Here is a 144179-nt window from a genome sequence, read left to right as displayed (position 1 = left end):
GGAGGGGTCCCATGATGTCGTTAAGGGCGGAATGCTAAATGTTAACGTCCCTCTTCAACGACGAAGACAATAAGCAGAACTGGAAGGACATTTAAATAGTGAGACAAGGGATCAGCCTGCTCTGTTCTGTTTTATGCTAAACAACTTCCCTGTGGTAACTTCCCCCACCAAGGCTATAAGACTTCCTCACCCTCTCCTTGCCAAACGCTTTGAGGTTTCTAAGTACGAAATCCAATTACGTAATATAGTGTTAAGCAATCACAAATCATTTTATCAAAACTTCGTAAGTTTCACGTGCATCCAAAAGAACTAAGGATATACTACACATTTTTTATCCCCTTCTATTTTCTTGTTTTATCTGGCTTTCTCCTTAGTCTGCTGTTTCCAAATACTGAAGATCTATCAAGACGGCCTCTCTTAATGCAATAACCACCACCACCACCACCACCACCACCACCACCACCTCAATGAGTATTGAAGCCTGCACTCCTGATAAAGCTTGGAAGAAAGGAGGAGAACGGAGACTAATGAAAAGTGAGCCCATCTACTTGAAGGTGGTAGTTTATGAAGATATGGAGATCGTCCTTTTCCTTCTCTGTTTTAATATTTGTCTATATTTCCTCTTTCTTTCACTGCCCCTTCTTACATGGTCCTCTTTCATGTTTTGTCTTTCTGTATATTACATGATTTTTTACTGATTTGTTCATTTCTATTACTTACATTGATCCCTTCGGTTCCTTGTCTTCCTTCGGTATTGGTCTACGGTCTATTGGTCTTTTACTATCTGTATTAATCTTTATCTGTTTTTTGTTTCCTTCCTTTTCCTGTCTTTATACAGATTTCTTCTCATCATACACTTCACACAAAAAGACAGAAGATCTATCCAAATGTACCCTGAATAAGTGTTGAAGCCCGCCCTCATCATGAAGCTCGGAAACAGAAATGATCTTGTCGAAGTCTAAGATGAACTATATAATTGATGAGTAGGAAGACTGTATATCTGAAGAGCGCGGTGTATGATGATGTGGAGATTGTCTTTGACTTTCTGTGATTTAACGTGTGTTGTTATGTAATTTTCCTGCTGTTCAATCTTCCCACACTTATTCGCCATTGCGTTTATCCTATTATGTGTTTCCATTCATGTTTTTTCTTTCGATAGGGACACAGACTGTCTCGTCCCACAGTTGACTAACTCCCACCGACCCTCAGAATGAAGTGAGTGTACACGAGTGGTACGTGATGAACTCAGACAATGAAGTGAGTGTCCACGAGTGGTACGTGATGAACTAGGACAATGAAGTGAGTGTACACGAGTGGTACGTGACAGCCTCAGACAATGAAGTGAGTGTCCACAAGTGGTACGTGATGAGCTAGAACAATGACGTGAATGTACGCGAGTGGTACGTGATGAACTCAGACAATGAAGTGAGTGTCCACGAGTGGTACGTGATGAACTAGGACAATGAAGTTGCTGTGAACGAGTGGTACGTGATGAACTAGAACAATGAAGTGGCTGTGCACGAGTGGTGCGTGATGAACTCGGACAATGAAGTGAATGTACGCGAGTGGTACGTGATGAACTCAGACAATGAAGTGACTGTGCACGAGTGGTACGTGATGAACTAGAACAATGAAGTGAATGTCCACGAGTGGTACGTGACAGCCTCAGACAATGAAGTGAGTGTCCACAAGTGGTACGTGATGAACTAGAACAATGAAGTGAATGTACGCGAATGGTACGTGACAGCCTCAGACAATGAAGTGAGTGTCCACAAGTGGTACGTGAAGAACTCGGACAATGAAGTGAATGTACCCGAATGGTACGTGACAGCCTCAGACAATGAAGTGAGTGTCCACAAGTGGTACGCGATGAACTCGAACAATGAAGTGAATGTACGCGAGTGGTACGTGATGAACTCAGACATGGCCTTGAGATTCAATAGGTATTCATCTAAAATGAACACCACGTTAATTCTCGTGGGAATAGGCTGCCCGGCATGGGGCTAGTTAAAGCCTTCACCTTCCACTCCTCCATGGGCCTTCATGGTCTGTGCGTAAATGACTTTGCGTTGATTGGATTTGCAGGTAATCGCAAAGATTCAAAATAATAAACTACCCGCTACATATGACTAATGCAATATACAGTGGTTAGTTTTCGCAATGAAAAATGAATATTTAGATTAAACAATGATTAATATTTTAGGTCTACATCATACAAATAACAAGTCCCAAACGTATAAAACTTATTTCTTTACAAAGCATTTCTACTAGTTACATCCCATAACAGCTCAATGGAACGTCATTAACGCCCTGTACGCCTAATGCACGCTCCGAATCGCATAATTTCTCTCTGAAATCTTATTCCTCTCTTTAGACATTTAAACTTGTCTGTGTCTCAAGCGCTAGTATTAAACTCGTTAGCAGGGATCTAGTTACTGGAAAAGAGGTGTGCAGAAGCCTTTCCTTATTGCAATGAGAGTTTGAGAGAAGTCTAGTATCATAAATATGTAGTACTTATTTGCTTGTTAATGACCGCGTACTGCAGTGGAGAGATCGTCTGTGTAATGGCACGGCATAGTCAAGTCGAGATATGAGATCGCGCACATCACTTCCATCTAACACTCTCTAATAGAGGAAGAAGTTCTATCTCAGACACTAGAAGTCTCAGAGGAGATTAATGCTGTTCTCTCTACTACGTAAATAATTATCTTCAGTTTTCTGCATAGAGAAGGAAGGAATAGAGTGATAAGTTTTCTCCTCAATGCCAGGATATATAGGGCCGTAAATTGAATGGGATGAAAACAAAAATAATATAAAAACCAAACCAAACCCCATGGCACTACAGCCTTTGAAGGGCCTTGGCCTACCATGCGACCGCTGCTTAGCTCGAAGGCCTGCAGATTACGAGGTGTCGTGTGGTCAGCACCACAAATCCTCTCTCGGTCGTTATACTTGGCTTTCTAGACCGGCTCCGCTATCTCACCGTCAGATAACTCTTCAATTCTAATCACGTAGGCTGAGTGGACCTCGAACCTGCCCTCAGGTCCAGGTAAAAATTCCTGACCTGGCCGGTAATCGAACCCGTGGCCTCCGGGTAAGAGGCAGGCATGCTACCCCTACACCACGGAGCCGGCACAAAAATAATATAGGAAGTGCCAAATAACGCGTCTGAAAATCAGTCGTATTCTTCTTATGTAACGAAGGAGCTAATAATTTAACTACTTTGCAGGGCTAGAACTTGAATCTATTCTTCTTCATTTTGTAACGAGTTCGTAATTTTCACTAGGAAATAATATGAAATAACTAGATAATAATTTCCTCATTGCTCTGACGTCATCTGCTGAGAGATCTTCAGAATAAATACTGAATTACCATGAGTTCGCTTTAGGATACATGAGTCCACTCTATCGTGAAGTGACTACATTTAAAACGAATTTGAATATTGATTCCTATAACTTCCAGTTAATTCTTATTCCCGTTTCTCCATTAGGACATGGGAGAACTAAAATCTGTGATTTTCCCTCAGAAATTAAAATTATAATTATTTTCTAATAAATTCTCAAAACAGATTTTGAAATATTCTTATGCCCAGTTTATTCTCTAACACATCATTTCAAATGCTTCATTTCGTGTTTTTACATCGACCATTATTCCCTTCCATGTGAGCCTTTGTTTTAGAAATAACTTCCTATTTACCACGAAAATAAATGTCTGATTCTCTTAAAATGTAGGAATAATTACCTCTATGTGACTTATGCAAAATTTTCTTCTCGTTAATGTTTGTGAACTGAGTAAGTGGCAGCGATGGAAAACGACCTATTAGCGATTATGAAAGGAAATTATTGTTGTAACAGGTTTAACTGGAGTCAGCTAGCTCCATTAAGGTCCAGAGCACATTTACTGTCTGTAATTAATTGAAACACAGATCGCTGGCTACGTGAGTAGTAGGGTTCTTACCAAGTTTATCCATGCATTACGCGATATGCCAGTTGTGTTGCTGGCTTGTTTTGAGAGCAAGCAATTTATTTTTCAAACGAAGCTTGAAAATATTTTACACGCCCGCTTACCTTTCAATAAGCTAGTGACGTCATCGTAGATTTAGTTAACTTAACGAGACGTTAAACGGAAACTCTCCCTTCAAAAGGTGACTTTCAAATATATACTATGTCTGCATTTATCCTTAGTAACAGTCTTCAGAGTAGAGACGGCTGGCTGTCATTTGCACGTTTCTCTCTGAGAGAAGAGACGTCTTAGAAGTTCATCCAAGCGCATCTGAAAAAGGTCCGTTTCAGTTCAGAGCTACGTCTAATTCATTAGCACGTTAGAGTGGTTAGCTTTGCCAGACCCAAATGAGAACTCCTGCCTCATATTTATTAGTCTCGTTCCACCGTTTGGCCAAATGATCCAACAATGTCAAGGGTGTAGGAACAAACAGTAATACTGATCGTGTACATAGAGAAATGAGAAATGATTAAAAGGAACTATAGAAGGGAAACATGAGAAGATTATCCTGGGTGCAGAATGTCCGACAGTGATTCAACTTCCGTGATTCTGACACGGGAAGCGCAAGATAGGCATAATAACTTCATGATGATCACCAAACTTCTTTCAGGAGTAGGCACGAAGAAGAAGAAAGTGAGTACTGGTGAGTACTCGCTAGTTAAAAGTAAATCGTAGTACAGTAGGCGCCCTTTAACTCATCATTCTACGGTTCGGCATATTCTGTAATCCGGCAACGATCGAGCCACTCGCGTTCGGATTTTTTCAGCTGGATTCGTGGTTTCGTCAACCTTGACCACTACGTCGCGCCACTGCCTTGGCTGTACACTAAATTTTCCTTAGTCACCTGCTGTTCATCTGTGTTTCTCGCAGTTAAAAAGTGCCGTCTCTTCGTGAAAACAGGCTTCTGACGCATTATATACTTTTATAAACTTTGCCGAATCCATTAAAACCTACATCTCTGCATAACTCATAAATTTGTATACGATCTGTAACGATTTTCTGAAAAAGATATTCGAATCACGGCAGCAATGTGATATCATGGACTATTTTCAACAGTACTTTCTCTTGTCACAGAGCAAATTGTTATAATTTCTTTTAAATATCAATGTACTGTATTAATTTTTTGTGTGTACTGTGTTGTTTGTTAATAGAAGAATATGAAATTAAATATTCACTGTTTTAATTTAATTTAGTACTCTATGTTTTTCTTTAAACCCTGCAGTTACTAGAATTACGAAATTAACTTTTGATAATGACGCAAAATTGCTAATACGGCACGACCGTGTTCCCGAACGTCCCGGATTAAAGAGCGCCTGCTGTATCGGATATTGAAGTAGCATATGCATAAGAAATGAACCGCAACATTTTATATCACTTCTACCGCACATATCGCAGAATAGCCATTTTTTGAAGCATGCGGTATTTTGAACATGAAGTCCCAGTCTCATTTTTGGCAGTGACAGGAACGGAAGCTGCTGAGATGCGCATGGTGCTGAGTAATGTCCAGTGTTGAGAATTAAATGAACAATCCCAAAATATGCACTACAAAGTGTCCAAATATGCACTACTTATGCACTAGAAACTACTGTAGATAAATTTGGACTTGCCGGGCTGAGTGGCTCAGACGGTTAAGGCGCTGGCCTTCTAACCCCAACTTGGCAGGTTCGATCCTGGCTCAGTCCGGTGGTATTTGAAGGTGCTCAAATACGACAGCCCCGTGTCGGTAGATTTACTGGCACGTTAAAGAACTCCTGCGGGACTAAATTCCGGCACCTCGGCGTCTCCGAAGACCTTAAAAAAAAGTAGTTAGTGGGACGTAAAGCAAATAACATTATATAAATTTGGACTTAGAACGCATGGGAATATAATTTAATAAGTTTTGTGGGTAGTAAGCAGTGACCTGGAGGAAAGCAGTCCTTCCTGATAGAAGCGTCGTAAATGTGGGTGTAGCCGCTCTTATGAATACTCTGAGCTCCGTAACTAGACTGTCTGCTGTTGTCTGTTTGCATCATATGACAGAACCTAATAACAATCTACTCATCATACGTTTACTGCTAGAGAACTGACTAACATTCGCACGGTGTTGGAACATCTGACATATTTTGTAAATAACGTTCGGTAGGGTATAGGAAATAGTCATCTACATTTGCTTGTCTCAAATTCTTCTTCTTCATATAACTTCTTTGAAGAGGGGGTTGTTTGAGCCATATGGGTTGCACGGACGCCTGTCTCATATGAAGAGCACATTCACGGTCTGTTCTGTTGGCTACTGGCCATTTTGGAAAATTATTAATCATTGGGCAGTCTTTCATTTTAAATTTCAAATGTGAATACAAGTATGTTTTGCAACACCACAATAAGAAATGCATTATCCGATGCTTACAAAGTACCGGTTACTTGTCAGCTCTACATCAGAGTATATCTGATACTGTTGCATGAGCTTTTCCTTTCTCTTTCCTATACTGCAACAATGTGACCGCCGTTCATGAATTTTCAACGTAGTAACTCCAGTTAGAGTGAAAATGGGAGTACGTGCTTTACAAAATTCCTCAACCAATTCGCTGTGGTATGATTCAAACACACACATCATCAATTTCAGGTGTCGCGGTCCATACAATCAGTGGAAAGTTTGACGTTTCAATATAATTTGTATCTCATACATTCAATTAGTGCAAGTGAATCTGAAATCAGTTCCATGAAGGCATCAAGTATTAATTCGGCAGCTAAATGACACAAACAAACCATGTGTTGCATTCGCTTCCGAATTTCGCATTTGTTATTTTTAAATCCTCCGTTAAGTTTAGGAAAATCTTGAATTACCCTGTGCCAACTCTGGCCCTGAAAATATTGACTGACTGACTAGCTGACAGCCTAGTACTGCTTTGAGTCGGCAGTGTTACCAATTAGACACAGAGCGCCAAGGAGAATACGACGAAATAAATCTACGCTTCAAAGTATTTACCGATTATGTTTGCCGAAATGGTCGCCAGGTGGTTTGTTCTGATTATGATATAATCCATCATATAAGTAATGGCACCCTATAGTACAGATATTCTGGGACATAACATGCATCACTGTAGTCCACCACCACATTTTAATGCTATTGGCAAGTCTATAGGTCATACAAATATCGTCCAGCCATCTGTTTACAAAGAACTGTGCAAAATAAATACTTTTACACCGTATTTGACGATGTTTATGAAATCCTTGACAAACTATACACGATACGTAACATGTAGCAACTCATTCAATAGCTTAAAGTTTTTCCCTAATCGCGTTTGAAGTGTTGTCCACATGTATGAAGATGGCAATCGGAAAGTCAGTTCTCTTATAGGCATATCAGATTACCTATGTATCGCATTTACTGCTCTCGTCCATAGTGAGTCGTATCCTTTTCGTCATCCTTCTAGCAAGCTTTTGAAAGGTCTACTGATCGTCTAGAACAGTAGGAGCTCCGGAGTCTTAAAAATGTTGACATTTATTGTCATGCAAATGTAAGTTACTAACTGAACACTTTGACTTGCTTATATTAAGAAACCAGCTGATGTACCCATGCTTCGCTACGGAATTCTACATTTTATACAGAATTCTCGGTTAGGTAGTGTACACGTTGTGAGCAAGATTGTATTAAATTGCATAGCTCATAACGTTACCCTAGAAACGCGACGGGGAATTCACCAAACGCCTCTTCTCGTATCAAGGTTGGCTTAGAGAATTTCCATTATAATGGTAGGCCCGCATGCCTGCCATCAGTCACAATCGGGTTAGGGAGTTTTCATTATAATGGCAGACACGTATTCTCCACCTGCCATTTTAATCCTCAGAAAGACTATCTTAGTTGTTTCCCATAGGTCATTAAAATGACGTCAGTAGGAATGGCGCGATTGAAAGCAATGCTTTCATATGAAATACTCGATCAAATGGAAAACCACAAATTTTCTCACTTTTAACGAACAGTACTACGTTGCCGATCTAACAGTCCAAAGTTCCAGAGCTGGAATAACCAAGCCGCACACAACCGTGATCACTCTTCGTCTTTTTTTCGGAGGAGAGAGCGGGGCGTCAAATAATGGAGAGTCCCTGGGCAAAAGCTATGCCCTTTCACTATTCTGTTTCCTAGGAGTACCCGATGAGTCGGAAAATATCAATTCACTACACTGGCGGCGGAAATACCTATCTGACATGGAGGCAAATTTGTCCTCCAAGCCAGAGAAGAAACCCCCTCTTCACTGCTAATTGAATAAAATGAATGTAGAATTTAATAAAAGTGAAGAGGAAGAAGCTTTTCTTAAGAAACGGCTCTTTTCAGGGTTGAATTTAGTTATTTATTATATTGTGGTGCTATAATTTGGAATAGGCTTAAACTGTAATTCTAGACCACTTCATAATACTACTAAGAGAGACTTTGCCTTAAGTGTACACACTGCTCATTCAAAATAGCGCGTCAGTTTAGGGATCGAATAGCTGGAATACTATGATGAACCAGTATGTTACGGACCAGCAGTATCAGAAAATGTATGAATCAGAGGAATGGCATGCTAAATAAGAAAGTTTTCTAACACTCCAGCTATTTCCCGCCAATATTCAGTCAGGCTATTATACTCCGTACGCAGCAGTAATCCCATCTATCGGAGTTGAGTGGCAGAATAAGAGACAAAGAACATCACAACGAACAATGGTCAATGTAATGTTGTTGTTGATCACTTTTATGCGCTGTTGATATTGTAGGCCTTCACACTTATTTTTCTTCTGACCCTGGAATACCATTCTTATCATAGTCGGTACGGTAAAATGGAATAAAACATAAATGATCGGAAATTGTATTCTCTATAACTTTTGTTATGTAGTACTTTTCGATAGGACCAATAATATAGGTATTTAAAATTTACGTTTTAGGCGCCTTCCCATAAACTACAGTTTCATCCAGGGGGAATGAAATTGTATATAGCTTAGACTGTAGTTTCTTTTCCCCGACTCTACTGTAGATACCTATTTTCATTAAATTGTGTTAACCCATTTTCTCGTGGCTCGGCGTTGATGTGGACTTAGCAACAAAAGTACAAATTCATGAATATCTGTGTTATCATAGAGACATAGACGGTACGGTAAAAATGTATGAGAAATACATGATCGGAAATTTAATTCTATATAACTTGAGTTATACAGTATTTTTATCGATAGGACCACAAATAATATAAATATTATATTAAATTAAATTTTAGGCCTTCCCCAAAACTACCATTTCACTCAGCGTGAATAAAATGATTTATCGCCTATATTGTAGTGGTTCATCCCCCAACTTTACATACCTACTTTCATTAAATTCTCCTCAGCCGTTTTCTCGTGATGCGTGTACAGACAGACAGACAGACAGACAGACAGACAGACAGACAGACAGACAGACAGACAGACAGACAGACAGACAGACAGACAGACAGACAGACAGACAGACAGACAGACAGACAGACAGACAGACAGACAGACAGACAGACAGACAGACAGACAGACAGACAGACAGACATTACGAAAAGTAAAAAGTGCATTTCCTTGTTGCTGTGGACATAATCGATACAGAAATACCATTCTTTTCAAATTCTGAGCAATGTACAGACAGCATGTATTGAAAAATATCATGAAAGGAAAAATATAGTAATTACTGTCTCTTTTACGTTCCACTGTTTTGTTGAATCATATTCACAGCAACGCTTTACCCTTCTCAGCTTTTAAAACTATTTCTGTATAAACAGTTCTTTCAAAGAGAACGCATCATTTTTAAAGGAAGGGAGCGTATGACGATGAAAACAAGACCATGAATGGTGTTTCGTACCTTTGAAGCGATTTTCTAGGCGCTCCAGGGAGTTTTAAATGGTAATTCACAAATTAAGGATCAAGGAGCATTAATTGACTTAAAAACAAGCCAGGATACTAGATAATGATATTATTCAAAGCAAGGAACATATAACCCTCTAGAACAAATAATACATCAAATTGGATGCCATTTTACTAAGGATTTTTTTACAGTCAGAGCTGGGTGAGTTACAGGAAAAATAGGATTTGAAAATTAATTATCTATTTTTATAAACAAGAAAATTACTTTATACAATCTGTTATACTTAAAAATGGGGGAGATTATGAACGAGATGGTTTATATTTGTCTTAGTTCATTAGCAGGATGTTGTCCGTTGCACTTGTTCATTAATATATAATTATCCAATAATTCGATAGACCTGGGAAGATGAAGAATAAGTGAATCACAAATCTCCCTTCTACAATTTTCTGCCTTCAGACTACAATATTCTCAAACACGAGGACAGTGATAAATACGTCGACAATTTCGAGGAGAGTAACAGGGGCAGACATCGATTCGAGAAGGGTGATAATACCATTATGGACGACCAGAGAGTATCAGATAAAGTTATGGACTGATAGGGAAGCTGCTGTGTGATAAGAAGACGAGATTAAGCCTATCCCTATCTACGTTCCACCCTCTCCACTTTCATCCACAACAAATAAAAGGGAAGAATGAAGAATGGAAGGGAGACGGTAATATATAAAGGTCTGTAATATAGCTTCTCCTTGGGCAAAAAACAGTACTGGACTTTGAATAATGGAGACTTCTTAGGAAATAAAATGTACCATAAATCAGAGCTAAGAACATAAAATGGATTAATAAACCAAATAAACACAATACGTGTGTTATATAATAAAATAAATCAGGATAAGAGAAATCAAGATATGGCATACGATAATCAAGGCTATACATGCTCAGTGCCAAGAAGAAGTGCATGGGTCTCTGATGCTGAGAGCGAAGCAGGGCTAGACATCATCACATTTAAGTACAATTTTACTCATGAATACATTACTTACCCTGCCATCAGGTTCGAGACGACAAGAGTCAGACGATGTCGTTCCCGCTGAGAAGTGCGCATACGGACCAACTACTGATTTCGTTTGAGAAAAATACCATCTCGAACCAATGGTTGTGTATGCCTTACTGTTTCGATCCAGTGTGACCATCTTAATATTTTTGACAATTTGTGTAAAAAGTCAGAACTCACGAAATCATTCATAAACAGATTTCCCATAACAGTGATCAAAGTTTTTATTTTTACATTTAGGAACCATGCTTATCGGTCTTATTAGATGTCACTGCGGATTAATTTTATCATGCTTATTAATTATTCCTAAACAATATGTAAATTTACATATGAACCGACCGTATGTTTTGGGTATTCCATATCATCATAACAACCTGAAAATGTTGTAGAACGATTTTCAAATTTATATAGGCCTATACGTTTTACATGGAATCTTAGTGACTGGAACGCACATTCACTTCAGAAATGTTTCTTGCTTTCACAGTGATTCAAGACACTAGTGAAGAAATCACTCTGATATTATACTCTGTATCTATCGTCCACTCTACTAGTATTTGCAGCTACAACTACAAAAAGAACATAATAACTTAGAAATCTTGAAATTCCATTAAATAAGGTTAGTCAGATAAAACAACTGAAATGGAAATCTAGAAAGAACAAGTTCAACGGTGGAACTTGAAAGTTTTCTACTTCCTCCCTTTGCGTTAGAATTGTTGGAGAAGAAGCATTTATGACTGAATTATGAATTTTGAATCCCACTGTCGGCAGCCCTGAAGATGATTTGCCGTGGTTTCCCATTTGCACACCAGGCAAATGCTGGGGCTGTAACTTAATTAAGGCCACGGGCGCTTCCTTCCCATTCCTAAGCCTTTCCTGCCCCATCGTCGCCATGAGACCTATCTCTGTCGGTGCGACGTAAAGCAAATAGCAATAAATACAATTGTATGGAATTTGCTGCGTCTTTTGTGCTTGTGCTTGTGCTTGTTCGCTCCAAATCACGGTGAAAGTGTTTGATAATTTTCGAGTAAACTTCATATTTATAGTCTATGTTTCCATAAGTGGCACTGAAATACATAAACATCTCTCAGTGACCGAGCAGTTACAGGACGACCAAAAAAAAGTTTTTCAATGTTTTCTTATATTCTGTTAATTTCTGTAAATATATATTGACTCTTTGTAAAATGTCTCTTTTTTCAATAATGTTTATTCACTTCACATTTCTGATTACTCTCTAAATCACCGAGAAAACTGCGATGGAGCTGATATTTTTACTCCCGAGTGACTGGTTCCCTGAATATCTGAATATGTCATAATGAGGCTACTTAAAGGATGCAATAAAGAATTAAAAGAAAAAAGTTACTTAAGTATGGTTCGTCCATTATTGGAATATGCAAACAGTGTTTGGGATCCTCACCAAGAATACCTAGTAAAGGAAATAGATAGTGTGCAGGGGAAAGAAGCAAGTTTTGTAACAGGGGATTTTAAGAGAAAGAGTAGTGTATCAGAAATGCTAAAGGAACTTGGGTGGGAAACTTTAAGTAAGAGAAGGGAGAAAACTAGACTTATAGGATTATATAGAGCCTACACAAGAGAAGAAGCATGGGAACATATCCGTGAGAGGCTTCAGTTGGAAAATAATTATATCAGCAGGACTGACCACAAGTATAAAATTACCATAGAAGGAATTTTAGCAGAAGCGATTGGGGTAAATTTTCATTCATTGGGAAGGGTGTGAGGGAGTGGAACAGTTTACCAGGGGTAGTGTTTGATCTTTTTCCAAAATATGTACAGATATTCAAGAAGAGAATAAACAGCAACAGAGAAAATAAATGAAGTGTTAGAGGGCATTTGACCAGTGCAGGTTATTTTAAATAAAAAATGTGTGTGAATGAATTAATTCCAACCTCTGGTCTAAGGAGTTTGGACAGCCAAAGTAAGGGACTGCCTGTAGGGGTGAAGTACAGTGGGGACTTCGAGGGCCCTGGAACCACTACGGTAGCTGTGAAGGCCCTTCAGGAACTCTGAAAAGTGGTGGCAAAAGGGGGCTCTGGTTAAGACGCAGCAGGTCGTTATGCTACTTAGGTTCCAGAATGAGGGGGAAAAAGTAAATAAATGCAATGTAAAGTTTAATCTTATACCAGTTGTATAGTATCATTTGAAGTAATTCCACATGCTGTATAAAAGTTGACTATATTTGTAAGTAGTACAGGAGATATTATAAGTAGAATTTTGTAAACAATATACATTTATTAACGATGAGCTGTGTGTTTAATAGAAAAAATTGTTAGCGTAAATTGTATAATATTGTATTATAGGAAAATTTTCTTCTCTTGTTAATTTAATATTTAGTGCTTGACAATAATGTATTTTTGTGTACCATTTGCCACCGAGGTAGACACCTCATTTGCAAATAAAGAGATTTTGATTTGATTTGATTTTGATATGCAGCTTGGCAACGCTGCTGTCTTTTTTTTTGCTAGGGGCTTTACGTCGCACTGACACAGATAGGTCTTATGGCGACGATGGGATAGGAAAGGCCTAGGAGTTGGAAGGAAGCGGCCGTGGCCTTAATGAAGGTACAGCCCCAGCATTTGCCTGGTGTGAAAATGGGAAACCACGGAAAACCATCTTCAGGGCTGCCGAACGCTGCTGTCTACCAACTCTTGATAATAACTGATGTCTCTTCTACTGACACACATCGCAATATCACTCTTTTCACTGTTCGGCAAAGTGCTAGTCTTACTGTTCTGCCACCATTGTCTCCTTAGTGTCTGAGGGATATAGAACTTTCTTTACCTCTAATATTTATATTACAGTTAACCATAATTGAAAGGAGAAGAGATAACTTCAATCAATCAATCAATCAATCAATCAATCAATCAATCAATCAATCAATCAATCAATCAATCAATCAATCAATCAATCAATCAATCAATCAATCAATCAATCAATCAATCAATCAATCAATCAATCAATCAATCAATCAATCAATCAATCAATCAATCAATCAATCAATCAATCAATCAATCAATCAATCAATCAATCAATCAATCAATCAATCAATCAATCAATCAATCAATCAATCAATCAAAATTGATCATCATTTAGATGGGAGATTCCCTGTCATTTGTTTATCTAGTTTTCTCTAAAATACTTTCAAAGAACTTGGGAAATTTATCGAACGTTTTCCCTTACTAAATTATTCTAATCCTTAATTTCTGTTTCCATACAGTAAATTGATATTTTCTCCTATTTGTCCTCTTGAATTCCAATTCCAAACTTATCTTCACCTTTCCTACCATTAAAAGCTCCACTTAAGCTTATCCACCTACTAATGTCATTTCACACCATCTCTCCTCTAACAGCTCGGAAAATACTGCTTAGTCGAGCAGCTCGTCTCCTTAAGCTCCAAGTCTTTGCTGTCCAAAGTTCGCAACATTTTCGTAAAACTGCTCTTTTGTTTGCAAATCACCCGAATAAAGTCGTGTTGCTTTCTGTTGCATCTTTTCCAGTTCTCATATCAAGTATTTCTAGTGTGAGTCCCATACACTGGAACCACACGTCGACTCCTTTACACAGTTACCACAACCCCTAAATACTCTCAAAACCATAATTAAGAGATCTGTAACACATTACAATCTCGTTAATGTTATTACCCGGGTGAAGAGATATTAAACCTAGGTACGTACAGTGATTCCCATCAGGTACTATCACCCATTCAACACAGTAATAGAAACCGAGAGGACTTTACCTCTTGGAGAAACTTCAAAACCTCATTTGTCATATTTACCACCATGCTACTGACCGCTATCAATCTGCCAACAATGCCGAGGTCTTTTTCAAGTCGCTCACAATCCTGCAAATTATCTAAAACCAAACCCCATGGCACTACAGCCCTTGAAGGGCTTTGGCCTACCAAGCGACCGCTGTTGTGGGTTTGGATCCCACCGGTGTCCGGCTGGCCATATTTGTTCTGTACTTAACCTCTCTTCAACACGTACTACATGTACGTAACACGACCTAATACGCTGAAAGTCTGTTTCGATTACAATGCGGTCGTGAAAATTCAATATTCATTAAAAAATGTACTTGCTTCACTGTTAAGCATCAAATTTAAGACTGAAAATTTTATTTCAATATTAATATTAATTCTCGTACGATTAGTGAAAAAGCGAATTCCAATGAAACAAAATTAAAAGTAAATAAATAAATAAATAAATAAATAAATACATAAATAAATACATAAATAAATAAATAAATAAATAAATAAATAAATAAATAAATACATTAATAATAATAATATTTTTAATTTTGTGTGGCTATTTCATGACAAGTGCAGCCCTTGTAAGGCAGACCCTCCGATGAGGGTGGGCGGCGTCTGCCACGTGAAGCTAACTGCGTGTTATTGTGGTGGAGGATAGTGTTATGCGTGTTGTGTGAATTGCAGGGATGCTGGGGATAGCACAAATACCCAGCCCCTGAGTCATTGGAATTAACCAATTAAGGTTAAAATCCTTGACCCGCCCGGGAATCGTACACGAGATCCTCTGACCCGAAGGCCAGTACGCTGACCATTCAGGTAACGAGTCGGCATAATAATAATAATAATAATAATAATAATAATAATAATAATAATAATAATAATAATAATAATAATAATAATAATAATAATTTATACTAATATATAAAAATGTAAACTTTGTATGTCATGGCTAATCTCAGGAACTACAGGACTCATTCCAAAAAATATTTTACTAATGTAAATATACATTATACCTGAGGGATATTGGATATATTTTATTTTTAAAACAATTCGAGGGTAGGGGACGACGGGGGAGATATACAAATAATAGACTAATATGGGCGAAATATCGAATTTGTCGTACAAGGACTCTACAAAGTTCATTATAAGCCCCTTGACGGAAAGAACAAAACTCTGTAAGCCCTGCGGGCCCGAAAACCATGTTTTAAGGCCCTAAAACCAGCCGTTATGGAGATACTCGAACCACACTACTCCTCCTCCAGGAATCGGATAAAGAAAAGAACTGTTGTAACCATGGCAACATCAGCTCCACGATTATACACCAGCGAGATTACGCACGTACGTTTTGGCATAGCTGCCAAACAAAATTGGTACACATATGACTTACTATATGGAAGAAATATACTGTTATGTAAGACGCTCATGGGACTACTTTGGGTGGGGTTGGAATGGGAGGGAGTATAAAAATAATCGTTTATAAAATAACATTTGACTGACAGACAGACTGACTGACTGACTGATTGACTGACTGATTCATCATTGCCCAGCCAAAACTACTGGACATAAAGATATGAAATTTTTGGGGGATACGTTTATATTACAGTGTAAGTGCTCACTAAGGAAGGATTTGTGGATATTCCATCGATAAGGGGTGAAATTGGAGATACATTTTTAAAATGAATATATCTATATCTCAAAACCTTAACAGATTAAAGACGTGAAAATTTGTATTTGGGACCTCATTTCAAAATAGAGAAACACTTATTTTTCATCTTCGGAAAACCCGCTTATGGGGGCAAAAGGGAGTGAAAAGGGGGTGGAATCCTTTTTATGAGGATACTTATATCTCTAAAACTGAAGATGTTACAGACGTGAAAACTGCAACATGGAAATCAAGAAGCACTGTTTGTTTTGAAAATCCACTCATGGCGGTTGGGGGGATAAAGTAAGTGAAAATGGGTTGAAAATTCTCATGAGGATACTTTTATCTACAAAACTGAAGATGTTACAGACGTGAAGATTGGTATTTAGAATCTCCTTTAAAATTAAAGGAACAAGTATTTTTTTTTTTTTTACAGAAAATCCACTTAGGGGATGAAATGGACTGAAAAGGCGGTTTAATCCTTTAGTTAGGATACTGATATCTCAGAAAATGAGTGTTGGTATTTGGAATCTCCTTTGAAAATAAAGAAACGCATATCTTTCGTTTTCGGAAAATCCATTTAAGGGTTGAAAAAGACCGTAAAAGTTCTTGAGTAATGTTTATGATGATAGTCATATCTAAAAAGTGAACATGTGACAGACGTGAAAATTAATATTGGTACCTCCTTTAAAAATAAAAAAAAACCCGCATGTTTTGTTAGCGGGAAATTGCACTTATGAGGGGTGAAGAGGACGGAGAAACTGGTTGAATACTTTAATTGGGATACTGAGAATTTTACATACATACATACATTCATTACATTATCATTATAGACTGTTATGCCTTTCAGCGTTCAGTCTGCAAGCCTCTGAGAATTTACTAAACGTCGCCACAATCCTCGATTTGCAACTAGTGTTGTGGCCTCATTTCGTTCTATACCTCTTTTAAATCGTTAGAAACCGAGTCTAACCATCGTCGTCTTGGTCTCCCTCTTACCCTCCATAGCAGAGTTCATTATTCTCCTTGGTAACCTATCCTCCTCCATTCGCATCGCATGACCCCACCACCGAAGCCGGTTTATGCGTACAGCTTCATCCATCGAGTTCATTCCTAAATTAGCATTTATCTCCTCATTGCGAGTACCCTCCTGCCACTGTTCCCACCTGTTTGTACCAGCAATCATTCTTGATACTTTCATTTTACAGACGTGCGTTTTTTCTGTATGCCCACTAAGCGGGGACAGGGGCTGGCTGGAAAGACGTAATGGAGGAGTTAAATTCTTTTCATGATGATACTTATAGTACGGTATATCTGTAAAACCCTATTTGTGACAAACGTAAAAATTTGTACTTGGAGTCTCCTTTAGAAAAAAACAAACATATTTTTCGGAAAATCCACTTACGAGGGTGAAGAAATAGAAAACATCGGTAAATTTTTAAAATGAGAATGTCTCGAAAGCATAACATGTTACGGACATGAAAACTACTAAATCCACGCGAGTGAAGCCGTGGGTAACAGCTAGTCTATACTCATATATAAAGAGGTAAACTTTGTTTGTATTTAATGGCTAATATAAGGAACTACTGGACCGATTATAAAATTATTTTACTAAAGTAAATATACATTGTCTCTGAGGGACATGGGCTGTATTTTATTTTCAAATCAATTCGATGATGGGGGTGACGGGGGGAGACATAAAATAATAGGATAATAAGGCTAAATATCGAATTTGTCGTACAAGGATGAGACAAAACTCATTTTAAGCCCTTTGAAGGAAAGAACAAAACTCGGTAAGCCCTACGGGACCTAAAACGAGGATTCTACAGCAGCGAGATTATGAATGTACACAGCTATTGCCACGCCTGAAGTTAGGCTGTGGCTGTCGGGCTGTCATATACAGACTTGAATGCCGGTTACCAATTCTGACTAATTCTTTGCCTGGTTGTTGTTCCAGTGGTATGTGCTGTTAATACCCCATTATTTATAACGATGTACTGTACCGGTAACGGCGGTACAAACTAAGTCCCCGTCATAGAACTTTTAAAAACTTACGTGTTACGCTCCGGGCCGCCTACGAAAGACTGACTGGACGGCGAGCAACAGCTGTGTGCGTGTGACGTAGAGAGTGGGTGACGTCACACCATGCCTCGCCGAGATACAGAGCCTAGACTGATGTGGAATGTTCTTCGAGTTTCTATGGGTAATAACTTTCCCCACAATAATAATTAAACAAATTTAACATCACCATGTAACTCGATCCCTTATCTATGTTCCTGCCGATTTTCGCGTAAATCTGACATGAGGCGATAAAGTTATGGAACGAGATGTGAAGGCCCGGATCAGATATAAATACGTACTGCTTCGCTCAGCAGACCAGTGTGTTGCCAGTGTGTGGCCTGAGTATGTATGTGCACGCTAGGCAGTGGAGTTCACACAGTCGGTTCGCGAGCACCGTGATCGAGCGTGAAGCAGCTATTAATCTTCGAGTCCGTGGACTTTAACCTAATCGCGTCGAATATAGACTTGTACGGATTTCTTTATACTGTGAGTGACAACTTTTTACTCCGATGGGACGTGATATAAATTGTGCTTCGTCTGAACATTATTAAGTGACTGTTATTCTACACGAGTGTCTAAGACTTGCGAATGTTTTCGAGTGCTCGTAATTTGAAGTTTCATGTTATGGACAGGACTTAGAACAGTTTGCTCCTTACAGAGTACTATATACTTCGAGTTTATGAGACTGTGTTTGAATCCAGATTTACTCGATTCCAAGCATGACTACGTCACTAATTTACCATTTCATGAACTGTGTAAATATTTTTAGGTCATGAACTGTGAACTGTGCATGTGTGAACTGTGCATTTCAGTTCTACTAAACAGCACATTTCAATTCTACGAACATTCAGTTTACGAACAGTCGAACCGAGGACTGTCAATACTCGATTAATTTCGTCTTCTGATTTCATGTTATCAATACGTGAATGAGTTCTAATTCACGAGTGGAACATCTTTATTTTCGAATCCAATTAAATTATGTTGAACATTGCTTCAAAGAACTAAGTCGTGCGGCATAACTTTACATTGTACTAGGTGCCACAAACTTTAAGTGACTCTGTTAAAATTCGACGATAAGTTTCGAGTGCACTTTTATTTTTATGAGTATTAAACTTACATGCTCATTCGAGTCTAGTGGCCTTCTTTCATTTAACACGGGACAAAATTTAGTGACATTTCACCGTGTGATAAACTCTCAAGGATACATTTTGTGTTTGAACCTTGTTAAAACATTAATAAACTTTCCTCTCATCTGTGCAGAAGCAGTCTTTGCATTAACTCGCCCCAAGGCTTAACGATGTTCATTCACGTTCATCATTCACGAGGACTACCTCAACGCCCTTCATCAGCACCGTATAGATCTTCAAGACGTCGAATAGATCTTCTAGAACTTCCATCGGGGGATGAATGGTGGTTTACTGGTATGGAAAAAGGAGCTGCCGGAATCCAAGGACATCGCCAGCCCTAGGACGAGGAACGTTTTCTACTGCATCTGCTGTACAGAGGTCACATGACTTTGAATTTATTAATAAACTCAGAGGAAAAAAATTTAAGATTTTTTTCTAAACAAACCCTCTCCCTCTGTACGCACTTCAACGAATGGTACACGCCCTCCGTCTCATGTCTACCGAAGTACCACATTTACTGTTACAGTACTACTTCCGACGAAACGTTTATCGTTGAAGTAATCTTTGGCACTTGTCTTTTCACCTCTTAAAAATGTCATGACCTTTGTCGTGGCATTGGTAACGCTCAATGAGTTTGTCTCAGTCCATCCTCTTCGACTACTGAAGGAAGATTGAAGGGTGATGAGGTTTTGGTTAGCATTACCATGTCGTCACTATACATTAATAATTTCGCATTTGCTTCTTTTGTGACATAATTAAACAGTACATTATTTGTAGGACTTAATTTATCTTACAAAATTCTATATATATATAAAATAAGAGTTTTGTCTATACGTTCCTCAGAATTTGAAAAGAATGGTATTTCTGTATCGGTCATGTCCACAGTAACAAGATAATGCATTTTTTACTTTTCCGTAATTTCTGTCTGTCTGTCTGTCTGTCTGTCTGTCTGTCTGTCTGTCTGTCTGTCTGTCTGTCTGTCTGTCTGTCTGTCTGTCTGTCTGTCTGTATGTATGTATGTACACGCATCACGAGAAAACGGCTGAAGAGAATTTTATGAAAATCGAAATGTAAAATCGGGTGATGAACCGCTACGATCTAGGCTATAAATTATTTTAATCACGCTGAGTGAAATGGTAGTTTAGGGGAAGGCCTGAAGTTTAATTCTCAAATATTTATAATATTAGTGGTCGTGTCTTAATGAAAATCGCTAGACAAAGATGGAAAATAAGTCGCTACAATATAGGCTATACACGCTAAGAAAAATGGTAGTTTAGGGGAAGGCCTAAAATTTAATTGTCAAATATTTATTTTATTAGTGGTCGTATCTTCACGAAAATTGGTATGCAAAGTCGGGAAATAAGTCGCTATAATCTAGGCTGTAAATTATTTTAATCACGCTGAGTGAAATAGTAGTTTAGGGGAAGGCCTGAAATGCAATATACATATATATATATATATATATATAAGAGTTTTGCCTGTACATTGCTCAGAATTTGAAAAGAATGGTATTTCTGTATCGGTCATGTCCACAGTAACAAGAAAAAAACATTTTTTACTTTTCCGTAATTTCTGTCTGTCTGTCTGTCTGTCTGTCTGTCTGTCTGTCCGTCTGTATGTATGTATGTACACGCATCACGAGAAAACGGCTGAAGAGATTTTTATGAAAATCGGAATGTAAAGTCGGGTGATGAACCGCTACAATCTAGGCTATAAATGATTTTAATCACGCTCAGTGAAATGGTAGTTTAGGGAAGGCCTGAAATTTAATTCTCAAATATTTATGTAATTAGTGGTCGTGTCTTAATGAAAATCGCTAGACAAAGATGGAAAATAAGTCGTTACAATATAGGCTATACACGCTGAGAAAAATGGTAGTTTAAGGGAAGGCCTGAAATGTAATCTATATATAAAATAAGTGTTTTGCCTCTACATTGCTCAGACTTTGAAAAGAATGGCATTTCTGTATCTGTCATGTCCACAGTAACAAGGAAATGCATTTTTTACTTTTCCGTTATTTCTGTCTGTCTGTATGCATGTATGTATGATTGTACACGCATCAATAGAATACGGCTGAAGAGAATTTAATGAAAATCGGTATGTAATGTCGGGTGATGAACCACTACAAGCTCGGAGTGAAATGGTAGTTTAGGGGAAGGCCTGAAATGTAATTCTCAAATAAGTTATTAATGTTATTAGTGGTCGTATCGATAAATCTATATATATATAAAATAAGAGTTTTGTTTGTACATTACTGAGAATTTGAAAAGAATGGTGTTTCTGTATTGGTCATGTCCACAGTGACAACGAAATGCGTTTTTTACTTTTCCGCAATTTTTGTCTGTCTGTATGTATGTATGTACACGCATCACGATAAAACGGCTGAGGAGAATTTAATGAAAATCGGTATGTAATGACGGGTGATGAACCACTGCAATCTAGGCTACAAATTATTTTATTCACGCTGAGTGAAATGGTAGTTTAGGGGAAGGTCTGAAATGTAATTCTCATATATGTTATGTTATTAGTGGTCGTATCGATAAATACTACATAACTAACCTAACTTTAGTTATGTCGTAAGTTTTTTTTGCAATTTTGCTTTACGTCGCACCGACACAGATATGTCTTATGGCGACGATCGGATAGGAAAGGCCTGGGAATTGGAAGGAAGCGGCCGTGGCCTTACTTAAGGTACAGCCCCGGCATTTGCCTGGTGTGAAAATGGGAAACCACGGAAAACCATCTTCAGGGCTGCCGATAGTGTGGCTCGAACCCACTACCTCCCGATTACTGGATACTGGCCGCAATTAAGCGACTGCAGCTCTCGAGCTCAGTATATGTCGTAAGTTAGTAGTAGTTATGTAAGAAGTTATTAAATTTTCGATCACTTATGTCTTATACCTTGTTACCGTACCGCATATAATCGGAAATATTCATGAATTTGGATTTTTGTACTAAGTCCATATCAGCTTCGAGTCACGAGAAAATGGGTAAGGGGAATTTAGTGAAAATAGGTGTGTAAAGTCTGAGAATAAAGAACTACAGTCTACGATATAAATAACTTTGTAAGACACCCTAATATCACAGAGTCGAAAGGAAACTAATGTGAAGGCCTGCAATATAGAAAGCTCATAAAAGTTATCAACAATAACACTACATTGACCATTGTTTGTTGTGATGTACTTTTTGTCTTCTGTTTCCTCTCATCTCCGATAGATAGGATTACTGCAGCGTACCGAGGTTTTTTAAAAATTTGCTTGACGTCCCACCGACACAGGTAGGTCTTATGGCGACGATGGGATAGGAAATGAATAGTGGTGTGAAGGAAGCGGCCTTGGCTTTAAGGTACAGCCTGGCGTGACTGGTGTGAAAATGGGAAACCACGGAATACCATCTTTTCTTTTGCTTAACGTCGCACCGACACAGATATGTCTTATGGCGACGATGGGATAGGAAATGTCTAGGAAGTGGAAGGAAGCGGCCGTGGCTTTAATTAAGGTACAGTCCCGGCATTTGCCTGGTGTGAAAATGGGAAACCACGGAAAACCATCGTCAGGGCTGCCGACAGTGGGGGTCGAACCCACCATCTCCCGAATACCACGTTCAGTGTTGCCGGCAGTGGGGTTCGAATCCACTATCTCCCGGATGCAAGCTCACAGCTGCGCGCCCCTAACCACACGGCCAACTCGCCTGGGCGTACCGACTGTAACAGCCTGCCTGTATAATGGTGGGAAGTAGCTGGGGTCTAAGATAATTTTATTCTTTAGCATGCCATTCCTATGGTTCATACATTCTCTGATATGTCTGGTACGTAACACACTGGTTCATCATAGTATTCGAGCTATACAATCCCTACTCTGAGCCACTGCTTGGAATGAGTAGTGTGCATATTTAACGGAATAATGACAGAGGAGTGTTCACGGCAGTTTGCGACCTGGATATTCCAGCTCTGGAACTTTGGACTGTTAGATCGGCACCGTAGTACTGTTCGTTGAAAGTGAGAAAGTGTGCGGTTTTTTATATGATCGAGTATTTTATATCATAACATTGCTTTCAATCGCTACATTCCTACTGAAGTTTTTTGTAATGACCTATGTTGAATTCAGTTAGGAAAACCACCAAGTCAGTCTTTCTGAGAATCCCGTAGCGAAGCACGGGTACATCAGCTAGTTCCTAGACTAAATTTCAAAATCTGGAGTTAAAATAGAGATAAAGTAATATTGTTAACAATCAAAAATCGTAAATATAAGTTGTATCTTATAATGAACTACTGTAAGAGTTTTAAATTCTACAATATATGCATAGGAATAATTCGACATATAGGTCCTTTTCAAGATATCTTGTCAGAAGTCAAGCTGAAATATTTTTAATATCATAAGGGAATGGTTGCTACTGAATATGGTTAAGGTTATTTAGTTTTCTTTGAACGAAAAGACCTTAGAATAACATACCATATTTCGCCATGTAGTTAAAGAGCCCAATTTGCATACCACCTCTTTAATAAATTATGGGAGCGGGAAATTAATCTATAACCATACTATTATTATAGCAATTTCTTCGATATGTTTGGAATAAAAACAACTTTTCTGTAGTAAAGATACGGAAAGGATTGCCAGACATGTTGCCGAGATGACTACATGATAAATGTCGAATAAATATATGCCTGAGTTTGGAAGTAGGTGTGTTTGGCTCCCATCATCGCCAAACCTGAAGATGGTTTCCAATGGGTTCATTCCACGCCAGATTAATGCTGGGACTCCAGCTTCCGGTTCCAGCCTTTTACAATCCCAGTGTTACCGAAAGTATGTGCGTGTTAGTGTGACCCAACACCATTACGAAAATAACAGGTTGAAAGGACGACCAATGAAGACATACAAATGACCATGACGATTCACATCTACCATCATTTTCGGACAGCGACATTTCTATTTCTATTACGATGTATAGTAACAGATAAGACACTAAGATATGATTAAAGGAAATAATTGGTTTACCAACAGATGGACCAGATCGTGTGCCGTATAGGGCAAGAAAAGCTTGTCGCTTTCGAGTTATGAGAGCGTCGTGGGGAGATTTCCTTAGATATATCAACATATGTCACCATTTGCATTGCATTGTTGACCCACTTCTGGCTAAAATGAATTTCAATCAGAAAATATAGGTTACCTTATGGAGCGTTGGTTTAATCTCTGATGCGATTTATAAAGTACGGCGTTAGAAAATTGTACGAAGTTAACAGTTTGGGACATGGAAAAAGGAGTATTGAACTTTTCAGAATGGCCGAAACTGAATGCGTGGATTTATAATAAGAATGGACTCTTAAATTCTCAGTGGACTAAATCCAAAAACGTAAACTAAAATATAATAGATGTCGGAAGCGTTCCCGGTAGTAACCAAAATGCCCGTTTCTGTCACTGCAACGAGAATTCTCCTAATATTCTTGGATTATGCATCAAAGGAACAAGAAGCACTTCGAGGTAAGGAGTAGCATTTCCTAACCTACAAAAACTGCATAATTTTAAGTTTATAATGGTATAAATCGTGCCTAAACTGATAGATCACATAAACATGCCGACATCGTGATGATCAACAGAAAACGGAAGATCGGATTTTTTAAGGATCCAACAATGAGGAAAATGATACTCAGGCAAACAATTTGACAACAGGATGAATGGACTCTAAGTAATTTACTTCCAATGGAGGTTTGGAAGTGATTGGGATTCTCTTAGTTGCATAAGGATCAGTCGTAAAGTTTCCAGTTGATTTCTTTCTCTGTGTTTGCATGTCAGTTCCAGGAGTAAATATATTTTTTTTTGCTAGGGGCTTTACGTCGCCCCGACACAGATAGGTCTTATGGCGACGATGGGACAGGAAAGGCCTAGGAGTTGGAAGGAAGCGGCCGTGGCCTTACTTAAGGTACAGCCCCAGCATTTGCCTGGTGTGAAAATGGGAAAGCAAGGAAAACCATCTTCAGGGCTGCCGATAGTGGGATTCGAACCTACTGTCTCCCGGATGCAAGCTCACAGCCGCGCGCCTCTACGCGCACGGCCAACTCGCCCGGTCCGGGAGTAAATAAAACCTGTATATATGTTTTAAGAAATTCACAGTCAATTGCAGATCATTACTTGTATGGAATTTGTGAAGAGGTTATGAATCCCTAATTTACGATAACTGCTGAGTGAGATGGAAATTGAAGTGATAGTTGAAACATATATGAAATTGACCACATTACTTTATTTATGGATTTGAATTTTTAGAAAAATATATTTATCGATTATAATTAATATATTCAAAATTTGTTTTTTACAAGGTTACAAACTTTCGGTAATCCTTGTTCTATGGTTTTCGATGAGGTCTCGGAATTTTTCCCCGCAGGAATTCTTTCCTTTTCTTGAAAATTAACCAACACCAGACTGCCGTATTTCAGCACCTCCAAACACCACCGGACTGAGACAGGACCGGACATGTTATGTTGGGCCCAGAAGGCTTGGGATTATTATTATTATTATTATTATTATTATTATTATTATTAGTATTACTATGATAAAATAAAGTATATTATGCATAACAATTGGAAATAACTTATTTATCTTCTCTGGAAATCCTCCTAATATTATATCTGAAAGACAAATAGAAAATATAGTAAATTATAGCTTAACGTAACAACTGGTATAAATAACCATGAGTGATTTCTAAGATATCAGTAATATGACGATAGATAGGTACCAGAGGTCTACTGATTGGACACATTGTCATTCCAATCGGCATCTCGAAACTACTTCCCTACCTCCGCCTCCTCTTTACACCCTACGAGTTTCCCTTTGATTGCCTAACACCATTTTATAATTACGTCTGCAGAATTAATTGAAATCCTCTCTTTAGAGAGCAAGCAGCAGCAAGTGTTGGAATAGGAGAAGGCAGCCTGCGAGAGAGAGAATACAGAGAAGAGGAAGTAAAATTTATTGGCTTGGCGTTCCTGTGGCGTATGCAAGTTATCTAAGGGAAGAGTGTTGCGGGTTGCCGCCTGACTGCCCGCAAGGGGCTAGAGGCCTGTTTGCTTGAGTGGTGCCCTGGCATCGTCCTCTTCCTCAAGTCGGAATCTCAACTCAAGAATGGCTAGCTTGCTTCCTCCTTGCTTCTGAAGAAAGTCTTCATTTCCGGTGTTGATTCATGGTTCGTTTCACTGTTGATATAACCACCTTGGATGTATCTGTTTTGATGTAAATGGAGAACATCTGTGGCGTAATTGCATCCCCTTCCTGTTCCCCAACAATGTTTATCATCCACTATAGGCTACAGAATGCCATCTTCCTCGCACACACCCAGTTATCAATGAAACACGCGCTTTTATACAGAGTAAGCAACTCGGGAAATAATAATAATAATAATAATAATAATAATAATAATAATAATAATAATAATAATAATAATAATAATAATAATAATAATAAAAAATACAAAAAGTACCCGTTCTTCGTACGGGTTATCAGAAACTGGCTTTAGTTACTCGTACTATCGGTATGATTGACTTCATTAGATGTTTATATCACCGGTGTATTTTCTTAAGTACGTAGAAATTATTTGTCATGTTTGGAATTATAGTGTAGTTCTTCTTTTCTTCATGGAGGCATCTAAATATTAGTTCCTTATTAGTGTCGACCTCTAAGATATTTTGCTGCCATGTTTTTCCTTCATTCCCACCTAGATATACAATATTATGCTCCTTTCACAAAGCTGCAGGTTTGGTGTAAGTATACTTCCGCTAGATAGTACCACAGAGATAAATATTATTATTTGTTTGATCCGACATTTCGTAACTATTACAAATGATCAAGGAAATACGCGATGCATAAAAGAAACTACTTTAATTATCGAGAATTATGAATCTCAGGGCTGTTACTCATGTCACACATGATATAATGAATCTGAGTATCAATACTGAGAATTTTTTCAAGTCATGGGCGCACCGTCTTGACAATTGTGTACGGTATATAGGTTGTTTTCATGGTTGCAATGATCGTAAAAGTGGACAAAAATATCGGTACTAATAACATCAGTGATCCTACTATTCCATGATTTGATAGAAAATAGTTTAAACTATAGGTAACAGAGTCCGCAAAATGCTGAAACCTAAGCCAGTACGTAAAAACGGAGGCCCGTCGGCAACCGCTGGTCGCTGTACTCCGGAGATCTCCGGGGCTATTATTTTTACACTTTACTCGATTTCCATCGCCGCCCAAAGGAGTGCTATGAGCGTCTTACACAACAGTTTATTTTTTCCAGATAGTAAGTCATATGTGTATCAATTTTGGTTGCCAGTTATGCCCAAACGTACATGCATAATCTAGCTGCTGTAGAATCCTGAGGCTGCCGTTGCCATGGTTACGGCAGTTCGTTTCTTTATCCGATTTTTAGAGCAGAGGTAGTGTGGTTCCAATATCCAAAACGGTTGGTTTTAGGACCTTAAAGCATGGTTTTCGGGCTCGAAGGGTTTTCCGAATTTTGTTCCTTGTGTCAAGGGGCTTAAAATGAGCTTTGTCTCGTCCTTGTACGACAAATTCGATTTCGCCTATATTAGCCTAGTATTTTAATATTTTTATATCTTCCCCCGTTCCCCCTCGAATTGTTTTGAAAATAAAATACAGCCCATGATACTCACTGGCAATGCAGCTTTCTATAGGTGAAGTCATTTTTAAAATCGGTTCAGTAGTTTTTGAGTCTATCCGTTACAAAAAAATATACAAACTTTTCCTCTTTATAATATTAGTATAAACGTATAGATTACATCCCTACACATACGGTTGCCGTCAGGAAGGGCATCCAGCAATAAAACAGGGTGAAATCCATATGTGCGACACAGTTCGCACCCGCAACCCCACGGGTGTGTGTAAAGCGATAGAAGATGCTGATTTTAAAAAATTCACCCGCTTTTTTAATTTTTTCACCCCCTTAAGTGGATTTTCCAAAAAGAGTGTGTTCATTTTAAAAGAGATTCCAAGTACCAATTTTAAAGTCTGTAACGTCTTCAGATTTTGAGATATATGTATCCTCATATAAATAATTCAACTCCTTCCTCACTTATTTTTACAACTCCCCCTCCTTAAGTGGATTTTCTGGAAACGAATATTTGTCTTCTTTTATTTTTAAAGGGGATTCCAAATATCAATTTTCATGTTGTAACATGTTAGGTTTTTGTGATTTATTGTAGACTAGCTGTAGTACCCGGCTTTGCTCGGATAGTTTCTGAATATTTACCTTTAAGATTTGCATTACTAGTTAGGTCTGTGTGATGTGAAGTTTTATAGAATTCCTTTTTGACTTGCAGATTGATATATTATGATCTATTATGTAGTTTTAAAATTATTTATATGTGTTTGATTTCAGGTTTTAGATTAATTAATTAATTAATTTGCCTGGTGTGAAAATGGGAAACCACGGAAAACCATCTTCAGGGCTGCCGACAGTGGGATTCGAACCCACTATCTCCAGGATGCAAGCACACAGCCGCACGCCCCTATCCGCTCGGCCATCTTTTTTTCAACTATTTTTATTTATTCTATACTTCAATATTTACATTCACACATGAAATAAATCTGCACTTGCCAGGTATTGGTGAAATAGTGTTGAAATAGTTCATTTGTTCATGCACTGTCTGGTATTACAAAAATAAAAAAATAAATTAAAAAAATTTAAAAAAAATCACTGATACCTTCGAGGTGTTCATTCAAAACTAAAACGTAAAAACACAAAGACACATTATATATCAAGACAGTTCAAGTAATGGCCATATCTATCTTCTAGCTGTCCACTTTCACTCAGTTTCCATCTCTCTTTCCTTAGATGGTACAAGAGAGCCGGTAGTATGACACCATCAACACTGTCCAACATGTATGTAAGGTAGTGACCTAGGAGCCATACAATCGCTTGCTGTTTTATCTGAGGAAAGGCCGTTACAGACAGGCGAATCAGTTTCCTGTCATCGATGTCTCCAAGAGGAAGGTTCATGAGGCGACACACCTGTCGTTTACACCAGCTCCATGTGCGCACGGCATGTGTGCATGTTGTCAAGCGATGTATCACTGTGTCCATCTGACCACACACCGTACACCAAGGCGATTGTTCCAGATGTATTTGGTAGCGACGTTGTGCTGTTGGTACCAGATTGTTTAGGAAAAGGAATATTTGGGAACGTGCGTGGGACGAGAGTTTCATACGGCTAAAGTTGACCCACACCGTTGACCAGTGGGCGTAGAGTGCCGTGGACTCAATGCGCGGGGTGAAGTGCACAGCTCGTCGTAACATAGTGTAGATGGTCTTGGTAGTAGCATTCGTTCCAGACGGCAGTTCACTGACGAACCTTTGGAGTTTCAGTTGGTGATCTCTAAAAATTTTCGGCAAGGAACTAGAGTCACTGTTATCTGGGCTCCAAGTGTCTTTGTACAGTGCCTTCGAGAAATTGTCCGATTGTAATAATATAGAAATATCATTTTTAAGAAGTAGAGCTTGGCATTTCGTTCCGTGTGCGATGAGTCCTAATCCACCAAGTTTACATGGAAGATACAGCTGTTCCCGTTGTACTCTAAATAAATAGCCTTGCCAGATGAACCAGCCAATATATTTTGAGAGCTGGCTTTCAAAGTTGTTGGGTAGCGGGAACACTTGAGCTAAGTACCAAACCTTTGAGAGAGCATAGCTGTTTGTCACCACAATCCGTTGAGTTATATTCAAAGTTCGTGTACGAAAGTTCATCATCACACCCCTGACATTAGCAATAACAGTAGCCCAGTTGGTTTCTAAAGTACCTATCACAGTCTTTGTCCATTTAATACCAAGGATCTTCACTTCATCAACAATGTTAAACCAGTTTTTCTGTACGATGCCGGGCCCATCGTTTAAGTTCAGTAAAGTAGTTTTCCTTGGATTGGCTTTTGCCCCTGAACCGGCGCTGTATGTGCTGAGAGCTTGAGAGATATGTTGAATGTCCTGTTCACCTCTGACTAATATCGATATGTCATCTGCGTAAACACACATTGAAAAGGTATGGATATTCACTCTGTATCCTTGTAACTTTGGTTGAAGTGTCCTAATAAATGGTTCCAGGCCTATGACGAAGAGTAACATGGAGAGGGGGCATCCCTGTCTTACTGATCTTTCTATCGGTATGGGCGTCGAGAGGAAGCCGTTAACAAGGATTCGAGATATAGAGTGGCAGTTTATCATTCGAATGTAATCGATCACTGTGTCAGGGAATTGGAAGTGCTTTAAAACGATGTAGAGGTACTGATGGCTGATACGATCAAATGCTTTATCAAGATCTATATTCAGGAGACTGAGGTGGTCACTCGGCTGAGAGGCTGTTTTCAGATGGATATCACGTAGTGTTCGTAAATTGGTCAAAATTGTACGTCCGGGAACGCTGCAACACTGTTCGGGTCCGATTATATCTATGAGGACTGTCTTCATACGACGGGATAACACTCTGGTTAGTATTTTATAATCACTGCATAGTAGAGTAATAGGCCTGAAGTCCTCCACCTGAAGGGTTCCTTTCTTTTTGGGGATGAGAACTATGATACCTTCATAGTGGGTTTTACATAGGGAACGACGTCTCAAGATAGTGCGGATAACGTCACAAAACTCTTTGCCAATAATAAACCAGTACTGTTTATAAAATTCATAAGGGACCCCGTCGATTCCTGGAGAGCGATTGGTCGGAAGATTTCTTATGACGGCTTGAATTTCATCATCAGTAATGTCCATGCCAAACAGTTCTTTACTTGCTGGAGTAAGGTGGGCATCGCAGGACTGAAGCAAGGTATTGACTTCGTGTACATCGATAGATTCCCTGGCATAGAATTGTTGATAAAATGAGGAAATTTCTCTTCTGATGTCTTCTTGTGACGTCACCTCTCTTCCATCGGACGATCTTATTGTATGAATGTACCGGCGTTGTTGCTCTCGCTGTGTACGTGCAATATAATAGACACTTGCAACCTCATCAGGTAGTGCCGTTTGATCCTTCAGGGTTACGTTTAATTTTGTGAGCGTCCTCTGCTGTACCGTCAACAGTTTATCTTTAACATCTGTAATCTCATGGTAATTTCGTTCGCCAGCGTTATTCCTCTCCTGGAGCTGTCGGAGAACCCTGTAATAGAAGTCAGCTGTATCGCGTCTCTCTTGGGCCTTTTGATACGCAATATTTTTGAAGAATCTTCTTATCCCCGGTTTGATTAACTGATCCCACCATTCTGCACTATCGCTATATTTACATTTCTGAAGTAACCATTTGTTCCGTTGTCTTAGAAAAGCTTCCGTGCATTGATCATCCTGTAGCAGTGAGCAGTTCAGTTTCCAGTACCCTCTCCCTATATAGTATACTTTGTGTGGGAAATTTATTTTACATACAACTGCGTGGTGATTGGTGAAGCTAACGGGGATCACCTCGTAAGTTCTAGGGTGAATGAGTGTTCGGGAAAAATACATACGGTCAAGGCGGGAGGAGGAGTTATACTGGATGTAGGTATAGTGGGGAAGGGGTACATGCAACTTATCCACAACATCGATCAGGTTTAATGAGGTTATGAGATCATTTAAGGCAGGGTTGGTCGCATAAGTTTGCCCCGTCGAATCTTCTGTTCGTTGAACACAATTAAAGTCCCCGGCGAGGATTGTTTTTTCTTTCATATTATGCAGGTGTTGGAGTATATCGTTCTGAAAGAAGTTCTTACGTTGAACACGGTTGTGGCTCCCTGATGGTGCATAAATATTTATTAGCGTAGTGTCATTAATGTGTCCAGATATGATCCTTCCTGAAGGGTGACTGTGCACATCTTCCAGTTTCATGTCGTGCCGGGTAAGGAATCCTGTTCCCCTACTAGCATTGCCAATGTTGATATATTGGTTGAAGTATGAGGATGTGGGTAACACAGGGAGTGCGACTTCTTGTAAAAAAGCAATGTCAATATCATTAGAACGAAGAAATCGTTCAAACACTTGAAATTTAAGGTGGCTTTGGATGACATTGATGTTTACAGTAGCGAGAGTCAGAATCTGCACCATCAGCAATATAACCAACTCCCTTGTACACAATATCCTATCAAAGGTGCGTCCCATTATCAATCTATTTACGAGCCTCTGGAGATTTGCGACGGCTTCGGGAAGTACTGCGGGGTTGTGTACGATACGGTTTAGCTCCCTCTCGAGCACTATTTTTACTGGCAGCTTTCGTTGTTAGAGTGAACGAATCTTTAGGAACTATAGGCGTGGGTGTCTTATTATCCAGATTTCCAGTAGGTAATATTCGTTGTTCTACGGCTACTAAGTCCGTCCTCAGGTCAGGTGTTAGTGTAGACTCAAGTTGCTGTACGATGTCAATATTAGGAGGTGCGACTTCAGTGTCTTTAGTGACATCTACAGGCACTAATTGGTGTTGGTGTGACGGCATCATATGGTTGGCAGGCTCATGATGAATGTCCACTGGAAGGAGTTTATGTAACTGGGGTTCATTGTCTTCTAGGACGTCCATCTGTTCCGCCCATGAGGAGGATTTCACTACGGTAGCCGCATTAACATTAAGTTTGCTATCCTCTTGTCCCTGTTCAACAGTCTGGCCTGTCACTGTGTTATGTGTGTGTCCCTCAGCGGAAGGTTCTAGTACTACTTCTTCAATATCCTGTGTATGTGAAGCTGGTTCATCTGTGTTAATGTGCTGTACGGCTGGTTCCATGGTGTTGTCTATGTCTGTGAGATCTGCATGTGAAGTATTAAGGTCTTCTAAGCTAGGAAGTGGTGGTGAACTAACGTCTCCACCATCCTCAGTAATGTTATTTATATTGCCAGTTCCGTCAGAAGCAGTCAACACAGTGCTGTATGTCGGCTGCCTGACGTTCAAAGCCGGTCGGCTTCTACGATGCGGACAATCTACTTGTAAATGTGTCGTTTCCTTACAGTAAAAACATGATTTCATTTGGCCCTCATACGTTAGGAGAATTCTACAGTCATTAACAGTTAGTTGAGTGGGTATAGGGTACTTAAGTTCAATATTGACAACACGAATGCCGTTACTCACGTCAGAAAATTCGTAGGGGTCACTCCACTTCTCGTCCCGAATGTCCTTGACCAGCCCGTAAGTTGACAGCACGCGGTCAAGCCGTTCGTTGTTTACTTCAGGTGGTAAGTTGAATACACGCACTCGCTTAGTAGAGGTGTCCGCAGCAGTAATTGTCACATTAGTTGAAAGACCAGTAGAAAGACGGAATACTTTCACACCTTCATGCCGGGATAATAAGTTTTCATATAGTACAACAGAGACTAATTTAATATACACTGCATTTTCCCCATTATGAAGTTGAATGGCTATAATTTGGTCCTTGTTAAGTTTGAGTTCTGTTCCTATCCAGCGATGAATTTCCAGTGGAGTAGGCCTATTATTCCTATCCTCAAACAAACATTTAATAGTATTTTTCCGTATACTTGCCATATTAGTACTGAGGCTATTCCAAAGATGTAACGAGAACACAAGTCGCAATGACTTTCGCACTAGCTCACTGTCAGCGCTTGGCTGCTTGCCGTGTTACCTCGACCGAGGTTGCGCACGAACTATCTCGCCCGATGGAGTGTCAATGAACACAAAGAAAACAGAGGTGATGAGAGTATATGACAAAGAGATATGAAGGTAAAACAACTGAAAGTCTAATTGAACAGGTTTCACTGTACAGATATTTGGGAAACATTACTGACACCTGGATGGATGGGAAAGAAGTAAAAACGAGTACAGAAATTGTAAAACAAGTTTTTAAGAAAAAGAAGAACAGCATAATGGGGGGGGGGGGTTAAGAAAGACTGTCTAAATGTTCAGTGTAAATGTTTCCTGTACGGCCGTGAAACTTCCACGTTGAAGAGGAGGGAAAGAGAAAGAGTTGGAGAATTCGAGATGAAGGTTTGTAGAAGAATGGAGAAAAGAAAATGGGTGGCTAAAATGAAGAACAGTACACTACTGAAAAAATCAAGGAACAAAGAACTCTCCTAAACCCGGTTAAAAAGAGGAAAGCGAACTGGATTTGATGAAATGGCGTATGGCTTTTAGTGCCGGGAGTGTCCGAGGACAAGTTCGGCTCGCTAGATGCAGGTCTTTTTATTTGACACCCGTAGGCGACCTGCGCGTCATGATGAGGATGAAATGATGATGAAGACGACACATACACCCAGCCCTCGTACCAGCGAAATTAACCAATTAAGGTTAAAATACCCGACCCTGCCGGAAATCGAACCCGGGACCCCTGTGCCCAAAGGCCAGCACGCTAACCATTTAGCTATGGAGCCGGACACTGGATGTGATATTGAGAAGAAAAGGACTTCTAACACAGTCCTTGATGATATAGGGGTTGGGGAGAATAAACTAGGAAGTAGAAGGATAACAATTCTGATTGAAGTGATAAGGGGAAGGTACCAAAGCACCAAACTGTTGGCCTGGAACTGGGGCATATGGAAACAGTTGTGGTATCAGGAAAGTGACAGTGGGCAGAACGCTTTATGATGATGGTGATAAATGAGCTGCATAAAACCTAGGAATGCATAATCACGTCCATGACTGCTACACTACCATCAGGTGCTGGACTGAAGACTGGATTCCAGAAAGGCAGCCTCAGTGTGTCCTGCCTGGACACTCTTGACGCCCTCGCTTTATTAACCAACAATATAGAGGAGGCTACCCCCCGACTACAGAGCCTATATAGCATGAGAGCTAATACCGGCTTCAAGGTCAGCGTAAATAAAGCTGGGTTCATGAATAACATAAAGGGATCCCCCTCTACAATCCCGCTAGAATGCACCACCATACGTAAAGTCTCTGCAGTCTAGTACCCAGGAGAGAAAATCTCAGCAAACGAGAGTGAGTCCTTTACCACAGATGCACCAAATTGGAGAGGACTTGCCACTCCAGTAGAAACATTTACACCTCCAAGAACCTCAACTATTGCAACTCCGCAGTAATATCCTCCGTACTGTACGCCTCTGAATGTTTCTTTATGAACAGGAAGGATCCAGATTAAAAATTAGGTGTATGGCTTTTCAGGCGTTTGCTCTATTAACCAGCATTTCGTCTTAGGTCTGACACTAGACTCGTCAGAGTGGGATGTGTCAGACCCTACCCACTGATGCTGGGGTGTATGCAGGTGAAATTTATCAGAAGCCTCCATTGTGGTTCCATTGTGGAGTTTTATCTCCCGTATGCAGTTATCAGACTGTGCCTCATAAATAGGCTTCTGATAAATTTCACCTGCATACACCCCAGCATCAGTGGGTAGGGTCTGACACATCCCACTCTGACGAGTCTAGTGTCAGACCTAAGACGAAATGCTGGTTAATAGAGCAAACGCCTGAAAAGCCATACTCCTAATTTTTGATCTGATTTTTTATATGCTCTATTGGTGGAAAAATATCTAATTCCCTCCATGGGAATTTAGAATTTCCATTAGGAAGGATCCAGTCAGGAAACACCCAAGGAAAGGAAAGTCCTGACGATGGCAGTAGGACCATTATGAGAAGAGTATTGCACTTACAGAGTCATGCACAATAATGTGGTCTAAAAACATCTGGAAGACTTTATCACACCCCTGAGGACCCTGAGGACCCTGAGGAAAAGACGACTAGAATTCGATGGACACTTGACAGGCATGTGTACCTGCAAACCGTGTACTGACCGTGACGGGTAGAGGTAATGCTTCCAATAACAAGCGGATCATTTCAGTGAAATCAGACCAGGAGCAATTCGAAATTCTAATAGATACTATATAGGAGAAATCGCAATTTGCGCTGATCATTCAGCAAGGTCTCTTTCCACTGACCTTCACTAGCAAGAAGAGCACAGTGAGAATCAAACATAAGTGAAAAGACTCAAGAAGGCAAGCACACAGGAAAAAAAAATGAAAACGCTCCGGACCGAGGAGAAGCAAGAGATCCCGTCAATATACAAAACGAGCCCTGTGGTCCTCAGTACAAACGATTAGAATAAGCAAATGGTTTAGATGCTTTATATTTGTCACCAGATTGCGAAATATATGAAATTCCTATTGTCTGATTCTACGTACTGGAAACTGGCTTAAATGTATAGATTTCTGGATATTAACGCTTCTGGGCGCATGGTGAACTAATCCCTCCTTCCTTGATTTCGACACATCCCAATGCACAATGGTTATGAGCTCGTGGCTTTCTACGTATTCCATGTTCATTATTTTTCACGTCAGTATGAACCTGATGCTTGTTGGCGAAGTTTCGTTGTTTTCGTTTGCAGTGGAATGTATTCATCCTTACAACCGAGTGAGATTTTCCCTCATCTTGCGCCTTATGTTACTATTTTTGTTGAATAATGTAAATATATTAACTATATGTGAATGTATTAAAGTATGCTAGTTGCTTTACGTCGCACCGACCCAGATAGGTCTTATGGCGATGATGGGACAGGAAAGGCTTAGGAATGGGAAGGAAGTGTCCGTGACCTTAATTGAGGTACAGCCCCAGCATTTGCCTGGTGTGAAAATGGGAAACCACGGAAAACCATCTTCATGGCTGCCGACAGTGGGATTAGAACCCACTATGTCCCGGATGCGAGCTCACAGCTGCACCCTCCTAACCGCACGGGCAACTCGCTCGGTATATTAAAGTATGGGTGGCAGGACTGCACACACAGTGTTACAGTGGATAGATGAAGTGGAAATGAAGACGAACAGTAAGGAGTAAACAGACGAAGATTCAGATGATATAATCGACACTTGCTGTGATGATAAAGTAGATAATTTTGAAAGAAATAAACAAAATAACGATAGTGAGTTCTCAGGAATTGTAATAAATAGATCCATATACACAAAGAAAATTGGAGTTGCCACGTGGCATCAACACTTCAGGAACACGAAACATAAAACTAGGCATAGGAATCTCTTGAGACATCTACCACGTGCCAGATTACAAGCACGAAAGGCAAATTCTGCAGTGGAATCATGGCATTTACTATCTCATGAATAAACTATAGAAATTTAGAATAAATTGTGCATTATACATATCTCAAATTGGCAGATATATGTAAGATGAAGAATTCTCATTTTAATCTAGAAGACCTACGTTCTACTAACGAAGCAAGCTCAGATAGATTCTTTGTTCATGTCTCATAAAAGCTTCTGTGTGCATGTATGCATCCCACGCCTTAATAACATAAATACCAGGCAGAAAAGAAGAGAAAAATACAACTTAGTTTCATACATACATAAATACATACATACATACATACATATATACATACATACATACATACATACATACATAAATACATACATACATACATACATACATACATACATACAATCTTTTATAGCTTTCAGCGTTCAGCATGCAAGCTTCTGTCAATGTATTAAACTCCACCTCAGCCGTCTACTTGTATCAAGCTCTGTGCCCGCACTTAGCTCCATACCTCTTATCTTTAAATCATTAGATACTGAATCTAGCCATCATCGTCTTGGTCTTCATCTCCTTCTCTTACCCCCCATAACTAGCAAGCCATTATCCTCCTAGGTAACGTATAATGTTTCAGTCGCCTCACATGAGCTGAACACCGAAGCCAGATTATGGGTACAGCTTCATCAACTTATCCTTTATCTCCTAATTGGAAATACCCTCCTGAAATTGTTCTCACCTCTTTCTACCAGAGATCATTATTATGGTTAACAGTCTGTTACTAATAACTTATGAACAAGGTGTCCTGTGTCCACCCAGGTTTCACTCCCGTAAAGCAAAGTTGGTCTGAAAACAGACCGATGTAAATCTAGTTTTTCAGGGAGCTGACTTTCTTCTAACACAGTACTGTAGATCGCAACTGCGACAGCTCTGCATTAGCATTGCTGCACCTTCATTCAATCTCGTTAGTATACTACTCTCTGGGAGAATATACATCACAAATACTCGAAATTATCTACCATTTCCAGCTCTGTATTCCCTTTATGATCTTCAATTATCTTAGGTTTGTTACCGACTGACTTTACTTTAGTCATGTAAAGGCTAATTTTCACATAAAACTCATTGTACCCATTTACAACTTCCAAGATATTAGACTACAGGTTTTCTGCACAATAGTATGTCCTTAAGATCTAGTAGTCGGCTTAGGCCAAACGGTTTACTATATTTGCATGTAACTGAATGCCTCCCTTCTACTTTATGCCCGCCAGCAGATGATCAATGTATACACAACAGAGGTCTATCCCGTGTACCTCGACCCAAGAACTCATTTTACCATAATTTCTCACTGCAGCCCGATTGTCAACACATGTCTTCGATTGATTTTCATAATCTACCATTTACCCCATAATCCCCCGGTATGACTAACATCTATCCCCACGGTACGCTCTGTCATATGGTTTCTACAGATCTACGAAATATTCCTCTCGTAGCATTTTTCAATTAGTGGCGCATACTGAAAATCTGATCATGACATTCCCTCTATGATCGGAAACTAACTGGTTTTCAGCCAACTTACCTCAACCACTGATCGCACTCTCCTTTCCAAAATGCCAGTGAACACCTTGCCTAGTACCATTCTGATCAATGAAGTACAGTCCTTCTTCTCATCTCATTTGTAGATAGGTGCAATTACTGATCTCGTCCAATCAGAAGGTACCCTACTAATATTCCATGATAGAAGTATTACCCTATCAACATATTTTATCACTGCTTTCAAATATATTTCACCATTTCAGGTCTAATTTCATCTCTTCCTGCTGCTTTATGATACAGGAGTTTATTTACCATTCTTTCCACCTCCTTAAGAGTAATTTTATCAACATCATTGTCCTACTTCCAACGAGTTCGGTTGCTCACGATGTCACCAGAAAGATTCCCTTTTACGTTAAGAACATTTTCAAAATATTCGTACTACCATTCCAGTGATTACCTGGGATCAACTATGAGTTCACCTGATTTATTACTGTCCATAAAGGTTTCCCTTCCGTTTGATTTAACCATTCAAGTCTATTACCAAATTATTCCCATGACTTCCTCTTGGATTCACCATTTATTTTTTCGCACTGTTTCTTCAATATACGTAGATTCTCTTGTTTGCATCAGTCCTTGTTTGGAGCCCTTTCTGATACACCTTCCTTTTGTGGTTACAACACTTCATCATTCCTCCAAGTTGTTTGCTTTTATTCGCATATTCACGTACAGTTTTCCCCAGACATTCGGTTGCTGTAATTATTACAGCCCACCTACATGCCACCCATTCTGTTTCTGTACCTTGAACCTGATTACTGTCTACTGCTTGGACCTTTTTCACTAATCATATCCACCTACTTATGTCTAATATCCACATCCTAGAGATTTTCTACCCTTATTCGGCTAAAGAGATATTTCACTTTCTTTCTCCTTGGCCTAGAGATACTTAGTTCACTACAGATCAGATAGTGGCCTGTATCATAAAATATTCTCCGGAATACCCGAATATTCTTAACAAATTTCCTGAATTCAAAGTCGATTATTTATTTATTTATTTATAACGTGTCAGAAACATACGCAAGTGTTCAATTAAATATGAGGAGAGAACATAGAACATAAAACATAAAACATAATATAAAATATTTAGTGACGAAGATCCATATTAAACTATGTGAGCCCAAAACCTTGCCACATCAAGTGCATTTGGCTTCGCTTTAACCAGATCTTCTGTTGTGCAACTGAATGGGCATGAACTACATTGCAGCAAATGGGCTGTGGTCTGCGCTTCTCCATATACACACAAGGTACTGTCCAGTTCGAAACCCCATTTCTTCTGGTTGACCCTGCACCACGTAACACCAGAGCCCAGTCTATTCAGTGCTCTCCCATTCACCCAATCTGTAACATGACAAGGAGGGAGTTCCACGTTTTGGGGTCATCCATTGACTGATACTCGTATGTTGACTCCTAGCGCGCTATTTTTGAATTCTTGCTTGGTGCGCTGTTCCTGGAAGTGTTTTGGTTACTCTCAAGAAGCTTTCCCTAGCCTTAAAGCGCAGGCGGGGTGGCTCATATCCAAACAAAGGGTGGGCTTCAGATATCAACGTCTTTCGCTTTTCTTTCTTGGCTGCCACTTCACGGCGGATATCGGGAGGTGGTATCCCTGCAAGGCAGTACACTTTTCCAAAGGTGTACGTCTCAAACATCCAGTAATTATGCGGCATGTCTCGTTGAGTGCTATATCAACTGCTTTGGCATGGCAAGATTTGTACCACATCGGGCATGCGTATTCAGCTGCGTAATAGCAGAACGAATGGGCAAATGTCCTCACTGTGTATGGCTGTGCTCCCCAACATGTTCCACTTAGCTTCCGCGCAATATTGTTTCTAGCAGTCACTTTCTGCTTCATGTTCAAACAATGTTTTCTGTAAGTTAAGGAACGATACAGAGTGACTCCGAGGTACTTAGAGGTAAGACAGAGTTGTAATGCTATGCCTTGCAAGTGAATTTAAGAGTTCGGGAATCTTCTCTGTTGTTTAGATGTAAAACAAAGGTTTGCGTCTTAGGTGGGTTTGGTGTTAGTCGATTCTTCTTATAATAGCCAACGAGAGTGTCTAGAGATTTGAACAATGTTTGTTCAATCGTCTCAAAGTTATTCCCCTGAGAAGTGATGACACAATCATCAGCATAGATGAAACTATTCGTCCCGGCGGGAAGAGACTGATCATTTTTGTAAATATTGAAAAGCATTGGTGCCAACATGCTTCCTTGAGGTAGTACGTTCTTCTTTATCCTCCACATGCTTCTTTTTCCCTGGAACTCAACGAAGAAACTTCGATTTTGAAGTAGGTTTCTAATGGCACAAGTCAGATCAATGTCTTTTGTCACACCGTATGCTTTTTCTAGGAGAATTTGGTGACTATCAGTATCATATGCTGCCGAAAGATCTATAAATGCAGCTCCTGTGATTTTCTGGCTTTCAAAACCATCTTATATGGGTTGACTTAATTTTAACACCTGCGATGTGCAGCTTTTCCTTCTCCTGAAACCAGCTTGCTGTGGAGTAAGAAGTGGCTCGATTTTATCATTCAACCTATTGAGGATAAGTCCCTCCAAAATTTTAAAAAGATGACACAATTAGGATATTGGTATGTAGCTTCTAGGGTCTTTTTTACCTTTAGCTGGTTTTAGAATGGCTCTGACCCTAGCTTCTTCCATATTTTGGGATCATGAGTTCTACCAAACAAAATATTGCAGTAGGACCAATCAATTCGATTATGATATAGCATATTATAGATATAGTGCGCCTGCCCTCTCGAGGGTAACTATGAATAACCTTACGTTTGAAGTATGTATTCACAACTCTTAATCCCATGCTAGCACAGAAGTCCAGTAAACGATTCCCATTCCTATTACCTTCCATACCTTCCCTCATTTACCCATCACCTTTTTGTATCCTTCAGTACTGTTTCCAACTCTTGCAGTGAAATCGCTCATTAGCCTCTATCTTATCGTTCTTGTTGACCATGACCACAATGCCACTCAGTGCTTCATAAAACCTGTGAACTTCATCCTCATCTGAAACCTGAATACAAAGACGCAATTCTCGTTCATTCATCCAACAGCTACGCCTAGCCACATAATTCTCTCATTTACGTGCCTACTATAGTGCTTGCAATAGTATTCCTGATGAACAGTCTTACCCCACTCTATACCATTCCCTTTCTGACACCTGTTAAGAACACTTTGTCCTATCCCTTCATCGTTACGTACTCTTACGCGAATGTCATTAACTCCTAACATATCCAGATGCACCTTCTTTGCCGACTCAGCCAGTTCTAATTTCTTTCTTCCATAAACCCAATTAATATTAATAGCTCCCCATCGAATACCATTTCATTCGTCAAGTTGTTTTCTCGCCTGTCAAATGGAAGTGGGACTTACTTCCATAGGTGTGAGGCTTGCTCGAATCATTCTGAGCGAGCTCACTGAAATTTCACAACAGAAAAGAATTTAGAAGCCGAGTGGACAGCATCAAAATATTCCAGGAGAAACCACTCAAATGTAGACCAAAATTGATCATATGTGAGAAAGAAAGGAAGATTAGAACTGAAATTATGAAGAGGTTCTGGGAGAAGGAGAAGAAGAAGAGAAAGGCTTAGGTTCAATGCGGTCCATAGGCGGCCACATTTGGAAGCAAGAAGATGGATGCTACACTACCTACACACTCTCCCAGTGTGAATCTCCCCTTTAACGGGTTAGGGGCAACCGTTGGAATGTATAGTCCGAGTCTCCTAGCATAAGGCATTTCTTGAATAATAATTCGTCGTGAAATGTGAGGACTTCTGGACATCACATGAGCATTTTGATGAAATACTAGAGTCTTTCTGGGGAAGATGTCCTTTTCGATATTATATGCCAGCTAAGGAAAGGGAATCCCAATTCAAGGAGAGGAAATCAAAATCCTGAAATTTGCCCATAATATTTTTATTTTATCTGAGACTGCAGAAGATCTAAACAAACTGCTGAATGGTATGGACAGAGTCTTGGATAAGAAGTACTACATGAAAATAAATAAGTCCAAAACAAAGGTAATGGATTGCAGTCGAACGAAGTTAGATGATGCAGGTAATATTAGATTAGGAAATGAAATTATAACGGAAGTAGATGAATATTGTTACTTGGGAAGTAAATTAATTAACGATTGTAGAAGTAAGTAGGATATAAAATGTAGACTAGACACGCAAGTAAGGCCTTTCCTGAGTAAATAAATGTGCTCACTTCGAGCACTGATTAGGAATTAGGAAGATGTTTCTGAAGACTTTGATCTGGAGTTTGGCATTGTATGGAAGTGAAACATGGACGATAACTATCTCAGAAAGAAATAGAATAGAGCTTATGAAATGTGGTATTACATAAGAGTGCTGAATGTGAGATGGATAAATCAAATCACGAATGAAGAGATAATCGAATTGGTGAGATGAGATCAGTTTGGCTAAATTTGACTAAAAGAAGAGATATAATGATAGGATACACCTTAAGACACCCAGGACTTTTTCAGCTGGTTCTTAAGGGATGTGTAGGCGGTAGGAACGGTAGGGGTAGACTAAGGTGTGAATATAACCAGCAGGTTAGAGCAGATGGAAGACACAACAGTTATGTTGAAATGAAAACGTTAGCGCAGGATAAGGTGGCATTGAGAGCTGCATCCAACCAGTCTATAAACTGACGACTCAAACAATAACAACAACACCAACAACACATGCTAAATAAGCTAGCAAAGTATGTCATCAAAATATATTCCTTAGCACATGCGCACCAAGAGGTTACCATTCAAAATCTTCTGCACGCATGTTGGATATATGTCATCTAAAGAGTTACATCATATATATAGGTCATAGATAGAAATGTACGCAGATTGTCTCTCAGGAAGAAGAATCGTTACTCCAAACATTACTGTGCAGACTGTCTCGTACCAGTCTGCAAGAATCACGCACGACCTGTACTGTGCTTCATGTGTCGCGGGAATGTAAAACGTGAAGATAGTAATATTAAAACATTTCGGTTAAATTCGACTCAATTTGAATAAAAACAGTTTACCATTTTTTGATCTGTTTCTTGTTTATTGGGATATAGGGGCTGTTATATATTATTGAATAACTTTATTATTGAGTTTTGGCATAATTAGACAAGGTAAAATAATTTGTGACTAAGATATTGTAAAGTTGGATTTATTCATATGAAAATAAATATACAGAAAGCTTTAATTAACCAACTTAATCTAAACCTGTACTAAAATGATAATTTTTATTTCATGGCTGAGGGAATATATCACCATGCATCCTCTTCTGTTTTTAGTGGCCACGTGCCCCGTGCCGCGTTAAACGTTTTTAAACATTTAATTAATTATTTCACTTATCATTTGAGTAAACCAAGAAATTTGGATCCAAACTGGGAAACATCATTTCTTTAAGATACTTTTCATGTTACGAATATTCCAGTGAAATCCTCTGTACACTATAAGCCAACAGTAATTAACTAAGCCGAGAGGTCATTACGTTGATATTAGAGCGAGCTATCCAGAAGTTTTCTGCTGTTGCACTACCCCTAAATCTGGTTGCTAAATATTGCACGAATTCTGCTAATGAATCTAGCTGGGCATTCAATTAGGTAAGTACATGGAGTGTAAGAGTACTATATTCGCCTCCTCCCCCTCGCACACCACTTCCCCTAACATATGCATGTCATTAATTAATTAATCAATTAATGCCCTTGCCGTGATAACAAGGGAGGGAGTGTAAATCATAGCCTTGGGCAGTGCGAGGAGGGTTACGATGTATTATTGTCCTTGGGCGAACACAGCCATCGGCAACAATTCATAGTGGCTAACGTCGGGTGTTTTGAATCTAGGTATACTTATCCAGGACTAGTATGGGGCAATATTCGCTCAGATGGTACTTTTATATCAGAACAGCTTAGTAGACAATTATTTAGATACAGTGTTAGATGTAATTTCATCGTGTAAATATTGTGCTTTCATTGTTCAAATTTTGTTCACCTATTTGATTGGAATTAATTTTAATGTATCTTTCTTCATTCATGAAACCAAAGTAGAAGAGTTTGAACAATTCACAGTTCTGATAAAAACTTCACCGTAACTTAATCACCATGAAATCATGAGTGTTGTTTGTTACTTGCATACTTTGTTGTGATTATGTTAGTTGTTGAAACTGTAAATACTTTGTATAAAAGTATAGGACAGAATAATTGAGTCTAAGAGCATAAGTGATTTATTTACAGTATTTCTTGCATGTAACACACTGCACTAAAGTACGAAAAACGTAAAAGTGAATAGCGAATTGATTTATGAATAGCAACTTAGAAAAGAGTTAGATTAAAATATTAACAATGTATAATGGCATTACTTTTCGTTGTTGCAAAACATAATATTTTGTTCTCTAGTCGTCTAACTAATAGTTAGTTTGGGACGCCAGAAATAACACGCAAATTGTAATTTAATATGCCGTATATAAACATTTTGGAAACAAAGAAAAGTATCTACAAGGACGTTTATATATTTATTCACCGTATGGGTGATTCACAATATTATACTAAACTTATTTTACACATACATATTAAAACCAACAACTTCATATCAACACTAGAGTTTAACTGAATACTGCAACAACAAGTATGCAACGGAGATACATTAATATTTAAGGAGATAAGTCTAACGAGGAACACTATTGTTTGGTGAATGTATACAGTATATTAAACCAGGACTGAAAGTTTGCAAATAACTTCCCATCCTGTTTGATTTAGGTATAATTCTGAGCTGTGGCAAAGAAACCAACATTGTAACTTCTTTGAAGGCTTTTTCGAAGGCATTTAACTTCAGGAAACACAGTTAAGAGGAAAGATGGGTTATAATATCACCCTGACACATCTTATAAGTAACTACGGTAGTTTTCTTACGTTTACATCAAGTTAATGTTTGTTTGGTCTTAACAAATAGGTCGTGATGCTTCCCTTCTAGTTGTAGCCAACACTCACACTGGTACAGACACCTGAATAACATTGGAAAGCAGGTAGTTCTCGCACACAATACGTATCCAGTAGTATTAAATGCTCCAATAGCAAATTAAGTATAATTCTTTGCGTTTCTCGATTACACTCAATAGATCTAAGTTATATTTGGCATGTAAGAATGCCTAAGCTTTTTAAAACATCAGTTTTCTTGGGCGACTAAAAAGTACTAGATATTATTACTGCAAGTAGGGAAATAAAAGTTGTGTTTGTCCGTTAAAACGTATTTTTCCTTTCACTTATGGAATACCAAGCAATTACAAATAGAATTAAGTCATATTACTATTGCTAAAGTAATACTGATATGGAATATGGTCCATTTGAAACCACTGGATGTGCAACTGTCGAATTAATTTCGTACGACTTTTGGATACTGATGGAGAAATGATACTAGTTTTTGGCACGAAATTAACACAGTGAATTAACACAATGACTCTACAATTAATTGTTGCTTACGTTGGGGTCTAATCGGTGAGGTTCGTTTGAATTTTTTCAAAATTCTCCTAATGAAAGAGCGTTTACCCAAATTTTCTTTCCAATACGCACCAAGATCCCCAGCCAGGGGATTTCTTTTTTCAGCCGAGATTTTGAAGCTGTATTAAGGTTTACGACAATGGCTACATGCTGGCGATGTTCCTGAGATCTTGATGAAGCTTATGAGCCAAATGTTTGTTCATTTTTGTTAAGTTAGTGAGTTGCATCTTCTGGTTTGTGTGATGAGGAGGTTTTTAAATGTTTGAACCTGAAGCGTTTCAAATAACGGTAAGTCATATTATGATGTGTGTTATATGCAACTCCTATCAAGTGTTTTATCTTATAATCTCGTTAAAATGTATTTAATGACCTATTATCTTCAAGTCTAGTTTCATTTAGCCATGGGAGATTTTTAAAACTTGATCTTCATTTGGGACTCATGACAGATAACATATAAAAATATTTTTCCTTTACAAGAATCCAAAGAGCCGCTATAAGGCAGTTTGTCTTAGAGAAATCGAGAAAATTTTCAATGACTTTATGGGTTCCAGTTTTGACAAAAATAGTGATGGATCTGCCAATGGTCACTGATATCATCGAGCTACCACCAGATCACGTTGACGAGATTTCGGACTGTGATGAGGTTAACGAAACTGTATTGGAAGTTACGTTCCCAACTGATATACCGGGAAGTTTGAAGTGCATACTAACCAAGAACAGGGCTGTTATAGTACTAAGCAACGGAAAGAGAACGATGAACGACCTCCAAGGAAAAGAGTAAACGTTAACGTCACTTCTGAGTGGATAAAGGAAGACATAACATGCTGTAATACCTACCCTGATTATCAAGAATTTCAATAGTGGAGACTCAGTCTGATAGCTGCTTTAAAGCGGAAGACTGTAGATGAATGTTTCGAAGAACTGTTTGATGAAGCAGTGTTGATTGTCAGTGTAAAAGTTCCATTTGCCTCCCGGTACAATCACAGCTTCCAGGTGTATCAAATATGCATAAATAGTTCATAGAAATCCTGTTATTCGCTGGATATCACTATATTGGAATGAAGATGAGTACTTTGATGTAGCGATTGCATATAAATACATGAATCGTAACAGATATCTTGAAATCAAACGCAACCTGCACATCAATGACAACTAGCTCATTAATAGCATCTCGAGGGCTGATAAGGACAAACTATTCAAAATTCGTCCCTTTAATGACCATCCCCCCCAAAAATCTTGAAATTTGATGTTTTATCTGAATATCTGAGCATCATTGAGCAAATGGTTCGTCACTACGGGCAACAATACCACAAAAAAATAATCCGCGGGAAGCCAGTGAGATTCAAGCAATGGGCTATGAGTTGTTCCCAGTGTGGTTACAGATATCACTTGTCAGTCTACGAAGTATTCACGATTTTAGTTGTAGGACTTGTTGCGTCAGTAGCACTGAAAGTGTTTTGCAAGCTACAAACTTCAGAACTTCACAACATCTATTTGGATAACTCTTCTTACGAGTTTACGTCTGACGATATGAATAACAGAAATGGAAGGGACGGAAACGCGGACCGTCCTAATATACAGAACGAACAGCCGACCCTTAGAAAGTTAGAATAATATGATGAAAAAGGAAAGACGAGCCTACGAATTCAGGTTGACAGTAGCATGGAGATCGTGGCAATGATGTGGAAAGATAAAAAAGTGCGAAGATGATATCAAACTATGAGACAGTACAGCCAGTAATGTTCATCAAGTGATGGAGTGATGTCTAGGAGAAAGATATACGTCCCACGGCCAATATTGGCGGGGCAATATAACAAGCACATTGGGTGTGTCAATAAACGGGACTGGAATATGCAGAAACACCGCGTCAGAATTCGAAGGAAAAAATGGTACTTTCCATTACTGATCAACGCACTTTAGACACTGGTCACGTCATCTAATGCCTCGTAAATGGATATCTTCCATTGATTCGGTTAAGAAGGATGGTGGAAAGGGAATATCTTGCTGAATCGTCTGCGTTTTCGAACCTGAGTGGACTGGACATGCGTCAAACACAAAACCATATACGTCACGTGTTCCAGTAGAAGTCAGAATCTCAAGGACCGGGCATATGATAGAAAGCAAGAGCATGGAAAAGAAAAGATATGTGCTCTTTGCAGGAATAATTCAAGGAAACAGTGTTGTGTATGCAGCGTTGGACTGCATGTAGACTGCTTTGCTGCTTGGCACAAAACTTAATGTAGTGTAAAAGCAATAGTAAAACGTAAAACCCATAATTTTATACTGTATTTATTAAAGTGAAATACACACATATAATGTAAGCATTCAATCTTCAACCTTAGATTGTTATCAAGAAGTGAAGTTTGAGTATCTATTCACATTGGGTAAAATCTTTCAGGCGTTTGAGATTAACCAGTGCCAGATTACGAACAGTACAGCAGAATTTAAACATTTAAAATATCTCTTTCAGTTTTAAATATCTCTTAGGTACTAATCTAATCTAAGAATCCATCTTCATTAATTTAAAATTAAGTCAATATCAGTATAGATTTGAAAATCACTTTAATATTTAATGAATGATTAAATCGTTCCTTGACTGGTTTAGCACTTTGAACCAGCTCCTCACTAAACTTTGACGGGAATACTTTATCACAAAAATGTTATCACGAGATGTTCCCGAGCTATGGCAGCCCAAAGTTTAGTTTTCTTCGTTTGTGCTATCCATGAGCCCTAGAGGCAGAAGAGATATTAAGGCTTGCTGAAGTTAGTCTGGAGTTTAGAGGAAGATCATACGAGAAGTTAGAAATACGCCTTGCTTACTCACATGCTCCTTTTGATGAGAAGACCGTCACGTTTAAGATGAGTGCTGAGGGAAATTAGCTCTCTTGTACCATGTGTGTGCGTCACAACTTGTGAAAGAAGACCTCTTCCAAACTTGCCCACCGACCAAGGAATGTACTGAAAACAACAAGAAATGAAACGTTCTTTGTAATGTCCCAAGGAGTAACTGTCTGGAAATGTAAAGAGACAGCACAGTAAATGACGAAGAGAAAGTCAAGCAAAGTTCAACATTCATACCTTATATACCTGAGAATTATACAGAACGTTTCCAAGTCATTTCTACTATTTCTTGAGGCAATTGTTGGACTATAAGTTAATTTGTAGAAAACTTTAGTTGGGACTTTGTGATAACGCTTTAGATTTTCTTGACTAATGAGGGCTTTTGAATTGGTTAATAGCTGATTTGCCCGGTGGAGAGAGTATAATTTTCAACATCATCGATTTTAAATTTTGAAACTCAGCAGTATTGCCCAGAACCTCCTTAACTTATATTATTTTTCTCTTTGAAATGGGGAAGCTTTTAAGTTCGTTATTGATACCTTACTGACATTCTACTTTGCAAAACGCACTGAAATTATGCGTGTCTGGAGTTCTACCATACATCTCTTAAGTATTAGGTGTTTAGAATAGATCCCGACGAATATATTGATCATGTATTAAGGATATACATCCCTTTGTATTTAAAGTCACCAGATAATTCACTGATCATAATCCGTGTTGAACGTATTCTACAAGAATTCTTCAGTACATGACATACATAATATAATATAACATAATATTTACGGCCAAAAATTTTCAGATTTTTTGTTTGATTCTCAGGAAAAGGTTCTGTTAGTTTGTATTTTGGGCGAAATTTAATTTCAGCTCATTGCATAGTATTTGAATCTAGGATTGATACATCTGTTGGGAAGAAGATAAACGAAGAAGATTTCCTCAGACATGGGGACTGGATGCGGTAGCTAGATAACATGTGACTGCTTGAAGGGATCGCGTTTAACGTCGAATCTCGTGTGACAGTGGTCTTGATGATCACCACAAATGTTAGTGTTAGACTGTGAATACAGTCACAGATATAGTACACGTCATCACATCGTCGTTATCGCCATCATATGACAGAATCAGGTGATGATGACCACTCATTTACATCGTGATGCTGTTATTCTTAAGACTGCATTTTAATATCTGCACGTTATCACTCCTCGCTATTGTCAAGGTCTATAAATGAAGTTGGCGCTTAAACAATAATGTTATAAAAATATGTTCTGTAGCACCAAAACTCAAAACGAAAACATAAAGAATATATTATAACAAATGACTACATAAACCGAACACCAGCTTAAATAATTTAAACATTTCAAGTTGATGTTGTTTTTCTTGTACTTTTCGTATGAGTTTGGCATTGCACGAACAATGATAGGTATCCGGTGATGATTGAGTAGGAAAGGTCTTAGACAGGGTAGGCATCGTTCTAACATGTAAAATGGTACATATTATTAAGCAACAATTTGTTCCTTAAATATTTATGTAATTATATGTAATATATTTTGATGTTCTGAACTTACGTAATTATATAATCTCAAACGTTAATAGTAAATTATGCAACAAGCCTATAATGGCAATAATTAAGACACGAGTATGTTTATAAAACGAGCGAAGCGTGTTTTATAATTTCCATACGAGTTAGGCTCGCCAGATGCAGGTCTTTTTTTATTTGACACCCGTAGGCGACCTGCGCGTCGTGATGAGTATGAAATGATGATGAAGACGACACATACACTCAGCCCCCGTGCCAGCGAAATTAACCAATTAAGGTTAAAATTCCCGACCCTACAGGGAATCGAACCCGGGACCCCTGTGATCAAAGGCCAGCAGGCTAACCATTTAGCCATGGAGCCGGACGACGATAATTATAGCTATATTTTTTTAAATATTCATAAATTTCTGTCGAGATGTCGCTTGAGAGTTGAGTTTTCTGAACAGAGCGCAGAGTGCATGCGCTGGGTTATTGGTTTTCCGTGAGTGGATCAGAGACCTTGACAATGTCATGTGTTTTCAAAGCTTTGATAAAAGGTTCCCATAACCTAGCTTTATTTCAAATACAATTATTTATTGCACAGTTGGTGAAGTGAATTTGCGGGAATGTGCCGTGTGGTTGTAGAATATTGGAAGTAGAATGTGCATTGATGTTAATATGTGTGTCGCATATGTTTGATTTTGGAAACAAGTACGAAGCTAGTGCGTTGATCGCAGGTGCCATGCTACCCTTTCCTAATAAGTCAAACAGTTGTATCTTAACGAAAATCTGACTCTGATTGGTGGAGAAACTGTATCATAATGAAAATATGAACTCATATTGGTGGAGAACCTGTATCATAATGAACTTGAACTATGAGCCTCATTAAGATTCAGTTGTCTGGCATATAACATTTATTTTTCGGCATAGTCGAGTATAAATATTGTAAATAGGTTCAGATTTTAGATATAATTGATTTAGTAGATTTTTAATATTACAAAGCAGCCATTCTGATATTGGAACATTCCAGTGCAATGAAGATAATTTTGTACACAGGAAGTGGTACATTCTGGTATAGGCCCAGTTCTTAGTACTATTATAATACGTCGCTGTTAGGGCGAAAGGTTATATCTCACAATGCCCTTCCTATCCATTATTTTCCTTACGGCTGGTCACGCCTCCCAACCACATATCGATGGCCTAGATTGAATACCTCGTATCTCACAAAGTTCTTCCTATCCATTATTTCCCTTAAGACTGGTCACGCCTCTCAGCCACATTTGGATTCGCAGCCCATCAGAACAATGTTCGTTGGGGTTATATTCCTATGCTGATGCGTAAAGGAAAATGAACCTTATAAACGTTATACTCTAGGATTTAGTAAATACGTCACGCAGGCATACTTTCCTATAGTACGGTACGTTAAGGTTCATTTTCCTTCACACGTCGGCATAGGAATAAAGAACACAACGAACATTGTTTGGATGGACGGTAAATTCAAATGTGGCTGGGAGGCGTAACCAGTCTTAAGGGAAATTATGAATAGGAAGAACTTTGTGAGATATGAGGTTTTCATTCTAGGCCATCGATATGAATATGCAGTCCATCAGAACAATTTTCGTTGTGTTCATTCTCCTATGCTAATGTATAAAGGAAAATGAACCTTAAGTGCATTATACCGTAGGAGTGCGTAAATAAGCCATGCGAACATACAGTCCTTGAGTACGGTACGATAAAGTTCATTTTATTTTACACGTAAGCATAGGAAAATGAACGGAACGAATATTGTTCTGATGGACTAAATATCCACACGTGGCTGGGAGGCGTGACCAGTGTTAAGGAAAATAATGGATAGGAAGAGCATTGGGAGATATGACCTTTTGCGCGAACACCGACGAATTGGAGCCTGCTGAGTGAGAACGATCGTCTTAGTCTCACTTTTTTAATTCAACATCATTCGTCGGTTTGTATGTGAGTCTCCATTCAGGAGGCCATGGCCAAAGAGCTATTGCTATGAGTGTGACTGTATTGTCACTGCAAGAAAATTAAACATCTCAGTTAGCACCTGGATAGGAAACACGACAGAGTACGTGATTGGAAACTGCATCTAAGAAGAGATGAACCAAGGACACTAGGATGTGATTTTCAGAAGAAAGTAAACTCGAAACAGTTGACAGTTGTTTGGTATTGTTGTATAGATATTTTGGTGTGAGTGTGGAAAAATATAATTTTCCAAGCTGAATTTTTTATGTTCCATGTTTTGTGAGTCTGTTTGTTTTATTAATATTCATATACAAATTTTTCTAACTAAGTAGTAGTAATTTTACTAACTAAGTAGTCAATAAATTAATAATAGCCAGAATAGAATACCATATTTTTAGCTTGTGTACGCAACCTGTGTGACCTGTGATAATATTTTCATGTTCTGACATACATAATTATTGTTATGAAAATTTTGAGGATTTCTTCAGTAATCTCACAGCACACATTTGAATATTATTATTATTATTATTATTATTATTATTATTATTATTATTATTATTATTATTATATATTATTATCATTAATATAATAAATTATATATTATATTATATACTAATAATAATAATAATAATAATAATAATAATAATAATAATAATAATAATAATAATAATAATAATACTTTAGATGAGAAATAGCATTGGTTGATATCAAAACGTACGTAAAGTGAAAGGGGATGTATTTCTCCTGGTAAATTTTACAAACTGAAATGGTGACGAAGAGAATATTTAAGACACGAAACACAATTATCTCAGCTTTTGAATAGATTTGTTAGCCTCCTATAGGATCTAAAAATACTTGAAAGTACCAATAAACATTTTTCTAGCAAACATAATGGAAACAGGAAAATATTGTTGGTCAGAATGATCACTGAAGATTTGGACTGAACCCTTCATCCACGTGCAATGAATGCACTGCTGTGATGGTTCGGCTACTTACTGTTATTACCATGTAATTCAATCCGTAAGACGCTAATTCTATTTACTTTGTTTGTTTTGCATTTGATTATGGAACAGGGAAGGGTGGAGGGTTGGAGATTAGAGCACCTGCCTCATCCCTTCTGGCCCTAGCCAATTATTGTAGAGAGGACCAAGGGCTCGTGGTTGTGGTTGCACTCTTTAGCTATTTATGTATTTCTTGGTGAATTATGAACGCGTAGGGTGGGAGTAATGCTAATACCAGAGCCGAGTGCCAAGTTCCACCCTAGCTAAGCTCTCCTGCCGCTGCTACTACAGCTTTCCCCAGTTCCCTCCTCTAGTGCAGTGTTTTTCTTATGAGCGACACAGTTATCTCCGTACGAACAAAATGTGCGTTTCTTCGATATTGATGTCTATTACGTAATTATAACAGTTGAAATGAATTACACTGGTTTGGCTGCGTGTTAGGATGGTATAGAAATTACTTGCTGGAGCGTTTCTAAACTTATTTTCAAGAACAACCCTCACAATTCATTTCCTTTGGTCCTTTACAAACTTTACCGTTAATAAAGAATTTAGCATAGGACAAAATGTCAAGAGTTCCTCTCCGGGAGTGAGTTGCTGAGGATGGACGATAGAAACTGATTCAATAACGTTCGAATGTGTTAATTTATTTTTCGTCCAAAGCGAAGGTGAAGTATAGCAATTCATTACAAATCTATTTTGTACTCAGGGAGGAATTAATATTAGTAATACAAGGGGTATTAAAACTGCTGTCATAAGAGAAAAGTGAGTGGATTTATGCGATCTCACAAACGTGAGGGAAGCACTATCATTTCAGAGCTTAAGTAGAATGGTCAATGCTGTATTCAGCAATATGAGCATCCATTAGACTTAAAGGAAAGTTTTAGACTGTCGCGTGGATTATACCGAAAATGGTTTGGTCTGTAACCAGAAGATGAAAAACTAAGAGACCATACAGGTGAGACTGTTGCGATACAGGGCGGGGGAAGTATCGTTCTATTCTATTGGAGGGTACGTTCCTTTGACATGAATCAGCAACAATTTTCGCGATCTGCATCTGGTATGTTATGATCTCCTACTGAGAGGAGAGTTGGATAATAATGGGAGGAGGGTATTACAAATAAAAAATCAGCCCATGGAACAAGCTCATGACTAATCAAGAATAATAATGCTGGAAAATAAGAATAAGGATATTGATGTGTGCATTTTGAAAGCGCACTCCAAATTATCACACACAGGAAAAAAAGGTTACATTAGAATACGTATATAACTCCTAGAATTTTAGCTGCCGAAATTAATGGAATGAGAAAGAAAAATCTTTATCCTATCGCTTTTCTTGACAGAGGAAGTTCACAATTTTTAGCATTCTCTTTCAAGTATTATTTCCTTATTTATATTTGATACCTTTAGTGCCCACTATCAACAACATTTCGTAGTGTTCGATGAACGTCAGCTGTCTTACGCAGGACGTACTAACCTGGAGAGTACCCAGAATATACACAACTAAGCATGTTTCATGAACATCTGAATATAATACCTTTCCTAAATTGTGAGGCTCTCCAGTCTGTCGAAACGAATTCAGTATAACATAAATTCAGAAAATACCGTTACTTGAAAAAGAAAACATTTACTAACAGATTATACCTGAAAACATATAACATTAATTAAAAACAAAATAACATGTTTGTTATTGACCAGCTTCCATTAAATCACATTTTTAATTTACCTTTAATTATTTTATATATACTGTATATTATGAGTTGATGAATATTATTAAGAAATGTAAAAGCATTTATGTTTACATTCTGTTTATACCCTTCTAATAATTGAAACTTATCTTAATGAAGTGTTCCAGCTCTGCTTCGTATCTCAGCGAAGAGTGCAAGGTGGTGCACAGCGAGGCCAGCTGGCTAGTTTTCCCGTAAATTTCTATAACGTCATGTAATTCCCTGAATGCTCCTCCCTATAACCCTTACAAACAAATTTCCAAACTTATATGTACCACTCCAGTTTAAGTGAAGGCCATCTGAGCGCAGAATCCTATCTCCTGGACCCACCCATTAGGATCTAGAAATCTCACTCCCAGTTTCCCCCCCATACCCACTCCATAGTCTCATTTAAATCTCCAACCACCTTCCAGTCAGTATCCCTCCAACACAGTATTCCCCTGATAACGATCTTCGCTTCCTTAAACTTCACCCGTTCTGCATTTACCAGGTCCCACACATCCCCAACTATGTTGGTACTAGTACCGTATCTATACAACAGTGAAAGAAGTATTTGAAAGCTACAACAAAGTTCAAGATGACAAATATGAAATTCTGTGTGTAAGGCACACCTCTATAGATAATAGGCAACCTGGTGTCTTTGGATGATACAGAACGGGAAAGGGTAGCGCTGACGCTCATTCAGAATTATTTGATACGATAATCAGCTATTTAGGAAATGATAAGGAAAGGAACGTGATTGTAGCGGGTAATCTCACTTTACCAAATATCAACTGGGAATGTGATGCGAACGACAGGAAGCTTGGCCAATAAATACCAACTAATAAATATGGGAAGGGCATCTGATTCAGAAAGTGATGGAACCAACTAGAGGGACGAATATTATGGATATGGTGCTGGAAAACCAGATGAGCTCTATAGAGAAACCGAAGTAATAGATGGTATTAGTGATCATGAAGCTGTTTCTGTGGTAGTTAAAAATAAATATGGAAGAAAGGAAGATATTAAAATTAGGACTATTAGGCAGTACAATATGGCTGATAAAACAGGCATGAAGGAGTTTTCAGAAAGTAACTATGATCAGTGGAAAACGGTAAATAAATATGTAAACAGACTCTGGGATGGGTTTAAAACAATTGATGAGGAATGTGAAAGTAGGTTTATAACAGAGAATTAAAGAGACTAAAAGGAGGTGCAGGTTGGAAAGAAATAGAGTTAGAAATGACTGTGGAAGTAGGGAGAAATTGGAGGAACTTGCCAGGAAATTGAATCTAGCAAAGAACTCAGCTAAGGATAACATGGCCGGGTTGAGTGGCTCAGACGGTTGAGGCGCTGTCCTTCTGACCCCAACTTGGCAGGTTCGATCCTGGCTCAGTCCGGTGGTATTTGAAGGTGCTCAAATACGTCAGCCTCGTGTCGGTAGATTTACTGACACGTAAAAGAACTCCTGCGGGACTAAATTCCGGCAGCTCGGCGTCTCCGAAGACCAAAAAAGTAGTTAGTGGGACGTAAAGCGAATAGAATTATTATTATTAAGGATAACATGATGGCAAGCATAACAGGCAGTCATACAAATTTTAGTGAATAATGGAAGATTATGTGTAGGTACTTTAAGGCAGAAAGAGATTCCAAGAAGGATATTCCAGGAATCATTAATGAACAAGGGGAGTGTGTATGCGAGGTTCTTCAAAAGGTAGAAGTATTCAGTCAGCAGTATGTAAAGTTTATTGGTTACAAAGATAATGTCCAGATAGAGGAGGTGACTAATACTAAAGAAGTCTTAAAATTTAGCTATGACAACAATGACATTTAGAGTAAAATAAAAAAGTTGAAAACTATAAAGACAGCTGAAATTGATAAGGTTTCGCGGAAAATACTAAAACAATGGGTTGCGATATACTACTATCTCTGAAGCACTTATTTGATTATTGTTTGCATGAAGGATCTATATCATATGAATGGAGAGTTGCTATAGTAGCCCCTGTGTATAAAGAAAAAGGTGATAGACGCTGAAAATTACAAGCCAGTCAGTTTGACATGCATTACATGTAAGCTTTGGGAAAGCATTCTTTCTGATTAGATTAGACACGTTTGCGAATTTAATACCTGGTTTGATAGAAGGCAGTTTTGTTTGAGGAAAGGTTTTTCCATTGAAGCTCAACTTGTAGGATTCCAGCAAGATATAGCAGATATCATGGATTCAGGAAGTAAATTGGACTGTATCGTGATTGACTTAACTAAAGCATTTGATAGGGTAGATCATGGACGACTACTGGCAAAAAAGAGTGCAATTGGACTTGACAAAAGAGTGGCTGAATGGGTGCCTATATTTCAAGAAAATAGAACTCAGAGAATTAAAAGTAGGCGAATCTTTATCTGTCCCTGTAATAATTAAAAAGGGAATTCCTCAAAGCAGTATTATTTGGCCTTTATGTTTTGTTTTATATATATATCAATGATATGTGTAAATAAGTGGAATCAGAGGTAAGGCTTTTTGCAGATGATGTTATTCTGTACAGAGTAATAAATAAGTTACAAAATTGTGAGCAACTGCAAAATGGGGTTAAAATTCAGGTTCTGAGTTTCACAAATAGGAAAAGTCCTCTCATTTTAATTACTGCGTTGATGGGGTGAAATTTCCCTTTGGAAATATAAGGAAAGATCTTCATAGGGGTAATCACATAAATATGATTGTAAATAAAGGGTAAAGTTCTCTGCACATATTTATGAGGGTATTTACGGGTTATAGTAAGGATGTAAAGGAGAGGGCATATACATCTCTGGTAAGACAGCAACTACAGTATGGTTCCAGTGTATGGGACCCTCACCAGGATTACTTGATTCAAGAACTAGAAAAAAAATCCAAAGGAAAGCAGCTCGATATGTTCTGAGAGATTTCCGACTAAAGAGTAGCGTTACAAAAATGTTGCAAAGTTTAGGCTGGGAAGACTTGGGAGAAATGAGACGAACTGCTCGACTAAGTGGTATGTTCCGTGCTGTCAGTGGAGAGATGGTGTGGAATGACATCAGTAGATGAATAAGTTTGAGTGGTGGCTTTAACATTAGGAAAGATCACAGTATGAACATAAAGTTGGAATTAAAGAGGACAAATTTGGGCAAATATTCGTTTATAGGAAGGGGAGTTAAGGATTGGAATAACCAAGCGAGATGTTCGATAAATTACCAATTTCTTTGCAGTCATTTCAGAAAAGGCTAGGAAAACAACAGAGAGGGAATCTGCCACCCGGCCGACTGCCCTAAATGCAGATCAGTAGTGACTGATTGAATAATCTTCACTCAGGGTGCGTTCGATAACCACGAGAGTGCTCCTGCTGTCATACGAAATTGTTCCCCAGACCAGAACTCTCGGTGTAGGTCCAGTGTGTCGACGCCGCTGACAAGTGGAATGAAGGCGCTCACTTGGCCTCCTCCTAACCGACACAAGGCCATCACTGGCACCAAGACAAAACCGGCTTTCATCAGAAAGCACAACGGATCTCCACTTTATCCTCTAATGAGCTCTCGCTTAACACCACTGAAAACACATACGGCAGTGGTTTGGGCTATGTGGCATCCACGACGCAGGTCGTCTGGCTCGGAGGTGTCCTTCAACTAACCGATTTCGAACAGTTCGTTTCGTCACTGTGGTGCCAAGTGCTCCTAGAATTGGTGCTGCAGACGCAGTCCACTGCGTCGTTGCCGTACGCCGAATACGGCGGTTCTGCCTCGCAGTGGTGCCACTGAGACGTTCGGAGCCCGGTCTTCCTGGGAACATACCTTCCCTTGACCACTTCTGCCAGCACGCATGCGCAGTGGAGACGTTCCTGCCAAGTCGTTCTGCAATAGCGTGGAAGGAAAATTCACCTTCACGTAGCTCAACCACAGTGAGCTGTTGATACTGGCCACTTCATCGTTGTAAAGACATTCTTGACCCACTCACAGTCACAGGAAGCAAACCTGATGAGCAAGGTCATGGGGCAGCTACTAGCGCCACGCCTATGTGATTTGCGGGAAATTTGAATCAACGTCAGATTTTAGATGAATCTAGACGCCTACCAACGTTCGTTAATCTAGAACAATTCCTTCTTGGTGTTAGGATACGTTCTCCACCTGGGCCGATGACCTTCGATGTTAGGCCCCTTTAAACAACAAGCAAGCGTTCCCCACCATTATATATATTTTCAGGTATGATCTGCGATTTAATGCCTCAGATATTTTCAATATTGAGGTGATACTGAATTATTGAACAGTGGAGAGCACTGAGTGTACCTGAAATTCAATTTCCCAGCTTTTGTAAATGTAAATTTTCTTCGTATCACTAATCGTTTTCGAGGAAATTTTTGAGGTGTTTTGGTGCATGCTTTATACTTGGCCTCTTCGTTTTGGTTTCTTTCACGTGATAGCTACTCTTCGGACCGTGCTCAGATTTGTCAAGCATACAAATGGAACCCTTCTTTAACATGTAGTCTACTTACTATTAGACTTACACTTAAACGTGAATAAGCTGCTTGAACGGTTAGTGCTATTCAACATAGAATTCGAGCAGAGAAGGAGTATTTAAAATTCGATCTGCCAAAACAAAATTTGATATGAATTTTCTTTGAGCAGGAAAGTAAAATGTGAAGCAAATCAGAGTAAAATGTACGTTTGGGACTCTTAAAAGTGAATACCCTGCCGAAGCGATTATTCCTAATAAATAATGGAGTCAGCGAGTGTGCTTAGAATTCTATTTCCTAGAAACAATTTTTGAGCATTTCCTCCGTAATTCTAACAGTATTTCACAAAATGACGCGTTTCTGTGTTTTTCTACAATATTATCTCTTAAGCGGGCCATGTAGCGAAAGAAAATGTGGAGAAAATCAGAGAAAAATGTACTCCGGGGTAGTGATGGGATTATCGAATACAAAATAATCGCTTATTCGGTTATTCTATTTTATTCGATCATTCGAATTTTTCTATTCGATTATTTTTTCGATTATTCATTTGAAACTCCATTTGAATGTATGAGGCAATTGAATAGTGAATGCTTTCGAAATAAACGAATGAGACATTTGAATGTACAGTTTTTTTAGGAAAAATCGAATTAACAACGATTTGTCCCGTTGTTAAAAAATTATTGATACATTAATTGACTGAAATTGCCTGTTTGAGGGAGCGTGTTAGCTTAGTGACGTAATCGCTGCCTCTTGACAAAGAAGGGCTAAGTTCTCTTGCCGGTCAATGCATATTGGTGTTATTCGAAGTCCACGTAAAATACGATGACTCGAGGCTTGTGATCGCAAGATTGAAAGTCACGTAATACTGGAAACTAGGCTTTTTGACTCACTGAAACGGAGTCCTTAATCACTCTCCTCCCAGTTTCGGGATAGGGTAAACTTGAACTTAAAGATGGATGGCCGTGTGGAAATCGAACTCACCTCTACTCACTTGACATCCCGAGGCTGAGTGGACAGCGTTCCAGCCCTCCTACGACTTTTCAAATTTCGTGGCAGAGCCGGGAATCGAACTCGCCTCTCCGTTGGTGGCGGCTAATCACGCTAAGCACCACACCACAGAGAATACAGAATATCATTCTACACATTACAGCAATACATTACAAAATGTTACATAATATTAACTTCTTCTCCTTCTTTGTCTCCTTATTCTTAATCTGCTTACCCTCCAAGGTTGGTTTTTCTCTCGGACTTGGACTCAGTGAGGGATCCCACCTCTACCGCGTCAAGGGCAGTGTTCTGGAGCGCGATACTTGCGGTAGGGGGATACAACTGGGACGACCAGTACCTCGCCCAGGCGGCCTCACCTGGTAAGCTGAACAGGGGCCTCGTGGGAATGGGAAGACTGGAAGTGAAAGACAAGGAAGAGGGAAGGAATCGGCCGTGGCCTTGAGTTAGGTACCATCTTGACATTTGCCTGGAGGACAAGTGGGAAGCCACGGAAAACCACTTCGAGCATGGACGTGTGGGGATCGAACTCACCTTTACTCAGTTGACCTCTCGAGACTGAGTGGACCCCGTTCCAGCCCTCCTACGACTTTTCAAATTTCGTGGCAGAGCCGGGAATCGAACTCGTGTCTCCACGGGTGGCAGCTAATCACGCTAACCACCACACCACAGAAGTGGACTAACGTAATATTAACATTAAAAAAAATAAAAGTATGTTTTTACTTCTGTGAATATCTGCCTTTTGTTTCCCAAACATAAATTGTTTTACAAAATATACATGACATAATAATCAAATAGGAATCAAAGAACCAAAGATGCTGTTAAACAAATTCACGGAAACAGTAAAAAATACCATACACAATTTCACATGAAATTATAAAAAAAAACTGTCAAAAATAAACTCTATAAACTTAAACTTATACACGCACTTGAAGCTTAATGAATTGTAACACAAATTGTAGAACTACCTGTATCTGGGTCCAAACACTTTTGTATGATAACGGTAAACGCTATTGATGATAAAATAAAAATGACCGAAGATCTACAAATTCTGGCCTATCCAAAACAATAAAACAAGGCATACACTTCTGTAAAAAGGAATCATAAAACATGAAAGGTACACCTTAAGATCTTGTAAATATAAACAAAAATACATATGAATTTCATTCAACCATACCAAAGCTATTTAACCAATTATTGCACCCGAAAAATATAAATTTAACGCAAATTTGTTGTATAACGGAAGAAAAGAACTAGATATAAATACCACAGTACAAATACCTTCAGTATCAGAACGTTAGCTTCACATACACCATAACTCCACAATAACATTCATCGGGAACTTCGAAACTATACACACACTGGAATCTTCATAAAACCTCCAGCGAAAAGTAAACTTACAGTATGTTTGTGATCGAAATATTAACAGGTATAGCTATAAAGACCAATAAATACGGCAAATATTTACTGTAAAAGTAACAAAATATATAGCACTCACATGTAAGAGAAGCATACGAAAACTACTGAAACGCAATACTTTTTTTAAAACATTTGAAAATGGGGCCCTACCTAAGGTGAAGTATAAGGCTGAATACCACACAAACACACAGTCCCCGAGCCATAGGAATTAATTAATGAAAGTCAATACCCCCGAACCGACCGGGAATTGAACCCGGGACCTCTTGGACCAAAGGTCAGGATGCTAACCACATATCCTTGCACCGGACGGCATAAAATTAAAGTAGGTATATTGCCTAATTGTCAATTGGTAATACTTGGGCTTAGTTCCATTGTGTGGCCAGAAGACGGCATTTACTTAATAATTTTACAGATGTTATTAAGACAGTTAATACACTCATTTACTTTCAATATTTGTAGATACGTTTGGAAGAAATGCTTTTTTCTATTTTTCGTACGACTTCATCTATTCGCTCATTTCAGTCGATTATCCATCCGACACACTTAAACCGAAATATTTATTCATGGCGCATCCGATTATTCTATGAGATACAACTGAATGATATTTGAAACATACTCGATTATTGTATTCGATTATTCAGTCGATTATTTAAATAAACGGATGGAGGTTATTCGATATGTCATCACTACAACTGAGTGATATTTGAAACTCATTCATTTATTTTATTTGATTATTTGTTCGATTATTTAATTAATTGGATGGAGGTTATTCGATCATTAAAAGTGTTCGATTATCCCATCACTACACCGGCGACCCTTAAAAGTGAATAAGCTGCCAGAACAGTTAGTCCTATTAAACAATGAAAAAAAGCAGGTGTACTTAAAATTCGGTTTGCCAGAAATTGCTCGTATCCATTTTCTTCCCTACTCTAATAATATCCGAGAAAGGACTGTTTATGTTTTGGAGCGTACTTTTGAATGTTCGAGTATGATTTCCTTACTTTAAACGAATAAAATAAGTCAAAAAACGGCGAATCCTGTACTGTTTAATTCGAGAACCAACAAACATATTCATGCGTGAGTCACGGTACCCAATCACCCTCTCGCCCATTCCTTACTTTTCGCAGTAACCAAGTACAAGCTATATACAGCTGATTCCGCTTCAGTTTGAGGGCAGTACAATAGCACCACACGTGAGTTCATTTTATTTTGAATTTCGTTGATTTACAAGGAGCTTGAACAGTTCAAACAAATGAAGAATCAAAAACACGCTCGTTCATCTACCACGGCGTGGAGGTTCTTTGCCAGATACTGCAATCATATAATATAATATAATATAATATAATATAATATAATATAACAGAGATAGCTTTAACGCTCGCTCCGTCGCAACCGTCCTGAATCTTAAGGTTCTCCAAGTTGATATCGTCGCTGCCGAGATAAAAGCTCCTGTGTGAAATATTCTAGCTTAGAATTTTGACCGATAAGGTTCTGTCATGTAAGAGGCAATATTGTGTGAATATTGTCAAGGCATTCTCGCTCTTCATAATGTATGTGCTGCGGGTCAGTATGTCTCCAAAAATATTATCCCTTAGGAGGTTTTGTCCCGGCAACGACGATATGCTACATTTCAGCGATGTGTCCTGGAAACATCATGCAGTTTAGGGAATCGCTTTACGCGATATCAATAAGCTGGCCAATTATCCCATATATATTCCGATAATAAAACATTATTTTTTCCTATGAACGTGGGTTAATATTACAGTCATGTGTGTTTTCTGTCCTTTGGCGGATCCTGTAGGACTTCGGGTAAACCACAAAGAGAATCTTTCTGGGGATGTTAAAAGTCAGGTGGACAGTGAGTGTCTGCCATTATAATGAAAATTTCCCAACTAAATTTTGGCTGACAGTAGGCAAGGAGGCCTTCAATTAAAATGTAAATTCGTTAACCTGGTCTTCGCATGAGAAACGACGCATGGCTACTCCCCGTTTTTTCCTGGGGTAACACGAAGAGCAATGCAATTTAATAAAATCTTACAACATCTGCAGTACTTCATCTAGAATTCTTTATACACTGTAGAATTCGCAGCGAAGCACGGGTACATAAGCTAGCTAGTTGATAATTTTGAACTCGTTCTGTAGGATACTATTTATACTGCACTAGAAATGGTTTAACATATCCCTAGCACAAGTAAATGTGTACAATTAGTCCAGAATAAAACTGAATTGTAGCCTGAGATTAGCTTTCAGGAACAGATGTCCCACTGGTCTCAGAGTGATTTAATGGATTCTCATGTTAGTGGTACACATACACATTATTTCTGATTATTTGTAATGTTCAATAGTTCTACATTCCATAACGCTAATAGCATCGTTCACCAAGTCGTCGTCTATCAAGGATGTGGCCATTATATTCAGCTAAACAGAAGTGTCATTAATTGAAAAATATTATTTATTTAGACCAGGGCCTCTCAAACGCCCAAAATCTCACGCGTGCAGAGCGAGGCGCAAGAGCTCCGTGCACTGTGCATCGGTGCCGCTCGGTGCCGCTCGGTATGACTCGGATCAACGCTTCGTCTCTGGGCTACTCGGCTATGCTCGGCTCTACTCGGCTATACTCGGCTCAACTCATCCCGGATTTGGAGCGCTACGGCGCAAGTGGGTAAGAGGGAGACAGGCGGAGCGAGCGAGAGAGGCGTAAGGAAAGAGAGAGTAAGCGCTATTGCTCCAAATCGAGGAGTGGGGGTCTGCACTCTGGTCAACCAAGCCAAGTCGTCTTTTGCACCGTGCACAGTGCATGCACCACGCGCATGCACCCTGAGAGGCCCTGATTTAGACTTTCCCCAACTGGAGATTGTCCCTGAGGACAAAGTATACAAAAAGACAATATGAATATTAAAAGTAATTGCGAGTTGGTAGGCACTTTTGAAATATGTATGTTGTTGCATTAGAACGACAGTCGGTACATTGCGACAGACTGGTGTAGCTGTACGTCAATGGTAAGCTTCAACGACGACGAGCATAATAATATTACTTAAATGAATATCTGTGAGATGTTGCAAGGGCTCTGAATAACGTGTCACTGCTCGCAAATGCTACAGTAACGTAGAAAATGAAGTGAAAGGGCTATTCACAGGCGTAAATTATGATCACGTTTCTCATTAGCATTTATTAGTGTCAGATTCCATAATGTTCTTTCCGAATTGCCTGTTCTCCAAACTCTCTACACATCGGGAATTCTTCGCCTTATCGACTAAAACGATTATTTTCCTCACCGAGCTCAATCTCACATTAGCTTAGTTTCCTTGGTGGCTTCAACAGACCATGGTGATCATCCACTGACGATTTGATTCAAAACCAGAATATAACTGATTGTCGCCGATATTGGTTGTGTGATATGGACTGTCTGATAAGCCTAGGGCCACAATACGTGATAACGTAAAGCACAAACCAACTGGATCAACTGAGAACACCTCACCTATACTGTTGTTTATGCCCGCCATGTTGCCCAAATACTAAGTGATCGACAGTGCCAGATCTTATATTCGGGCCCACCTTTGGAAAGAAGGATTATCATTTTACACCTAGTTTACCCTGCTCAGCTAATGGTTGAAAGGACTGGAATGAGGTAAGAAATAGTTTTATATGATTTCCATCTGTATCAACAGATGAATGGCAGGCCATTACCGATTGTACCGGCATATTGCTTCGTCCTATCATAATTATGTGGTAAAGGCATGTTTGGTTCACCTGGAAGGACATGGATTCAGTTTCGCATCAGAAAGCCGAAACGTTAAAAAGAGACCGTCTTCAGAGACAAATGGATCTACGGTTCATTCACCCTCCACCTAAAATGATCACCGGATTACTTCCTGGGGGAAAAGGTAGCCAAGCAGAGCTAACCATACTGTCCCACTTATTATCCAGATTATTTACCGAGTCTATATTACGCACCTCCGAGGGTTTTCATGGACTGTTCGCAGATGACTTTGATCTCTTAACCAGAATCAGTGAATTCTTTTTAGAACTATGAACGTTCGAAATAGAAAATCAGTGTTAGTAAGATATAAAGTATTTCAGAAAATTATCTAGTAGAATAACTTATATTATTTTAATACAATGACGTAAAATTTATTTCTTAGATCGGACATTGTAGTTTATGAAATAACGTGTCACTGATCTTAATTTAATTACTCATTTCTTTGAACTTCAAACATACTTTGCTATACATCAAGTTACATTAACCAAAATTTACCCTTTCACCAATGCCAAGGGTATTAGTTTCAATTTAATTTACTTCCCCAAAATAAAGACCATCGATATCGCGAACATACGGTAGTCACAAACAGAACTATTGAAAAGTAATATTCGATGACGGCCTGATACGTCAAAGGATCTCTCAGATTTTAAGAAAGAAATCAGCAACAGACGGTCGTGAAGATGCTACAATACTTCAGTATAGGCACCGACGCTGAGAATACGACCCAATTTCACGCTCTTTGCTTACAAGTCTCTCAGGGAATTGACAAGGTATACAGAAAATTGGTCCAGTCTACATGTAGCTTATTCTATGAAGCCGGCAAACGTCTTGTGGGACTAACAGAGTCGTGACAAGATAATGTATGTCCCCAGAGACCAACTGCAATCTTACTTGTTGGAAACTCGCTTATTAATTCCTAGCTCCCACGATATACATTCTATCAGATGTCCACAACACCTGATATGAAAAGAATCAGAAAAATCTATATAACGTTATTCGGACATAATATACGTGGTATGTTCAAATACACTTTCATTGACATGAACGTGATGATGATGATAATGATCATCATCATCATTACTATTATTATAATTATATTATGTCTATCTGTTAGGTCATCATCCCAGAGGCTAGTTGGATCCTCAAATAGCACTACCAAAGGTTATGCAGTTATAAGGAAACCCCAAAACCAATGGCAGCACCAAAATGAGGTGTACTAAGCAAGATGAGGTGTGAGGTAGTTTACCATTGCTTTCCTCACTGGGTCAGAGAGTACTATTTCAGCACGACTGACCCTATGATCAACACCTTTCATAACATTCAGATGCACTAGTCGTGCTATGAATGTCATTACTCAGCACTACCCATACCCCAGCAGCTTCCATATTGTCACAGCCATGGATGCTGACTGGAACTTCGGTGGAAGCTACACTTTACTCTGGCCTGTGCCAAGAGATGGATGCAAAAGTACTGTATCCATCAAGAAATGACAGCAGGCAAAATTATATTATTACAACTCTAATAATTTTCAGCATTCACTACCCAGAATTCAGAGAAGGAATCTGCCACCCTCTAACTCTTTGTTTATGACAACCCATCCATATCCATACCCAAAAGTACTGATCATTCATTTGAGGCCTCATACTCTAATAATTGGAGTAGTAGGATTTCTCCACATGTTTTCGGATATTCTGAATTCAATGAACCTAAGTCTTTCTTAATCTGTTTACCCTCCAGGGTTGGTTTATCCCTTGTATTCGGCGAGGGATCCTACCTCTACCAACTCAAGGGCAGTGTCCTGGAATGTGAGACATTAAGTAGGGGATACAACTGGGGAGGATGATCAGCCGCGGCCAAAGTCACTGGGAATTGAAAGCGGCGTTTCATGAAACAGAGGCTGCTACGCTGACCTTTCAGTCAAGGAGCTGATTACAGTAACAACTCTTAATAATAATAATAATAATAATAATAATAATAATAATAATAATAATAATAATAATAATAATAATAATAATAACAACACCTACTCTTTTCAACTGTGTGTTGGAGAATCGGAAAAATAACTGGACAGAAAAGGACTACTTAACCAAATATCAAAAAGTGGTATTATTATTATTACTGTAGGATTATATAACAGGCAAGAGACATTCAAAGGCAGTGGAAAACTTAGTTTCATTAATTCCTGAATACATTTCTTCCGTTGATGATTAAATTTCTCACATTGGAAAAAAACATTTACCTTTAATCTAAATGAGTGTGCAGGAGTACAGGAATGAGTGAGTCTTAATCTTATTACCATAGTTATGTGTCTTCTTGTGTTCGAGGAATTACATTTACCTCCCTGCTGCGCTACGCGGTGGCAAACGCACCGAAGTTTTCCGAAGTGCTCCGTTTATCTTCTTGCAGCACTGTGCCGCGGAACACGAAACTATTGCTCCCTCAGGAGCTAGACTCTTGTGTTCTGGCACAGCAAATACGGCGAGTTCGTCAATTTGAACCGCGGCCCCGGAAGTAGTGAAGTAACCTCATTTGCTCGAAAAGAAAAAAAAAATCCTCCAATTCGACTGCACCATCGTTCTTATCATAACACGAAGATCACCCCATTTTTTTTGTAGATATAGTTCCAAAAGACAATGGCCGTAACCGTGATGAAACACCGTATCCCGTGAGATCTCCGAAGTTAAGCAACATTGGGCGTGGTCAACATTTGGATGGGTTGCCACGCGATGTTGGTGGGGTGTAAGGGAATGAAGGAGCGGAAAGGAACTGGCAACCCCACCGTACGTCAACTCCGGCTCAGGCGCACCTCTACGGAGGTTCGGACCTGCCTTCGGGCAGAATACACCCTTATCTTTAGATTCAAAACCTTCAGCATGAAGTATACGTTTTTTGAGCCACAGCTTCCGGCTGCTGGGTTCATCAGAATAACACAATTACATAAACGTATTACTGGTGGCAACCGAGGCACGTTATTAGAACAAAGACTCTACAAAGATATTTATGACGAAGATAGGTGCGATAGTACCAATACGATAATATCGTGGTGATAGACAGCTGTTGATTGGTTGAAGATTCTAATGTTCTTATACCGCTATTTGACCCATGAACTAAACGGTCAAAATTATATTTCCTGGTGGTAATTTTGGTTTTTGGTTTCAGGAACAAAGAACTCGATTATCAGCCCCAGGGTATATTTTTGTACAGTTACTTTTATTGAGTTCAATTAGAACAAAGAAGTAGGGATTTTCAGCTGCTACTGACAATTTCAAATGAAATAAGAAAAATTTCGGGAAATAGTGATGCGACGATTACACGACTGCAATAAGCTACTTCCATGGTTTATGAGTCAGCATAGTAGCTTCCCCACTAGAGTGGCTCGTGTTTGATTCCTGGTATATTTTGCCTTATCAGCAATGCTTCACTCAAGCTCAGGGAAATGAGTTGTGTTCAAATTACTAACTCGGCTGTGCTACACGTGGCTTTCCACATTAAGTCAGGTACCGTTCACGAAAGAACTATACGTACTAGGGAGTGATAGATTAGTTAAGTATTCACTATTTTATCTTTAGATGGTCACGGTTCGAAGTCCGACTCGTTGGTTGAACGGTCAGCGTACTGGCCTTCGGTTCAGAGGGTCCCGGGTTCGATTCCCGCCCGGGTCGGGGATTTTAACCTTAATTGGTTAATTCCAATGGCACGGGGGCTGGGTGTATGTGTTGTCTTCATCATCATTTCACCCTCATCACGACGCGCAGGTCGCCTACGGGTGTCAAATAGAAAGACCTGCACCTGGCGAGCCGAACCCGTCCTGGGATATCCCGGCACTGAAAGCCAAAATTTCATCGCGGTTCGAATAGCAGTCAATGCATAAGGTATAAGAGAACGTTCCCGTGTTCCATATCCCTCATTTGACTGTAGATAACATGTCTCATGTTCACAAAATTAAACGTATAACACTTCAAACTTGCTTTCTTACTTATTTTCATTACTTCTAAGATTTTTATGAGAACAACAGCATATGCAGTGTCCCTACCAGGCATTTTTTATTTCGATGGACCTACCGTATATGATTTTTCTGTTTAAGAACACTTTGAATAAAAAAATCTGTTGTTTTCCGTGGTTTCCCATTTTCACACCAGGCAAATGCTGGGGCTGTACCTTAATCAAGGCCACGACCGTTTCCTTCTTATTCCTAGGTCTTTCCTATCCCATCGCCGCCATAAGACCTATATGTGTCGGTGCGACGTAAAACAAAATAGCAAAAAAAGTCTGTTCAGCTTATCAAACAACTCCTAGACTGAGTGGTTCATACGGTTCAACGCTGGCTTTCCGAGCCCAAGTTGAGGGTTCCAATGACATATTAGTCCAGTGGTATTCAACGGTGCTCAAACGCGTCAGTTTCGTGTCAGAACATTTCAATAGCACGTAAAAAGCATTTCTGTGAGGCAAAGTTGCAGTGTATCAGCGTCTCCGGTAACCATGAAGGAGAAAAGCGAAATATGAAAACAAGAAAACATATTAAGCAAGCAACCAACCAATTTGAATTTATGTAAGCGAATAATTGGCTTCTTAACACCTCATTCATTGCATCACTTTTCTAAACCAGAATCACTGATATTCTGAAGTGGAAATAGTCGTGATTACTGTCTCATTTGACAAGGTCTCGTTAAAAGCCGAGAGTTTTAACTGCGCGCCCAGTCTGGGAACAGGAGATACATCCTCGTCTTGCAGACGTTATTGGCGATCCTAAATGCACTCACACGAGTTATTTGCGTGCGCTGTAACATAGCTTGCATAATAGTTAGGACGCTCAAGTCCTCAAGAAAGGCGCCACAGGTACTATAGAGTGTCGGCGTCCGTCTGCCTGTCTGCCCCTCACTCTCCAATTCGCTTCCTCTTATGCAACAAAGGTTCAATTCCCAGATGGATGTCTTATAGCCCAAACTCAGAACAGCCCAATCCTGTAATATATGAGCTTCGTGTTGCTGATGAAAGATACGTTCAGTGTTTAGACTTGTTGTTACCTTTAGGAGAACAGTAGGCCTATAGACAAATTTTAATGAATACATAGCACAATGGGAAATACTAATTGTTATGTTGCGTCAAAGATTAACTTCCCCTCAAGCACTAATGTAAATGAACGCTGATTAACAGCTCATATAACAAGATTATGTAATGGCTTACCGACAAACATTTAAAATTAAGATTTTACATCTTTATCATTCGAAACTTTGTATGTCACAAAGGAACTGAACTTATCAGTAGAGCAATTTAGCAATTACATATTAGTAGTCTATTTGATTTAAAGAGTGCGAGTTTCGTTCTGGTATAGTCATTCTTTAAGGGAAAAAGACTAACTAGACTCTAAGTGTCTTCAGTAGTCATTCACATATCGAAGAAATAAAGCAAAGATTTATCTTTCAGAGACGGGGTAGAGAATTTTTCTCTCGAAAGGAAATAGCTTAATTTGGTACTACTCTCTTTAAAGATTGACTATGTTAATTATTTTCTGCTTTATATTTACGACTCTCATAGCTCACTTTTTCTATTCTAAAGGCATTTCTTCTTCTTGTTATTTCATTTACTCATTTATTTATTCATCAACAGTTTTGCAAGCAATATTGCCAGTGCGAGGCAATGTGTTTTCTTCTTTTATACCTGGACTGAAAGCATTTCTCATTTCGTTTATCCTCTTCAGTCCCGAGCTTGTTTCTGCATTCGATGGATTATAGTTTCCTCAAATAAATTTAAAAAATTCACCAAAGTATGTAGTACGTTGACTTTCCTACAATTATAATTTTGCTTTAAATTGTTTTGTATTATTATAAGTAAAGAAAACCACATGTAGAGCGTATGCCACATACGGACTGAGGAGGATATAGACTGTTAACACTCCGATTTAGAAACACAGTACTATGTACCGAATAGTAAAGTCTGATTTCTGAGACGATAAAAGGTGTTGTAGCACGAGTCAGATGGTATTGATTAACAAATAATATTTCTAGTCACGTCCTGTGAATAACAATCACAAATTTGACTGCTTTATGGGGTATGCAAGTTCATATTGATGAAGATAGTACTTTGAACGTTTAGAACTAGTTCTTTATTTCTAAATTCACCATCAGCTGACTGGCAGGATCACCCCTTCCTTTTAAGATCTCCACCAGACAAGAGTACGTGCTTATCCACCATAGAATTTTTTAAACGATAATTAATTTTTATTATTTTATTTGTTCATTTGTTTACTATCTATTTATTGGATTTTCAGATTTCCAAAGTGAATGCTGCAATGTAAAGGAAACTTCGGGATTTAAGGTGATATTTGACGATATGGATGGCGAAGGAAAGTGTGAATGTAACATGCTGCCAAGAAAGGTGGAATGATTCGTAGTCAAGCAAGCTGTAACATGAAAACTTGGACTGTAATTTACTGAATACTGGTCACAGCAGGCGAGGCTTTTGGATAACCGTAATTGAGGAGAAATTTATTCACAGGACTTGCTAATAAGTAGTATCAAAAAACTTTTGACAGTGTAGAGAATTGCATTATTGTGGTGAGTACCTCGTATTGTAAAATAAGAACAAAACAAACTTAGCAGTAGCAAGTTATGAAGACCTGGCTGGTTATGGTCCAGTGACAATTAGAGAGGAAAAGAGATACATACATACATCATCATAGACCGTTATGCCTTTCACAGTTCAGTCTGCAAGCCTCTGTGAATTAACTTTTTTGTTATTTGTCGCACCGACACAGACAGGTCTTATGGCGACGATGGGGCATAAAGGACTAGGAATGGGAAGAAAGCGGCCGTGGCCTTAATTAAGATACAGGCCCAGCATTGGCCTGGTGTGAAAATGGGAAACCACGTAAAACCATTCTCAGGGCTGCCGACAGTGGGGTTCGAACCCACTATCTCCCGGATGCGAGCTCACAGCTGCGCGCTCCTAACCACACGGCCAACTCACCCGGTTGTGAATTAACTAAACCTTGCCAAAATTCTCTATTAGCAACTAGTGATGCGGTCTTATTTAGTTCGATACCTCTCATTTTTAAATCGTCAGAAACTGAGTCTGACCATCTTCGTCTAGGTCTCCCTCTACTTCTCTTACCCTCCATAATGAGACCATTATTCTCCTCAGAAAAGTATCCTTTTCCATTCGCCTCACATGACCCCATCACCAAAGCCGCTTTATGCGCACAGCTTCATCAACCGAGTTCATTCCTACCTTAACCTTTATACCTTAATTCCGACTACCCTCCAGCAATTGATCCCACCTGTTTGTACTAGCTATCATTCTCGCTACTTTCAGGTCGCTTACTTCTCACTTACGAATAAGATATCATGAATCCACCCAGCTTCTCACGTAAATCAAACTTGGTCTGAAAACAGACCGATGTAATGATAGTTTCGTCCGGGAGCTGACTTCCTTTTTTGAATACTGTTGATCGCAATTGCGAGCTCACTGCATTAGCTTTACTGCACCTTGATTCAATCTCACATACTATGTTACCACCCTGCGAGAACACACATCCTAAATACTTGAAATTATCTACCAGTTCCAGATTTGAATCACAAATATGACATTCAGTTCTCTTGGATTTCTTACCTACTGTCATCAATTTAGTCTTCGAAAAGCTAATTTTCATAAAATACACATTGCACCTACTTTCAAGTTGCAAGATACTAGACTGCAGGCTTTCGGTCAATCTGCCACTAAGACCATATCGTCAGCATAGGCCAGACTGCTTACAACATTTCCATCTGCCTGAATCCCTCCGTGACACTTTATAACTTTCAGCAGATGATCCATGTAAACTATGAATAACAAGGATGAAAGATTACAGCCTTGTCTAACCCCTGTAAGTACCCTGAACCAAGAACTCATTCTGCCATCATTTCTCACTGAAGCCCAATTGTCAACATAAATGCCTTTGATTGATTTTAATATAATCTACCCTTAATCACACAGTCTCCCATTGTGGTGAACATCTTTTATCTCAGTACCATGTCATATGCTTTCTCAAGATCTACGAAACATAACTATAACTGTCTATTCCTCTCGTAGAACTTTACAATTACCAGGCGCGTACTGAAAATCTGATCTTGACAGCCCCTTTGTGGTCTGAAACCACACTGGATTTCATTCAAATTCCTCTCAACGACTGATCGCACCCTCCCTTCCAAGATACTTTGCCTGGTACACTAATCAACGAGATACCTTGATAGTTGTTGCAATCCTTCCTGTTCCCTTACTTATAGATAGGTGCAATTACTGCCTTTGTCCAATATAGAGGTACCTAACCAACAGTCCATTCTAATCTTATTATTCCACGAAGCCATTTCATCCCAGCCTTCCCACTATACTTCACCATTTCAGGTCTAATTTCATCCATTCCTGCTGCTTTATGACAATTGAGTTTATTTACCATCCTTTCCACTTCCTCAAGTGTAATTTCACCTACATCATTTTCCTCCTCCCCATGAGCTCCGTTGTTCGCGACACCACCATGAAGATTTCCTTTTACGTTCAGAAGATTTTCAAATTATTCCCTCCACCTCTCCAGTGATTCCCTGGGATCTATTATGAGTTCACCTGAATTACCCAAAACACTGTTCATTTACCTTTTCCCCTCTATTCCTAAGGTTATTACTGTCCAGAAAAGTTTCCCTGTTGCAAGACCTAGCCTTTCCAGGTTATTACAAAAATCTTACCACAATTTCTTTTTGGATTCAATAACTATTTATTTCGCTCGGTTCCTTTCGTGTATGTACAATTCCCTATCTGCATCAGCCCTTGCTCGGAGCCATTAATGATAAGCCTTCTTGTTACGTTTACAAGCTGCTCTCACTTCATCATTCTATCATGATGTTCGCTTTTTCGCATCTTTACACACAGTTGTTCCTAGATATTCCCTTGCTGTATGCATCGCTGTATGCCACCCATTCTCTTTCAATATCCTGAACCTGTTTACTGTTTACTCTTGGGAACTTCTCACAAATCACATCCATGTATTTCTGTCTAATTTCCTCGTTCTGGAGATTTTATACCCTTATTCGTTTGCAGACAGATTTCACTTTCTCTATCCTAGACCAGAGACTTAGTTCATTACAGATCAGATAGTGGTCTGTATCATCAAAAAATACCCAGAAAATCCACACATTCCTAACATATTTCCTCAATTTGAAGTCGGTTAAGATATTGTCCATTATGGATCTGGTACCCCTAGCCTCCCATGTGTAGAGGTGAAGAGGATTGTGCTTGAAAAGTGTATTCGTAACTGCTAAACACATACTAGCACGGAAGTCCAGCAAACGCTTCCCATTCCTATTAGCTTCCATATCTTCCCCATATTTACCAATCACCCTTTCGTGTCCTTCAGTTCTATTTCCAACTCTCGCATTGAATTCTCCCATTAGCACTATCCTATTCTTGCTGTTTACCCTGACTGCGATGTCAATTAATGCTTCACAAAACTTGTCTACTTCATCCTCATCTGCACCCTCACATGGTGAAAACTCTGAGACATTTCGCGCCCTAATTCCTCCAACTGACAAATCTACCCACATCATTCGCTCATTTACGTGCCTAACAGGAACTATGTTGCGTGCAATATTATTCCTGATGAAAAGCCCTACCTCATACTCTACTCTTCCCTTTTTAACACCCGTCAAGTACACTTTATAATCTCCTATCTCTTCTTCGTAATCTCCCTGTACCCGAATTTCACTCCACCTAGCACTTCCAGATGCATCATATTTGCTGGCTCAGCCAGTTCTACATACTTTTTTCCATAAGCCCCATAAATATTGATAGCTCCCCATTGTTTCCATTTCGTTCGCCAAGTTGTTTCCAAGGAGTTCCTCGCCCTTTAAATGGGAGTGGGACTCCATTACTCCCATAGGTTCGAGGCTTGCTTAAAGTGTCCTGAGCTCGGTAAATTCATGAAGCAAGTTGCTACCCCACTTACACATAGTCCAAGCGAGGATCTCTCATCTAACGTTTTATGAACCTCTGGTGGATTGTATAGTCCTAGCCGCCTGAGCACAAGGAGGGCCGTGTCTCAGAATATGTCCGAGATGCCCACTCCCATTCCATAGCAACTGGTGTCCCGTCTCTCAGGACCAATTACTAGGCCACTCAGCCGTTGCCCATGGTTCACTAATTAGGAAGTGACCAGAGTAACCCACACCATGAACTAGAAAAGAGGGTGTAAAAGAAATTTTAAAGAAACAGAGTAGAAATTTAAACGAAGGAATTGCTTTATAGTATCTGAAAGCTCATATCAGAATGGATAAATCGCCTGTCCGAATAGGAAAATTGAACATAAATATTTGATGGTAAAATCATTTAACCCCAGGGATACAATTAAGGAGCTGCATCAGAAAACGGAGAAGAAAAATAGAATAGCAGACTCCATGCTCAGTATTATGGCAGGAGCCAGAAACTCTTACCAGCGTGAAAAATGTCTACACAGTATTGGTCCCCGAACTGTTCGAATTTAATCATCTAGACTTAACACTGTTCAGATACGAATATATATATATATTTATAAGAAGATCAGAAGTTAGACGAATACACGTACTGTCTGTTACCACATGGTTTCTAATTTTACAAAAACCTACGATGGTATTTCGCAGAATGGTGAATTCATGTCTCACTCGTCCCCGAAGGAAGAACATTTTACAGTTACTGGCAGACTGCAGTGTTTTCAATCAATAGACTCAGTTTCATGCCCAATAAGAACAATAATTTTCTCCGTTATTTCAAGAAATATCAAAAGAATGATTTGGTTAATATATTTAATATGAATGAATGATTTCACCAAGATTCTTTATTTTACATAAAATTAAGAGAATATGAGAAAATAATAAATAACTGTGTTTTTTTGCTAGGGGCTTTACGTCGCACCGACACAGATAGGTCTTATGGCGACGAAATAACTGTTTTAGTCGTCACATGAATCCCCAGTCCATTGAGTGATCATGAAATCATATGTATCTTAAAATCTGTTACTAGGAAAGTTAACTATAAACGTGATGTATGTTCGAAGTATAACAATCCGATTAATCATAATATTGGAACAGACTACATGAAAGGAATGAGTTTATCCGAAATGGAAAAAATCAGAAAAGCACAAAAGGAAGTATCCCACAGACGGAGAATCCCATATAACTTTATTAATGATCTTTGAACAGTACTCTGAAAAAGTACATATCCAAATGTGGTAGAAAAGTGAAGTTACATGGTACAAAAACACAGAAGAAATAAGGACAAATTGTAATGTTCTGAAATTATATCATTATTAGATAGTCTTTTATTCATTAATTAAATGCCACAATAACACCAAGGGTAAGAAATTCAATGAAGTGTCAAGGGCACTAAAAAAACGAACATATGATATTTTAGAATTGATTCTGTTTAAAATGTGATAAGTTTGTTTTTACTTTCCCCTTAAAGCAACTATCTGAAAACAACCCATAAACCACCATGATTCGGCAATTTAACTCGGGATCGTTATTATTTACTCGTTACAATCCAAATTATGAGACTAGTTTGGAAATAATACATTTTCCTTGAAAAGTTATTAACATTCCATTCTGAATATGAAGTTATCAACATCGGATTTTCTAACTTCATTGTGCAGATTCATTATGGCTTTATTGGATGACGTAATTTAAATTCTACTGGACTATATATTTTTTTTTGTGTAACTGAAATGCAATTATTGTAGTATACAAGTACTCATTATCAGTTGTCAGATACATCTACTTCCAATTTAAAGAAAAAAAGGTTTAATGAAAAGTAAATGGGGTTTATATTCAGGATGGTTCGAATAAATGATGCAAAAGCAATGTTGCAATAATATAATACCCACTTTCTAATACAGAAGAGAGAACAAAGGCTTCAGGAAATAAGAAAATATAAAGCCAGATACATGCATATATCGTTAGAGTCTTGCCATAAAATTTCTTGGAGACCTCCCATGAGGTCGCATACGATAAGGGTGTCGTTTGCATGTATGATCATATATTAAAGATATCCGTCGAATTTTCACTCTTATCTCTTTACTGTGTGCCAGAGAGGTTGTACAGCAGTGACGAAAGTATGCAGTCTTGTTGCACTTCAGTTAAATTCATGCCGCGTTTGAAATATCAATTTATTACATCGATCTTTCCATTGTCCGCAGCTGTCTGTTAGGGAGGCATGTCCTGATGCTCGATGTGTGTTATATTGGATGGCGGTCATTTCATACTGCATGCCTTTTATCACATTAGCGATGATAACTCCATTTCCAGGTCTATAGCCGTCATTATGCTACAAATATTGAAATAGAAAATGCTATTTCGGTTCAATGTGCTCAACTAATTAGGTCTGATTACAAATTAATAACTCCATTTAATGAGAATTGTTCCTAACCACCTCTGAATGAATGGAGGGAGAGCGAAGAGGGGAAATTAGCTTCATGTGATGACGAAATTAAAACCCATGATTCTTTTTAGTTACACTTTTACGGGATTGGAATTTAGGTTACTTGAATGAGAAAACAAAAGTATAAACATCAGTATATACACAGTATATAAACAAAAATTAGCCTAATTTGCTAATAACAAATTATCTTCTTTAAACTCCTGTTGTGTTGTTTCAAATATCATGGCTCCCAACTTAGTTGACATTCTTCAAAACTGTTTGCTTTGCACTTTGTTCACAATCCTTTTATGTAAAGCATAAACCTAAAACACATGAGACTTGAATGGAATTGTCCCTGTAGGTGTCATATTTCTTTACTAGATACCAAAGGTTTGGTGACCGTTTATAAACAAATAATAACGTCAATTGAAGACATGAGTGCAAGAACTAGATAATGACCACATTTAGCGAAAATTAGCTTTTGACTTCTATTTGTAGCCATAACTGCCCTCTATCAGTTACTATAGAAATTAATTTCAGAAAGTGCATATTTTTCTTGCTAGATGGCCTTTAAATTTCAACTGGTTCCTTTCTGAGTGCAAGACTTGGATAATAACCTGAATTATCCACTTCTTGCTCTGTTGCCCTCGTGCTGAAGAAGAGTAAGGAAGGTGGCTGAATGCAGTGAGTTATTGAGTGCTACAAATGCAAGCTTTAATTCATAGGTAGGTTCCATTAAGAGCTCTATTTTAGTGATAAATGTATAGAATGTATATTACAGAATATTCAGTTTAATGTTACACTGTATTATGCAACAATATTTTAGACCAAAATATTATATTCAAATAAATGTGGAAGTTTGAAGCCCACACTTTATGCTTTTATAAATGACTGTCATTTTTAGATACCGCTACCAAGTTCTACTGATTCTTCTCCAGCAAAGAATAAGAAAAGCACAAGAAAAGAAGATAACTGGCAAAGGAATGCCAGGAAATGAAATATTTTGAATGGAGAAGATTTATCTGTTTCTGCTGGTCAAAACACTTTTGTTCATTCAAAATTTTGTCTGTTCAAGACGAAACGTACTCCAAAATTACATCCCGCCAAGTTATACCAAACTCCACTGCCTTTGAATAACAAGAAGTACAGAGGTTTGATGAAATTGGCACAGAAGTATATTCCTCCTGTACACATGAAATGATATTCCGATCTCAGATGTGAACGCGAGGATGAAGAATATGGCTCTGAAAGTGAGGCATCATACCACGAGTTCTAAAAACTGTTTTCAACCATATTTTACTTAATACTTATTATGTATGTAATGCACTGGCCTTTCAAAACTCAATATTTCATAATTAAAACATTAAAACATGTAATGGCATTCATTTTCCAATTTCTATTCTCGTTTTTACATTCCTTAAAACATTTGAGTGCAAGAAATGGATAATTCCATCACATATTTTCTCGTTTTTTTTATTATTTCTAAATGGGGTAGAGGGTTAAAAATTGAAACAGTAGTGTATATTCATATATACTTTCACATTAAACTGAAACCTTTAATGAATTATAGGATCTATATAGTTTTAAATGTTTTTCTCGTTTTTCTCAGAACTTAACTTTTGGTTATTAGCTAGTTCTTGCGCTCAGGTCTTCAATTATATATTACAACATTAGTTACAAATCTGAGGTTAGTACCCTGGAGTAGGTCTTTGGCTTTTGTTTACAATCATATTCAGTGAAATAGAATAATTCTGTCTAATGTTATGATTTTGTTTTAAGTACTGAAAAGCATAAAAGCATTCATTTTTAAAGAAATTCATCTCAGTGTTTTAAACTGTTTCAGAAATCTCATGCCTCATATGATATCTCATCTAATGCAAGATTTAAGAAACGAGATTTCTTCCGGAAGAGCACATCGCCCTGAGGTTCACTCAGTGTACTCCAAACGTGAGTACAAGGTTAATTCCTGGGGGAGGGGGCTTAAAAGCGGTCGGGCGTAGAGCTAACCACTGTACCCCACAGATAGTGAAAACTCCCTCCCAAGGCCTTCATGGACTGTGCGGAGATAACTTTGCTTTTTCACTTTTAAGCTACTCTCACAAGGAAACATCGGCAATGGGTTAGTCGCCAATCGCGATGAAACTTGGAAAACACATTGAGGTACACGTAAAAATGATGTCGGCATCAATTCTGCGTGCCAACATTCATTAGAGCATTAACTACGGGGCCTAAAATTTGCGACATTTCAAATTCCGCGCAATCAGCGATGAATACCTGCTGGCGAATGCTAAGCTGGCACACTGCGTACTTGGAGACACGCATCTGCACCTCCTCCCCTTCACGCTCCAATTGGTTCGCCACCGCAGCCGGCAACCGCGGGGAGAAGGGAAACGTGCGGTGGCGAACCAATTGGAGCGTTTAGGGGAGGAGGTGCAGAGGCGTGTCTCCAGGTACGCAGTGTGCCAGCTTAGCATTGGCCAGCAGGTATTCATCACTGATCGCGCGGAATTTGTAATGTAGCAACTTTTAGGCTCCGTAGTTAACGCCCTAATGAATGTTGGCACCCAAAATTGATGCCGACATCGTTTTTACGTGTACCTCAATGTGTTTTCCAAGTTTCATCGCGATCGGCGACTTACCCATTGCCGATGTTCCCTTGTCAGATTCACAAATACATTGTCCTGTTCTAACCTATAAAATTTCTTCATGTTAAATAATTAGTTGTCATGGAAGTTCGTTACAGTCCTCCTTTTAGCGCTCCTGTTATCCACGGATATAACAAAAATTCACATCAATATTCAAATTAAAAAATATATTTACTTGATGGAAAACTCACTAAAAACGTATAAATAGGAAACCTACAGAGCGCATGGGTGATCATAACATTCTCAGCTGTTGATTCAATTGATTAAAAGCAATTCCTATAGATAGCATAATGGAAACAGGCTCAGTGTGGAGTGAACTCTAAAACTCTTCCGGGCTGAATGGCTCAGACGGTCGGGGCACTGGCCTTCTGACCTCAATTTGATAGGTTCGACTGTCAGTTGGTATTTGAAGGTGCTCAAATAGCATCGTGTCGGTAGAATTACTGACACGTAAAAGAACTCCTGCGGGATAAAATTTCGGCACCACGGCGTCTCCGAAAAACCTTCAAAAGTAGTTAGTGGGACGTAAAAACAATAATATATTCTATACAAATATTATAAAGAAAAAATGATTTGTATCCTTGTAATGGATATACACATAAACACTGAACCCATTTTAAAAATTATTTCACCTATAGAAAGCTACATTACCAGTGAGTAACATAGGCTGTATTTTATTTTCAAAACAATTAGATATCCCTACGAAAATTGAAATAATAGATACATATAAAATGAATGTATGCATGTATGCATGTAAATGATACATCTCCTCCTAAATCACTAGAGCAATATTTCAACCAAACATGGTACACTTATGACTTACTATCTGAGGACGAGCACTCTGTGTATAAGCCATCACCCCTTAGGGGCGGGGGATCAGATGGGTTAGTTATAAAAATAATAAAATTGTGTCCAATCCGTAGTTTTGGCGGTCGCTGGGATAAATAGTAACACTCCGGATATTTAAAGTCAAAGTTCAGCCCCCTTAGGGTGGGGGGGGGGGGGCGATTGCTAGGCGAACGGCTAACCACATCCGCTACGTTGCACTGCTGGAAACATGCTGGTAGTACGACGTGCGCAGAGTACATACGCTGTCTGGTTCGGTGTTTAAGACATTAATTACTGCACTTTTATCTAGTTTTATGCACTGATTCACCTCTTCGTTACACCCGGTCACGCGGCACGACACATCAGCATAATTACCTGGTAAAAGGGCTTTGCTATATGATTTCAAGGCGTCATGTTTTGCGAACGGATGATATAAGATTTCGCTAGGGTTCAGAACCGTGTACAAAATGTGCTCACTGAACATTGGTACCATACAGTACGCCTGCAGGGGAGTAGCATCCCTTTAACCATATGCACGTTAGGTGGACTGCAGCAAGTGATATTGCAAGGGGCTGCTGAATCACACTGTACTAATAATTAAAAGCGAACAATAATGGTGTCGAATCAATAGTTTTCAGGACTACTGGAGCGATTTCAATCAAACCTGGTATAGTTATAACTTACTATCAGGAGAGAAACCGTGGTGAGGTATGACAACGTTAGCACTCCTAGGGGTAGGTGTTGGAGGGGGTGAGATCAAAAGTCGAAAATAGTGCCACATCGATAGTTTTAGGGACCACTGAAATGAATAGTGTCACTGCTGATGTCGTTGAAGTCCAAGTTTAGCCCCAGTTGGCAGGCGGGTGAGAAGGAGTGTGTAAAGAAAATGTCCAAATGGCCGAGATTATGGATGTTTGTGTGTACGTTCCAGTGTAGCTGTCAACTGAACTTGGTACAAATATATACCTACTATCTGGAAGAAAATACTGTGGGGGCAAGACACCCCTAGAAGCCCTAGGGAAGGGGGCGAAATGTAATTATAACTAAAAAAGACCGGTGTTCATTTTGAATCCATACATTTCGGGACTACGAGAGTGATTTCAATCACACTCGGTACACTGATGACTTACTACCAGGCGACAAACTTCGAGGAGTACACTAGCAATACTACTAAGGGGTGAGTTGTACAAATAATTGAAAATAGTGTCGAATCCATTCGTTTCGGGGTCGATGAGATGAATAGTGACGCTTCGGATGTTTAGAAGACCAAGTTCAACCTCCTTTAGCATAGGGACGAGAAAAGATGAAAAGCAAAATTTCCAGAATGACCGAGATAATGTACGTATGTGTTTATGTTCCAGCATAGCTCTCAATCAAAGTTGTACTTAGTCTCTGGAAAATTTACCATAGGGGTAAGGGACCCCTAGACCCTAAAGTAGGAGCCAAATGTAAAAAAATATCTGAACGTCATATATTCGTGTTTAATCCATAGTTTCCGGGGTCGCTGAGATGAACTGTGACACTATGGTTACCGTTTAACACGTTCAGTCCCAACCGGCAGGAGGGTGAGAATGGGTGAAGAAAAGAAAATGTCCGAAGTGACAAAGTTTAAGGTCGTATTAGTGTCTGTTCTAGCATACCTCTCATCCAAACTTGGTACACACATGACTTACTATATAGTAGAAATTGCTACGTGGCTAAGATACACCTAGCACCCCTAGGGGAGGGGAAGAATTATAAAAAAACACAAACAGACGGGTGAAATATAAAAAATATATACAACGACAAATATTAATGTACAATCCATAGCTTTCGGAGTCGCTTAGGTGAATAATGACACTCGGGATGTAGTTGTTCAGCCCCCATTGGCATGGAAAAAATGAAATTGCGTATGGCTTTTAGTGCCGGGAGTGTCCGAGGACATGTTCGGCTCGCCAGGTGCAGGTCTTTTGATTTGACTCCCGTATACGACCTGCGCGTCATGATGAGGTTGAAATGATGATGAAGACGATACATACACCCAGCCCCCGTGCCAGCGAAATTAACTAATGGTAGTTAAAATTCCGACCCTGCCGGGAATCGAACCCGGGGCCCCTGTGACCAAAAGCCAGCACGCTAACCATTTAGCCATGGAGCTGGACATCGGCATGGAGATGAGAAGGGATGGAAAATAAAATTTACAAAATAACCGAAATTATGGATGTATGTGTGTTTCTTCCAGCATTAACCTCATACAATATTGGTACACATATAACTTACTATCAGAAAAATTGTTGCGATAAAAGACTCCTAGTACTCTTAGGGGTACAGGTTAAGTACAAAAAATTATAATGACTGACATAAATGTCGAATACATTGTTTACGAAGTCTCTGAAATGAACCGTGACATTCTGGATGGTTGTCATCCTTCAGCCGCAATAAGTACGAAGATTGAGAAGGGGTGAACATGAATGTAAAACGAACCGATATTATGGATGCATAAGGGTAGGCCTTATGTACTAGAATAGCTCTCAACGAAAATTGGTACACATATGACTTAACGGCTGAAAAAGTATACTATGGAGATAAAACATACCAACTCCACTGCGAGTGGGGAATGGGAGGGGATGATGTATAAAAAATAATGGGAAATAACATATCGTCGTTGCCGGGACAAAACCTCTTACGTGATAATATTTTTTGGAGATATACTGACCGCCAGCACATACATTATGAAGAGCGAGAATGCCTTGACAATATTCACACTATATTGCACCTTAGATGACAGAACCTTACCTGCCAAAGTTCTAAGCTAAACTATTTCACATAGGAGGATTTGTCCCGGCAGCGACGATACATTAATGTCGAATCCATTGTTCCTGTGTCACTGAGACGAATTGTGATGCACTGGATACCGTTTAAGTCCACATTCAGCCTCCATTGTGAGGGAGGGCTGAGAGGGGCTTAAAAGTAAATAGTCTAAAATGACCGAGGTTAGAGTTGAATACACTGCTAGGCTGGTTGTTGGCAGACTCAATGACAGTTGAAATCGTGAACATCATAATTACCCACAGCTCGAATGGAAAATACACATAATTATCACCTACTATTTTTTGAAAGGATCATATAATCCCCAGTCAATTCGAGCTTCCACAAGGACACATTTTTACTCGAAAATTAAATAATCTAATATTCAAATCAAACACATCTAAATAACTATAAAACTGCATAATAGGTAGTAAAATCAACATCTCAAAAATAATTCTATTAAAATTCACTTCACACATAACTAACTCGTAATCCATATCTTAGGGATAAACATTCAAAATCTATCCATGCAACGTCGGGTAATACAGCTAGTTCTACGTAACAAAAATAGAAACAAAACAAAAGTGACGGATGATCATCATGAGCAAGAGGCAAAGAATAGCTTGTGTCTGGTAATGGTGGCATGAACCAGTGTGCCGCATTTTACACAGTACACAAAAAGTTTTGAAGGTGGTGTTATGTAATTTAAACAAAATTAAAGCTAATGAGGATACAAATCAAAGTAACGTAATATTCAAAATTGAGGCAATGTGACTTCTTTACAGTTACAGACAAATTAAATTAAAGGTGATTTCAAGAAATTCCAGCTGAACCAGGATTAACCAAATAACCAACGGCCGAAAGATTCGTTGTGCTGTCCACATCATCGCGTCGTAATCTGCAGGTCTCCAGGTTGAACAGCGGTAACTTGGTAGGCCAAGGTCCGTTAGGAGTTTTGTGCCGCGGGGTTTGTTTGCTTGTTTTGGCTAAGTACTGTAATAATAATATACAGTGAAACGCAAGAGTTGACAGCTTACACGTTTTATTACTGCTTTCTGTTCGTTTATTTCCTTATTTTTCTTCTTCCTTGTCTTTTACGAAATTGATTTGTGTCGGCACTTGATGTGGATCTGGCGCTGTTTGATGGCTGTATGCCCTTCGTGACGCCAACCCTATGTAGGGAGATGTATCCACCGTTGCATGTTTGTGTGTTGGTTGGTGCTGTTATGGATTGTATGTAAATGAAAAATATATTAAGACGGTCATAAATATACAGTCCCCAAGCCAGAGTAATTAACCACACATAGTTTGCTATTTAATGTTTGAAATGTTGCATATTATATTTGATGGTACTGTAGCTTAATATGTACCGTAGTTATTGCAGATTTCTTTGTAATTCATTTAAGTACAGTGACCAGAATTATTCACAGTGATACGTGCTACGTACCACCCCCGTGGTAGCTCATTTCGGTACTTCTTGTTGGAAGGGGCTAGTAAATCAGCCTGAAGGGCATGGCTGGTATTTCCGTGTATTGTTCTCGTCGTCTGGCTTACCTGTGAGTTTCTTGAAGATTTAACGCCACATCGCGAATGTTCTGGTTCACATCACACGAGCTATAAAAAGGGAGATCAGCCGCGGACAGCAAACTAAGACAGGCTATGAAAACAGTATGGGGTTTGTGTTTGGTTTGGCCGAGCTCGATAGCTGCAGTCGTTTAAGTGCGGCCAGTATCCAGTATTGGGGAGGGTGTGGGTTCGAACCGCACTGTCGGCAGCCCTGAAGATTAATTTTCCTGGTTTCCCACTTTCATACCAGGCAACTTCTGGGGCTATACCTTAATTAAGATCACGGCCGCTTCCTTCCCACTGTTAGCCCTTTCCTATAACATCGTCCCCATACAAATTATCTGTCTCAGTGCGACGTAAAGCAACTTGGAAAAAAGTGTATGGTTTGTGCTGCATAGAGAAGGGTGAATCAGCAGTGTGCTGTTATGAATTTGCCTAAACCTCCAACTAAGTCCAGAAAATATAATGGCATCATAAATGAGGTAATTAGATGTTGCGCACAGAAATCCATGACTGAGGCTGTCAGTGAAGCAGTGAAGGAGAATGAGAGCTCAACAGATCTTAGTATGGCAGTTGACGGTAGCTGGCAAGGGAGAGGGTACACTAGTTTGAATGGTTTAGATTCCATGACACGTGTGGATAGCGGCAATGTGCTAGATATGGCGTTACTTAAGAAATACTGTGAGACTTGTGAAAACCTTCGCAACAAACCTGAGGCCCTAAAAGCCCACCAGACATCTGCCGACTGCAATTTAAATTATACAGATGTCAGTGGTGGGATGGAAGCAGCAGGTGGTGCAGCTATATTTCAGCGTTCAGTACCACAGTATGGGGTAGAATACAGCAATTATCTAGGTGCTGGTGACAGGATTCTAGAAGGTAAATTAAATGGCGTATGGCTTTTAGTGCCGGGAGTGTCGGAGGACATGTTCGCCCGTCGGCGAACTGCGCGTCGTGATGAGGATTAAATGATGATAAAAAAAATTCGTGTGGCTATTTCTAGCCGAATGCAGCCCTTGCAAGGCAGACCCTCCGATGAGTGTGGGCGACATCTGCCACATATAGGCAACTGCGTGTTATTGTGGTGGAGGATAGTATTGTGTGCGGTGTGTGAGTTGCAGGGATGTTGGGGACAGCACTAACACCCAGCCCCCGGGGCATTGGAATTAACCAATGAAGGTTAAAATCCCCGACTCGGCCGGAAATCGAACCCGGGACCCTCTGAACCGAAGGCCAGTATGCTGACCATTCAGCCAACGAGCCGGGACGACGACACATAAACCCAGCCCCCGTGCCAGCGAAATTAACCAATGATAGTTAAAATTCCTGACCCTGCCGGGAATCGAACCCGGGACTCCTGTGACCAAAGGCCAGCACGCTAACCATTTAGCCATGGAGCCGGACATTCTAGAATGTGACAGAGAGCAAGCAATATGGTAACACTGAAATGATGTAACTTGAGTGCGTTGGGCATTTGCAAAAAAGAATGGGTTGTAGTTTACGTAGGTTGCGTAATGAGTGCAAAGGGAAGAAGCTTGAAGATAATCGCCCTTATCGGCAACTGGAAGACTTGCACAAAAGGAAATTGACATTCTTAAAAATTATTATGGGATGGCAACAAGAAGGGATACCTCTAGTTTAGACGATATGCGGAAAGCTGTGTGGGCAATATTTCTACGAAAAGCATCCACTGATGAAAATCCTCAGCATGTTTTATGTTCTATGGGGGTACTTTAGTGATGTAAATATAACAGGTACTTAGTTACTGGTGAAGTTTACAGTCTCGAACATTCCCTGCCTGCACCAATAACTGACATAAAAAAAGCCTATGTTTACGAGACTTTCTAATCCAGAACTACTCCTTAAATGTTTGCATGATCGAACTCGGAACCCTAATGAATCATTCAACAATGTAGCATGGAGTAGTGTTCCAAAGACAGTGTTTATAAATATCAGTCATTGTGCATTGGTGTTTCTGATACTGTATATTACTTTCAATGAGGGATGTGCTGGTAGGATGAAAGTTATGCAGCTATTAGGGATCGAGCCAGAAGTGAACACTCTCGATACATTTCAAGAAATTGCTGATATGAGGAGGAAAGTGTCTGACCTGGATGTTTATATTATTTACAAAGCTTTAAGAACTGTGCAGGGAAGGCACGAAAGCTCTAGGAAAGATGCTGATGACCTCGATAATCCAGAATATGTTGCTGTTATGTATTAAAAAGGCAATTGAACTTGTCCCTTTGTTTTCCTCCATTCGAGTTCTTTATTGGCTCAAAGTAGTCTACCAATATTTCAGGTAGTACTAGGCCTAAGAGCATAGCATTTTAGTCACTCATACTATTGAGTTTTTACGCATTTAGGAGTTTTCTTAATATCATTACTTACAAACTGTGGATTTTATTTGGTTACAGTGTGTTCAAAAATTTATAAAAATCGGTGCCCGTTAATTTTTTAATATAAATTCAGCCGGGTTATTTTTCAAAGTCTAAGTACTACTGTTGTCACAAAATCCTTTAAGATGTATGTATACCAAATTTCAAAATTTTATTATTGATAGTTATCACAAAATTTGTAATTGAAGTAGGTAAAATTAGCATTAAACGAAGCCTTTAATGTCTATCCTTCGACATCGTAAAACAGCACCGTGAACACAACACTTCACGACACACCTCGCTTGTACATAAGATGCTTTAATTTTAGAAACGTACTTCTTGCGATTTCAATTTCAGCCGTGAATTTATACATCCAGACCCAATTCCTGGGTTAACCAGTACCATAGGTCCTTGAATTAATGACTCCATTTCGTGCTAAGTTGTGTACAAAATCGTAATAAATTGTTGGTAAAATGAATATTATAAGCACGCAAAAATTATATTCTCAGAAGGAACAACAATTTAATTTAATCGCTTCCTACTGTTATAACAAAAATGTAAGAGTATTACAGGTAGTATTGTTAATAGTGATTTTAATAAGAATATTAGGGGCTGTTATGTTAATTATTTGTGTAATAATTGGGGTACCTTTCCTTACTTTATTGGAGCGGAAGGTTTTAGGTTATATTCAGATTCGTAAAGGACCTAATAAGGTAGGATTTATTGGATTGCTACAACCTTTTGCCGATGCAATTAAGTTATTCTCTAAGGAGGTGACATATCCAATAGCAAGTTCTTTTGAATACTTAAAATTTTACCATATTCTTAGTCGAAATTAAATTGTGATTATTCTGTGGGAACCCAATTTTTGATATAGAAGCCAAAGGCAGGAATTTATTCAAGCAGAGTTAAGCATCTCCTGTAGATTGCTGTCACTGCATGTGCTTCACAAAGAGACTTGCAGTGGTGTCTCAAAGACACACTAACCGCCAGCGTCAAGGAAAGGCATGGCAATCAATCTGACGAGCCCAGTGTCATACAGGGGCGAAACGTGAGTAATTTCATGATACTTTCGTAATATAAACGAAGAATAATTTAAATAAGTAACTGTCAGTAAACTAATAAATGTAACAATCTCGGAACAAAAGAATTCATTGCTGTTCAGTAAATATTAATCTCATCTCCAATTTAGTGTCGATTTTTGTAGTGTTAGCGTGTGTAAAACCAAATAACCTAAAATCATGGACCACGTGTTGTTTTCAAGCGAAGCCCCAATTTTGTTTAGGAAATCGCAAAGGTATTTTTATCACGGCCGCTGTTTAAAAACCATAGCTTAAAACTACACGCCAGACCTCGTTTATAAAATTAATTGAATTGAGTTTCAAGAGGGACTGATAAGCTGGTCTTTTTCTTGATCAACGTAACAATCGCCACCAACTCCGTCATAAATTCAATAACAAGCAATTTGTGCAAGATATCTAGTGAACTTCATGAAGAGTTAGCGAGTAATTCATACAGTTTGAACCAGCCGAAGGTGAAGCTCAGTGTATGGCCAGCAGCTTGGTGGTACAGTAATTGGCTTACCCTAAGTGGCTCTATATGTGTTACCTTGTTTAACCAGTAGCTGCTAGTTAAATATAATGACATGCCGCAAGCAGAGTTAACTGCAAAACAAGGTTAGGGTATTATTAACCACTTTATATCAAGAGTTCTGGAGCACATCTCGGAATCTCCGCTTCACTACCATTAAGAAAGACCGCAGCTTTTAATTCACCTTATGAGGGAAATTCTGAATTTCTACAGGATCATGTTATTTTAGCTTAAGGAAGGTAAATCAAAAGATACAAAAATGGTGAAATTAAATGTCATTGTGTATAGTGTAACCGAATATCCCATGTGTCACTTATCGTTAATGATTATACATAATATGGTTGTATGAAGTCATTTTTAAAATATGAAGTTAAATTTAAAAATAAGGATTAATTAATTGATTTTTGCTAGTTTTTAAATGTCACTCTAACAAATACAGATTTTCAGTGACGATGGAATAAAGAATGACACGGCCTAAGAAGGAAACGGTGGTAGCCTTAAGTAACGTACAATCTCAGTCTTCGATAGTGGACACCATGGAAAAACATCATTTGTTCTATTTTCGAGATATGTAGCTTTTCAGTTATGGTTACAGTTTCTTTGACATACTGGTGTTTTCTACCTATTAATGCAATGCTTTAATTGTAACGGTGGCTATGCATGTCGCCAAATGAAATACATTGTAATTACTCATAGTATCAAAAACTTATTTCTGAAAAATGTGGGAAGATGTATATTCCAGGTTTGACTTTTTTAAGTTTTGAAATGTTTAACACGTTGCGAATGATTTCTTAATTTTATCTGATTGAGGGAATAATGAATTACCTATCTGAGTGTCCACTGCTGTGTTCCAGGATGAACGCAGTAGCTTCTTACTCGGCTGACCGAATTTCTGATGAAATTTGAGAATCGTAAATCGTAAAAGTGGCTTGAAAAGCCATTCAGGTAACATAATAAGTTTCATTTTCAACGAATTCATTTTCAGTGAATGCGTCTCAGTTATTACCGTCCCTTACGTGTCAATGATAACTGCCAAAATTTTTAACATTAGTGCTCAAATGCTGGATAAAATGCCATGAGAAAATTGCTATGTTGGCTACACAACAGTGTTTCCTGATTTCTGCGAGATTTACGCGAATTATTGCGCTGCAGATGTATCTCAAATTATGCATAAAATAGTCCCAAACACTTTAATGTTATTTTAGTAAGAAATATCGTCGTAAAATTACAGTAATTCTATTAGTGATACTCTGATAATGATATCGGCATATAAACTCGCTCATTAATAGAGCTATGAGACCGTAAAATAATATTCATCGATACGTTGCTACTTTTAGTATGGCAGCAGGTACATTCATTTCTTCTTGTAAGAATGTGTTCCCCAATATACATGAATAGAGATGAAGAGATGAAACATGATCTGCGTAAATCTTGTAAATCATATTAATCAATTTAATATATGAAGTAAATATCCTGTTTTAATGATTGTTTCTAAATACTATATTGTATCCTAATTAGTATTGTCTATGCTGACATCCTGGTCATTTTCTTCAAGTTCTGTATTTCACTGGCGGAAAGCAGTTCGGCCAAATCCCTGTCTTAGTTAATAGACTCAATTCATTCACCTTAGTTAATTTCAAATGGTGTATTCCTTATCTAACAGTTTTGAATATACCAAACACACACGCCTACACAAACACGCTTACATCATCATAATAGAGTGTTTATGCCCATCAGCGTTCATGCCGCAAGCCCCTGAGAATTAACTAACCACCTCTTCTCATTAAATTGATCAAAATTGAGTTTAAAAATCTTCGTTTTTTTTTTTGCTTTTATTGGCCATGACCATTTTTTTCCTTGGTGGTCTGTCTAGGATGACATCGTATGAACTCACCACCCAACCTAGGTTTTGCGCACCTCCTAGTCTTAATCTCCTCATTCCGAGTACTCATCTACTTTCACGTCTGATTCTTCGAGATAATGATTAAGATATCCTGAGTTTAGCCAACTTTCAATCCCGTACAAAAAAATCGGTCTGCGAATAGACCGATGTAGAAATAGTTTCGTTCGGGAAATGGCTTCTTTCTTATAGAATTGATCGCAACTGTGAGCTCACAGTGTTAGTTTTGCTGCACCTAGAGTAGATACTTCCCGTTTCGTATTCCCTGACTGGCGTTCAATCATATCTGTTTCCTTCGTTTCTGACATCAATTTAATATCAAGAACGCTAATTTTCACTGCATACATGCCGCATCTCTTTTCAGCCACCAAAATATCATATTGCACACTTTCAGCACTATCTGCCATTAAGACTAAGTCGTCGGCATAGATCAAAGTACTTACTACAATGCCACCCATATGAATCCCTCCCCGCCATTTAATACCTCGACAAATATATTGCTAAAATTTCTGTATTCCACATTCCTTATTTCATAGTGTTTGGCTATTGATTTCCGCCAGTGTATAAGGCTAAGGCCAGTAAATACTCAAGTAGTTTGATTGCTGGCTGGGAGACTGAATACCTCGGATCGTGTGGGGGTATTTCAGCCGCCTTGACAAAGAATACTGCGATGTATACGAGACGTCGGCAAATTGTAGAGAAAACAACAACACGGTTCAACCCGGAAGAAGAAATAAATAATTCTACACAACGTGGAAGCTACACTTCTAAGAAATGGTCAGTTGTATACTGCGAGGAGCAAAGGTGAATAATTATAGCCTTGCCAGTTGATTTTATTTGACAAGTAATGAATTAAAAGTATCTAAGGAAGTTATCACTCATGCCATCTTATTTAAAAATTACAAGGCAATGAAATGAAATGTCGTATGGCTTTTAGTGCCGGGATATCCCAGGACGGATTCGGCTCGCCAGGTGCAGGTCTTTCTATTTGACACCCGTAGGCGACCTGCGCGTCGTGATGAGGATGAAATCATGATGACAACACATACACCCAGACCCCGTGTCATGGGAATTAACCAATTAAGGTTAAAATACCCGACCCGGCCGGGAATCGAACCCAGGACCATCTGAACCGAAGGCCAGTACGCTGACCGTTCAGCCAACGAGTTATAAGGCAATAATGTAAGGTTATATGAGTATTTGTGAATTATGTAGTTCCTATGTTATACATGCATAAATCAATATGTTTATTTCATAGACCATACTGTATCTTAAGGGATGCTCTAAATCGTAAGATATTTGTTTTATGCAATCAGGTTTGCCTATTGCAGTTACATCTTGCTCAACAAAGCGTTCTAATTCTGTAAAAGAATAATTGTGAATTAAGTTATCGAGTCAATTTCGGTTTTCAATTTCAGTCTCCCTTAATATCCTAACCATCACAATTGTGACGATGGCAATAATTTAACCATTCTGTAATTTACCATTGTTTGTTATTCGCAGTTTCTAAGCAGTCAAAATAATATTCATTTTGAAGACTGATCTGCCTGAATAAATATTTTAAACTACTTGAAGGAATTTAGATATAAAATAATTCGCTTTGGACCAGAAAAACAGGAGATTATTGTAAGACGAAGAAATGATGTATGGTATTTGAAAGGAAAACTAAGGATTAAATTTGAAAAAAGGGTGAAACATGGCAAACTCAGGGTATGGTGTATATATCTGTCAGATGAATAGGAGGCATTGAAAGCAAGCCTACTACTCCCTGGTTCCTCAATGTCTGCATTTAGCTTAATGGGAGGCAGATAAATGTAGCTCAAGCGCATAAAGAACTTCGTGAATAATTCCCCAATGGTCTGGTCCGTTATGCAGACCAGCCGAAACGTACAGAGTGGAGTTCACTAAGCCAACATTGACTCCATACTCCGGCGATTGTAAGCTTTATGTACTATACAAGTAAACTCTATTTTCAAGTTAAGTGGAACTAAGTGATATGGATTGCAAACAACTAACAGTAAAGACAAATACTATTCCTGAATTGTGATGGAGGACTGCATGCCACTTATATAAGTTGAAATAATTCAGTTCATGTGGCACTTTATATACTTAATTGTTCTGCGTAAAGGCACTCCAAACCTCAGATTACTAGATCACCCTAAGGTAGACGGCACAGAAGTAAAATAAATACTGGGAGCATATAGAAAATTTTGATATCAGTGTAATTTCAAAGAAAGTGTTCTATGCCATCTCCCTGTGCAATTAAACAGACTTCGTTGTTACTCGAATCTTTAGACGTGAATAACAAACACGAGGCTACATCAGAGTCTGAAATGGACTAACTATTTCCCTAGAGTTCATTTCCTTAATGCGTTTCACCGAGTCTCCATTATGAACTCTTGTTCTATTCCGAGGGCTAACGAGTACTAAACATTTCTTTGTATGGTTCTTGTACTGTTCCCCGCGCAGTATTTCGAACTTCACGTGGGAAAGTATGGTAAGTTCGGCCTATTAAATTGCAAGTATAAATACTACACACATAATATTCACTTAAAAAGGTGAAGGATGAAAATATTCTTTAAACTTAGTTTTAATAATCGATGACGCAGTGTTGATTGGTGGTGGGCGTCCACCATTTTATGCTGAAATCAATTCAAGACAAATTATAGCTCGCGACTTCATGTCGCAAGTGATATCGCTTCACTAGTCTTGTAGATCTCAATACTAATAACGACCGTTGGTTCCATAACTTCCACAACATCGTGACCCGATCAGTTTAAATGCTGAATATTGAGCTCAATCTGTAAAATTTCTAAACATATTTAGTCTAAATGGATAATGAAATGTCGTATGGCTTTTAGTGCCGGGATATCCCAGAACGGGTTCGGCTCGTCAGGTGCAGGTCTTTCTAGTTGAATCCCGTAGGCGACCTGCGCGTCGTGATGAGGATGAAATGATGATGAAGACAACACATACACCCAGCCCTCGTGCCATTGGAATTAACCAATTAAGGTTAAAATCCCCGACCCGGCCGGGAATCGAACCCGGGGCCCTCTGAACCGAAGGCCAGTACGCTGACCGTTCAGCCAACGAGTCGGACTTTAATTCGATCATAAACTACCACAAGTGCATTGAAATGAAATGGCGGGAGTGTCTGAGGACAAGTTCGGCTCGCCAGATGCAGGTCTTCCGATTTGACACCCGTAGGCGACGTGCGTGTCGTGATGAGAATGAAATGTTGATAAGACGACACATACACCCAGTCCCCGTGCCAGCGAAATTAATCAGTTAGGTTAAAATTCACGACGCTGCCGTGAATCGAACCCGGGACCCCTGTTACCAAAGACCAGCATGCTAACCATTTAGCCGTGCAACCGGACACCACAAGTGCATTACGAAGGATAAAATGAAATGTGAGGAAAGTAATAAGACCAAGAATTTTGTAGAAGAACGTGCCGCAGACAACTGTGAGCGAAAGAAACTGCAGGCATCCCCACAACGAGATGAACAACCCAACTCTTCTACCAAGCCTGTAGAACCTGTATTGCACCTAATTCGCTCGACATCATTTCTGTTAAAGTCACTTTCTACGTCATAAATACTGTGAGCGTACCTCCGACACTGTCCTTCAAATGTAAACTTTAGTTGCTATGGATGATCCCACCATTATATTAGGAGATCGTTCCTCTACAATATGACGATGACCTATTAATACAGTTTTCACTTTGTCTATCATCATGTATAGACCAAGTTTTGGTGAAAGAAATTTAACAGTAAGATGGATGTAACTGTGTATATATTTGTTTCTGACAAGATAATACTTTTCCCTGTTGGTTGGCATCACACTAAATCACGTTTTTTATGACAATTTTCTTTGTTGTGCCTGACTTTAGTTAACTCGATAATGGAAAGCACGGAATTTAACGATTCTAACGTTGGTATCAGTTGCTGATGATGGCCATGGATAGCTAATATCCGTGGTGTTGATTATGATACAGCCCCATTATTTGTTTGGTTTGAAAATGGGAAACCACGGAAAACCATATTCAGAGCTTCAGGTGGAGGGGTTTGAACCCGCCATTTCCTGAATGAAAGATTTCTGCTGCGCGGCTTTTACCAAATAGTCATCCCGTTCGGTATATTATTAAAATAATTTAACGCCCCTTGAATTTCTATAGGTTTTGTGGTACTTTGGTGTGTCGGAATTGAAAACCGCAGGAGTTCTTTAACGTGGTGTATGCTAATGACAGGAATTATTGCATTTAAACATACTCTACCACAAGCTTCAGGCGAAAGTGAATTCACTCTGTTGGGAACACATGATCAATTATATTATCTGAGATTTGAGATTGCAAATATGAACAAAACCGATACTCTTAATAACCTAACCTAACTCCATATCACTACAGCTCTTGAAGAGCCTTGGCCTACCAAGCGACCGCTGCTCAGCCCGAAGGCCTGCAGATTACGAGGTATCATGTGGTCAGCACGACGAATCCTCTCGGCCGTTATTCTTGGCTTTCTAAACCGGACTCTTAATAACGGTGATTCTATTTTGTGAGGTAGACAATAGTATTCTTGGTCTCTTAAAGGATTATCCGAAGTAGATATTGCTGGTGATTATTTTTCATGTGCGAGCTTGTTTGAAGCAGTAGTAATTACCATGTATTTCAAGTATCAGGATGAGCGAGAATTGCAACTAATATAGTTGGTCGTTACTGGACATTGGTATATAAATTTATTCATTCGGGAATAATATTTCACGTTCGCTATGGGAATCAACATCTATATCACGAGAATTGTCAATCACACTAAATACTTAAGGGAAATGAAAACCAATTATACCTACTGCTTTATTTATGACTAGCTATAGTACTGGGCGTTGCCCAGATAGTTTAAGAATGTTTACATTTAATATTTGTTTTACCAGTTAGTTATGTGAGGAGTTATTTTATATAGAATTTTTTGAGATTTTACGATCTATTTCGTAGTTTTAGAGTTATTTGGATGTGTTTGATTTTAAGTTTTATATTTTATAATTTTCGGGTAAAACCTTGTCCTAGTGGAAGCTCGAATTGATAGGGAAGTATTTTATCCTTTAGAAATTGAAAAAGTGATAACTATTTAGTGTTTTTTCCGGGTTGAACCATGTTGTAGATTACGCACAGTTTGCCGACGTTTCGAATACATTGCAGTATACTTTGTCAAGGTAACTGATCCGAGGTAATCAGTCTCCCAGGCGGAAATGTAATCGAAACCTCGGTAAACTGTACGTAATGCACAGAAAACTACAACTTGGTTCAACCCGGAAAAGAACTAAATAATTCTACACACCGTGGAAGTTTCATTTCTAAGAAGTGATAACTATGTGTATTTGCCTATGACATACACGATTTCAACTGTCATTGGGACTGTGATCAATCAGCCGTGCGACCCCAAAAGCAGTGGATTCCGTATTAATCTCGGTCATAGTAGATGATTTACTTTTAAACCTCTTTCAGCCCACCGTCTCAATAGAGGCTGAATGTGGACTTAAACGGTATCCAGAGCATCACAGTTCGTCTCAGAAACACATAAACAATGGATTCAACATTAACATTGCTTATTTTCCATTATTCTTACATTTCAACCCCCCGCAGCGGGGTTTGGGATGTTTCATCTCCACAGTACATATTTTTCCAGGTAATAAGTCATATGCGTACCAAGTTTCGTTCTGGAACATATCCACATACATCCTTAATCTCGTTTATTTTTACATTCATTTTCACCCCTTCTCAATATCCATGCTTATTGCGGCTGAATTATGACAACCATCCAGAGTGTCACAGTTTAATTCAGTGATCTCGTAAACAATGTATTCGTCATTAATATCAGTCATTTCGTTTTTTTTATATTTTACCCCTCCCCTAGGAGTGCTAGGGAAGTTTACCTCAAAGAGTATTTTTTTAAGAGAGTAATACGTTTACCAACTTTGTACGAGGGCTATGCTGCAAGAAACACACACATATTTGTAATTTTGGTCATTTGGCCTTTTTTCTTTTCCACCCTTTCTCATCTCCATGCCGATGAGGGCTAAACATGGACTTCAATGACATCCAGAGTATCATTATTAACCTCAATGACCTCGAAAACTGTGCATTAATATTTGTCGTAGTATATTGTTTCTGACTCCACCCCTTTCTTCGTGTTTTTATAATTCAATCCCACCCATAGGGTTGATAGGTTATTGTAATAATAATAATGCTGTTTGCTTGTACCTCCCACTAACTACTTTAACGGTCTTCGGAGACGCCGAGGTGCCGGAATTTAGTCCCGCAGGAGTTCTTTTACGTGCCAGTAAATCTACCGACACGAGGCTGTTGTATTTCAGCACCTTCAAATACCACCGGACTGAGCCAGTATCGAACCTGCCAAGTTGGGGTTAGAAGGCCAGCGCCTTAACCGTCTGAGCCACTCAGCCCGGCAGATAGGTTATCGTAACCCCACAGCAATTTCTTGCAGATAGTACCAAATTTGGTTGAGAGGTTAGCTAGAACATACCCACATTCGTCTTTAAAATTGGTCATTTTGGATATTTTCTTTTCTTCTCTCGTTCTCTGCCCTCTGCCGACTGACACTGAAGTTTGTCTTAAACGGCATCCAGAGTCTCGCAGTTCATCTCAGCGTCAGCGAAAAGTATGGATTCGACACAAGTATCTGTCCTTTAGGTTATTTTAACATTTTACCCCTACCAAAGGGGGCTAGGGGTCTCTCACCACCAAGGCCCCAGGGGCTCTAAACTGTGGAGCGTGGGTTGGCGACTACGGGGCCCTCAGCTGAGTCCTGGCATTGCTTCCACTTACTTGTGCCAGGCTCCTCACTTTCATCTATCCTATCCGACCTCCCTTGGTCAATTCTTGTTCTTTTCCGACCCCGACGCTATTAGGTTTGCGAGGGCTAGGGAGTCTTTCATTTTCACTCCCTTAGTGGCCCTTGTCTTTCTTTGACCGATATCTTCATTTTTCGAAGTGTCGGATCCCTTCCCTATTTCCCTCTGATTAGTGTTATATAGGGGATGGTTGCCTAGTTGTACTTCCTCTTAAAACAATAATCACCACCACCACCTCTCACCACCAAGGAATTTTTTTCAGATATTAAGTAATACATGTATCAATTTTAGTTGAGACCTATGCTGGAACATGCAGTACACATATAGAGTACGTCCATTAATTCGGCCATTGTGGGAAATGTTCTTTTTCACATTTTCTCACCCCTATGCCAAATCACTTCTAAAAAAAATCCGGAGTGTCACTACTCATCTCAGCGACCCCGAAAATAATTGATTCCATTTTCGATTCATTTTCCATCTCACACTCTCCAACCCCCACCCATAAGGGTGCAAGTGTTGTCATACCTCCACGCAGTTTGTCTCCTGATAGTAAGTCATAAGTGTACCCAGTTTGATTGGAATCACTCTCGTAGTCCCGAAAAGGATGGAATCAACACTAATATCGGTCGTTTTTAGTTATAATTATATTTCGTCCCTTTCCCTAGGGCTTCTAGAGGTGTCTTGCCACCACAGTTTATTTTTTCCATATAGTAGGTAATATTTGTATCAAGTTTACTTGACAGCTATGCTGAAACGTTCACACAAACGTCTATAATATCGGTCATTTGGACAATTGAATTTCTTCACTCCTTCTCACCCCTAACCCAAATGCCAATCAGGGCTGTACTTGGACTTAAATGACATCTGTTCATTTCAGCGACCACGAAAACTATTAATTCGATACCATTCCTGATCATTTTTTTATCTCAGCCCACCCAACCCCTAACCCTAGGAGTACTAAAGTTATCATACCCCACGTGGTTTATCTCCTGAGAGTACTGTACGTTATAAGTGTACCAACGTTGGTTGAAATTGCACCAGTAGTTCCAAAAACTATTGATTCGACACTATTATTGATCTTTTCTAGTTATGCGTATTTCAGCCGCTCCCCTAGTGTTTCCAGGTGTGTCTTACCCCAAACAGTCCTTTTTCCAGATAGTAAGTCACACTTACACCAATTTTGGTTGATAGCAACGCTGGAACATATATACGTCCATTACCTCGGTCATTTTGGACAATTTATTTTTACACTTTCTCAAACCCCTCTGCCAAAGCGGGCTAAACTTGGACTTTAACAAATACGACTTTTACTACTATTCATCTCATCGACCCCGATAAATATGGATTCAACAATATTTTGTTTATTTTATATTTCACACCCCGTCACGCTCCTACCAAAAAAGGGGGCTAAACTTGGACATAAAATTTCCAGACTGTCATTATTCATCACAGCAACCCCTAAAACTGTGGTATCCACACTATTTTCGAATATGTTTATATAACACACCCCCTCGCTCGCACAACAAAGACTGCTGAACTTCGACTTTAAAAAAATCCGGAGTGTCACTGTTAATCTTAGCGACACTAGAAATATGTATTCGACACTATTTTGGATTATTTTGCTATCTCACTCCCCTCTTCCCCCCTCCACAAAGGGGGTTGAACCTGGACTTATAAAAAAATCAGGAGTGTCACTATTCACCTCAGCGACCCGGAAAGATATGTATTCGACACTATTTTCTATTAGGTTTCTATCACATCACCCCTCTCCTCCCACCACAAAGGGGATGAACTTGGACTTTTAAAATGTCCGTACGGGACGAGTTGGCTGTGAGCTTAGAGGCACGCGTCTGTGAGCTTGCATCCGGGAGATAGTAGGTTCCAATCCCACTGTCGGCAGCCCTGAAGATGGTTTTCCGTGGTTTCCCATTTTCACACCAGCAAATTAAGGCCATGGCCGCTTCCTTTCAACTCCTAGGCCTTTCCTATCCCATCATCGCCATAAGATCTATCTGTGTCGGTGCGACGTAAAGCCCCTAGCAAAAACAAAATAAAATAAAAAAGTCCAGAGTTTCACAATTCATCTCAGTGACCCCGAAAACTATGGATTCAATACTATTTTCGCTTATTTTTTATATCACTAATAATAATAACTAGTTGAATTTATTGGACCTTTAAAAAAATCAGAGTGTCGAATCCATAGTTATCAGGGTCTCTTAGGAGAATTGTGGCACTTCGCAATTTTTATCAGGCGAGGAAGTGTGATATATAAAATTAATCGAAAATGGTGTCGAATGCGTACTTTTCGGGGTCGCTAATATCAATAGTGACTCTGAGAACTTTTACAATTTCAGGCCCCTTTGTGATGCGGGACGAGGGGGAGTGATATATAAAAATAAATTAATACAGGGTATTTCGACACGTATCGTACAGCTTATTGATTACTCGACTGTGAGTTAAACCCTGTATCAATGCTCATAGTAATGCTTATACTATTGCACGTCTCCATTCTTTGTCTCGGGGGACAAACGTAATAATAATAATAATAATAATAATAATAATAATAATAATAATAATAATAATAATAATAATAATAATAAGTCAACTAGTTGAATTTATTGTTCGAGACTCGTAAAAATTTTAACTGCGCACTTGAATGTTATCCCGCTTCTTAGTTCACTTCATATTCCACTCGAATTAAGCCGTTTTACCTATTCTCTGTTTTAACAGTACTCAGGACAAAAGAACTTGGAGCTCGATCTGGACACACATCCTTCCCTCGCGAGAAGAAAACGCCGACTAATGTGGGGTGACACCTCTAAAGCCTTATATTAACTGAGAAGCTTCCTCCCTCTCAAAATTACCATACATCCTGTTCTCGGTGTATTTGAGGTGCAATATTGCGATAACCTGGTGACCAGTAATCTCATATTATCGATAAAACTCACCTGTGCGAAATCCGATCGTAGAATCTCCTGTAATAAATACATATTTGTCTTCAACTTCCCCCTCGCTCACAGGATTCCCCTTGTCAAGAGAGTGTGAAGACATTTAACACATGGCCTCTGTAACTTTCTGCTGTTACTTAATCGTCTATTCCTTCTTTTAACAGAGGGTTATCACCAAAAAGGTCGTCACGCACTTTACATAAATTCTCAAATCACTAACAGCTCTTTTGAATCACTGTACTGCGCATTACTTTTAAATTCGTTTATGCTTTTATTATAAAAGACAAAATTGATCTTGCTGATTTAAAGATGGCTCACATATTCCGATGCTAAAATGTGAACCTCTCCCACTCGGCAACAACATGCGGTGGGAATGACTTCTTCTTTATTTTCAACCAGGGATTCCCAAGCTCGGCCACACCCGTGGCGTTATAAGCTTCAAATTCCAGCGAGCTTGCTAGCAGACAAGGAAATGCGCGTCCCTTTGATTATCAGTCCTTGGTTCATGTCCCTGTCAGGTACAATGCATACTCTTATATATAGCCTAGCTGTAGTACCCCGCGTTACCGGATAGTTTTTGAATGTTTACCTTTAAGATTTGAATTACCAGTTAGTTATGTGTGAAGTGAATTTTTATAGAATTCCTTTTTGACAAGTTGATTGATATTTTACGATGTATTACGTAGTTTTAGAGTTGTGTAAATGAGATTGATTTCTAGATTTAGATTATTTAATTTTCGAGTAATACTTTGTCCTAATGGAAGCTTGAATTCTCCATGAATTATTTGATCCCGTCGAAAAATAACGAGTGATAGCACTACATATTTATCCATCGCACTATAGATACGACGTACGCGATTTCAACTGTCATTGAGACTGTCACCAATCAGCCTTCCGACCACAAGAGCATTGGATACAACACAAATCTCGGTTATTTTAGCCTATTTACTTTTAAGCCCATGGCAGCCGCCCGCTTCATTGGAGGCTGAACGTAGACTTAAACCGTATTTAGAGCGTCAAAATTCATCTCAAAGAAACATGAATAAGGGATTCGATATTAATATTGGTTATTTTCTCTTTGTTTTACATACTAACCCCTCCCGTTCCTCACGCCTAACGCGAATTGGAATGTTTCCTCTCCATAGAGTATTTTTAATCAGATGGAAAGTCATATGTGTACCAAGTTTCGTTGAGAGCTATTCTGGAAACATCCATAATCTTGGTCATTCTTACCCCCTTTCAAACTCCAATCCGCTCGCGGCTGAATTATCACTTAAGCAGCATCTACAGTGCCACAGTTCAATTCAGCGACCTCGTAAAACTGGATTCAACGTTAATTATAAGTCATTTTCGTTTACTGTGATACTTCCTCCAACAATATTTTCTACAGATAGTAAGTCATATGTGTTCCAATACTGTATGAGGGATATTCTGAAAGAAACACGTATACAGTACATGCGTAAATTCGATCATTTTGGACATTTGCCTTATCACTCCTTCTCATCCCCATACCGATGGGGGCTGAACATAAGACTTCAACGACATCCGGAGTGTCATTATTCACCACGGCGATCCCGAAAACTTTGGACGGTTCATTAATATTTTCGTTGTCAATTATTTTTATATTTCACCCTTTTTTCCGTATTTTATACCGCTAACCCCGCCCCTAGGGGTGCTAGCGTTATCTTACCCCATAGTAATTTCTTCCGAAAATAGGTCATACAGTATGTGTGGCAAGTTTGGTGGAGAGTTATGTTAGAACACACACGTCCGTAAACTCGGTCATTTTGGACATTTTATTTTTTTCACCCGTTCTCACACCCTGCCCGATTGGTACTAAGCACTGTATCAAACGGCATCCAGAGAGTCACTGATCATCTCAGCGCCACCAAAAACTGTGCAATCAACTCAAATAAGGGTGGAATTTTTAATTTTATTTTACATTTTACCTCCACCCTGGGGGGAAGGGGTCTCTTACCCCAAAATTATTTGTTCCCGTTAGTAACTCATACCTGTATCAATTCTGGTAGAGAGCTATGCTGAAACATACACACATACGTCCATTATCTATATCACTTTGGAAATTTTCAAGGTTTCTCACCCCTCATGCGAAAGGAGGCTGAACTTAGACGTAAAAATTTCAGGAGTGTCACTATTAATCTCAGCGAATTTAGAAAGAACGGATTCGACACTATTTTTAATTATTTTATATCCAACCCCGTCCCACCCCAAGCGTGCTAGGTTTTCCATATTTGCTGACAGTAAGTCCTCAGTGTACCAAGTTTGGTTGAAATCACTACTGTAGTCCCGACAAGTAGGAATTCAACACTGATACAGGCAGTTTTTAGTTATATTTCACCCCCTTCCCCAGGGGTTCTAGGGGCGTCTTGCCCCCCCCCCAGCATTTTTTCCAGATAGTAAGTAATATTTGTACAATAGTTGACAGCTATGCTGGAACATACACAAAAACAATCTCGGTCACTTTTTACACTTTCATTTCATCCCTTCTCACCCTCACCCCCTGCCGTTTGAGGTTCAACATGGGCTTAAACGATATCTGCAGTGACACTTTTCGTTCAGAGACCCCGAAAACTATAAATTCGATACTATTTTAGAATATTTTTGTATCTCACCCCCTCCAACCCTTACCCCTAGAGTTGCTAGGGTTATCTTACATACGGTTAGTCTCCTGATAGTAGGTGATAAGTGTACCAAATTTGGTTAAAATCACTCCAGTAGTCCTGTAAACTATGGATTCGACACTATTATTTGTCGCTTTTAGTTACTTTTATATTTCACCCCTCCCCTGTGGGTTATAGGGTCTTGCTCTCACAGCTTTTTTTTACAGATAGTAAGTAATATTTGTACCAAATTTAGTTGACATCTATGCTGGGAAATTCACACACACATCCATATTCTCAGTCATTTTGATAATTTTATTTTTCCACCCTTTCTCACTCACGATGCCAAATGAGGCTGAACTACAAAAAATCCGAAGTGTCATTATTCAACTCAGCGAACCCGAAAACTATGGTTTCGACAATATTATTTATTATTCGTGTATCTTACTCTCTCACCCCTACCACTGAAGATTTCTAGGGGTGTCATACCCCCATGCGGTTAGTCCTCTGACAGTAAGTCATATGTGTACCGAGCTTGGTTGAGATCTAATCAGTAGTCCTCAAAACTATGGATTCGACGCTAAAATCGGCCTTTTGATTTCTGTTTATAATTCGCCTCCTCCCCTGGGATTCTAGGTTTTTTTTTTCGTGTGGCTATTTCTAGCCGAGTGCAGCCCTTGTAAGGCAGACCCTCCGATGAGGGTGGGCGGCATCTGACATGTGTAGGTAACTGCGTGTTATTGTGGTGGAGGATAGTGTTATGTGTGGTGTGTGAGTTGCAGGGATGTTGGGGACAGCACAAACACCCAGCCCCCGAGCCATTGGAATTAACCAATGAAATTCTAGGGGTGTCTTGCCCCGACAGCATTTTTCACAGGTAGTAAGTACTAAATTTAGTTGACAGCTATGCTGGGAAATATACACATACATCCATTACCTCGGTCATTTTCTTTATTCACACTTTCTCACCCCTATGCCAAAGAGGGCTGAACTTGGACTTAAAAATATCCGGAGTGTTACTATTCATCTCAACAACCCCGAAAACTATGGATTCGACACTATTTTCGATTATTTTCATAACACACTTCCCCCCCTCACCTCCAACCCGAAAGCGGGCTGAACATAGACTTCAAAAAAACCGGTAGTATTACTATTCATCTCAGCAACCCCGGAAACTATGGATTGGACACTATTTTCGATTATTTTCATATCTCACTTCCCCCTCGCCACCCACCCAAAAGAGGGCTATACTTGGACTTAAAAAACCGGCGTGTAACTATTCATCTCAGCGACCCGGAAAACTATGGTTTCGAAACTAATTACGATAATTTTTATACCTAACCCTCTGAACCCCCACCCAAAAGGGGCTGAACTTGTGCTTTAAAAATATAGGAGTGTTTCTGTTCATCTCAGGGACCCCAAAAGCTATGCATTCGACATTATTTTCGATTACTTTTATATCTCACTCCCCCTCACACCCCCCATCCAAACTTGGGCTGAACTGAATAATCCTTAGTGTTATTATTAACCTCAGAGACTCCGAAAATTAGGATTCGACACTATTTTCAATTATTTTCATATCACAATCCTCTCGCCCCCATCCAAAAGGGGGCTGCACTTGGACTTTGAAAACTTTCGGAATTTGACTATCCATCTCAGCGACCCCGACAACTACGGATTCGACATTATTTGCGATTATTTTATATCTCACTCCGCCCCTCGACCCTCCACCCAATAGGCTGCTTAACTTGGATTTTGAAAAATTTAGTAATGTAATTTTTGTATTCTGATGAATTGTTGTAATTTATTCTAGCTAATGATGTCCCTTAGGGGAAGAAGTACTAAACGTAATGAATTATATACGTATTGATTAGGCGGACCACTTAAATATAATATTTAAGCTATTTTTAAATATTAGTTACATGACTATTCATCTCTGCGACCCCGAAAACTGAGGATTCGACATTATTTTCGATTATTCTTATAACTAAACCCCCTGACCCGCCAACGGATAGTAAGTCATAAGTGTACCAAGTTTGACTGAAATTTCTCCAGTGGTTTAGGAGTAGATGTGTCATTTACACACACACACACACACACACACACACATACATCCATCCTTTTTTTATATATAGTAAGATAAGATTATCTCCATGACCTGGAATGCCGTAAAATTAGGTAGTTGTGGTAGTGTATAGAAGGGCAGTTTTCAGCTTAGGTCTACAGATTTGTGGCAGTGAAATATTCTTCTATGCATAAACAACAGTTTCAATTCGTCTGACCAAGAAGCATTCCTACACATTTGTGTATCAGAGGTGAGAACTTTTGGTGTAACGGGCCATCAGAATAACAAAAAAGTGTTAATTTAAATAATTTCCTAATATCTTCAGGTAACATTTTGTCTTTCGTGTACACAACGATTGCTTTTGTAGAACGCATTATTTCAGTAATGAAGTGAAGACGCGTTTTGGTGGTAAATGCGACTATTGACCGTTCTCTAACAGCACGTCTCATAATCTACCATGCAGTTTTTTTATTTCGTGTTTGGCGTAGTGGATGAGTTATGTTTAATTTTTGTTTCCATATAATTATTTGACATCTAATTTCGAACTGTGGCATTGGCTATTGATTTGTTTTACCTGATTTTAGTTAACTCGAACATGCAAAACATAGTTTAACTATCGATAAAATGCACTACATTATTATTACTAACATAGAATGTTGAATAATACGTGGTTCGTACTTTTTAGTGGAAATGAAACAGGGCTAGCCTATGATTTCAATGCCAGGTTTTAGTATATTCTGCGTTTTGTAGAAAAATCTCATCAACTATATTTAGAATAGGTAATGTCACGGGGATTTCTTTTCTGTAAGTATAAATTTTAACACAAAAATGAACATTTCTTTATGATGGTCTAGAAAAATACTATTTTCACAATCATCTAATTTTGGATTGTTATTTCACAGTATAAGGAATACTTAGTCATCTAAGTACCTGCCACATTTCGAAAGAATCAATACGTCTTTTGTCATTGGCCCACGGCATACATCCGGAAGAGAAGGCAAGAATTTGTACGTACTGATAACTGTGGTATTGGCTATTGCTTTGTTTTACCTGATTTTAGTTTACTTGATCATGGAAAATATAATTTAACTGATCTAATTTTGTTATCATTGATGATGGTAGCCATATTTCTGCTGGGTTCTGCTCTACTGAGGTAATTCATTACACATATTAGTTAAGGGTATGTAAACAATATAATAAAGTTATTGGTTTTACGTCTAACTATATTTTACGATTTACAGAGACCCCAATATGCCAAAATTTTGTCTCACACGAGTTCTTTTAAGAATCAGTAAATCTACCGTCACGAGGTTGACGTATTAGTGCAGCTTCAAATACCATCGGAGCGAGCCGGGACTGAACCCGCCAACTTGATCTCAGAGGACCAGCGCTCTACTGTCTGAGCTACGCAGCCCAGCTAGGGCATAGGCTATAAAGAAACTGATAATATATTGTTGTCAATGACGATGAAGTTGATGACTGTGTTGACAATGAAGACCAATACGCCGACTGCTGTGAAGATGATTGAAGAGTGAAATTGAACGAGAGATGAAACTGAGAGAGTCTCATTCTCCCAGGCGTTTTCTAAATGACTCCCCTTGTAGAGCCCGATGCAATCTTCTTAGGAGGGAATGGAACGTAATTGGTTTGACGACTTGTTTTCAAATTACGTTAGAAACTATAACGCGATAAACAGGAATAGAATCAATAGCTTTAATTTTCTCGTCAGAATATTACTGTAAAACCTTTCTACTACTCCTTCTTCTACCTCTCCATTGTAATTCCATTCTGCAAGATTCAATCCTATTAAACTTCTGCGCAGAAAGCTCGGCTTGGAACTAAAGAGATTCTCTCTTTTCCGAATATGTGTCTGTGGGTGAATTGGAGAAGTTTTACAAGAGCGAGATAGTCAGAGAAAAAACTCTGGAGAGTCAAATTTTCTTCGATGTTTGCATTGTCTGTAAAGGTAGAACACCAAAGACGGAAGTTATAATATTTTGAAATTTATTAACGTTGAAAGAGTCATTCATATGCGAATATTAACTCTCAACAGGTAATGTGATTGGTATCATGTTGTATGCCAGAGCCCAGACTTTTATTATTAAATTAAAGTTTTTTTAAATTTTGTTCCTGTTTACTTAATATTATTTATTTGAAAATGAGCTTAGAATCACATCAAGGCAAAACATAAACAAAACCATTATATACACAGAAGAAAAATAAAAAATGCTAAAATGAAGATTTAAATAGTAAAAGAATTCAAATATTTCGGAGAATGGTTTAGTTGGAATGCTGTGGAAGGCAAAGAAATGGAATCCAGGACAAATAAATTTGAACTGGCCTTCCAATTAACAAAAGGTACATACAACAAGAAATCTCTTTCATGGGGGTGCAAGATTAAACATTAAAAACACTTATTAAACCAGAAGCACTATACGCAGCAGAAACACAAAACATGAGTTTCAAAGACCAGATGAAGAAACTCGAGCTAAAAGAAAGAGAAATTTTAAGAAAGATCATAGGACCAAAATATCAGGATAATAAGATAATACACATCAATAATGAAACAATCTACAATAAACTTGAAAAACTTTCAGATACTGTGCTAAAAAGAAGGATACATTTTTACGGTCATCTTCTCAGAATGAACTCTAATAGATTAAGCAAACAAACCTTTGACTTCTTCCGTAACCGCAAATCAAAAACCAAGTGGTTTAATGAAACTGAAAAAGCCCTTGTAGGATTAAAAATGACAGAAAATTCACTATTTGATCGAACAGCTAAAATAATAACTAAAGACGAAAATAGAAGTTTCCAAGACAAATGTACGTTAAAAGCCAAACCTTATTATCTCGGAAAATGAGACCAACAAAGATCACAAAGAATGAAGAAATACTGGGCACTAATAAAAGAACAACTCAGAGAGAAATGATAGATTCAGCATACCCTAAAGATTGTGAAACTAAAGATGAAGAAGTATCTTGAAAAAGTGGACTGGTTATTTTTATAAAGAATTTAGGAAACAAAAATCATTAATCAGCTAGGTCAGTCTTTTGTGAAGATCCTAGAATCAGTAAAATAAACAGCATCACTGGGAAACTCAAAAAATACACTTACTCTTTGATGTCCTTTATCGATTAGTGTTTTGTCTTTCAATGAGCACATCCATGCCATTGCCAAAACTTCCACTGGAGGAGATCGGATCCATTCGTTCAAGACAGTGCTATGACCTGTATTTAGCACAGTAGGATCGTCAATGGAGAAAATACCTCTAGTGTTCACTCAATTGGCTTGTCTAGTAGCGACGTTTATTAGACACTACTAAATCTCGTGACCCACTCTGTTAAACAGGCAAGTTTACATCTCATCCATAGGGCCACCATGGCTTTATAGCCAATATAAAATAGTGAAACTGAAAATTTCGGAGAAAAATTCATATTTTGTACTATGAAGTTGAGAATATTGTAGTTTACACTCTGTAATTTCGAATTCAGCTCATCAATTGGAACAGTACACAAAACTACATGTCATTGTCATCCTTTTATATTGACGATGACGGTAATTGATGTTTGTGTTGAAGCTCAAGTCCGACCGATGTGCAGACTGTATTATTATTATTATTATTATTATTATTATTATTATTATTATTATTATTATTATTATTATTATTATTATTATTATTTCTCCGTTGAGGTCTTCTAGGTACCACGAAACAATTTCAATGCATCATCCTTTGTTGTTCCTTCTTCTTCCTCCAATGCACCTTCAACCATTCACCATACCTCCTTTTCCTCTCCTCAGACCATTTTGAGCCTGTTTTCCTTCCCTAGCGACCTTCGAATCTTTCCAATTTAAACACTTTCTTTCTGAAAACCACTCTCTCTCTCTCTCTTCTTTTTTAACTTATGCTGTTTCTTTCCAAATCTTTCTTGACTTCATGAATCCATGTTGTTCTTTACTTCCTGTTCCAAAGATATTTGAAGATCAAGTTAGTTAACCTATCTTCATCCATTCTGTATAAATGCCCAAAAAATTTCAATCGCTTCTTCCTCTTTCTACCTGTTATGTTTTCTATGTTCCGGTGTATTTCATCATTAATTCTTGATTTCCAAATTTCTGTAGTTCTTAAGGGGCCGAGTATTTTTCCGTATAATTTTTCTTTCCAATACTTATGATTTATTCAGCTTCTAATTAAGTACTAGAAATTCACTCGTGTATAGGCATTCCGGTTTGACTACTGTGTTGTAGTGTTGTATTTTGAGGTTTTTGAAAACACTTTTTGTTGCAGATATTCCTAGTTATACCGTATGCTCGTTCCATCTTGTGTATCCTTTCTTCAACAGCGAACTTTTGTGACGTACCCACTCGGCCCACAGATGTTTTACAAAATTATAACGTGGCGGGTCACTTTAATATTAAAATCAATAAATGATATCTCATTGTTTCTCCATAAACAATATCCCATGGGCGCCAGTCTTCAAGCTTATGGCTTGAAAACGAAAGTTGATAATCAATAATAATAATAATAATAATAATAATAATAATAATAATAATAATAATAATAATAATAATAATAATAATACGTAATGAGATTCAAAAAACTCCCAGGGGTAGGGTGACGGGACACAAATCATTAAGTACACTAACTTGGAATTTAAGGATCATTAATAATAATTTCAGAACATACAAATTAAAACAGCTATTTATTAGGATGAAAAACGTGACGTAACGGCGTATTAACGAAATCTGAACTTACGGAAGCAAAAGAAAAATTGAATGAAATTAACTCTAAGAAAATGAACTGTTGCGCGAAGACTTGCAGTAACTTATGCCATAAGCTCACTATATGTAGACTCTGTTGTCTTGAAGCTGATGATGGGTGGATCACTCGTACCGGCTGCCTCATCTGTTGTTTGATTCCAGTCCTACTTATGCTTTTTCTGCCTTCAACACTTCCTACTTTACTCCTTACATAAAGTCGTAATGAGTCCTAATTTTAAGTGCAAAACCACCATGGGTTATGTTCATGGAGAGAATACACTTGTATTCTTCCGTATTACGGAACAGTAGCGTAGCTAAATTCATAATAAAAGCTCTCCTCCCCTATACCAGTCAGAACCGGTCTCCCGTTGTCTACCTCTCGTCATTGCGATAACAAGTCCCAATGAGAGTAACTTTTGAGTAGTATCCTACGGTACTACTCAGATGCGAAGTGAACTAAGTTAAAATCTTCTCCGATGTGCAGACGTAGAATCGTAGTAAGAGTGTCTTCCAAGAGTGTCTCAGTGTCTAAGAGTGAGAATAAGAATATCCTCTCCAGCTCTTGTCTTCGAAGTATATCGGTTCAAAAGTCTCCTTCCATCAGCCATATCACATGGTCCAGTAAGATTCGAGTCTCATCTCTTCTCCTATGTATTGCTGTGAATCCATCACGTTGCTTCATTACGTTCATTCATATAGGCTGAACTTTCCCGCTGAAATAAAGTGTCAGGTAGCGAAGTTCGAAAAGTGGGCGTTTATAATGTATCAACTGTCTCTTCATAAGGTAGAGAGGGTAAGGTCTCTCGTAACCTAGATGACGTACTTTTCCTGGAAATGGGCTGAAATTAGCCTGCTGACTCTGGTCACCTCACAACGGCTATTGAAAAATTTACTGCAAGTTATAAATATGAATAATGTTGAAATACTTTACCCAATTATTTGTTCGTTCAGAATACGTTATAGCCGCGATACAATGAAATGAAATGATGATTGAAATGGATGATAAAACCCTATATATAAATATATATATAAATTTAAAAATGACCTATTAGTGATTAAATATATACATCTTATCAATTAATTATATAGTTCAATAATTGAAAACATGCAGTGATATCCCAAACATCACACTTTTCCAAACCATTTTCTTGAATTGTTTCTCCCAAATATTTGAATTCATTTACCTACTTTATTCGACCAATTTTTGTTACTAGAAATTCTGGAGCATTTTTTATATTTCTCATAAACCTGGTACTTTCTGCAGAAATTCTTAAACCTGTTCTGTTGCGTATTTCTTCCAAGAGATTGACTTGTAATTTTGCATTTGTCAGGATTCTGAAAGTATGGCAAAATCATCTGTAAATATTAGACGGTTTATTTCAACACCTCTGTTCTTTCTTCCCAGTGTTATTGGTAATAGCTTGTGTTTTTTCAGTTTTTCATTCCAAATTCTTACCATTTTCTCCTGGACGCAATTGAATAGGAGTGGAGATAAACCATTTACTTGTACCTGTATTTATTCCGAATGGTTAATTCCACCCATAATTTTTTAATTGATATGGGTCTGTGTGGGTTTCACAGATTAGGTTTGCAAATTTGCTTTTAACACCGAACTCACGGACTATTTTATCTATATTTCCCCTATCAACAGAGTCAAAGCCATTTTAAATTCTATAAATGTTACTGCTATATATTTGGAGTTCATTAACCTGTGAGGGATTAATGACTTCAGGTTCAATATCTGTTCTGAGCAAGACATTTCCTTTCTAAATCCACTGCCAATGACTATCAAGAGATTCTTCTATCATGTTCAGTAATATTGTTGAAAATGTCTTAAAGGGACATACCTCTGTAGTTGTTGGCATCTTGCTTGTTGCCTTTCTTACGCAAAGGATGTATAAGAACCACTTTTCTTTCTTCCGGGATCTTCTCTGTTTTCCAGATTTCTTCGAAGATTATTTACAATAGCTTTTTTAGGGTTTTAATTGCTTTCTAAATTTCTTCAGCAGTAAGTGGTGGATCTGATTCAAAATTTTCAAGAATCTCTGGAAATTCTAACTTGTGGTTCGGTTCTTCACAGTTCAGAAGTTGATCGAAGTGTTTTGCTAATATTTCACAGTTCTCGGTGTTGGTCAGACCCATTCTGCTATTTTCAACTCTGAAGCAAATACTTGGAGCTTGAAAGCCCTTCAGATTGTTTTTGAACGTTTATTGAGTTAATTTTTGCAAAGTTATCCTGTAGTTGTGATTTTTCAAAATATCATTTAGTATTCATTTTTCTTGCTGTTTTTTTCGCTGCTTAAATTGCTCAAAGTGTTCTTTCTTTGCAGAGCACTTACATGTTTACACAGTTTTTTCCTTCTGTTAGCGCTTCTTCACAAGTTTCGTTCAACCATTCTTTTTAGTTTTGCTGACTAGAATGCGTTCTTTGCCGCACAGTTGATTTCTTTCGATAATTCTTGCCAGTTTCCATGTTGAACTACTTGAACTTCTTCTTGAAAATGTTTTATTTCTTCCTGTGTAATGCTGAGACTTTCTAAGTTATATCGCATTAATTACTTTTGTCTTCTTTGATTTTTATGAGGGAGAAGTTTGAGTTTAACTTTAGAGAGGTAGTGATCAGTGTCAAATTCTCTATTTCTTACTGCTTTTACATTCGCAACTTCCTTAATATTTCCTTGGGAAATAGCCACATGAACCAACTGGAATTCCTCCAACATTGGACTCGGAGATACCATGTTTAACCTATTCTTGTTATTTTTCTGAAGAAAGTCAACATCGATTTCAAAACGAACTGAAAGGATTTAGAGAGATTAATTAGTCCCATTCCATTTTTGTTCGTTCTTTTATGTGTTGGATATTCTCCTACTGTTTTCCGAAAATGTTTTCCTCTCCCCATTTGCGCATTAAAATCTCCCAGCAGTATCACAATATTTAATTTAGGGATTTTGGATATACCTCTTCCAAAAGTTCCCAGAATTCTTTTACATTACTGGGATTTTTCTTGTTATCTTCGTGTATTGGTGCATGGGAATTTACAAAGGTATATCGGTTATTTTTTCATTTAATTGTGAGATGAGGTATTGTTTCTGAGCTATATTAATTCTGTTACATTATCTATTACATTTTTATGAACATAAAAAGCGGTACCTGTTAGTGGTGTTCCTTTCATAAATTTGATTGCTGGTTTACCCTTAAAAATTCTATGATTATTAGTTTCTGTTACATTTTCATCCAAAAAATCTTGTTTCTTGTACGGCTAGAATTTCTATTTCATGTTTATCTAAAAAATTCCAGTTCTTTCTGTTTACCAGTTTTTAATGAGTAATTTACATTAAAAGTACCTGAATTTTTTTTTAAAAACTTGTGTTGGGAGGATACCAAAGATACTCCGACTCATCCTTATTGCATATGTTGAGAGAACCCAGAACCCTACGTCCCGATGCATTGCGTAACGCAATGGTGGATTCCTGGGGCAGAGCATTCTTTCAACGGTCTTTCTATTCAGTTATTGAAATTGTACATAGTATAGGGTGGGAAATAAATTCTAAGATCAGATCGGATTGTTAGTCCGAAATGTTTATTTTTTCTTCGTGGTTTACTCCACTAGTTTCTTCCGCTCTCTCCACCGTTGGGAGTCTGAGATTCCTCTTCCTCCTTTCGGAGCCTTGACTGTGTTTCACCTGTAACACTACGCAGGGGCCCTTAGAGGGTGCTACCATCTGGAGCCAGATGGACCCAGGTTTTTAAACGAGATGTTACCCTTCAGCCTCATCCTTCCTCATTTCCTCATCACTTACAGGATGAGGCGCCGGGCTTGGGACCGGAAGTGACGATGTGTTTATTATTATTATTATTATTATTATTATTATTATTATTATTATTATTATTATTATTAATGTAGTTTTGTCATTTCGGTCCGCTATGAACCACATTCATCGTACTGTCTTCTTCCTCGAGATTTAACATTTACTCAGTAACGTCTCATTATTTCTCAATATTAATGCTTCCTATTTTCAGTCCACGTCTTGCAAGTCTCCTTCCACCTCAGTGAGCGAGGCTCCTTTTTGTTTTCTTTCCCAGAAAGTAGGTAAAGATTGTGCTTGCCAACCTCACTGGGCTCTTTCGTGTCATGCGACCATAAAATACAATTTTCCTTTCCTACATCACGTCAGTTTATTTTTACACTTGGGTGACGAGTTCCATTACAATCTAGAAAAATATAAATACATTTGTGTTGAAATCATTGGTTTAGCTGAGGCACACGTTTGTCAGTTTTTGTAAACGGTTTAGTCTGAGGCATCTGGGATTAATGAGGTGCGTCTTTAAGCAGGTATGTTTCTCCAAGATTTGTTACGATTCATTCATACAGTTAATGTAGAAAACACGAATGTTATTATCTAAAAATGCAATTAAGTAATTATAATATATTATTGAAATACAGTAATATCATTATGGTTCATGGGTGGGTTACTGTAGTCACGTCCTACTTCGTGAACCATGGGCAATGGCTGAGTAGCCTAGTAGGTAGTCCTGATAGTCGGGATACCAGTTGCTATGGAATGGGAGTGTGGATATCGGACATAATCTGAGTCATGATCCTCCTTGTACTCAGGCGGCTAGGACTATACAATACACCGATAGACCCTATTCCGTTAGATGAGAGATCCTCAATTGGGCTATGTGAAAGTAGGCTAGCATCCTGCTTCATTAACTTACCGAGCTGAAAACATTTTAAGAAGGCCCGGAACTATTGGAGTAACGGTGACCCACTCCCATTTGTCAGGCGAGGGACTACTTGGAAACAACTTGGAGAACGAAAAGGAATTCGATGGGGAGCTATCAATATTGATGGGGCTTATGGAAGAAATAAAGTAGAACTGGCTTAGTGCTAGGATTAAGAAATATTCGGGTATGGGGAGATAACGAAGAAGAGATAGGAGATTATAAAGTGTGCTTGACGGGTGTTAAAAAGGGAAACGGCAAAGTCTGGGGTAAGGCTGTTTATGAGGAATACTATTGCACGCAACATAGTTTATGTTAGGCACTACTGTGGGTAGATTTGGCAGTTGGAGGAATTAGGACGAAAATTGTCTCAGTGTATTCACCATGTGAGGGTGCAGACGAGGATGATGTTGGCGAGATTTACGAAGCAATGGGTGACATCGTAGTCAGGGTCAACTGCAAGAATGGGATAACCCTTGTGTGTGATTTCAATGCGAGAGTTGGAAATAGAACTGAAGGATAATAAAGGGAGATTGGTAAATGTGGGGGAGATATGGAAGGTAATGGGAATGGGAAGAGTTTGCTGGACTTCTGTGTTCGTATGGGTTTAGCAGTTACGAATACATTCTTCAAGTATAAAGCTATTCACCACCACACATGGGAGGCTAGGGGTACCAGATCTATAACAGACTATATATTAACCGACTTCGAATTCAGGAATTCTGTTAGAAATGTACGGGTTTTTCGATGATTTTTCGAGACACAGACCACTATTTGATCTGTACTGAACTAAGTATCTCTAGGCCTAAGATAGAGAAAGTGAAATCTGTATGCAAACGAATAAGGGTAGAAAATCTCCAGGCCGAGGAAATTAGACAGAAATCCATGGATATGATTAGTGAGATGTTTCTAAAAGTGCATAGTAAGCCGTTCAGGATACAGAAAGGGACAGGGTTGCTGTACTAGAAACAGAAAGGGAATGCCTAGGAACGAATGTGTATAAAGATAGGAAAAAGCGAAAATCTTGGTGGAATGATGAAGTGAGAGCAGCTTGTAAACGTAAAAAGAAGGCGTATCAGAAATGGCTCCAAACAAGGACGATATGAAAGAAACAGGGCGAAACAAATAGTTGTTGAATCCAAAAAGAATTCATGGGAAGATTTTGGTAGTAACCTGGAAAGACTAAGTCAAGCAACAGAGAAACCTTTCTGGACAGTATTAAAGAATTCTAGGAAAGGAGTGAAAAATGAAATGAACAGTGTTTTGTGTAATTCAGGTGAACACATAATAGATCGCAGGGAATCACTGGACAGGTGGAGGGAATATTTTGAACATCTTGTCAACGTAAAAGGAAAATCTTCCTAGTGGTGTCGCGAACAGAAAAATCATGGGGATAGGGAAATTATGATGTTGGTGAAATTACGCGTGAGGAAGTGGAAAAAATGGTAAATAAAATCCATTGTCATAAATCAGCAGGAATAGATGAAATCAGACCTGAAATGGTGAAGTATATAGGGATGGCAGGAAAGATATGGCTTCATAGAGTAGTAAAATTAGCGTGGAGTGTTGGTAAGGTACCTTCACATTGGACCAAAGCAGTAACTGCACCTATCTATAAGCAAAGGAACAGGAAGGATTGCAACAACTATCGAGGTATCCCATTGATTAGTATACCAGGCAGAGCATTCACTGGCATCTTGGAAGGGAGTGTGCCATCAGTGGTTGAGAGGTAGTTGGATAAAAGCCAGTGAGGTTTCAGACCATAGAGGGGCTGTCAGGATCAGATTTTCGGTATGCGCCAGTTAATTAAAGAATGTTACGAGAAGCATATGACAGGATACCTACGGAGTGGACGTTCGCCATACTTGGGGACTGTGGATTTAAGGGTAGATTATTAAAATCAGTCAAAGGCATTTATATTGACAATAGGGCTGCAGTGAGAATTGATGGGTAGAATGAGTTTTTGGTTCAGGGTTCATACAGGTGTTAGGCAAGGCAGTAATATTTTACCTTTGCTTTTCGTAGTTTGCATAACTTAGGTCATCTGCTGAAAGGTATAAAGTGGCAGGGAGGGATTCAGTTAGGTGGAAATGTAGTAAGCAATCAACACTATGCTGACGACTTGGTTATAAAGGCAGATTGTGCCGAAAGCCTCCAGTCCAATATCTTGGAAATTGAAAATAGTTGCAACGAGTATGGTATGAAAATTAGCGTTTCGAAGAATAAATTGATGTCAGTAGGTAATAAATTCAACAGAATTGAATGTCAGATTGGTGATACAAAGCTGGAACAGGCAGATAATTTTAAGTATTTAGGTTGTGTGTTCTCCCAGGTTTGGTAATATACAGTAGTAAGTGAGATTTAATCAAGGTGTAGTAAAGCTAATGCAGTGAGCTCGCAGTTGCGATCAACAGTATTCTGTAAGGAGGAAGTCAGCTCCTGGACGAAAATATATTACTTCGTTCTATTTTCAAACCAGCTTTGTTATATGATATGTTAATCATAATTTAGAAGTAACAGACATGAAACTAGCGAGAATGATTGCTGGTACAATCAAGTGGGAACAATGGCAAGAGGATACTCGGAATGAGGAGATAAAGACAGGAATAAACTCGATGGATGAAGCTGTACGCATAAACCGGCTTCGGCTGCGGGGTCATGTGAGGCGAATGGAGGAGGATAGGTTACCTAGGAGAATAATGGACTCTGTTTTGGAGGGTAAGAGAAGTAGAGGTAGAACAAGACGACGATGGTTAGACTCAGTTTCTAACGTTTTAAATATAATAGGTGTAGAACTAAATGAGGCCACAGCACTAGTTGCATATAGAGGATTTTGGCGACGTTTAGTAAATTCACAGTGCCTTGCAGAATGCTGAAAGGCATAACGGTCTATAATGTTAATGTGTATGTATGTATGTATGTATGTATGTATGTATGTATGTATGTATGTATGTATGTATTGAACCCGAGTGACTTAGGCCCATAGTCAGTCATGATTTGATTGATAAAGTAATATATGGTACATTTATTGAAATACAGAAGTGTAGTTGAAAATATTTCATCTGTGTCGAAATAGGAGCGAAGGAAGGACAACAGACTGGAGCCTGACGGATTAGCTCGACACAACAAAATCTAGCTAGTTCACAGCAGGGGATCTCATTAGTTGGCGAACAAGGAAATACAGAGTCCACAAATAAGTCTTGGTCAGAAAGAGAAAGGGGATAGGTGATACAAAGGAAACTCTCAACATGAGTAATGCACTGGGATATTTTTGGCAGGACGGAAATTCCGTGCAGTCATGGAAAACTACAGCGGCTGCCAGCACATTCGCTAGCCTAGGTTCGGGCAGGTGGAGATTTAAATCACGTGACCGCTTGCCGGCCAATCGTAAAAATTTGATGGAAGACTCAGGGATACCATCTTAAGGAATGATGGATGAGATATTCTCGTAACTTCAAAATTAATTAGTAATAAATTATTGTGAGTACACGGATCGATGTAATGAATTTATTAGATGTCACGCATGGAAAAATAATCAATAATTATTGGCAAATTAAATAAATTGAAGGCTGGATTTCTTGGAAACCAGACAGCTTGAATGTCATTGGCTGGACGAAGACCACGTTGTAAGGGACGCTTCCGAAGGCGCGAAATGTGAGGAGCTAAATCCACCCGTATCTCCTAAATCTGTGATCACCAGGAGTTCATATTTAATCCAGCAGATATGCTAGCGGAGTGGATTAATTTGATGTAAATTTTAACGTCCATTTCGGAGTGCAAGTACCGATATTAAAAATCCACCCCCTCCCTCAGGGGTATGACGTCAATGAATCCGCGGGAGAAAGCTTCATCCATATATACGGGACAAGGGATCGTCGCAGACACACTTGAACTGAATCTCTGGAGCTGAACTGTCGGTCGCAGCTACTTTGAATTTTACGGGCATACAGTAACTCAACATTTAATGGCGCGAGCATCCGCCAGTGTTTGTAAAATGTGATCGCGCTCAAAGAACATGAAATGGAATTAGTTAACGTAGGACAGTGTTTGTCAGTTATAAATATCAGTGAAGTAAATAAATCGCACTGCAGGAGAGTAATATAAATTGTACCACAATAAGTACGTAAATAACCTACTGTGTGACGAACAGTACTTTAAGGGAATAGTAGCCTGTACTTTGCAATATCGAACCGCTATCATGAACACTTCAAGAGTGCCGTATGAAACGGGCGTATCGCGTCAGACGACATAAATCGCGACGGGCGTAAAAGTTGACACCTCGTCGTACGTGTCCAGGTCCATTGTGCGGTAATTGGACGAAGATTAAAATAGTGTAAATATTAAATTTTTGGGTAGTTAAAGTGTTCAATGTTAACGTTGTCAATGGTGAAGTTTTTGTGATAATTAAGGTATTAGTGTAAAATGGTAATGTGCCAGGAAATCTTTTGTGGAACTACGCCATCAAGAATGGAGGAGTAAATTGCAGAGAGGGGCCGAAAGGAGCCTCTCATCTGCAAAGCTGTAATGGAATACCGATAACTAAGATGAGTACTAAACTGTAAATAATATTTGGGAAATGTTATCGTGATGGGAAAAATGGGAATTATTTGATTAGACTTGGTTACCTTCTGTAACAAGATGAGTCGCTTAACGACCCCATCCTAAATTTGTAGCACGGACAGTAGTAAAAATAACAATGTAAATAATCGGGTCTTTTATGTATTCAGTTTGTAGGAGATGTAAATTTTGTATATATAGTGTAGTACGTTAAATCATGCATGCATTCATATTTCTTTGTAGAATAATTTTCTTTCATTTGATTTTGGTTATGATAGTTAAATAAGACCCGATATGTGTTTTTCTGTTTTGTCATTTTAACGAGCTATGTAATGACACTGAAGAAAAATCCAGCTTCGCCATACCAGTTGTGTTTTGTTGTGATTAGTATGTTCATATTTTCAAAGTAAAGTTGTTAAATTTGTGAGAAGCGATTATCATAATAATATTCCAAGTAAATCGTATCTGGAGTTGATTAGTGCCAGAATGAATCGAAATTGTAAGAGGGGTTATGCGTTAAATATAGTAAGAGTGGACTACCGTGTAACAGGCGAAAATTAATATTTTTTTAAATTAATAATAATAATAAATAAAACTAAAACTACTTTTTTAGAAGAATTTTTTTTGTTAAAATATAATTAGGATATAATAATAATTCATGAGATATTGGAATTTTTAGTGATCAATGCGTAATAATAAATGTAAGTGATCAGGTGTTGAGTTTGTCGGAAATCATTTAATGACGGGATGTCGTTTTTAATTCGGAATTAATGTGTATGGTCATTTAACTTGATAAATTAATAATATTGAAATTTAAGATCGGTGCTAATAATCCGTACATGTTAATGAACGTGTGGTTTAAATTACGGTCCAATATATTTTTCTTTACTTATAAATGTCGTGTTTTTTTAAATTTGAAATTCATTAGCCGGAACACGTAGGGCTAATATTACGAAACCATGATTGTCAAATTTTGGTAAATATAATTTCAAGATATTACGATTATTTGTGGAGAATGAACTAAGGCGTAGATCAAAATGAGATAGATATGTTAAAGAATCTGCAGTCAGATAATAAAAGGTCGTACGATGTCAAAAGTGGAATAAATAAGTCAGTTGATAATTCTGTGAGAAATAAATGAATCAAGGAATATTGAGATAGAAAGGAAAATAAATTCCGTACGAGAGACACTTAGGATATTGAAATGAGTGTAAAATGTACGGGCAGTGTCACAGAGAAATACTGAGTTACGTAGCGGGTAGAATTCGAACCCGTGACAGCATGTACGAAATAAATAGACTGCACAGCTATTCGTCGAGATACTACGGATCTAAGGATAATGAGAGTTCAGAGTCCACATAAATGATCGTATAGTGTAATCATTGTAATGACGAGTAATGACAATCATATGTCGTGATAATAATAATAATAATAAATATTGCAGATAAAGGTTTGGACCGCCTTACTAAAATGAGCGTTGATAAAGATGTTAAACGGGAATCTAAATGATAATATGCAACCGATAATAATAATAATAATGTAAGGACGATGTTAAATCATCGCGGTCAGCTTAATAATAATTGTCATAATAATAACAGTAATGATGCCGTTGGTTGATCAGTGAAATAATTATAATTGCGACCGATATCTTAATATATTTGGCGGAAGTGACCGGTTCATAAATAATAATAACCTCTTGAGTGACGTGAATAATAATAATAATAATAAAATCTGGAGTCACCTATTTAATAATAATAATAATAACCTCTTGAGTGACGTGAATAATAATAATAAAATCTGGAGTCACCTATTTAATAATAATAATAATAACCACACGAGGATATAATAATAATAACATTAATAACCATTTGTGTTTGCATCCCGCATAATAATGACGATATTAATCAAACGTGGTAGTGCCAGGAACCGTTGAGTATAATAATAATAATAATAATAATAATAATAATAATAATAATAATAATAATAATAATAATAATTTCGAGGATGATAATTTAATGAATATTTCTGACGATAGTTAATTAATTACTTGGTGACAACATCCTCGATTCGTATGTTTGAATAATAAGAGTGATAATATTATAGTCATTTTGTTACCTCGTTATTGTACGGTTTCCGCACGGGACGAGTTACAGTAATACTTGGTGTGTTTGTTTACTTCGCCCGCGATGCGAGGGGAGGTCATTGCCACGGTATTTCCAACCGCTTCTCGTTATCTCATCTGTGGCAGTAGTCTACTGAGGCTACTTTGTAACATTTCAAATCATGTGTAAATAAAATATAAATGCTAATTCAATGATATGGCATCAGCTGGACATCGTAAGAATAGGAACTGTCCGTGTAATCCATTTTTCGTAATTCACGAGAAACATTACCCAGTCCGAGTATCGGTCTCGGAAAAATGTATATAGCCGGAGTACATCATCTTAGTTAAATCGAGAAGCCGACCGTAACATGGGTTATGCTCGGGTTCCCGATAGAAGGAAGCTATATCCTTGAACAACGGTTCGATTCAAATGGAATCGATCCGTAAATTATACCTCAAAATGTCATTTTATTTCAGAAGCAACCCAGCACGATATTGATACCACTTGCGGTATAGCAAGTGATTTGTTTATGTAACATGTGTGGAAAATTTAAATATCGTTGCCAAATGTATGAAAGTTTCGTACGTCGGATGGCGTAATAAACTGCTCTTTCTGGCAATTATTTCAAAGGAAACCATTCTCATAATCTTTTTATTGTAGTTAGATGATGCCCCTTTTAAAGTTAACAGTCACTTCCTAGTCCTATCATGGAGTCCTTAAATTCAAGTTTACAATCGAGCCTCCCCCAGTTTTAATTTTAATTGCTCCGTTCATTCCCGTGTTCATGGATGCCGTTATATTTATATTTGATGACTTAAATAATGAACCGACACCCCTGAGATAAATGCTAGTCTGGGACTCGGGAGGTGGACGGGTGCAAAATGGCTTGCCCAAAGTGGTGCTTTAAGAACGGCGGAGAGGGCCTAACGAATTAAGGGAAGAACTACGAGTCATGTTGGTTGACATCAGTAAAATGATGACCAATTGTAGGACATGTTACAGTTGGGACAGAAGAAATATGGCTGGTTTAAAGTGAGACTTTACTATGTGCCCACTGCGAAGCTTGATTGCATTTTAAAGAGGCCAATATCATTGCTAATCAATTGAAAATTTTTTATACTTTTTTCAAATTTTATATTTTTAATTTTTGATTTTTATTAATTGATGACCGCATCACGGTCAAGTGTGTGTTCACTTGTAACGTACTATCATGCTAGAGTAAGGTTAGTTTCGAACGGGGCTAGATTTGACTAGTTTATGAATATAATCCATTGCTAATCTCTTCAAGTTTGGCAATGATTCAAAATTCAATAAGCTCGAAGATTTGATGTTTCTCTTTTTCCCATATGAAATTTAATATTATTTTGGTAATTCAGGACTCCATTTAAATGTCATTGGTCATGAGATGAATATTATAAACAGCTGTTTAGGAAGGCTTGAAATGGTAAAATATTACTGAGCACCAGTTCAAGTTAGTATTTAAAAAGAGGTTGAGATGGTATCAATTAAAATTAACGTATTTCAGGGCAGGAGATTTCCAACTTCATCGTTGTTTTTAATGTTGTTGTTGTTGTTATATTGGAGCAGTTTATTGTGAAATCTTAGGCGCAAGCCAGAATTCAAGTTGAATGACCTGCAAATGTAAACAAGTTTAAAAGTCAAAATTTTTTTGTTAAATGAAAGTTAGTGTAGGGGTATAATATCATAGGATAGGGCCTAGACCCAGTAGCGTATTCCTTCGTGTGCAGCAAGGTGAGAGGCCGATCGGCCCTCTGTTTTCTCAAGAAAAGTTATGTCTGACGACGGTGGGGAGCGACCCCAGGACATAGTGGTAGAAGGACAGGGAGAGATGAAAGCTCTCACGCTAGAGGACGTGATGCGAGAATTGCGAGCCAATAGTGTTTCAATTAAACATGAACTTGCAGAACAAATGCAGGCCAATAGTGTTTCAATGAAACATGAACTTGCAGAACAAATGCGGGCTGATAGGATTTCGGATAAACAGGAAATTATTGAGCAAATGAAGGCTAATAGTGTTTCAGATAAACAGGGAATTATTCATAAGATCGACCAAGTACAGTCCGCGAGTGTTTCACTAGAGAATAAGATCGACCAAGTACAGGCTGCGTGTGAAGTTAATAAAACAGAACTCAAGGCACAAATAGATGCAGTTCAGGCCGCGAGCGTAGCGATGGGACAGGAACTTAGGGACAAATTAACTGAAGTCCAGGAAGCATGTCACTTCGCGAAAGATGAATTAAAAGTGCACATGGATTCATACATTGCCATCATTAATGAAAGGGTTGACCGCGTAAGAGATGAGGCTCAAATGGAGCGCGCATAGATTAAGGAGAAATTGAACGCTAGTGTAAAGGAACTCGCCGCTCTACGATTAACTGACAGACAAGACATAGAATTACACATAGAGGAAATTCGGGATGAATGTCGAAAGGAGAATAATATCGTCCGGGGACAAGTAGAAGAAAAATGCGCGCAGATAGTTGGCACCTTGGACAAGCATGACAAGGGCATGAACGAGTTACGTGGGGAAGCTGCACGTACACTTGTAATCGTAGCAGGACTGAAAAACAAAGTCGAGGAGCTAACTGTAAATTTAGAAGACCGTAGCCAGAGAATAACCAAGTGCGAAGACGCAAACCTAGCGTTATTCCAGCGGACGGAAGACCTAATTGAACAGGGCCAATCATTCGCCGACACGGAAGTTCGCCTATTAGAACAGTGCAAGGTATATAATGGGCAAAATTCCGGCACAAAAGAAATGTCAAGTAGTAATCCCGACGGAATGGATGACATCCGAAAGGACTTGGAGATATTGAAGGCTAGGTTGGAACCTTCAGCGTCTAGCCAAGACTTTAACCTCCAATACCGTGAATACGAACCCCATGATAACCAGGGGATTCATAAGAAAGGGGGCCTATCCCAAGCTGACACAAACGGTTTCAAGTTTGAGAACAGAGATGGGTCGTCTACGTCATCGAATGCTATCCCGACATCGGTGGTACACGTCATTAAGATGTCTGATGACAAGCCACCAAGGTTCGATGCCCGTGGGTATATCACCCCGAAAGGTTTCATCCGGGAAATCGCCGGTTATATAAATGAAAATAAGATACCAGTAGAGCGACAACTGCGAACAGTCGAGAAATTCCTAGACGGAGCACCAGCTGTATGGTTCAGGGCTTTCTTGTATACCTTTGAAGATTTTGAAGTATTTCGGCGGGCTTTTCTCCAAAAGTTCTGGAGCATTCAGGAACAGCAGGAGTTAAGGCTGGAAGTCTACTCCAGACGATATTCAACATCTTCGCCCACGAAATTCTCAGATTACTTTGTGGCACAATTTCACAAGCTACGGGAGCTTGATAATCCAATGAGCGAAACAGAATTGATTAGCGCCATTGGAAAACAATTGCCATTCGAGGTCCAACGAATGATGATAGCGTGAAATGTCCAGACGGCTGGCGAAGCGGAGGCTTTGTTACGTCAATTAGACCTCACAACGCATCATTCGAACCCGAGACAAATTAGGAGCAGGGACCAACAGGTGAACAATATCGAACGGACAATCGAACCGAAGACCACTAGTACAAAGAACCAGGGAACTAGTACTGATCCGGAACCTCGTCGAGCATATAATACGGAGTGGAAGCCGCGACAATGGACGAGACCTAGGAATTTTGCGGAAGGCAACCGGCAAACCAACCAAGGTCAATTTCGAGCTGACAGGGGATACCGTGTATTCCAGAGAAATAATTATAGGCCGTATCCATCTAGAAATCAAGGGAACCCGAGATATTACCAGGGAGGATCTCGTCAGGAGAAGGATGACAGATATCAAGAGTCTAGGCGGTACATAGAAGAACTGAACAAGAGAAAATTGAAGGAGGCGATTCATGATCGAGGCCGTGATGAGGAAGCGGCAGGAGCCGAGAGCTTGCAATTCCAAGGAGCAAGGAAAGGGAGCAGCGGTTTGAACCCGAATGCACCGACGTTCGAATCTGAAGAACGGCTCGGGGCGAAAAAAATACGCCGAATTTTAAATGAAGAATGGATCATCGCAGAGGTCGATACATGGGTTGTGACCTCTGACGAATTAATTGACGATCCCGAAATCCAAATTTCAAAGGAAATTAAGAGACTACCAGTGATATATACTAGGATCAACCACGTGAGGGTTCGATCGCTCATTGATACAGGCGCCAGCCTATCAGTAGTATCTCAAGTTCTGGTAAATGAACTACAATCCAAAGTAAACATCCCGATTATCCCAGTTTCAAATTTGAAGATTCGTGGAATTATCCCGGATAAATCCGTCGTATGTAAGAACCAGGCATTATTGGACATCGAAATTGGAAATTCAAAATTTGCTCATACATTTATTATCATGAATAAAATCAACTATAACTTGATCCTAGGGGCTGATTTTATGACCGAATACCAGGCTGTGATTGATATGGGAGATAACTCTGTCAGATTTAAGCACAGGGAAGGTATCGAGGATACAACCATGAACCCTCAGTCGGAGATAGGAGAGCATGAAGAAATTTGGAATACCGAAGTCATGAATTCGCTTAGGACGGACGAAAGTGTCATGAGTGAGACGGATGATCATGTGACCTCTGATGATTATAAACTATTTGCGGCAGAATTGCAGGAAGGTGAAGTCAACTGTGGGAAAGTTATAGCAGATAAAGTTAATGCAGCTGTAATAGGTCCCGAGGGGAAGGAAAATTTATTCAAAGTTTTAACAAAGCATAGCGACACGTTTGGCTCAAAACCTGGAAAAATTGAAAACTTTGAATACGAATTAAACGTGAATGATTGGTCCCCGTATAAGAAGAAATTATATCCAATTGCCGAGAAATTCTATCCCCAAGTCCGCGAAGCTATTAGAGAAATGGAAGCAAGTGGACTGATATCGAAGTCACCGACGCCATTTTTGAATCCTTTAGTGATAGTAAGGAAACCGGATCAGTACGCATTTGCCTTGATGCACGTGCTATCAACGAGAGATTAGTCCCAGAGTATGAGCAGGCTCCGCCTATTAAAGAGATCCTGAAGAGATTTAAAGATATGGAATATTTTACCACTTTTGACCTGACGTCATCGTTTCATCATATACTGTTGGAAGCTAAATCTAAGTTGTTGACGGGATTCTTATTCGATCAACAGACTTATGTTTTTAACGGCTCCCGTTCGGTATCAAGAACGCGGGTTCGGTTCTCATTCGGGCTCTTGACCGTAATCTAAGTCCAAAGGTCAAAGAGGCGACTATCATGTATGTGGATGATATCTTGGTAGCTACAAAGACACTTTCGGAACACTTGGAAAATATTGATGAGGTCCTCACCGATTTAGGAAGGCATAACTTCAAGGTCAACCTATCGAAATCACATTTTTGTCAGAAGGAGGTGTTATTTTTGGGTCACCTTGTAGATGGAGATGGTGTGCGACCAAACCCAGTCAAAATTGAGGCCATTAGGATGTCTCCTAAGCCTACTAAAGTAAAACATGTTCGGCAGTTCCTTGGAATGTGTCAATTCTTCGCTGATCATTGCCCTGATTACACCACCGTAGTAGCACCATTGCAGGACCTACTTAAGAAAAATAATCGATGGAAGTGGGACCATACTTGTGATGAGGCGTTCGCTCAGACCAAGCAACGATTACTGCATAATGTTAAGCTCGGATACCCTGATTTCAGCCTCAGATTCATAATTCAAACAGACGCCTCAACCATAGGTATAGGAGCCGTATTACTTCAGGAAAACCCCGATGATCCAAGCATAAAAACCTATATTGCCTTCATGAGCCGGAAATTGCGGAAGCATGAGGTAAAGTACACTATCACGGAATTGGAAATGTCTATCGTGAGCGCTTTGCAGTATTGGAAGAAGATCGTGTATGGTTTTCAGATTGTTAACCGTACCGATCACAAAGCGCTGACGTTCATTATGAAAACCAATATGGCAAGTGAGAGGGTTAGCCGTTGGGCATTATTTATCCAGCAATTTGATCTAACAGTCGAACATTGCCCCGGGAAACTCAATATTTTGGCAGACACATTGAGTCGACATCCAAACCCGGAGGAAGTCGTAATCCACCAAATTGAGTTGATAGAAGAGGATCAGGAGGTCTTAAGGAATCTGAAGGACATAGGAGCGATACAGAAGAGAGATGGGTTCACTAACTTGATGATAGAGTTTTTAACAAAACATTGCAGCCAGACAATCCACAGTATGACAGAGCTAGTAAATTACCAGCGAGCTACCATTATTTGAATGGGGTTCTTCATAAGTTTTTGGATGAGGAACACACGAAACTTCGCACAGTCATACCATCTGAAATGCAAGTACCGGTAGTCAACCATGTACACCGGGTCATTGGACACGGAGGTATAGGGAAGGTTTTGGTAACTATCCAAGAGACATTCGTGTGGGCCAAAATGAACCAAACAGTCCGAAATGTACTACGATCATGCGACGTCTGCCAAAGGATTAAACCTAATCCGTACTTACTTAAGCAATCTCCGCGCCCATTGTTACCTACTGAACCCCGCAAGATATTCGCAATGGTCCTGTACGGACCGTTCCCCAAGGCCCGTAGGGGAAATCAATTCATCCTTGTTAATTTAGATGTATTCTCTAAATTGGTAGCCTTGTATCCGCTGCAAAAGGAAAATTCTAAAACTGTACTACGAGGGATTACTTCACATATCATTCCACAGATGGGGAAGCCTAAGAAGATCCTTACTGATCATGGTAGTCAGTTCACATCTGCTGCGTTTGCAAATCAATTACGACAACTAATTCAGCATGTACTTAGTTCGATTAGCCATCCCGAATCGAACCCATCAGAGAGGATCATGCGAGAGATTGCAAAATTTTGCAGGATCTATTGTTCCGAGGCACATTGGCGGTGGATTGACGTGGTGCCCATTATAACTAAATGTATTAACACCACGATCCACGAAGCAACAGACCAGATACCGGAAGTGGTTCACTTTAATAGATATCCGGCCAGGCCATGGCATAATGCAGTGGCATGTCCTGCAGATCCACGCGTATCCAGCGAAATTTTTATCAGAAAGACACGGGAACATTTGGAGACACAAGCAGAACGACGATTGAGAAGGCTGAGGAATAAGCGATTCCACCGTCCGTTGAGGGTTGGCGAGCTCGTTCTAGTGAAGAAGCCTAGTGTATCTAACCCAGAGCAGAAGGTGTACCACAAGTTTTGTAAATTGTTCGTGGGCCCTTTCAAGATTATACAAACTTATGACAACAATGCTTACAAAGTTCAGAGCTTGGATGGAAGTTCAGAGAACATCTATAACGCTGCGAATTTAAAGCTTTACCACACGCCAGCAGACCAAAGGGAAGCAGAGGATGAACGAGAGGAAGCAGATGAAGCGGAAGAAGAAGATGTCGAAGAAGAGGATGAAGAAGAAGACGGAAGGGAAGAAGAAGTCCAAGTAATCCATACACCAATTGAAGCAAGGCCATGTCCGGGGTGTGGAGAGATAGACAGCGATGTGCAGGAATTTTTCAATACGATCCATCAAATCGAAAGACAGAACGACGAGTTACGGGTCAGGAATCAGATGTTGAGAGATGAAATCAATAGCCGTCGCAGAACAGAGGATCCGATGTCAAATCATGATAGTGATGATATGAAAACATCATTAAAAAAATCTCATGATGCTCACAAGATTTTTTTTCACCTGGGCAAGAGGAAGATGAACCCGAGTGACTTAGGCCCATAGTCAGTCATGATTTGATTGATAAAGTAATATATGGTACATTTATTGAAATACAGAAGTGTAGTTGAAAATATTTCATCTGTGTCGAAATAGGAGCGAAGGAAGGACGACAGACTGGAGCCTGACGGATTAGCTCGACACAACAAAATCTAGCTAGTTCACAGCAGGGGATCTCATTAGTTGGCGAACAAGGAAATACAGAGTCCACAAATAAGTCTTGGTCAGAAAGAGAAAGGGGATATGTGATACAAAGGAAACTCTCAACATGAGTAATGCACTGGGATATTTTTGGCAGGACGGAAATTCCGTGCAGTCATGGAAAACTACAGCGGCTGCCAGCACATTCGCTAGCCTAGGTTCGGGCAGGTGGAGATTTAAATCACGTGACCGCTTGCCGGCCAATCGTAAAAATTTGATGGAAGACTCAGGGATACCATCTTAAGGAATGATGGATGAGATATTCTCGTAACTTCAAAATTAATTAGTAATAAATTATTGTGAGTACACGGATCGATGTAATGAATTTATTAGATGTCACGCATGGAAAAATAATCAATAATTATTGGCAAGTTAAATAAATTGAAGGCTGGATTTCTTGGAAACCAGACAGCTTGAATGTCATTGGCTGGACGAAGACCACGTTGTAAGGGACGCTTCCGAAGGCGCGAAATGTGAGGAGCTAAATCCACCCGTATCTCCTAAATCTGTGATCACCAGGAGTTCATATTTAATCCAGCAGATATGCTAGCGGAGTGGATTAATTTGATGTAAATTTTAACGTCCAATTCGGAGTGCAAGTACCGATATTAAAAATCCACCCCCTCCCTCAGGGGTATGACGTCATTCAATCCGCGGGAGAAAGCTTCATCCATATATAAGGGACAAGGGATCCTCGCAGACACACTTGAACTGAATCTCTGGAGCTGAACTGTCGGTCGCAGCTACTTTGAATTTTACGGGCATACAGTAACTCAACATTTAATGGCGCGAGCATCCGCCAGTGTTTGTAAAATGTGATCGCGCTCAAAGAACATGAAATGGAATTAGTTAACGTAGGACAGTGTTTGTCAGTTATAAATATCAGTGAAGTAAATAAATCGCACTGCAGGAGAGTAATATAAATTGTACCACAATAAGTACGTAAATAACCTACTGTGTGACGAACAGTACTTTAAGGGAATAGTAGCCTGTACTTTGCAATATCGAACCGCTATCATGAACACTTCAAGAGTGCCGTATAAAACGGGCGTATCGCGTCAGACGACATAAATCGCGACGGGCGTAAAAGTTGACACCTCGTCGTACGTGTCCAGGTCCATTGTGCGGTAATTGGACGAAGATTAAAATAGTGTGAATATTAAATTTTTGGGTCTAGGAGGTTAATTTGTTGTATAAAAGTTAAAGTGTTCAGTGTTAACGTTGTCAATGGTGAAGTTTTTGTGATAATTAAGGTATTAGTGTAAAATGGTAATGTGCCAGGAAATCTTTTGTGGAACTACGCCATCAAGAATGGAGGAGTAAATTGCAGAGAGGGGCCGAAAGGAGCCTCTCATCTGCAAAGCTGTAATGGAATACCGATAACTAAGATGAGTACTAAACTGTAAATAATATTTGGGAAATGTTATCGTGATGGGAAAAATGGGAATTATTTGATTAGACTTGGTTACCTTCTGTAACAAGATAAGTCGCTTAACGACCCCATCCTAAATTTGTAGCACGGACAGTAGTAAAAATAACAATGTAAATAATCGGGTCTTTTATGTATTCAGTTTGTAGGAGATGTAAATTTTGTATATATAGTGTAGTACGTTAAATCATGCATGCATTCATATTTCTTTGTAGAATAATTTTCTTTCATTTGATTTTGGTTATGATAGTTAAATAAGACCCGATATGTGTTTTTCTGTTTTGTCATTTTAACGAGCTATGTAATGACACTGAAGAAAAATCCAGCTTCGCCATACCAGTTGTGTTTTGTTGTGATTAGTATGTTCATATTTTCAAAGTAAAGTTGTTAAATTTGTGAGAAGCGATTATCATAATAATATTCCAAGTAAATCGTATCTGGAGTTGATTAGTGCCAGAATGAATCGAAATTGTAAGAGGGGTTATGCGTTAAATATAGTAAGAGTGGACTACCGTGTAACAGGCGAAAATTAATATTTTTTTAAATTAATAATAATAATAAATAAATCTAAAACTACTTTTTTTAGAAGAATTTTTTTTGTTAAAATATAATTAGGATATAATAATAATTCATGAGATATTGGAATTTTTAGTGATCAATGCGTAATAATAAATGTAAGTGATCAGGTGTTGAGTTTGTCGGAAATCATTTAATGACGGGATGTCGTTTTTAATTCGGAATTAATGTGTATGGTCATTTAACTTGATAAATTAATAATATTGAAATTTAAGATCGGTGCTAATAATCCGTACATGTTAATGAACGTGTGGTTTAAATTACGGTCCAATATATTTTTCTTTACTTATAAATGTCGTGTTTTTTTAAATTTGAAATTCATTAGCCGGAACACGTAGGGCTAATATTACGAAACCATGATTGTCAAATTTTGGTAAATATAATTTCAAGATATTACGATTATTTGTGGAGAATGAACTAAGGCGTAGATCAAAATGAGATAGATATGTTAAAGAATCTGCAGTCAGATAATAAAAGGTCGTACGATGTCAAAAGTGGAATAAATAAGTCAGTTGATAATTCTGTGAGAAATAAATGAATCAAGGAATATTGAGATAGAAAGGAAAATAAATTCCGTACGAGAGACACTTAGGATATTGAAATGAGTGTAAAATGTACGGGCAGTGTCACAGAGAAATACTGACTTACGTAGCGGGTAGAATTCGAACCCGTGACAGCATGTACGAAATAAATAGACTGCACAGCTATTCGTCGAGATACTACGGATCTAAGGATAATGAGAGTTCAGAGTCCACATAAATGATCGTATAGTGTAATCATTGTAATGACGAGTAATGACAATCATGATGTCGTGATAATAATAATAATAATAATAAATATTGCAGATAAAGGTTTGGACCGCCTTACTAAAATGAGCGTTGATAAAGATGTTAAACGGGAATCTAAATGATAATATGCAACCGATAATAATAATAATAATGTAAGGACGATGTTAAATCATCGCGGTCAGCTTAATAATAATTGTCATAATAATAACAGTAATGATGCCGTTGGTTGATCAGTGAAATAATTATAATTGCGACCGATATCTTAATATATTTGGCGGAAGTGACCGGTTCATAAATAATAATAAACTCTTGAGTGACGTGAATAATAATAATAATAAAATCTGGAGTCACCTATTTAATAATAATAATAATAACCTCTTGAGTGACGTGAATAATAATAATAAAATCTGGAGTCACCTATTTAATAATAATAATAATAACCACAAGAGGGATATAATAATAATAACATTAATAACCATTTGTGTTTGCATCCCGCATAATAATGACGATATTAATCAAACGTGGTAGTGCCAGGAACCGTTGAGTATTATAATGATAATAATAATAATAATAATAATAATAATAATAATAATAATAATAATAATTTCGAGGATGATGATTTAATGAATATTTCTGACGATAGTTAATTAATTACTTGGTGACAACATCCCTCGATTCGTATGTTTGAATAATAAGAGTGATAATATTATAGTCATTTTGTTACCTCGTTATTGTACGGTTTCCGCACGGGACGAGTTACAGTAATACTTGGTGTGTTTGTTTACTTCGCCCGCGATGCGAGGGGAGGTCATTGCCACGGTATTTCCAACCACTTCTCGCTATCTCATCTGTGGCAGTAGTCTACTGAGGCTACTTTGTAACATTTCAAATCATGTGTAAATAAAATATAAATGCTAATTCAATGATATGGCATCAGCTGGACATCGTAAGAATAGGAACTGTCCGTGTAATCCATTTTTCGTAATTCACGAGAAACATTACCCAGTCCGAGTACCGGTCTCGGAAAAATGTATATAGCCGGAGTACATCATCTTAGTTAAATCGAGAAGCCGACCGTAACATGGGTTATGCTCGGGTTCCCGATAGAAGGAAGCTATATCCTTGAACAACGGTTCGATTCAAATGGAATCGATCCGTAAATTATACCTTAAAATGTCATTTTATTTCAGAAGCAATCCAGCACGCTATTGATACCACTTGCGGTATAGCAAGTGATTTGTTTATGTAACATGTGTGGAAAATTTAAATATCGTTGCCAAATGTATCAAAGTTTCGTACGTCGGATGGCATAATAAACTGCTCTTTCTGGCAATTATTTCATAGGAAACCATTCTCATAATCTTTTTATTGTAGTTAGATGATGCCCCTTTTAAAGTTAACAGTCACTTCCTAGTCCTATCATGGAGTCCTTAAATTCAAGTTTACAATCGAGCCTTCCCCAGTTTTAATTTTAATTGCTCCGTTCATTCCCGTGTTCATGGATGCCGTTATATTTATATTTGATGACTTAAATAATGAACCGACACCCCTGAGATAAATGCTAGTCTGGGACTCGGGAGGTGGACGGGTGCAGTATGTATGTATGTATGTATGTATGTATGTATGTATGTATGTATGTATGTATGTATGTATGTATGAAATAATGTCATTTCGATATTATTTTTCATTCTATTTAATGCTATTTTAAAATAGTTATGTTAGTTTTAAATAATATGTTATTTGAAAGAATTCTAAAATGTCATGTTATGTACATTATTTTTGACATATTATTCAATTTAGAGAACTTCCAGAGGAATAAAGTTCATTAAAAAGAAGACGTGGTATGGCGTACTAGTTATACCATGTACAGTTATTTACGTGAAGTGTCCATCGTTTACTTTAATTAGAAACAATGTCCGGCTCCATGGCTAAGTGGTTAGCGTGCTGGCCTTTGGTCACAGGGGTCCCGGAATTGATTCCCGGCAGAGTCGGGAATTTTAACCATCATAGGTTAATTTCCCTGTCACGGGGGCTGAGTGTATGTGTTGTCTTCATCATCATTTCATCCTCATCACGACGCGCAGGTCGCCTACGTGCGTCAAATTAATAGACCAGCACCTGGCGAGCTGAACCCGTCCTTGGATCTCCTGACACTAAAAGCCCTATGCCATTTCATTACAAACAATATTTTTTAAATACTGTCAAAAAGTATTGAAGAATGGTAAATGATGTGAAAAGCAATGGATGTGTGATTTAAAATGTCACGTGTTCTTATAGCAGACAGGAATATCAGGCTCAAATTTGTGACGCTCTTGTAACTGTCTCATTCGGTTTGCAGATGAACTTATGGACTTATTTGATTCCTTGTTGTCTAGTTTTCTCCTGAATACGTTTTCTATAATCTTTGACCAGCTTATTAAAAGTATATTTCGATACAGTTGTATTACAAAATTAATTATCAGTTAAAAAAACCTTCGATATTTTAAAAATTTACCGCTGTATTAGATTTTCTTGTTGTTTACTAATAGACCTAGTCGAGACGTTCCAAATTACAACTCACTCATCTCTTCGTGAAACCTGCGCGCCAAGCGTGACAACTGACTTTCAACCGCGATAATCGGACCTTAAATTGTCGGGCATCTTGTGATAACGTCATGCCTGTTGCGTAATCTACCGTAATCACATCTTATGCAATCCTCGTTATAATTTATAACAACGTTCACACCACTCCCAAGACTGTGATACTCTTTGTGCTATAAACACTTTTTTGTTACATAGAAAGAGTCACATAGGCTCACCGCTGGCAATTCACGATCTCAGATCCAATAACGTTTCAAATCTTCACAATATGTCTGAAGACTGTTAAGCATAATGAGTATTTTCAGATCTATTAACTCTGGTTCACTTGTTTATCTATACCTGGGGCGTAACCAAATAGGGGCTACTGGGGGTTAGAAACCTCCTCCCCACCCATGGAAATTTAAAAAAAAAATCAGAAACTGACAATAATCAATAAAATAAACATTCGAAGACATAATTGTAGGACCAACAGATGTGTTGATTCTATTTTCTAAGACGCCTCGAAAGTTAGATTTTAGAATTTTTTTTGTAATCTGCTCTACGTTGCAGTGACAAAAATAGGTGTTATTGCGACGATGGAATAGGAAAGGATTAGGAGTGGGAAGGAAGCGGGAGTGACCTTAATTAGGGTACACCCCAAAATTTGCCTGGTGTGAAAATGGGAAACCATAAAAAACCATCCTCCTGACAGTGGGGCTTGAACCCACTACCTCCCGGATGCGCTGGAGATAGTGTGTTCGATTCCCACTGTCAGCAGCCCTGATGATGGTTTCCCATGGTTCCCCATTTTCACACCAGACAAATGTTGGGGCTATACCTAATTAAGGCTACGGCCGTTTCCTTCCCGCTGCTAGCCCTTTCCACTCCCATAGTCTCCGTGAGACCTATGTGTGTGTCGGTGCGACGTAAAGTAAATTCTAATAATAATAATAATAATAATAATAATAATAATAATAATAATAATAATAATAATAATAATAATAATAATAATAATAATAATAATCGTATGACCTCAGCTACCACGAGCAGATATTTTTATTTGACGTTCTCTGGCTGCTTGCTTTTCAATTTCGACGTTCCGTTCTATTCTAGGATTGCTAGATGGCAGAATATAACGAATCTCTCTTGGACGACTAGGGCTGAGTTACAAAACTTCTTGTCGAGTAAACACTAAATCTGTTACCAGTGATCTTTTACATTGAGTCATCGTACGACATGGAGTGTCGTATGGACATTTTACCGTCCTTCAAAAATCCGGCTACCTCTGCCAGGTTTGAACCTGCTATCTTGGGATCCAGCGACCGACACTCTATCACTGATCCGCAGAGGAAGACAATATCCTAGTAGCATTTCCTAGTACCTAGTGGACATCAGTTAGATCATAATTCTTCTGACTTTATATACCAGTTCTGTACTCATTACTTAACTGAAATATAACATACGTCAATTGAAACTGTCATGTTCAAATGTGATTAAATATATGACTATGACAGTTTCATCAAAAATTGAAACAGTGTGTTTGTCCATGGGTATTCACTATTGAAAGAACTGCGGAAGACCATCCCAAAGAAACGGTGAATTTCGACATGTGTTGCGATAACCTTGTAAGGCCGGCAAAGCTGAAAGACATAAAAATCGCTCTTCACAATATCCTACAGCTAAGTGATACCACACTGGAAAACTCTCCAGATTTCCTCAACAGATAGATAGCATTAAGTTCCAACAAAACTGAACAACATACAAACAGCAAGAATGCTGATTGGGGTTGTACGGTTTTTGTACGGAAATGGTTTCATTCCAGGGTGGTGGTGATTATTGTTTTAAGAGGAAGTACAACTAGGCAACCATCCTCTATATAACACTAATCAGAGAGAAAAATGGAAGGGATCCGACACTTCGAAAAATGAAGACATCGGCCAAAGAAAGGCAAGGGCCATGAAGGGCGTGAAAATGAAAGACTCCCTAGCCCTCGCAAACCAAATAGCGTCGGGGTCGGAAAAGAACAAGAGTTGACCAAGAGAGGTCGGATAGGATAGATGAAAGTGAGGAGCCTGGCACAAGTAAGTGGATGCAATGGCATGACTCAGCTAAGGGCCCCGTGGTCGCCAACCCACGCTCCAAAGTTCAGAGCCCCAGAGGCCCCTTTTAGTCGCCTCTTACGACAGGCAGGGGATACCGTGGGTGTTATTCTACCGCCCCCACCCACAGGGATTTCATTTCAGGGAATGATGATTTTGCATCGTATGATCGCATGATCATATGAACTTCCATCATATGATTTCCTCTTGAGATATTACCTTAAGAGTGAGGTTTACAGTACTAGATCTGCTACGGCGGAAGAACTAAAGCAAGAATTCGATAGGAAATCTCCAGGATTCCTGTTGAAATATTAAGTCAAGTGATGGAAAATATCCTTCAGGAACTGAAAGAATATGTGGGTAGATATGGTGGTCATATGTCGTAAGATATCTTCAAAAAATAAATTTTTAGTATGAAATTTAAAAAATGGCACACACTGTACCCTTAAAGAACTTCAATAAAAATTTATCAAGTTTATCTTCTTTCCAAAACTCATGTTTCTTTTGCATCACACTGTTTTCTGGTATTCCATCTGGAGTGTGTATCTGCAATTATTCTTATTTCATATTACGAAATGTTAATCAGAATTCGAAATGAGATCTCGTGCTGGAATATTTCTGATAAGAGAGTGAGATACTACATAAAAGGAGTTTACTTTAGTTAACGTTTTATTTATTTCTACAGTTAACTATATTTAAAACAAATAATCACACCATCATGACCGAGTGCGTCAGTGACACTGCACGATAACACATAGAAGCTGCACAACTTGTAGGTTTGCTATTCCTGGCGTTCACAGTGACCATCGTTTGTATAAAACATTCTATTATATTTATAGCAGGAAAATGATAAGAGAATGCCTAACTTATTCCAGGATATCCATTCCTATCTCAGGCCGACGCAATTCTACTCAGATTGTCAGACGACTCCGAACACGGAGATGGAATAACAGATGTCACACAATTTTAATTCTTCTTATTCTTATCCTTCTACCATTTTAACACACCTGTAGGGTCACTGATTCGAACTGTGTCACATATGTGGATTTGGCCATCTTTTGCTGCCGGTTACCCTTCCCGACGCTAACCCTATATGGAGGGACGTAATCACTATTGCATGATTCTTTGGTGGTAGGTAATGTGGTGTGTTGTGTTGAGTTATTTTGTGTTGTGTTGTGTTGTGTTGTGTTGGGTGAATATGAAAAGAGTGTTGGGTCAAACACAACTACTCAATCCCCGAGCAAGACAAATTAATCAAACGCGATTAAATTCCCCTACACGGCTCGGAGTGGAATATGGGACTCTCTGAGCCGAAGGCCTCATCGCTGACCATTCAGCCAAGGAGTCATGTTAATAACAATCAATACTGTGATAAATTTGGAAGCTTAGACGGAAATTTTCTCCATTCTTTCCTCTGGAATGAGGAAGAAGTCACAGTTCACCTCGACTAACACATTGAAGATACATTAGAGACTGGATTAGTTGAGTATGTTGTCCTCAATGACCGATGCTCACTTCGATGGCAACCGTCTGGAGCTTATGAAACCTACACTGCTGCTTTAATCCGCTTAGCCTGTGGCGTGCGTGCCTCTGGTTGCTGACCATTCCCTCCACAAACCACAAGCAAAGCTACGATCTTACCTGACACTTTCAATTTATAGTTCACACAGTACTCCCGTCCGGCAATATCAAGAAGCTCGCTAAACAGAAATGAGATATTCCATCCGATATCTTTCAATTAAAGAAACGGGAGAATGTTGAGCATAGTGACTTCTACTACTTTCTACTTGGGCGGCCGCGTTTCATATTCCATTATATTCTTGGTTAGAAATCTCTCCTGAACTTTTGATCGTAAACCGTCTGGCCAAATCTCAAAATGAACCAAGGATGGGATTAGGTGAAGAAAGTTATAAAATTAATAATAATAATAATAATAATAATAATAATAATAATAATAATAATAATAATAATAATAATAATGAAAATATATTTTTATTATTAACCTGAAACACATCATACTCTAGGAGTGGGTGAAAATGCCACGCAAACACATTCCTACAGTACGGTACAGTAAGCTTCATTTTCCTTTACACGCGCACAACGGAAAATGAACTCAACGAAAATAGTTCTAATGGATAGGACGAGCATTGTCACATTTGTGGTTTTGGCATAGGAACGACGATATAACAAATTCCAACTTGTACATTTGGGAAGTTTCACCTTTCCACTACGTTAAATCTTACGATTTTCTTAGATTACAGTAACATAAATGTATTTAAATTCTCTGTTCTTGTGTGTACATGTTTCATTTTCCATGGAAAACATCTTCAGCCGTGATCCTGAATGATAGTTAAAATATACGAAAAACACAAATAACATAGGTAAAACTCAATATTAAAAACAACTTGTCCTTGGCTAATAAGTCTTAGAAAACACGGCAGCTCAAATTCGCTATCAAGCTCCAAAATTTGTTCTCATTTCCAGAATTGGACGCAACCAAACCACAAGAGTCGCTTTCGACCTTAAACACAATTAGGCCTAGTCCATTTTATCTGGCAAAAAAAAAAAATACCCTTTTTATCACATCAAGGCTGAATATTACAAGAACTCGCATATCTACACACCACTGGTTTAATTATTTATCAACAAAATCGTAGGTTTTAAGTGGTGGAAATGTGGAACTTCCCAAAAGTACAAATTGGAATTTGTTATATATAATAACTCCACCACCGATCAAGATGAAATTTATTACCTGTAGAGTACATTTTTTTTTTTCAAAACAGAATGCAAATCAGTTTTGCTAACCTGTATATAAACGTGCTTTAGTTCGTACCAACGCAACGTAAAAAATTAACCGCTGCATGGGTTGGGAACATGCGACTCACCTAATTTGTGCAGCTCAAATTGCTGGAGAAGCAATAAACACCACAGTCTGACTACATTGTTGACAACAGTCAAAACCGCAAGTATCTTGATGAGACTCTAATAAGTAAATGTTTACCTCCAAATGATACTTAGTTAACATAGTTAGCTAACATAACACGAACTTGTCCATCAGCACCAGGCTTCAGCATTTGTGAGCAATGTGGATATTGCAGTTCTTCAAATTCCAACATTGACTTTCCTACAGCTCTTCTTAAATGGTACTTCATTGATTTTATTCCAGATTCTTACAGGCTGACAAAGGAAGAGTGAAATGTCATTGAATACCTTCTTGAAAACTCAGGACTTCATTACGATTTCTACCAGTCTGAAAGACGCAATGCAACTTGTTGAGTCGATTTTCTGCACCCTTAAAACATGAGCCATTTTCACTGTAAATGTTATTAAATCTGTGACTTCTTTCCAAAAACACTACCACGAATGCTTCCGTTGTAAGACTGCACACAAATTCGATGTGAATTTCCCCAGTTATTAGGCATACAAATAATTCCACGTAACACTACACTCGTGTCTTACTGTGTACTAAGCCTTATTTTGTTTACAATGGGCCTCCATAGTCCATGCCACGATTAGAAAATGGATTTAATTGTTCAGGTCTTGCAGGAGATAATTGATCCATGGGCTGCTTAGTTGTTCTTGCCTTCAAGCTGAAACCCTGAAGACGTTTGTAAATGTTTTATGGGTAAACGATCTCCCGTGGGGTACACCGAAGGATCCTCCCCGAAGATCTTGACTGATATACATCATTAAGAAATATGCAAACTCAAACCATCGAGCGTACCTTGGGCAACGTTAGGATTAATGCTAGCGGCAGATCCTCCCTCCACAGGATCAATTTCCAACACCTTCCTAGGCTAAGATCAAGAAAGAGCTTCTTGCAGTCAACGGTGGCAATTACATCATCACTTAGTAAACGTTGACTCCAAATGTGGTGAGATTCGTTACCTGAAGAGCATTGGGAGAATGTTAAGGAGATACCTGCGGCGGGCTATCATTTGCCTAATGCTACATGGAAGACGTTAAATAGGCTGAGAATTGGAATATTCTGATGCAAGGTGAATCTGAAGAAATGGGGATACATCACTGAAGACGAGCGTTGCGAATGTGGTCATTTACAGGACCCACAACATCTACTGATCTGCAGAAACCTGCCTGAAAGTTGCAACATGAACGATCTAATTTATGGTAATGATAAGGCCATCAAGACTGCTGAATTTTGGTCCTCACATTCAACCTTGTAATGTAGTTTTTATACTTACATATTCTTCTACTTAACTATGTAAAATTGATATAATGGACACGTAAAATAAATAAATAAATAAATAAATAAATAAATAAATAAATAAATAAATAAATAAATAAATAAATAAATAAATAAATAAATAAATAAATAAATAAATAAATAAATATATAAATAAATAAATAACGATCTCCTATTAGGTATCCAGACGTGCTGTCTCAAAGATGGAGTAAGTAGCAATTGAGTCTTGTTATATGATGCGATGGAGACAGTATCTCGGGATGCCTCTGATCATAGGATGCTAGTGAGTGTAGTAGTTTGCCGCTCACCCATAGCAGTCCATTGGAATACATGAAGGGATGCAACGCGTTTAAATGCTTTCCATGTGAACTAATTGATTTTATTTAAGCAATTGCATTTGCTTATGATAAGTAATTAGCTGGTTGTTGTGGACAATGTGGTTCATATATTTATTTATACAGTTGTCGAAGCACCAGTTGTGAGTTGCCTGGCAATCATTTTTAATAATATCTGAACCTCATTATAGGGGCTGCCTGGCCGAGGCGGTAAAGGCGTGCTCGGTTCACCCGGAAGGACGTGCGTTCGAATCCCTGTCAGGAAGTCGTAAAATTTAAGAAACGAGATTTCCACTTCCGGAGGTTCACCAGCCTACACCAAAAATGAGTACCAGGTTAATTCCTGGGGGAAAAGGCGGCCGTGCGTATAGTTAACCACTCTACCCCATCAAGTGCCGAGGTTACGGATGGTGGAAGCCTTTACCTTCCTCCTCTCCAAGGGCCTTCATGGCCTGTGCGGAGATGACTTCTTTGAAGCTCATTATACGTATATATACTATTCTTAAGATACTTCTCCCTTGCTCGTACATTACTTAGGAATGGCTGACATGGTACAAGTATACTCGGATCACAACTTGGACTATGTGCACTTGGATAAGTTCACTTTGTCCAAGTTGGTTTCCACAGCTAGAAATTTGGACACTAATCAAACGGCAGATTTGGTTTTGGAAGGTAGGAGTAGTCACGGATTTGGTTATAGGCTTCAGGATCATGAAATGTATCAAGAAGCGTCGAAAACAAGGGAAGAAATACACTATTGAAATGGGTATTTCGGGATGAGCCCCTTGGAGATTTTTCCGATTTTCCTTTATGCTTTCTACTGCTGAGTTCTGTGAATCTTTCTTATAGTCCGCTAACCTCACATTCCACAACACCTATTCTGCCTCATATAGCTTCACGAATCTTACGCTTGCTCCATCCACCTTCTAACTGTTTCCTGTCTCCTGAAGTGACGGCATTTAAGTTGTTTCTTTTTTCACCATCTATCTTCTTTTTCATGTAGTTTATAAATTTATTTATTCGAAATTTGTTTCGGCAGACTGAAAAATCTGACAGTTATAAATTAACTGAGTCGAAAATGGAAAGAGATGGCTTCAGATAAAACAAAACAAAACAAAACAAAACAAAACAAAACAAAACAAAACAAAACAAAACAAAACAAAACAAAACAAAACAAAACAAAACAAAACAAAACAAAACAAAACAAAACAAAACAAAACAAAACAAAACAAAACAAAACAAAACAAAACAAAACAAAACAAAACAAAACA

Source organism: Anabrus simplex, chromosome 1, assembly GCF_040414725.1.
Source record: "Anabrus simplex isolate iqAnaSimp1 chromosome 1, ASM4041472v1, whole genome shotgun sequence".
NCBI lineage: Eukaryota > Metazoa > Arthropoda > Insecta > Orthoptera > Tettigoniidae > Anabrus > Anabrus simplex.
The sequence above is the reverse complement of the archived record's forward strand: the minus strand, read 5'-3'. Positions refer to the sequence as shown.